This window comes from Meles meles, chromosome 1, assembly GCF_922984935.1.
Source record: "Meles meles chromosome 1, mMelMel3.1 paternal haplotype, whole genome shotgun sequence".
NCBI classification, from domain to species: domain Eukaryota; kingdom Metazoa; phylum Chordata; class Mammalia; order Carnivora; family Mustelidae; genus Meles; species Meles meles.
In genome coordinates this window covers 33,652,281-33,789,326 of record NC_060066.1, presented here as the reverse complement: position 1 = coordinate 33,789,326, position 137,046 = coordinate 33,652,281, and the positions used below count along the sequence as shown (strand labels likewise).

General features: G+C 38.2%; 1 protein-coding gene across 2 annotated transcripts; it reads right to left on the bottom strand.

Annotated features, from left to right (window-relative positions):
* Positions 1 to 15,444: 15,444 nt before the first annotated feature.
* LRP12 (LDL receptor related protein 12) lies at positions 15,445 to 94,961 on the bottom strand. Of its 2 annotated transcripts, XM_046027613.1 has the most exons (7): positions 94,741 to 94,957; positions 55,161 to 55,217; positions 35,404 to 35,539; positions 26,142 to 26,344; positions 23,314 to 24,418; positions 21,420 to 21,552; positions 15,445 to 17,727 (listed from the first exon to the last, which is right to left on the bottom strand). In XM_046027613.1, the coding sequence occupies exons 1-7, from the start codon at positions 94,817 to 94,819 to the stop codon at positions 16,861 to 16,863; spliced, it is 2,580 nt and encodes an 859-aa protein (XP_045883569.1). In that variant the 5' UTR covers positions 94,820 to 94,957; the 3' UTR covers positions 15,445 to 16,860. The 2 variants fall into 2 exon arrangements, with proteins under 2 accessions (XP_045883569.1, XP_045883577.1); XM_046027621.1 differs by lacking the exon at positions 55,161 to 55,217 and having other exon boundaries at positions 94,741 to 94,961.
* Between the last annotated feature and the right edge of the window lie 42,085 nt (positions 94,962 to 137,046).

Below are 137,046 nucleotides of genomic sequence, written 5' to 3'. Positions count from 1 at the left end.
ATGTGAAAGTTGAGAGTGAAAACACTGAATCTATTTGAAACGAAAGCGGTTTGATACCAACTCTTCTCCAGGTTTTAATGATGCAGTGCCAACCAGCAAGGTCTTCATGGAAAACAGCAGGTAATGTAATTCCAAAGATCTGGGGTTTTCCTCAGGTTTTTCTTTTTTCTTTTTTTTTTTGACTGGCTTAGAGATCTTCAGTTAACTCTCTCACCGTCTTGGGTCCTCCGTTTTCTCATACATAAATCTGAGATAATACTTCTCCCCTTCCAGACCCTCTTTGAGGAGCAGATAAGGTGATGGTTGTGAATGTACCTTAATAAAATGGGAAATACCATACAAACTTATTTAACAAATACTGGCTTTGTAAGGACTGACCGTTGGGGTGGATGGGGTCGTGAGATAGAGGGTTAAGTGGTAAAGAAAAATGACATTCTTATCCTCAGGAGCCAAGAGCCGACAGTGACACACATAGACATTTCAGTATATGATGAAATGAAATATATAAAACAGAAAATTCTACCTTTGAGAGAGGATACAGAGTTTAGAGGAAAGGGAAAGTGGACTTTGTCTTGAAGAAAATTAGATATCGAAGATTCACAAAGGGATATTTGAACCAGGGCAGAGAGGACATGGACATAAATAGATGAGGGGTGGGAAGAGGAATGGCATTCTGGGTCGTGGGAACAGAGTACGCAAAGGCTTGGGGAGGTGACGGCAAATGAAGTCTGATAGAACTGGTGATGGGTTCAGGGGTAGGCACGTGTCCCAAGCTGACTGACTGTGCCCAGTGAGAGCAGATCTGTTAGGTAGAACAGATGGGGGAGCTTGTTCCTTCTTGTTGGACTTGAACCTGAAAGACTGTAAACAAGAGGCTTCTGGGAACCATGCAAACCACATGTCTCTTAAGTGAACAGAGCCAACACGGAGGACATGAAGGAGAGACGGAGAGAGGCTGGGTTATCACATTCTTGGAGCTTCTGAAACTACCCATGCTTCAAGTCCTTTCTTCTAGACTTTCCCCTGTTTGTGGCAGCTGGTTTACTTTGGGTCTTCTGTTACTTTTAATAGTTGACAGAGGCTGGGAAGACAGCTTTGAGTTTGGAGACGAGGCGATCCCATGTGAATTCAGGGATGTCATTTTCAATAATGGAATGCAGGGTATCACCAAATTTCCTCAGTTCTCCGATTACATGCACATCAAAATGATTAAAAATTAGAAAGCCTCAGTAATTTCAAATTCCGGATTTGGTCATCAAGCCAGGAACAAGAAATCCAAGAACGTAATATGATTATTATCAAAAAGGTGTTGGGTAAGGGTGGAAGGAATAATTATAAACGTAATGAAACTCCTACAAGCCTTTCAAATAACACACCACCCTCGGAAAATAGGATGCGATGTGAGGGTGGTTACGACGTCCTTTCTGAAATTGTCCGGGTGAATGATTTCAAAAGGTTTCTTTATTTTAGATGCATGAGATCATGAAATGCCCTGCAACACAATCCAAAACAAACTTGCCATGAACTCAAACTTTTGTCAGAAAAGAGGTTTGTAGAATGTCACTGAAGCAGGAGGATATATGGCTCATTGAGATTCACTGAGTGTAACACAAGAGAGAGGAGGGAAGTTTAAGGAGAAGCGTTGTTAGCTTGCAGAAGGAGTTAGCTCCCTTTCTGGTGGGACATCCGTGTCCCACACCAGCTCGCTGGGCAGGAGGAGCCCGGGCAAGCATTCTCCTTGGGGGGAGCGTGTCCTCAGAGTAGCCCTGCCTCTCTTGGCTTTGTCCTGTTCACCTGCCTCCTTCAGATGTCTACAGTGGACAAGGATTTGGGAGACAGACAGGATGTTGGTGGGAAGCAAGACTGCCATTTTGCATTCCTCCTGCTGGGGAAAACTCAGGTTGACTGACTCATAGAACAAAGTGTGTCTGAGAGCAAATTACTCCTCAGAGGATGAACTGACATTCAAAGGATTTCAGAGATTGATGCTTAACCACAGAAACCCTCCCTGACTTATGGTTTAAAGGGGCAGCAAGGTAGAGGAGAAAATTGTGACTTCCTTCACTAAGTCCTTGTGTTTATGGGGAAACAAACCCACTGGGCCCAGTGGCATCTAAGTCCTCAGCTAGCCTGAGGTCCAGGAGTTTGCTTTCCCTATTCTTCTAACCTGTCCTGCTCCTGCTGTAGGCCCCCGTGGCCTTCAGAGAGTTTTAAGCCATTGTCCATGGGCAGAGGGAAGGGATGGTGAGGGTGTGCCGGCAACACCGAGGAAAGGACAGGACAGAACTGGGCATCTCCAGAAAGCGTGCCCCAGCCAGGGTCTGCAGAAATCCCTAATTCCCTGTCCCACCCTGGGATCCAAGTCCCTGGCAGGAGAATGAGGTTATAGCTCAGTGATCGAAGAGGTGAGTAGGCAGCACGGACAGGTCAAAATAGAAGAAAATTAACTGAGGAATTGGAATTAGGAGTCTAATCTTGGCTCTGATGATGATGGTGAATTTGGTCGAGTCACTTACTCTCCAGGCTTCTGTTTCTTCAACTGAAAAACAAGGAGTTAGGTTAAGAGGACCCACCCTCTGTGTTTTATAGTTTTGTGATTCTGTGAACAGGGACAGAAGCTCACCCAGAGAAGGCCCTGCAGAACTCTAGAGTTCAGTCCTTCTCGGGTCAAGGCGTGTGACTTCGAGACCAGATGGGACTTGCCTTTGAGATTCAGGACTATTTTATTTCTGGTCCCTCCACTGAAGCAGAAGGGTTCTGCTTGGAAAGGGTGCATACAGAATGCATAACCTGTAGTCATCTGGGGACGATGCTGGGTGGGGCTGATCTTGGAGTCTGTGCTGATGAGCAGGGATGACATTTTTTCACTGCTCAGCAATGACCTGCATGGTGGGTGGGAATAGCCCACTGATTCTGGAGGGCTAAAGAGAAAGAGAGAGAGAGAGAGAGGGCTAGTCATTTCACAGCTCCAGAGGGCATTCTTCCTTGAAGCACCAGTCCTGGGTAGAAGGAAAAGATAGCTGACCTGAATAACGATACCAGCTTCGGCCGCTAACATTTACCAGGCACTCACGTCAGGTCGAGACTGGGCCAAATACTCCACGTGCCTTATTTCACTTCCCCCCACAACAACTCTTTGACCTGAGTGCTGTTTGTTCCTTTAATAGATGAGCCTTTTGTGGTCATATGGTTTGCTCAAAGTCACATAGCAATAAATACTGGAGGTACGCCATTCTGGAAACTGTAATTGACCCGTTATGTGACTCCAGATTCCAAAGCCACGTTCAGCTTCTGGCTGCACTGGGGCCTCAGGTGACATGAACGGATAAATGAGAATCCAGGAGTGAAATCCCACGTCCCTGACACTGACTTCACACCTCTAGCCCCTGTGATGGGCTGTGTCAGAGCTGCCCGTAGTCCCCTCAACTGTGATGACTCTATAACAGAGCCATTCTGTGTTCTTGCTCATGTAACCAAGGTCATGAGTGGTAAAATAAATACGTAATATTATAAAGTGGACTTTTGGGTAACAAATTAACAAGTCTCATGCATCATATCCAACACACCCACATTGACCTGTCTTGGGGGAAAACTAGCACACATGTTATTGTGTGAGTCCAAGAAACTCAAGGAAAAACCAACTTTTTTGGGGGGGGGCTCGTTTTTTGTTTGTTACAATATTCTGATGCGAAGCTGCCAGTTTTAGGCACGCCCCGGGAAAGCAGACTCTAGCAGCGCGTCTGCGTTTCCTACGGCTGCCGAAACAAAGCATCACAAAGGAGGCAGCTTGAGTGAAGACAGATTTCGTCTTTTTTGGTCATAGAGTCCAGTCAGTTTCCACTGGACCGGAGTCAAACTGTGCAGTGTTGTTCCTTCTGGGGCCTCCAAGGGGAGAATTTGCTTCCTAGCCTCTTCCAGCTTTTTTTGGGGGGGGGGGCAATATTCATTGGCTGTGGCCCCATCACTCCCATCTTTGCCTCCATGATTATAATTGCCTTCTCTTCTGTGTCAGATCTTCCTTGACCTCCCTCTTAAAAAGACACTGATTCTAGTCAGGGCCCACCTAGGTAACCCAGGATAGTCTCCCCTTTTCAAAATCCTCAACTTTACATCTGCAAAGTCCCTTTTTTCCTAGGAGGCAGCATTCACAGTTTCCAGGGTCTAGAAAGATATCTGGGTATCTTTGGGGCCCTTAATTCAGCCTCTGATAGTGCCTGTCATTGTTTCCCTTGAACAAAAAGACACTGCCTTCTCAAGTGGTGACCTAGGAACACTGGGCTCTGCTCGGAGCTTTCCTCTGCCCATCAGCCAAGAGCACTAACCTAAACATCCAGAAATTCTCCTGCTCCTATAACTCACTCAGAATGTGCCACAGTTTCTAAGTTATTTTTGTCTTTTTTAGCCAGACTTATTCCAGCAATATAATAATACTTAAGGAAATAATGAAAGTGCTCCATGGATTACAAAGCGTCTAAGAAAAAAAAAAAAAGAATGAATGAATGAATGAATGAATGAATGAATGACTTGGCTTGCACTTTGGAGCCCAACCGATCTGCCTTTGAGTTCTGACTTATCACCTACCGTCTGTGGATTTTGGTTAAGCTTTTTAACCATTCTGAGCAAGAGAAAAGCACTTAGAAAATACTATTTAGACTTTTTGTTGCATAGACCAAAATAGGGTTTGAATATTATATTTTATATTTAAAAATTTTTTAATAAAAACATTGTAAAATAGAGTAAAATTCATCTTGTTTGGGCATGTAGTACTATGAATTTTGACAAAGACATGCAATCTTTTCTCATGCAGCTACCACCACAATCAAGACAGAGTATTTCCATCATCCGCCAAAGTTTCCTAACGGCCCTTTACAGCCAATCATCTCTGCCCCCAGCCCTGGCTCTGGGCAACCACTATCTCTTTTCTGTCCTTTGCATTTTGTTGACTTTTGACTTGATTACAAAGTGAGCCGCAAAGTATCTGCAGGAGAGTTCACCTACTTTCATTCTAAAAGTCATCTTCACGGGCTGTACACACGATGGAATATTACTCGGCCATCAGAAAATTAAATCTTGCCATTTGCAATGATGTGAATGGAGCTAGAGGGTATTAGGCTAAGTGAAATAAGTCAGTCAGAGAAAGACAAATACCATATGATTTCACTCATAAGTGGAATTTAAGAAAGAAAACAGATGAACATACGGGAAGGGGGAAAAGAAAAAAAGCAGAGAGGGAAAACAAGCCATCAGAGACTCTTGATGAGGGATGCCTGGGCCGCTCAATGGGTTAAGCCTCTGCCTTTGGCTCAGGTCATGATCTCGGGGTCCTGGATTGAGCCCCGCATCCGGCTCTCTGCTCAGCGGGGAGCCTACTTCTCCCTCTCTCTCTGCCTGCCTCTCTGCCTACTTGTGATCTCTCTTTCTCTGTCAAATAACATCTTTAAAAAAAATTTCTTTTAGAATTTTTTGGAACTCCAGACTGAGTGCCAGCCTTATTTCCTTTTCCATTCACACATTTGCCTTCAAAGAAGTTCAAGTGATAAGGAAAACAATCAACAAATCCTACTGCAAAGTAAGTAACTGTAAATGCCAGAATAAAGCACTAGATGGCTTCTTGAAAAGGCCAACTATTCATCTGGTTTGTCAGCAACTTGGGTTAAGTAACAGATAACACCTCTCCTGGTGACCTTGTATCTTGATTTGTATATATAGGTTTTATCTTTCCTTTAAAGTTGGAAAGGAAAATAAAATCTTTGTTCCCTTGAATATGAGTAATGCATCATTTTGTGGGCATGTTAATATTCAAGGGTAATTTCAGGTTATAAAATTATGACTTTCTAGATTTGCAAAACATATTCTTAACCTTTTTTAATTTTTTTAGATTTTTTTTAAACTTATTTGACAGAGATCACAAGTAGGCAGAGAGGCAGGCAGAGAGAGAGGAGGAAGCAAGCTCCTGCCGAGCAGAGAGCCCGATGTGGGGCTGGATCCCAGGACCCTGGGACCATGACCTGAGCCGAAGACAGAGGCTTAACCCACTGAGCCACTCAGGCACCCCTATTCTTCCCATTAAATCAAGTTTTTACATTATGACCTCAAGAGCATATAGATCGAGCAAATATAGTCCTTCCATAAATATTTATGGAATAATTAATTGTTGAATTTGAATCCACTAGGACCTGGGCTCAGGCCCTCATGTATGTTCTCTCATCTCGACAGGAACTCCAGGAAGTAGGAAGACTTACTTCCAATTTACAGATGTAAAAACTATGGTTAAAAGAGCTTAATTGGCAGAGTAACACAGTTAGTTGATGGGATTTCAAAGCCAATGGAACTGACAACTGCTATATTATACTGGTAGATAGATGAAGACAGTATTTTCTTTTTTTTTTTTTTTAAAGATTTTATTTATTTACTTGACACAGAGAGAGGGGGGAGCAGGCTCCCCACTGAGCAGAGAGATGGATGCAGGGCTCGATTCCAGGACCCCAAGATCATGACCTTAGCCGAAGGCAGAGGCTCAACCCACTGAGCCACTCAGGCGGCCCCGAAGACATATTTTCTGTCTTTAATTTGATAAAACACTTACTTTTATCCTGCAGAATAAGCAACGTTATTTATACAGGAAGAGCTTAGACCTGATTCTAAAAGAAAAAGGAGAAAAGGAATATTGTTTGTGTTTTTGTTCTTTAATCATTAACAGTTTTATTAAGATAAATTACATATCACAAAGCTCACCCATCTGAAGTGTTGCAGTCAATGGTTTCTAATATACTTACGATGTTTTGCAACATTCACCTAACGTATCTTCAGAATATTTTTAATCAACCCTGAAAGAAACTTCTACCCATGAGAAGTCACCAACCCTAACTCCTCAAACCCTCCAGTTCCTAGCCCTAGCAACCAATAATTTACTTTTTGTCTCTACAGATTTCAAAACATTTCATATAAATAGGGTTATATAATTTGCAATCTTTTGTGACTGACTTCTTTCATTTAGCATGATGGTTTCAAGTTTGTTCATGCTCTAGAGTGTTTTTCCACTTCATTCCTTTTTATTGCCAAGTGCTATTTCATTTTCTGGATATATCACACTTTTATCCATTTGCCAAATGATGTGCACTTGGGTTATTTCCACTTCTGTTATTATGAGTAATGCTACCATAAACGTCGACAAACAAGTTTTGTACGTGGACATGTGTTTTCATTTCTTTGGGTATGTACCTAGCAGAGGAATTTCAGGGTCGTATGGTAGCTCTATATCTAACTTTTGAACTATTGCTAAACTGCTTTCCAGAGTGGCTGTACCATTGTTACATCCCCACCAATAAGTCATGAGGATCCCGATTTCTCTACATTCTTGCCAACACTTATTATTTCCGGTCTGTGTGATTATAGCCATCCTACATTGTGAAGTGGTTGTTTTTAAACCTTTTTTTATTTTTAATAAAAAAACATGGTGCCAAGTAGGAAATCCTCACTATGTGACTGTAATAAAATCTTAAATATAAAGTAAAATTTCTCTAAAGTTTTAACTCATCAATGCACGATAACTAATAAAAAGTCTGCATTTAAGTCAGACTTTGAAAAACTAAATCTCAAAGCCACACTAGCTAAGAATTTCTGTGTTCTTTGAAATCAGAGCTCGGCCACTAAGAAATAGACACGATCTTACAGTAGTAAGTGCAGTGAAGTGGAAAAAAGTTTTTGAATATTATTTACAAGTTGCTTATTACCATAGTTTCTGGATAGAAATAACTTCCCTGAAAGTCTGGTGTTTATACGAGCTCAACACATGTTCCTAAGTCCGTAGCATGTAGTCACATGTTTCCTGTTTGGAGCTCTGTGGAAATCCTTCATTTTGGCCTTTGTAAAATAAAATAGATGTCTGCACCAAGAGAACCACTTTTTTGAGATACAGACACAAGTTGTCCTGTAATCAAAAAAATGGGAGGGGCGCCTGGGTGGCTCAGTGGGTTAAAGCCTCTGCCTTTGGCTCAGGTCATGATCTCAAGGTTCTGGGATGGAGCCCCGCATCGGGCTCTCTGCTCAGCAGGGAGCCTGCTTCCCCTTCTCTCTCTCTCTGCCTGTCTCTCTGCCTACTTGTGATCTCTGTCTGTCCAATAAATAAATTAAAAAAAAATGGGACAATGGCTGCTGTAGGAAATCTGCGCTTTCAGGAAGCTCTACTAATACACAAAGTGTATAATACGCCTTGAAGGGGAGAACAACGACAAAAAAGTTTGTTTTAATTTGGAAAATGTAATATTGGCAATTAAAATTTATTTTCAACTTCTTATGCTCTGGGAAAGGCTTCTGCATAGTCTCTTTTTTTCCTTTTTCTTTTGTTTAATCCTTATGGTAATAACCCTTACTGGTAGGGATTATCCCATGCTCCAGAGGAGACAGCAAGGCTTGGTGAGATGTAAGTAATTTGTTCAGTTCTAGAACTCTTCAGCAGCAGAGCCGGGATTCCAGCTGTGGTGGGCCTGACTTCGAAGCCCAGGTTTTTGCTGCTCACTGTATTTGCCCTTAGTGAAGAAGCTCCCGTGTGAAAAAATATTTTCACTTTTAGGAAAATATTAAGTTTCTTTGGGCTTGAGCCTCCGTCCCACACATGGGAAGATCCGCCCTAGTTGACATCTCAGTATCTTTTACTTGAAATCACTCTTAGTAAATTCTTTTCAAAATATATTTATTTCCATGTCAGTTCACCATGGGTGTTGTCGGTTAGCACGGGGTGCCTTGGTTCTGCGATGTTCCAGCTGCTGCTGGAGGGCAATTGGTTTCTACAATAATTAATCCTGAAAGCCTTTTGTTCAAATGAGATCTTGGTCATAAATGGTGATTTTGGCAGAGAACGGAGCCAGCGGTTTATTGATAACTCGACCACCAGCCGGAGCAATGAATGCTTCTCGAGCACGACACCGCATTTAACCGTCCCTGTTCTAATTTGTTTGTATTTATTATCTCAGTTAATCTTCCAGCCCACAGCTATTGTTCCCAATTTAAGAACTAGTTGACAGGGGGTGCCTGGGTGGCTCAGTCGGTTGGGCGTCTGCCTTCAGCTCAGGTCATGATCCCAGGGTCCTAGGCTCCCTGCCTGTTGGGGAGCCTGCTTCTCCCTCTCCGTCTCCCTCTGCTTGTGCTCTCTCTTCCTGTCAAAATAAATAAATAAATAAATAAATAAATAAAATCGGAGGGAGGGGGAAGAGCCCATCTCCAAGTTAGGAATGGATTACTCAGTGGGTAACTGAGAAGCTTACTACAGGTGTTTCATGCAACCGGCAGTTGAGGGAGCCAAGCCGAGGCTTGTTCAGTTGCTAAGGGATATGAGGCTGCTTCTTGTCCTCTCCTCACACCCTTAGAATGAGGCTCCTCTGCTGGGGCATGTTGAGTCAGTGTTTGCTACAAGGAGGGAACGAAGTGATCTGAAAATCGCCAGGTTCTAGGTGTCCTGTAACTCCAGATTTAGTCACTAAGGCGGTTGACTCAGCAGGGTCCTTTGCCTCCTGCATCTGGAAATTCCCTTCAACTCATCCCTAGAGAGGAGCCGTAGTTTCTTCTCCCCTTTCTTGCTCTCGTTTTGATTTTTAGTCTGGGTTGCAATTCACTTCCACGATTCCAGGGGAAGTAGCTGTGCTCAGAAGCATTTGGGGTTAGCACACTTTCGTCGTCTTCAGAAACCACGACCCTTTCAGGACGTTCCACACATAATTTCTCATTTAATTGAAGCTTCAGAGATGTTCTCTGTTGAACAGACAAGAATAGCAAATACACAGTGCTTTGCCATGAGCCAGAAACTACTCCAAGAGCTTTATATATATTAATTTATTAAATCCACCAAGAGCCCTGTTACCTCCATTTACAGATGGAGAACTGAGGTGCGGAGTGATTGAGGGTCTTGCTAGAGATCACAGGGCAAGATTAAAATCCAGCCGCTCTGGCTTTTGCCCACTATGTCACCTCTAATAAATTAAAAAATACAGATTTTATAGGTTATGAAAACATATCATGTCGAAATAGAAATTATTTTAGATATAGCTGGAAAACAACTCGTTACCGTTTATCAACTGCCTAAGTACTTATTTAAATTTGCACTGATTGTTTTACCTTTATATTTGTAATCGACATAAGCACCATTGATGTACTTGACATATTGAGCCGAGTTGATCTGATGTTCTTTTGGCAAATGAACTTCTTACTGGGACTGTAACACTGTTTTTCGTAAAATATTCCCTGGCAAGTTAGTGTTTCTTATGTCTCAACTACTGTGCTGTGGTAGATACAGAAAGATTACACAAACTCTTTGCTATGTCCACTATTGAGAGTGGAGTCTATTACTTTCTGTTGGATCTGGGTTGGCCTCAGTGATTTGTTTGACCGACAGGAGGTGACATCCTGGACCTTCTGAGACTAGGTCGTAAGAAGCCTTGGAGTTTCTGCAGGTGCTCGGAACACTCATTCTTGGATCCCAGTTTCCATATTGTACGGAAACACAAGCAGCCCTTGGAGAGGCCACATGGAGAGGATCCAAGCCTCCTGGTTGGTGGCCCTGACTGAACTCCCAGCCCACAGGTAGCACAGACTTGTCAATTATAGGTGAACCCCAGGAGGATGTCCTGGAGCCCTGGTGGATGCCAAGAGCAGGGTGAACAGTTTCTCCTGGGCATTACCTGTTACTGACTTGTGAGCAAACCGAGTAACTTGTGGCTGCTCTAAACATAAAGTTTGTTACACAGCAAAAGATGACCAGAATATGTATGAAAGCTTTTACAAATATTACCTTAATTTATTCCTCCCAATCATCTTATGATTGTCCTTATTTTAAATCAAGGACGCTGAGGGTCAGTGACTTCGTAAGTAATCCAGGTCTGTTGGCTCCACTTGGAAGATGGGTATTTTTCTTTACTGATATTACTTCATTTTATGATTCATCTCATTCTCAAGATGACTGTTGAGTCAGATAAGACTGGGGTGCCTGGGTGGCTCAGTGGATTGAGCCGCTGCCTTCGGCTCGGGTCGTGATCTCGGGGTCCTGGGATCGAGCCCCGCGTCGGGTTCTCTGCTCAGTGGGGAGCCTGTTTCTCCCTCTCTCTCTGCCTGCCTCTCTGCCTACTTGTGACCTCTCTCTCTGTCAAATAAATAAATAAAATATTAAAAAAAAAAAAAAGACTGAGTAAGGTCCATTCTTAGTTTTGTCCTTACTAGTTGTGTCGTCGGGTAGATAGAAGTAATATGTAGTTTATATCACAGAGGATTGTAAAGATCCAAAGATACATATAAAAGACTTGGCAAACAGTAGGCACTCAACAATGGGTAAATATACGCTTTGAGAATTCTTCCCTGTGATGAAAAAGCAGCTGGTGGTAAAGGACTTAGAAATGGTCTTTGCAAACAAAATGTGGGGAAGAGAGGAAAAAATAAAACAAGACTAAATCAGAGAGGGAGACAAACTGTAAGAGACTCAATCATAGGAAACTAACGGGGTTGCTGGAAGAGATGGGGTGGGGGCTGGGGTAACTGGGTGATGGGCATTAAGGAGGGCACACGATGTAATGAGCACTGATATTATGTAAGACTGAACAATCACTGACCTCTACCTCTGAAACCAATAATACATTGTATGTTAATTGAATTTTAATTTAAAAAAATTTTTAAAAATGGTCTTTGATAGTGTGAACATGGGATGTACTCGTTTAGGTCAGGTATGTATCAAAAATTTTTTTTTAATCCATAACATCACATAATGTTTAAACCGTGTATGCATAGATGGTTTATAAGATGTAAATACATATTTCATTGAAGTTGAAAACCTTGATTAGTCAGCTTTGTCTGTTACTTTCTTTTTATTTTTCTTATTTATTTATTTCCTTTTTAAAGATTCCTTCCAGTTCTAAAACTCTGTGAATTTTACTTTGTCTCATTCTACCTTGAATGTTGAGGACCTTAGAAAAAAATGTAATCAGCCAACATCCAACCCATGCCAATATCCACAATTTGTAATTTGTATGCTATTTCTGAGCGAAGGTGTAGTTATTCTGAGGACCAGCCTTTCTCTCTACTGCCTACTTCTATTACTTTTTTGACAGGGTGAGTAAAACAGGTCCTATGAAGTCGCTATCATCGGTTCCCTTGAAGGTCAGGAGCAAGGGTGTGAGGGAACAAGCAAGCAGGTGGAAAGGAGCAGCAGTCAGGTAAACTCTTGTACACATCACTGGGTTTGTGGTAGGTACTCAACGAATACCTAGTATAGTGAATGTACAGTACTCTTTTTAACCTGTCTTGCCCATTTCTTTTCAGCTTAACGGTGGATGATGGTGGTAAACAGCAGTAGAGATTAAAACCTCAAGAGCTTGTAGAAAGATCTCTCTTCATCCTATGCTTATGTTCTCAGTCCTGGCTGATAACATAAGGACTGGTGCCCTAACCCTAACGCAGCCTCTTTGGTTTCTGATCTCATCCAAACTAATCCTGGAACTCTGACAGACTGAGACAAGATGAAGTACTGTGGAGAACATCTAAATAACATGGTAAATCTGAGTGAAATCTACTAAGATCTGTATCCTATAAACAGAGAATGCACTTTTTAAAAGTGTTCCTGGAACATTTAAAAAAGATGAGAAAGGACAATAAACTCCCCATGTATTCCCAAATAATGCACATTACATTTTCTGATCTTGATACCATAAAAATGAAAATTAATGGAAGAATCAGAAAACAAGACTACTACTCACACCAAAAATCCTATTATCTGAGGGAAAAAAAAGAGCAAAGAAAAGAAAAAAGGAAAAAACTTTCCTCTGTAAAACAACTTTTAAAGAGGAAATAAATACTGAAACTTCACAACACCTAGGATATAAACTAACACCAATACATCCAAGTGATTCACCTTAAGCTGTGCCCAGAATTAAGTCTACACCTTAAATCTCATGTTAATAATTAAGAAGAAAGAATGAATGAAGTTCTAACTCAAAGAGTTAGGGGAAAAAATGGCAAATGAACTAAGAAAAGCAAAAAGTAGGAAATTTATTAAAGTGAAAGTCAGTTAATTGAAAACAGAAAAATTATAGAATATAGACATTCAAAACATACCACTCTGGGAGAAACAAAGAGTGTTTTAAAAGGTCAAATGTAAGCTATCTTAATTAAGAAAATAAAGGAGCAAACAATACACAAGGGAGAGCCATATGCACAAAAGAGAGATAACGGCTCAACTCTAGGCAATTAAATTTGAAAACCTGGGTGAAATGGATGACTTATGATCTTGGCTAAGATAGAAGAACTACACAGACCAATTACCAAAGATACCAACAAAGCTGTCAAAGAGCTACTTGCCAAACATCCATCAGACCCAGATAATTCCACTGAAATTTTAAGGAACATTCATTCCAGTGCAATTTAAACTGTTCCAGAGCAAAGGAAAAGAAAGTTTGTAAATTCTCCAGCATAAAATTAATAACCAGACCTCGTAAAGACAGCACACGCACACAAACTATAGACTAATCTCATTGATGAATACAGTTGCAAATATCTGAAATAAAATATAATCTAGCAATATGTTAAAGTAATACACATGGCCAAGTAGTTTATTTCAGGAATGCAAGAATGGTTCAAAATTACAAAATATATTAATAAAATTCATATTAAAGATCAAAGGAGAAAAATCATATGATCATCTCTGTAGTGATAAGGCATGTGATAAAATTCAACATGCATTCGTGGTTTTTTTAAAAACATAGGGATCAATGGATGCTCCTTAACATGGTTAACTCCTTAATATAACATGGTTATATTTAACATGATTCTAGAAGTACTATATTTAACGTGATTCTTGAATTGCATTACAAAGCAATTAAAATGTAAGGAGATATGCAAACTGGGAGATACAATTGTTTAACTGGAAAACACAAAAGAATTAAATAGTATTATTAACTATAAGAAAATGGCAGTGTGGTAACTAGGTAGAAAATTCATAAACAGAAATGACTTCCTTAGTATTGGTATCAAAACCGATGAGATTCCAAAGATTAAACTCTTAAGAATGTCTAAGAGCTCTATAAAGATGTGAAACATGTCTGAAGGAAACAATAAAAAAAGGCTTGAAAGAATGGGCACCATTTTTAGATAAGTACCGTGATTAAGACAGAAGCTTTAACATGATGTTAAAATTTCCTAGGTTGATCTATAAAATTAAAACTGTCCCCCCCAATTATTAATGGATTTGTTTTGTGAAACAGTAGGTCGATTCTAAAGTTGAAATAGAAAAATAAGCAAGAATATTAGAAATATGTAAACATCAATTATTGAAACAGTGTAGGACTAATATATAAAAAAAGAAGGGTAGGGGCACCTGGGTGGCTCAGTGGTTAAGCGTCTGCCTTTGGCTCAGGTCATGATCTCAGGGTCCTGGGATCAAGCCCCGCATCTTCGGGCTCCCTGCTTTACGGGAAGCCTGCTTCTCCCTCTCCCGCTCCCCCTGCCTGTTTTCCCTCTCTCGCTGTCTCTCTATCAAATAAATGAATAAAATCTTAAAAAAAAAAAAAAGGTAGATCAATTGAAGAGGAGTCCAGAAATATATCCAAGCAATATGTAAATTATCATATGCTAAAAGGGTCATTTCAAATAGTAAGGAAAGAATGCACTGTTTAGTAAATAAAGGGCTTCAGGATAAAAGTGGGGAAAAAATGGAGCCTTAAATTCAGGACAGATCATGATTTAAATGGGAAAAATCAAGTAACAGAAATAACCAACTTTAATATTTAAACTCAAGTAGATATATTTTTCCCTTAAAAAAAGGTACAGAAAAACTATGCATAGTATGCTATACTTTGTATTACCATATATGGCATTTATACATACAGATACATTTATGTAGCTACACGGTATCTATCTCTGGTATACAGAATCTGGGATGGTACTGATCTCTTTGGAAAGGAACTAAAGGATGGGTGTCAGGGATAGGGGAGAGACTTACTTTTTATTGGTTGAACCAGGAAGATGTATTAGTTAATTAAAAAAAGAAGTTAAGACACATGCCAGAAATTAAAACCAAGAAACCTATATAATATAGTATATTAAATATAGTAGGACCTAAACAAGATTAATTAGGTCATGTAAATTGGGCCAGGAAAATATTCTGCAGGGTCTGAAATGCATCTGAGAATCATATAAAAAAAGAGACCCGATTGAGTTCTTGTATCTTTTAAGAAATATTAATTAAGAAACAGTGTTCTCAAAGGCAAATTTATTCAGTTCCTTAGGAATTTTGACCCTCGGGTGCTGGTGCAACCTGCTACTTTACTATGAAGTGGTTAAGGAGGACTGTCCACCCTCCGAGTTTCCTTCTAGACACACTGCGCATCTCACAGCCCGCATCTGTGTCTGTACCCAAATACTGCAGCGAAAATAAAGAGCAACTCTGATTTAAAAAGTACCTCAAGGCAATACAAAAAAAAAACGATTTTAATTTCTGATACATATTAAAACATTTCAGTCAGTTCTTCCTGACAGCATAACACGACAGATACACAAGACCTCAAACATGCTTTAAAATGACATTCAGCAAAGTATTGAGAATTTAATAAATAGCAATAATCACACACAAATACATTTTCCATACTCAATCATTAAGCTACTAAAACAGACAGCTAAAGAATAAATAAACAAGAATTGACAATAAAAAAATATGCGGGGTTTGCAATTCATTCTACTTAAAAGAAGGGGGGGTCGATCCGAATGATTTCTTAATTTGCTTTTCGACATGTAGCATGATCCCCCCCATGAATAAAATATATTGAAAATCACTCTTACAATAATGTAGTCTTTAAATACAACAAATAAATATGAAACCAGCAAAGCAATTTCAAGTTGTAATAAAAATGCTCCCCCCCAAAGCTATGGAAATATATAGTCATTGTGATAGCAAACGGCAGTATTTAGAGTGATAGTGCTCGTGCACTAAACTCATCTGTGACCTTGATATGATTTTAGTGCAAATCCTAGGGTCCAATACAAGCATAACCCTGTACCAGGGAAGGACATTACCAGCTGGAACTTCTCTTGTACAATTTTTGTACATATTTTATAAAGTTCAACATTTAATGCATAGTAGAGTATCTTCATCTGTTTAATTCTGTCCCTAAATAGAGATGAAAAAAGAAATGACTTGGGATTTTACCATTTGGCTTGTACCATATTTGAGTATTAAAGTCAATATTAGAAAATCTATAAAAGTTTTGTTTTTGCCATTAATTTGTCTAACTCTATCTAAATTTCACATCACTGAAGGTCAAACGTAAGAGAAAAATTTTTAGATGCGGTTTTTCCCTTTGACAAGCTCATATTATGATGAAATCCAGTAATATTTAGACCAATGTTACACAAATAAAAACATAGGTGAATATAAGGAACTTTTTTTGTACATTAACAACCTTAACATCTGGTATATTAAGTTGCAAGATGTATTGGCAAAAAGCATAAAGAGTTCAATGAAAAGAAGGTATTATTTTGTACAAACAAATGTTTTAACATAGGAGAGAGAAACTGACAGTCGAATGAGTTTCAGCAGCCATACTTCTACTGTGGACTACAGTACCAGGATAAAAACAATTAGGAACAAATGGAAGAACATTACTGAACAATATGAATACATAATGCAATTTTAGCTGCTAAAATAGTAAACTCTAAAGTTCATAGAGTTACAAGTTGTTTAATTTAACCATGCAGGCTAACATATGGTAATAAGAAATCACCCTGCATCTTTTTTGTTTTTAAATTAAAACTAGTTTAATTGTAAAGTTACAAAACAACGAATGGATATTGCTCCCCCTTGTACACAATGCCCCTGGCTGCGATTCGTACCTAACAAAGTAACAAAGCCTCATCATCACTCGTCTCCTGTTTCAGTGTTGCTTCCAAGCAAGTGTCCGGTATCTGGGCAGTGTGGACAATGCCACAGCGCTCACAGGGGCCATCTCGATTACTTGGCCTTCCGCCAGGGTTTGTCGCGCTGTATGGCTGTCTAAACCCTTGTCCTTGATCTGAGGCAAGATCGAGAAGAGGTCTGGAGCAGTCGTTCACATCCAAGTCTGAAGCTCCATCAGAAACGGGAATCAGCATTTCGACATCATCGTCTTCTTCTCTTCCATGTGCCCCATTGTCAAGCTGTCTCAAAGGACTCTGGTTCTGATTTACGGAGCTGGATCGCCCTAACGTAAAACGTACCCAGCGCAGCCCCTGAGTCATACGACTGAGTGCACTTGTGAGCTGGTGACGGGTCGGACTCACACCCGGGGGCTCCACACTTGTCACATCCCTTCCGTTCTCTGTGTGAGCACCTCGGGTACTCTGAGTTGAGGAACTTCCACTTGCTCCCACTGTTGCTTCCACTGCTGTTGTGGGAGGGACTTTTTGGGGCAAAGGAGCTGCAACCCCACCAGATGCTCCTGCCGTATCTCTTCTCTCATTTTCTGTGTCTGTGTCGTCGGACTCCACGGAAAACAGACTTCTGTGAGTATGATTTCTTTCAGGTTCTCTGCTGGTACTCTGACTAGGGACAACCTCATCTCCATCTGCTGAGACCAAAGCCAATGACCCTGAATGACGGGATCTTGCAAAGTTGAAAATACGATTCCAAATGTTGCTGGATCTGCCTGCCATTGGAAGCCTGATTGAAGTAAATCCAAGCTGAGATCGTACCGCTAGCCTCAAGTTTTCCAAAACAGAAGCCTACAAAAAATAAGAAAAGATCTTAAGATAGCTAACAATGAAGTATGAAAATAAAAAACACCCTTTGAGTAAGAATGTGTTATGGTTAAAGATGCTATTATTGATTGCTAGGGTCTTTGAAGGATGAATTAAATTCTCTCATCTATAAAAGTTCACCTTACTACAGAATCTAATCTATACCTTGTACCGCTGTTCAGTTGGCTTAGATTTTCTTGACACTTCACTTTATATATGTGACTTTAAAGTGATGTTTAATATCAATTACAACTATTTTATTTTAAAACTGTACATTGTAATCCAATTCTAAAAGTGTACCAAAGTTGAAAACCAAAATTATTTGGTACTCTAGCTAGGAAGGTAAACTAGGCCCTTTATCTGTTCTATGCCTTTTAAAATTTTTTTTTTTTTAAAGATTTTATTTATTTATTTGACAGAGAGAAAGCAGGAGTGTATGTAAGTAGGGGAGAGGGAGAAGCAGGCTCCTGGCTGAGCAGTGGCCGGATCCTAGGACCCTGCGATCTTGACCTGAGCGGAAGGCAGTTGCTTAACCAACTGAGCCACCCAGGCATCCCCCGACTTTTTTTTTTAAACACAGAACAGGTCAGATTTGATTTACAAGACTGAAACTTTCTAAAATAAGTGACAGTTACATTTCACAGTTGGTTCTCAAGGATCTGTTGAATGAATGGACACTGAAGATTAATTTTTACTGTCATAAATAAGAGAATTAATTTATAATACAGCACAGGAAACAAGCTAAAAAACACAATTTGCTTATAGCACTACACAATGGTATTTGAGACATTTGGACTCTTCAGTCTTTAAAGATTAAGTTTTATTTTCTACAGCTTAGCGTTATGCATAAATTATCATATCTTTATTCTTTGAAAATTTGCTTTTTCCTAGATGAACACATTTATGGATTATTTTTTAAACATGCAACATTTATTTAAAACAGTTTTTAAGCTCCATCTAGTGGTTATAAAAAGGATATTCAAACTTGGAATAGTTTTCATTTGTGGCATTTGGTATTTAACACACAGTATTTCAGGAAAGAATGGTGAGTTGATGTACTCCCATTTCAATGGTGATGTAATTTCCCTCTGCCAAAATGAATAGCTTTTGTCTTTACCTTCACAGAAGAAAAGAGGGAAAGGAAAGATGTGAGAGCGTGTGCTCTTCATCTCTTCAAGATGGTTATTAAATTTACTTGTAAAATATAAACTCAGGAATATAATTCAGAGAAAGCAAAGAAACTACTTTCATAGGAATATTTAATAATCTAGCCTTAGTAAACCACAGATTGTCAGTAAGAAGTTTGAATATCAGCATACATAGATTTGCTATACAAATCGAGATTTTCCACAAATTAAGAAGTACCTAATTATAAATTTAAAAAAAGGGTTCACATCCCTAAGGAACTTCATACATGTGGTCCTCACCATTCAGCATTCGAGTTCTGAGGCTTTTGTGCGAGCACTGTGTTACACCCAGTAATGAACAGAAGGCTCTGCAGACAAGCTTGCCTTTTATGTAACTATCTCCCATCAAGATCAACAATGCTGACTTTCCCATTACAGTCTGTCACAGCGAGGTGAAGTTCTCTACTTAGTTACAAGTCTGCTTAATTAAAATTAATTTAACATTAGATTTTATAAGGGGATATCATGAATGTTTTAAGAATAATTTTATATCCTTCTTCAGTTTATGATGCAGAAGAAAGCATTCTTAAGAAAGCATCTCTAGGGGTGCCTGGGTGGCTCAGTCGTCAATCGTATGACTTCTGCTCAGGTCATGATCCCAGAGTCCTGGGATCCAGCTCCGCATTGGGTTCCCTGCTCACTTCCCCCTCTCTCACTCCCCCTGCTTGTGTTCCCCTCTCCCTGTCTCTCTCTCTGTCAAATAAATGAATAAAATCTTAGAAAAGGAAAAAGCATTTCTATTATTGTATGGGATAGTAATTGAGAATATTTTTCTTTTTAAAAACTTAAGAAAATTTGAGAATTTGTTACCAAAAGTTTTAAACTTGAAAGTTTAATCTCATAAACTGAATAAAATCTAGCTTACTATTCACAAATGTACTTTATTTTAAAACTTTGTTGAAGGAGAATTCCCTCATAAAGGTAAATTATAAACCTAAAGAATGGTGTAGTATGTAGTAAAGAATTAAACCTTACCCCAGATGAGGTCTGACTTTTGCCCTCTACTTCTGGGACAGGATCTCTAAGCCCTTACAGTGTCATCTCTGACGGGGTGTCCTTGCCTAGGCCCTGGACCAGCCAGATACAGAGAACGCTGTGTGAGGGGGAGGCTCAAAGCCACACCAGCAATGTGAGGCAGGGTTGGTATGCTGGGTCAGCAGATCAGCCACCTGCGCAGTTAATCGTACCTATGTAAAGGAGCCCCAGAAAACTCTGGAGGCCCAGTCTTGGGTGAGCTTCGCTATGTGGCAATACTCTGTGCACACAGTTATACCGCTGCGTTGAGAGAGTAACACTGTCTTAACTTTATGGGGAGAGGAGAACTGCAAGATCTGTGTTTGGTACCCTCCTGAACCCTGTTCTATGTGTCTTTTCCTTTGGCTGATTTAATCTAGGTCCTTCCCTGTAATAAACCAAAACCGTGAGTATAACAGCTTTTAGTGTGTTTTAAGTCCATGCAGTGAATTGTCAAAACTAAAAATCATTTTGGGAACCCTTGAACTTGTAACTTCTACAAAGATGAGACCTGCCTTGTGTAGACTGTGCTTCCTCTAACTCCACAACTGGCTACATGCTTGAAGGTGGGGGGCGGGATACAGTGGGAAATGGAGGGAGAGAATCTTCAGCAGACTCCCCACTAAGCAAGGAGCCAGAAGTGGAGATTGATTCCATGACCCTGAGATCATGACCTGAGCTGAAATTAATAATCGGACACTTGACCAACTGAGCTATCCAGGCACCCCATCCTTATGCTTTTATGAGCCGTGGTATAATTAAAGCATTGAAAAAGAAGGGAAAGATAGGAAAGAAAGGAAGAAACAATTTTATTGACTGATTGATTATAGGCTCCAAGCTCTTCATGGAACACATTGTGGGGCTTAAACTCAAGACATTAAGATCAAGACCTGAGCTGAGATCAAGACTCGGGACACTTGACTGGGCCGCCCATCCAGTCACTGCTGAAAAAGAAATTTTTAAAAAGTGCTACTAGAAATTTTAAAAATTTAGAAATATTAATAAAGAATGAGTTACTATTTAAAGAAAAGGAAATGAATTCTTAACCACCATAAAATCTAGCTGTGAAGTTTTACCTTAAGTCAGGTGGAAATGTTACTTAATTGCAATTACTTTTACTTATTAACTGGTTAATCTAGCATGTTACTAATACATTACTAGCATACTAACTTTAACATTCATTCTTAATCTTCTAGATATTTAGTTCAAGTAGAAAACAACTTACCAAACTTTACCTCTGAATTTTAATGCATCAAATCACCCTAAACAGTAAAATGCTTAAGAATCACATAACTAAATCAGAAAAATAAAAAACTGATTTCGTAGTATTTGTTAAATACAATGAAATAAATAAAATTTCAAATTCTCCATATATTTAATCCTTGATTTGACTGCAAAAATTAAGACAAAGGTCCTTTATCATATATACAAATATAGAATTCGTTTTATGAAACAGAAATCCAAATTGCAACATACTTGATTAGGTGAACAAACAGGAAAATCTTCAACTGGTGGAATTAAACCCTGAGCAATCAGTTGTCCATAGGAGGGAGGAGCTTCTCTTCTTAGCAATTCTGCTTCCACTCTTGACAACTGTGTTTCAAATGACCTTTGAGAGAAAATAGGGGGATAAGAAGGGTTAACAAAAAGGCAAATTAAACTAAAAATTTTTTAATCAACGATGAAGACAATCTGAACCTTAGTATTTTGGCCATTTTTAAAGCTTAGTCAACCAACATTTATTGACTATCTATACCTTTCCTACACTGAAAATGCAAAGATAAAGAAGACAGTCTATCTTCATGGGGCTTTATACCAGGAGCCTGGATCACTAAGTTTTTTTTTTGTTTGTTTTTGTTTTTTTTAAGATTTTATTTATTTATTTGACAGAGAGAGATCACAAGTAGACAGAGACGCAGGCAGAGAGAGAGAGAGGGAAGCAGGCTCGCTGCTGAGCAGAGAGCCTGATGCGGGACTCGATCCCAGGACCCTGAGATCATGACCTGAGCCGAAGGCAGCGGCTTAACCCACTGAGCCACCCAGGCGCCCCTGGATCACTAAGTTTTAATGAATTAGAAATCCCCATAAAAGGTAAAGGTGTTTAGATCTTTAAACCCCTAAGAACATAAAGGGGATCTTGGATTTTGGTGAAAGTAATTATCAAGTTCAATACATTTCGTTTACAGACGAGGAAAAGAGTGAAGGGAGTCACTAACACACTTTCCCGCACAGCTTGTTCTTAAACTCAAGACCTCAGACTCTTCACTGAGCTCTTACGCTGCAATGTAGTAAGAAGTCTTCTGGCCATTTATACTTGTCCAAAGAAAAGAGTCAGCATGATTACTTTGATTCTGTGCATCTATTAGCTTAGCTGCCTGGGACGTGAAGTTCTCGTCCCATCTATTATTTGTAACTCTCCTGGAACGTAGGGCACTTTCTCTGTAATAGCCTCTTAAGGGACCACTCTCTCTGCCATCAGCTTCTCCCAGGTCCAGTCTATCCTGCACCACATGGAAGAAAACCTTCCCTGAAGGTCACCCTTTAATACTCGACCATTTCTTACTTAACTGAGAACTCTTGGCACATGGCTCTTATGCTCGCCCGCACCATGACACTGGCCCCGTGTTCCAAGTTTTACCTTTCAGCCCTTCATATGTATCTTCGGCTTCACACACACTGAACTGTGTGCTGCTTTCTCAAGTCATGTTGGGGAGTCCAACTTTTACACATTTTCCCAGGCTAATTTTTTCAACTACAATACCTTCTCCCTATCTACATTCTACTTAACAGATTTCAAATGGCACTTCCTCAATAGAAGCCTTTCCATATCCCCTCATCAAATTGGGTATCTTTTGACTTTTTTACCACTTTGTTTTAAAGCTCTCACAGCATTTATGTTTTTGTCATCTTATTCCACCTGCCAGTGACTTCCTGCTAACTGTAAAGTACCTGTGAGATTATGCCTTATCCATTTTTCTACTCATCTGTATAGTGCTTTGAACATAATAGGTTCTCAAATATTTCCAATTGCTGAATTCATATGTATAAAAACACAGGTTAAAACCTTAAAACTGAGAACTGCAGCTTGCAAAGTTTCTATAAAACAGATTAATCAGAAAATAGAAACTGGTAAATACAGATTGGCTTTTCTCACCTTGTAACTCTAAGCATTTACTAGTTTTTAAAATGTGTTTAGTCTCTTGGGTCTTAATCTTTTCACAGTCATTTCATAAATCATGAAAAGATATTTATTTTCAAAAATAGTATAAAACCAAAGTCTATTGCTGATTATGCTAAAGTTCTGTTGCAAACACTGGGACCATGTTTACTGTAGCAGGCACAACCACTACAGTTTCGTCTTGATACTGACCTTCGTTCAAACATTCTCAGAGAATAGAGCTTACAGGTACAGCCCAATGCAATGACCAGCAACAGGCCACAGATAAGGCTCCCTATGACGGCTGCAGTTATGACTCTGGTAGGCACAATTACCGGGCAATTCTCCTCATCGCTGCCATCACCGCAGTCATCCTGGGAATCACACACCCAACTTTCAAACACACAACGATTGTTTTTACAGTGAAAATTTCCTGGCTGGCAAAAAAAGCAGTTTTTTTCATCTGAGCCATTTGGGCAATGATTCTGATAGTTGCAGCGATCAGAACGAGGATAACAGACACCGTTTCGGGAACATGGGAATTCTTCCTTTTGGCACATGGTGCAATTTATTTCATCCCTTCCGTTTGGGCAATGCCAATACCCATCACAGCGCTGCTGTTCTGTGTAACACCCCCAGTTACCCCCACAGGGTATTTCCCAAGGCAAACAGAAGCCATCTACTTGGTAAGTGGCATTAAATCCCCTTGCGGCATTCACTTTGTCGGCGCAAAAATGGACCCTGATCTGTCCAGAAGAAGAAACAACCGTAAGAGGTGCATGAGAATCAAAAGCCGTTAAGACTCGCAAAAGCTTGTGTGGATTCTCCTCTAATCCATCGTATATTTTGACATAATCGCCATACCCAGTCCCATCGAGTTTAAAGTCGGTGAAGCGTAAAATGACTTTACGATGATCACCGGTGTCTATTAACCAGGTGCAGTTGCTTCCAGGAGGGTAGAAATCTGGATAATTGGGAGAATTGAAAGTACCGTAGAAATATTTTAGCCACTGCCCGCAGGTTGGCATGTCACAGTCGATCTCGTCTCCGAGGTCCAGACAGTCAATGTTGCCGTCGCATTTTAAAGATTCGGGGAGGCAAGTGTAAACCTTGGTGAACCGAGACAGACACTGGAACTGGTTGTAGGCACAGGGCTGAAAGGAAGCGGCTGTCGGGGGGTCAGCCTCCCGCGCGCAGACCTCCTCGTCAGACCTGTCTCCGCACTCGTCCATGCTGTTGCATTTCCAGGCTTCGGGAATACACTTGCCGTTGCCACAGCGGAACTGATCACAAGCACAGCTGGGTTCTTCAGATTTCCCTGGGAGGGCATGGGGAGGACCGAGATAGAGAGGGAAAGGGGGAAAAACCACTCTTTAAAAGATACAGAACAGTAAGTGGTATTTTTATAATAAACGTTAACTAAGTCCTAATGATAGGGGTTTTAAAAAAATCTTGTTTTAAAAAATAGGTACTAATGGCAAATTAATATCGGCTCAACAAATTAATATTGGCTTAACAATTCAATTTATTAAACACCTATTGTTTATTCCATGAAGACCTCTGTATTTTGACCTCAAGTGAAGAGAACACAAACCAGGGGTTGCTGGAGGGGAGGTGGGTGGAGGGATGGCTTAAATGGGTGGTGGGTATTAAGGAGGGTACCTGCTGTGACAAGAGCACCCCGTGTTGTATGTAAGTGATGAATCACTAAGTTCTCCTCCTGAAATCAACTTTATGCTGTGTTAACATGTTAAACTGGAATTGAAATAAAAACTTGGAAAAAAAAAGGGAGGAGAACAATTTTGCTTTTATAGAGAGCTATTTGACTGTAGAACATTTAGAAATCTAAGATACATGAGCCAATAGACTATACTGCCTAAAATTTTTACATAATTTATTGTATAAACATCATTAGAAGGACAGACATATTGAAATAAAGAAAAATTCACCCATAATAATCACCTTTCCAAATCAATTTTTTTCATATTTTTCATATTCTTTTCTAGTTCTTATTTATATGTATACGATATTTTGCTATGTATCACACAGCATACACTATTTCTTAATCCTGTTATTTAGACCCAAATTTCTGCTAAGATTATCCCAAGATTAACTTTATATACAGTTGGTAATGTTTCATGTATTATAAGAAAACACTTCCATTTTATAATTCTCTTGTTTTACATAAATGCAAAATGCTGCATGAATCCCAGCTAAAGGTATAAATTTATCATCAAAATAGTAAGGGGAAAGAGAAAAAAACTTAAAATGCCTATAAAATTCTAATTATTATAGTGTACCATCCTAAACATACACCAATAACGAGGTGGGGGAAGAAAATCAAACATTATGTATTTATGGTCCCCAAAACTAACAATGTTTAAGATAACACTTACTTCTCCATTAACAATTTACTTATTGGTAAAGAGGTGACAGAAAAGGTGCTTCAGAAGCTATGTATTACAAAGAGTGGGTTTTTAAGAAAAAAGAGGAAAAAGCTCCATATTTGCTGAAAGACGATTACAAATTTTAGATGTAAAATGATTTTCAGCAAAAAGTATATATAATTCTAATACTCTGAGTTAAACACATATTTATGATCTGGTCACACTTTTTGAAAGAAAAGATTCAGAGATTCAGAGTAGTATAGGAAGACTTCTGATACTACAAGTCACAGAAGTGAGATGAAATGTCTTTTCTGTGAAGCTGTAAAGACAATGGTCAGACACAAAAATACATTCTGAAATAATTTTCAGAGTATCAGTAAACACTTGAGGGGGAAAAGTTACTTTTAAAATAAGTGCATTTAAATATTTAAAAAGAAAGTTGACCTCAGATTATAAAATTGATTATTTTATTAGAATATACAAAACACCTTTCTGAGACTGTGCTCTAGAGCATCTGAACCTTCTTCAATGTCAATAGCCTTGAGGCTTAGTCACAATTAAATGGATATTGTTTTAGAAGACTCGCCCCAAAGTGACTCGGTACTTATACTACAGAATTCTGTTCATTATCTTTCTCCTTTTTTAAAAACACACCTGAAAAGTATGCCAGTCGGAAACCCTTTCTAGAGATACTGTCGTCGGAATGGAACCTGATCCAGACGTGGTCTTGGGAAGAAATATACGGTGGCGGAACTGTGGAACCACAAGCTCTGTAACTTTCAATATTCTTGTAGGTTTCTATCGTCAACCAGTCCAAACTGCATCTTCTGGACCCCTGAATATCAAAATCCTGAAAACTAGAAATAAAAAGTCAGAAAAGGCTATTAATAAGGGCAATTTTGGAAAAAATTTCATAATAATACAATGTTACTGAGGACTTTAAGCCTCCATGTTCATTGATTCTCCTGGGTTTTGCAGGCATACAACCATATCATCAGCAAACAATAACACTGTTTCTATGTTCCTCATGTTTATATTTCTTTACCAGATTCTCAAATAATACTTCTTCATAAGTAATACCCGATTCCAAAAAAACCCTCAGGTAAAATAGTTGGCACCTTGTTTCTTTTTCTTCTGTTTGTGTTTAGGAAGGATCACTTCTAATTCAGAATATCCTAATTGTCCTGTATTTGAACAAGAAATGTCACTCCATAATCTGATAAACTGAAGTATACACAGGGAAAGTCAGCTTCTTCTTAGATTAGACTGGTTCATTTGCTTGCTTCGTGAAAAGTTTACAGCTTACATTTTCAGGAGAGCAAATAGCACAAATTCGAGGAAAGTAAAAAAAGTAAAAACGAACAAACAATCTTTATCAGAGAAAAAAATCTCCAAGTTTGTGAATATTTCTTTTTTTTTTCAGAAGTTATGTAAAAGTCAAAGATTGACTTGTAGTTCACAAAATATCAGCATGCAAAAGAAGTCAAAAGCACATACAAATTTAGCTACTGCTATGAAAAAAGAGAAACTAAAATACTATTCTCCAATAACATGTCTCCACCAAGAAAAGAATATCTGAATTTATTTCCTTGCCTCTGTCTTGAATTGTGATAATGAAATTAATTTTCCAAGGATTTTTACATCAGGGTATTTCCTCTTTAAATAGTCTGAGTAACTATAACAAAGACTGACAGATAATTTGATTGTATCTAGTTTTTATTATGAACAATGCTTTAAAGAATCCTTATACAGGTATCTCTACATGAGCAAATAATTCTCTCGGACAAATTTCTCTAGAAGTAGAATTGCTAGGTCAAAGACAAAATTCCACTTTAAATCTGACAGACAGCAACAGAAATATTTACACCAATTAATTTCCATTGAGTTTTATGAAAGAACCTTATACTCCATGATTCTGGAAAACTGGGATATTCTTTTTAAAAAACTTTGCCAATTATTTTGCATTTCCTTATTTACTGAGATTGAAACACTTTTTCCTATGTTTACTATTTCTTTTCCTATGAATTGCTTTGTTATATCATCCTTCATCCATCAGAAATTTTTCTTATTTACTTAAAAATTCTCTATGTGGTATAAACATGTACCTATTAGGGGGCATGTCTATAATGCAAGATATATGTACAGATATCTGCCCCACATTCTCTCCAATAGGTGGTGACGTCAGTCCTTTTAACCTCAGCCATTAGTTGGTGTGAACTGACATCTCTCACTGTGGTTTTACGTGCACTTCCCTGAAGACTAATGTTAACATCTTTTCATGTGCTTACTGGCCATTCTTACATCTTCTGTGAAGTGTCTGTTCAAGTCTTTAGCCCATTTAAAAACACTGGTTGTTTTCTCAAGTTATAAAAATGAATTTTATATTCTGGACTCAAGTTTTTTGTGAGATATGTGTATTGCTAATATTTTCTTCTGGTTTCTATGGATGGCCTCTTCATTTTCTTAACGCTATCTTCTAATGAACAGAGGTTTTTAATTTTAGTTTTGATGAAGCCTAATTTATTTTTCCCTTTATGTTTAGTACTTTTAGTGTCCTCTCTAAAATACCTTTGCCTGAGCCAAGATATTCGACAATGTTTTCTTCCAGTATTTTAGAGTTTTAGCTTTTACATTCATATCTAGGATTTATCTTGAATTCATTTTTGTGTGTTCTCAGGGACGGGTCAAGATTTCTACACTTAACTTCGTTTTATCATGCAGGGAACATCCTGGTCTGGTCACCGTGCACTTGTGGAGGTTTGGTTCAGGTTTGCCCTTAAGTCTTAGGTGAATTCTTAATTAATTCTTAATTTTAGGACGTTGTTTTTCCTGATAATGTATGGTATTTCCATGGTTTCAGTAAAATCCCAAGGTATGTACCCAGGTCCTGAAACTCAGCAGGCTGCAGACTCCAAACTCTGCCTCAGCAGCAGAGCACAGCTGCTGAAATCTTGCAGCAGCTTCCTCAGCGTCTCTTAAGCACGCACAGCTCAGAAAAGAGCAAAAAATCTGAGGAGAATTTACATGCAGATATAAGGGCTTCCTACACTGGGGCTCTCTCTTTTTCAGGATTTGCCTTTTTAATTTCCAGCTACTCTGACAGCCTCAACTCCACCCTGTGATACCACCTCAAGCACACAAGACTGAGTTCTAGTTACTCCATTCTGCCTGGGGCGCTAACAGGAAGCAAACATAGCTCACCAGCGTGGATCCCTTCTTTCAAGGGCTTAGTTCCCTCCGGTTTCTGTCAGTTTCTGATTATTTTCCAGGACTTATGAATAGTTTTAAAAAACTTTTATCCAAAGTTGATAATGGTTTATGAGTGGGCTAATCAGTTTTAAGCTAAGGAATCCCTTAATACACTTTATCCACTAAAATGTTTAAGATTGAGGAAAGCAGGATCCTTGCCCAGAACAAAAGAAAGGATCAATGAATACCTATTCACGTATACACTCTTGGATTTGGTTTGCTAATATTTCCTTTAGGATTGTTAAACTACATTTAAAAGTAAAATTAATTTTCAGGTTTTCTTTTTTTTATACTTCATAGTAGTTTGTATAACAATGATCACATACCTGTGCCCTGTGCCTGTTTAAAGTACAGCTCTAAGGTAGAAATTTTCAATTTCTTTGTTTTTTGCCTTAATCAGCTTTCCCTAACCTTTTGAGTCACTTTTGAGAATTTAAATTTTTGTAGAAATCATTTTATCTTGATAGTAAAATTCATTACAAAGCTGCAATAGCATTTTCTTATATTAAAATCTTTTTTTCCCCGTATCTGTGGGTTTTATATTTGCTTGGATTTTCTATGGAGATAAGCACAGTAGTGGCAAACAAGGAGAGTTTCATCTCTTCCTCCCTATTTTTCATATTGTTCCTTTCTATTTATTGTCCTGTTGCATGGAGACTCGGTGTTCTAGTATAAGCAGTGAAAGCAAGCATCCTCATCCTGGCCCTTGGTACTAAAATTAACTTCAATATTAAATTTGATTAAAAATTGTTTTAACAAATGCCTTTTATCAGGTTAAGGAATTCCTTATCTATTCATTTAGTAACAACCACCGGGAAAACTACTTGGGTTTAGCATCTTTTTCTGAATGTTGATTCAATTTCTTTAGTGAAATCAATTCTTAAATCATTTTTGGTAATTTACATTTTCTAGAAAATGGCCCAATTCATCTAATTATATGACAGACTTACCACAGACCATTCATAATACCCTAATATTGCCTTATGACTTCAGAAGTCTCTATTATTATATTTATAATTTATAGGCATTTTTGCTCATTCTTACTAGTACCTTTTCTCTTTAGTTTTGCCTTGAGATTTATTTCCCCAAGGTTTCCAGAAAGCCAGTTTTTTTATTTTATTGAATCATATTGTTTATTCTTTCTTTTTTTTTTTTTTTTTAAAGATTTTATTTATTTATTTGACAGACCGAGATCACAAGTAGGCAGAGAGGCAGGCAGAGAGAGAGGAGGAAGCAGGCTCCCCACTGAGCAGAGAGCCCCATGCGGGGCTCGATCCCAGGACCCTGGGATCATGACCTGAGTGGAAGGCAGAGGCTTTAACCCACTCAGCCACCCAGGCGCCCCTGTTTATTCCTTCTATTTAATTATTTTCTGGTCTTCTCTTACTACTTTTTCTACTTAAGATTTACTCTGTAGTTTTCCTTCTATATGCTTACGTAAATTCTGAGCTCATTTATTTCCCATTCTGCTTATTTTTAAGTCAATGCATTCAAGCTGTAGATTTTTCATTAAGTACTCTATCAATGTGTTCCAACAGTTTTAATATGTAATACTTTCATTATGGTTATTTTCAAAATATTTTATGAGTTCTACTGTGATTTTCAGCATTAGTGCAGGAGTTATTTAGGAATATGCTTTCAAACATATGTGTTTTGTTGTTACTTCCCCCCAGTTTTTTATTGTGGCTTCTTATATAACTGCATTGTGGTCAGAGAACACAATCTGAATGATGCAAAGTCTGGGAAATGGAATTCAGAATTCCTTTGTGGTTTAAAACATAATCAATTTTTAAAATAAATGTTCCCTATGTTTTTGAAAACAATGTGTATTCTCTATTCACGGAAATAAATATAAACATACACATATGTAAAATACATGTTCCTAATCAAGCTTGTTAATTTTTGTTTATCAAATCTTCTGTCTTTACTATTTTTGTTTAATCTATGGAATTCTGATTAAAGATATGTTTATTAACTTCCACTAACAGGATCAAACTTGGTAATTCTCCATATTTTGCTGATTTGCATGTATTTTAGGCTATGTTATGAGGTACACAAAGTTTATCATGATTCCATTCCCTAGTGGGTTATTTGTTACTAGTATTTTGTGTCTTAAGCTCAATTACACCTAATGTTAATCTTCCTACACTAGCTTTCTCTTTATCAGTATATCCAAAGCTTATCTTTTTCTATTATCCCTTTCCAAACTGTGTTTATTTTAGGTATGTTCTTAGAAGCCCTTTATAGAAGGGTCATACCAATCAACGAACCAATAAACCTGATCAGACTGTCTTTTAAAGGTTAAATGAGTTTTTTATTGACCACCCTTCTGTTGGGGGAGATTCTTCATTTTCTTCCTTTCCTGTGTTCTTTTGTATTCACAGGCTTTGTTTTTGTTTTTTTTTTTTTTTTCAAGTTTCTTTTACTTTACCAGATACTCAAGATTGCTATCTATTTTTTCAGTAGTTATCTTTTAGATGTTGTAATTCAAATACTAAAACTTCTGTTCTAACAAAGCCCAAGTGGGAGTATTCTGTGTTTCTATTCGCCTCTCAAATTTGGTGGAAAAATTTACAACCTTACTTTCACTAATCTCTAACTGAAATTTTGCATTCCACTTATGAATATAAACAACAAACCACGATAGTATTTACAGTACCGATCACTAGCGAAGATCACAGATAATTACACATTATATTTCAGCTTTAATAGATATCTAGAATAACTATTTACACTCAAAAATCACCTTGAAACTACAGTAGCTATTAGAACCATCACTTCCTAATATGTTAATAAGCATATATTACTATAATACAAACTTGTAAAAATATCTCATAGCTATACTTCGATATAATTGGTTCCATTTGTGATAATATGTGTTCTGATTTGTGAGTTTAAAAACATTCTAGGAAAGGATCTACTACTAAAGTGTTCACAGCATAAAAAAGGTTAAGGAAGGGGCACCTGGGTGGCTCAATTGGTTAAGTGACTGCCTTCGGCTCAGGTCATGATCCTGGAGTCCCGGGATCGAGCCCCACATCGGCCTCCCTACTCGGTGGGGAGTCTGCTTCTTCCTCTGACCTCTCCTCTCTCATGCTCTCTCTCTCTCTCTCCCTCTCAAATAAATAAATAAAATCTTAAAAAAAAAAAAGATTAAGGAAAAAAAACCTGGTGCACTTGTGATGAGCAGTGGGTGATGTGAAGAATGGCTGAGTCACTATATTACACACCTGAAACTAATATAACACTGTGTGTTAATTGTACTGGAATTACAATAAATAAAAACAAAATAATAAAGTTTATCACGTTTGGAGTAAATTTGTATTTGGGTTTTGTTGGCTGTTTTTGTTAGTATTAATATTTTCCCTACATTCTGGAAATAAGGCTCATTCTGTAGAAGCTCTTCTGGTATTCTCTCTCTCCTTTCCATCACTCTCTTTCTGTACTCCCCCATCTGTGTTGTCCTATGTGCTGTAGCTACATTCACCTGGGTCTCCGTTCCAGAGGTAGTTCAGAGCATTACAGAGCCTGTCGTGGAGTCAGCAGGTACTCTGGTTAAATTCCTATTTGTAAGGGTATGTCCTCCCAGCTCTCTAAGCTTTCAGTCCCATTCAAGTTCAGGCAGTGGATAGTGATTAACGCAAGTTTGTTTCAGCCTTTTAAAAAAAAAAAATTTTTTTTTAAAATTTGATTTTTATTTAAATTTAGCTAACATATAGTTTATTATTAGTTTCAGAGAGAGAATTCAGAGATTCCTCAGTCTTATATAACACCCATTGCTCATTACATCATGTGCCCTCCTTAATGTCCATCACGCAGTTACCCCATCCCTCTACCCCCTTAAGGCTTCTTTCTTGAGCAAAACACCCTGACTCCAGTTCTTGGCTTCAAGCAGGGAATTAAAATCCAATCTTCTATCTCCTCTTGTCTTTTGTTGATTTTGCTAAGTTTCAAAGGCGAGGAATAAGGTAAAAATGTCTTCATGTTACCATTTTTAACCAGTTTTATAAGGAGAGCTCTACGTATTGCTTATACATCATTCATATAATTTTAGTCTCCCTCTTTTATCTAGATTTTAATTTTATCTAAACTCAGGAATGGATGTTTTCTTTTTATCAAAAATGCTTTAAAAAATATTTTTATTTATTTGAAAGAGAGAGTGAGAGAGCACAAATAGGCAGAGTGGCAGGCAGAGCAAGAGGGAAGGAGGAGACAGCATGATGGGGACGCAATCCCAGAACCCTGGGATCATGACCTGAACCAAAGGCAGATGCTTAACTGACTCAACCACCCAGGTGCCCCTATCAAGATGCTTTAAAACATCTGTCTATTCTAGATAATCATACACTTTCTTTGACTTGTCAATATGGTAAATTAATTTAGAATTTTCTAATAGACTCACTTTTCTGTCTAAATGAGCTGCATTTGATCATGTATAAATTTCTTTTGAACAATTTAAGATTACACCAATATTCACAAGTGAAACTTGACTATCCTTGTGTGTGTGTATGTGTGATCTTTTTAAAGTTTGGTATTTTTAATGATAATGATTTCAGTAAGAACTAGGACAATTACTAAAATCACCTTCTAATCTCACTGGGCTGTGTAAATCCAAATTCATTAACTTATTCTGGAATTTAGGAAATTTTCTTTTAGAAGTATGGCCTATATCTAATTTTGTTCTGCATTTTAGTATTGTGCTTGGTTTTAGTGTTTCTTTGTAAAATCTCAAGGGTCCAACACATGCTCAGAACCAAATGGCAGTACTCCAGGTAGCCTCCTCCGTGATGGCAAGAATTTCCAAGTCTTATGGAACTGAGCTGGTAGGCGGCAAATTTAATTTTGGGGTTGGATTTTTAGGTAAAAGATAAAAATCTCTAAAAACTCTAGTTTTATGTTGAAAGAAATCCAATACAAGGAATCCCTATGGTTAAAACGCTATTTTGTAAACATGTTTATACTTAGTCATAAGCAACAGAAAATAGGCATATTGTCCGGGTTCCAACACTGGCACTACTGCACAAGGATCATCTTAGTGGCACATACTAACAATCCATCAGGCAAGAGAATCACACTTCTCAGAGAACAGTTTCTATACAAGCTCAGCTTCAGTGTTCCGGAAGATATGGCTTGGGGCACAAGGGACCAGAGGAAAACAAACCAGATGGCCCCTGTTTTATGGCTTCCACAGAAAAAGGGGGATTGAACACAGTTGTGTTTCTCAAGAGACACTGGTTGTCTCATTAGTTAAGGGATATAAATAAGGAAGATGGATGAAATAGACAAAGGGGATTAAGAGGTACAAACTTCCAGTTGTAAAATAAATAAGTCACAGGATGAAAAGTACAACATAGGGAATGTAGTCAATATATTATAGTAACACTGGTAAGGTGACAGATGGTGACTACCTTACCATGGTTGTGTACTGAATAATGTAGAGAATTGTTGATCACTATGTTGTACACTTGAACTAATATAACATTGTATGTTCATTAATTATATTTCAAAAACCCCTGCAAAAGTAGGCTAAACTTATAATCTTACTTTTTAAAAATATAAGAAGGGATTTAAATCTGTGATCTGCCAGGTCTCTTCTAAATCTAAAATCCCATACCTCCTACCTATAAAAATATTACTAATGAAACGATGTTGAAGATGCCTTTACAGACATTGCCTCTGTGATAGGCGTGACTTTCTGATTTGTGTTTCAGATCTAACCATTTATTTATTAAGGCACAGTAATTTTTTCTTTTTCTCCCCTTGGGCAAATTTTTTTCCTAATAGCCTTGATATAATTTCCTTAAGCGAGCGTTATCTACTTCCACTGAATCTTCTCTCCTTACTATCTTATCCCCATAGTGCTTTTCTGCAATTTTAAATGTTTTTAAAATGAATCTTAATCTTTATTTATATTTATTAGAATCTTAAACTTTTGTTTATTTCTCTTTCAAAAGTTCTTGTGTTTCAAAGTTATAAAAAAGATTTTTCTAGACACATTATCAGCTTGTTTCAAGTCTTTTTTTTTTTTTAAGATTTTATTTTTTATTTGACAGAGATCACAAGTAGGCAAAGAGGCAGGCAGACAGAGAGAGAGGGAAGCAGGCTCCTTGTTGAGCAGAGAGCCCGATGCGGGGCTCGATCCCAGGACCCTGAGATCATGACCTGAGCCGAAGGCAGAGGCTTTAACCCACTGAGCCACCCAGGTGCCCCTTTCAAGTCTTAAATACATTCATATACACAGGTAAACACTACAATCATGTTTTAGCTTGTTAAGACAGAGGACTCTACTAATAAGACTAAGGTTATGGGCTAGGTTTCCAAGTGGATTAGTGAGTTTTGTTTATTTGTCCCACAGCCAAAGATTACACTCTTGATACTAATAAGCTATTTTACAAATGTGCACATTTTGTTAAAAGGTGATCTACAAAAATATGGATGGCTCAGTGGAAATCCATTACAACCATCAGAAAAATATTCAAAACACATACCCTTATAGTAGGGGAAGGATGGACCATTATTCTGACCCTTATATGGAGCTAGTACCTATAGTTTATTACATTTTTAGAAAATTACTTTTATATAACTGCATGCTGAGTGATGGATACTTGGAAACTGAATTTATATTTTGTAATATTATATAGTAATTCAGAAGGGTTATCAGAATTACCTTATGGTAATGATTTCCCCTGGGTTTGCCCGTATGAACCAGCTGCAGTTGATTCTGGCAGGATATTCAGCAGGCCAGCCTGGGCTTGTGATTATACCACTTGGTGCTCGAATTTGTTCTGGAGTCTCTCCACAAGCTGGAAGAAGCCAAAGCAATCTTAGCTAATTATTATACTTTAAAACAAAGCACTAAGTAAATCAGTGTTTATTAAAAAAAAAACCAAAACCCACACATCAGACATCAAATCATACACAATAAAATATGCCATCATCAACCTTACAGATCTTTTATTATTTAGTAAGATATTTTATTTTCTTCCCTTTTAGTCAAAGTATTTCATTCTAATTAAGTACACATTTTGGGGAGGCATAAAAGTTTTCAATTTGGGTCTTTGAATAACAGTTTAAAAGTCAGGATTATTAGCTTTAGCCATGGCTATTGATCAGCTGATTCATCTAATTTTTTCAAAAAACTCACCTTGTAAATTCATTTTCTTTATTACAAACTAACTATAAAGTTCAATGTTTATTGAATTACTGTTGTTTAAGAGTACCATTTTGGTTTTTGGACACTTTAAATTAAAAGACTATTATATAAAGAGTCTTCTGAACAAAATAAAAAATAGAAAGCACATATAAACATAATAGCAAGATGCCGGATTGTGACGAAGATAGTGGGTGACTGGACAAAGACTGCAAAGCACTACACTTCAAAACTACTGCAAAGTAGTTCTTTAATTTATTCTGTTAATATTTCTAAATTTTATTAGAGGGTGATAAATGAATCCTAAATTATTTTAAAAATAAAGGCCTGAAAAGGTGACTAAAATATCATAATGTGATTAGATATCTGAACATCATGAAGAAATACAGTAACAAGCTTAAACTACTACCAGGACTTTCCTGGTTTATTCTCCTTGCACGATCTTGAACTCTCAGAGTGATGTAATTCACATCTTACCTATCCAGAGGTCAGCAGATAATGTGACAATTTATTCTCCTTCAATTTAAAAAACAGTCATTAGAGTCCAAAAAAATACATGATGAGTGTTTTAAGCTTTCAGTAAAATTTAAAGCCTTAGAACCTCTTATTTGATGTAATTTCAACATATCAGATTATTTGATTTTTAAAACAGCAGCAGATGAGAAGCAGCAAATTAGAAGTAAGTTAAACAGCTGCTCGGGGTCCAGAGACAGTTACCAGAAGTAATGGGGGCAATTTTCAGAATAAAAAAAGTATGTGCTGGAGTGGAAAACCATGACGACTCAGAACATGTATAATACTGCCTATCTTCCAAAAGCTGAGAGAAGACTTTCCTTTCGTAATACTCAGTAGTCAAACCTAGCTAAAAGAGTGACTGAGTGAACACAGGAATCCTTGCACGCAAAGTGCCTGGTGTAGTATGTGGCTGGAACTTCCATCTTTTTGGGTTCTGCTGTTAGTTGAAAAATTAGTTCACCCCATTAATAGATAGGCAAGAATAATTATAACTACAATTCTAAAAATTGCATTTTTTTGGGTAACAGAGGTTACAATCCACTCAATTAAGGTTAGAATGCTAAGAAGCACACTATGCAATTTTAAAAAGGTTTATCTATAATGATCAAGATAAAGCAAGCTTTATTGCTGAAGGAGTCAATCCTTATTTCCATAGAATAACCCATTCCCTGAAGAAACAGTGCAATCTAGGTTTTGAAAGTATACTTTACTGAAGAAAAATTGTTCATGCCTAAAATGCATCTACCCTAGAATTAGGGTATATAGCCCCAAAAGGATCTTGTTTTCAATCACTTTTAGAAAACAGACCCATAACATAGAATATTTCAAGGATATAATATATCGAAAGCCTATTACACATCTTCTTGCCCACTCAGAGTTGAAACTTCAAATTATTTTTGGTTAACTTTCATTAAGAGAAAAATTTCCCTTATAATTTTTTTTTATATTTTGATGAATGATACTTTAGAGAAAGACTAAATTTATCTAAATGTGAGCTCATTGACAATGACGTGCCAGAGGTTTGCTTTTAAATTTAATGAATTATCATGATAATAATTAAAGAAAAGATATCCTAACTCATTTATCAGAACTTTTCCTTTCTTCATTATCTCTTGCCAAAGCATTTGGTAGTAGTATACTAAACAAAAAACCAGGAAGGAATAACTTATGGCAAAGCAGACAATTTGTTAGCCTTTAAATAAATGGATAGAGTACTTACAGGGGAAAAGCCAGGAAGAATTTCATTAGGTTTTGTTTTAAATTTCTACCCCCTGAATACTGAGAAACCCATAGGTGGTGCTCTTATACCAAAAACTAAGTATGTTATGTTCCGATATGGATGCTCAAAAATACTATTTGATTATTTTATTTTCATACAACTGCCCAAGAATAAGATACGCCAGCCATAAATAAGAATGGATATTTTAAGATTTAGTATTTCACATTTCTAACTCAATAAGTACTTTAAAAACAAAATGACAGTATCATGTTGCTCCTTTAATTGGTTATGAACACATATTTTGACTTAACTTTGCACATTTGCAACATGTGACATGACTGAGTTTGGCATTTAGTTTCAAATCTAGCCAGTGGCTTTTTATCAACACATTTTTTCCATGTGCTATACATTGGGCATGTAGATAAATATACTCTAGAACAACCATAGCTTCTCCCTTTCTCTATTTAAGAAAGAATAAATTCAAATGCCGAAAGAGTAAGATTAACATTAGAAACCATTAAGAAAGTTTCTGTCCCTTTGGGTTAAAAATTTGAGTGAAGGTCTATCACATATATATATATAGATAGATCCATAGATCGATTGATCTATAGATACCTATAGATACCTATAGATAGGTTTCTATAGATTGGTATCTATAGATCGATCTATCGATCGATCTATCTATATAGGTAGATTTGGAATCATAACATCTAGATGCTACCTGTTCAACCTGTCATTTACTGGCTTTGTCATAATGTAAGCTATGAAACCTCTTTGGGTCTTGGCTTCCTTGTGTGTTAAAATAAGAAGTTGCTACTTTAATACCTCTAAAGTCTATTTTGGCCCTAAATCATGCCCATCCCCATCTCCCATCATCAAGATATATTTCTACTACATTTCTGATGGCTCATCAGGATGTACCCATCAGGATGTACCCATAAATTTTTCCTTGTTTTCTCACTTTTCATTTTCTCTCTGGCCTACTGAAACCAGACTTTCAATTCTCAACTCCATAAAAACCTTGCTAGCAGGCAAAACCATCACTGACCTTACTGCTGAATCAAAGGGATGCTCAATCCCCATCCTATTTGATCCCTCTGCAGTATCTAAGAGGGATTTGTTTTTTCTTGATACTCTAGTACCTTGACTTTGCTGACATCACTTCTTCTGGCTTACCTCCTACCTCTGACTGTTCTGTGTTAGTTCTCTAGCTCTATATCGTCCTCTTTGGCCAGCTTCTGGCAGGCTGGTGTTTGCAGTTCATCCCCAAGCCTTCTGCTCTCCTCACTCTCTACGGAAGGTCTCATTCCCTCTTACAATTTCAACTATGCTCTACAATTCATTTAAGATCTCTAACCCAGAGATTTTACATAATCAAATGCCCACTGGACATTCCAACCTCAAATTCAACATGATCAGAACAGTGTATTTCCCAAATCTTTCTTTTTATTGTATATTCTGAATCCTTATTGTCTTAGGCATCAGTTGGTTAAAGGAATAGTCACTTTACTTAATTCAAGTAAAAGGGAAATTTACTTTAATATTACAGGCAATTTTGGATGCCTGGGTGGCTTGGTGGGTTAAAGCCTCTGCCTTTGGCTTGGGTCATGATCCCGGGGTCCTGGGGTCAAGCCCCGTGTCAGGCTCTCTGCTCGGCGGGGAGCCTGCTTCCCTCCCTCTCTGCCTGCCTCTCTGCCTACTTGTGATCTCTGTCTGTCAAATAAATAAAAAAATATTACAGGCAATTTTAAGGACTTCCAAGCATAGTAAATAACTCAGGCCTTAAGAGCAACTAAAATGAGAAATTTCCAAATTAAACACTGATACTGCCTTCATCACCTCTTAGGCCTGCTTTATCTCCTAACATCTACCCCAATCTCCCAATTAACTTTTTCTGAGTCCTCTATTTTTTCATTATTTCAGTGTCTTCTAATGATTCCCCATTCCTAACTCATCATAACCCTTCAGCTCAAGTACATACTATCAATTGTAATTTCAATTTTTCTTAGTTTGTTATATTTATATTAATGTTACTCATTTTATATTTTATATGAAAGATATGTGGTGAGATACTCACTTTGATAATACTTACGCCTCCATCCCCTCACTTGTAAATAGGGATTAAAACACTATACCTACCACCTAGTTAAATACAACTATTATGGTAAAGGACTTAGCACACTGCTTGGATTACAATAAACTGTCAATAAATAACAGCACATGATCCCAAGTCAGACTGGTTGGTAGTAATGCCTGGAATGCTATAGTGAGATGTGTTCAGACTAAGTGGAAAGCGGCAATGACTATTCATTTAATACATACTGGGCACCATCATGCTCTGGAAAGAATGAGAAATTATGCCACCAATTAACTGGTTATCTGACAACATGGGCAGAAGGTAGGGTAAGGATAAGGTTGGGATATATACTCACAAAACAGTGCTTTAAAAAGTGAATCTTTTTTTGTTTTGCAACAAAACTGTTTCTATAATTCTACTATTCTACCCATTGCTTCTCTAATGTTTATACATAATCATATATATAAATCTCTATATAAATATGTACATATACACACACACTTTATTTATTTATTTATTTGATGGAGAGAGGGAGAGATCACAAGTAGGCAGAGAGGCAGGCAGAGAGAGAGGGGGAAGCAGGCCCTCCACTGAGCAGAGAGCCTGATGCGGGGCTTGATCCCAGGACCCTGAGATCACGACCTGAGCCGAAGGCAGAGGCTTAACCCACTGAGCCACCCAGATGCCCTACATATTTTTTTTTGTTAAAGATTTTCTTTTTAGGGGTGCCTGGGTGGCTCATTTGGCTAAGTGTCTGACTCTTGGTATCAGCTTGGGTCACGATCTCAGGGTTGTGAGCCCACACACTGGGCTCCATGCTCAGCGGGGAGTTCGTTTAAGATTCTCTCCCTTTATCTCCCCACAACCCACCCCAGCTCACCAAAACACAAACTCTCTAAAATACATAAATAAGTCTTAAAAAATAAAATATTAATTTTTTTTCCTTTTTAAGTAATCTCTACACCCAATGTGGGACTTGAATTTACAATCCTGAGATCGAGAGTGGCATGCTCTACCAACTGGGTCAGTCAGGTGTCCTGAATTATATTTTTATTTTTTATTAAATTGTTCCCCATTAGAAGCAAATGTCTTCAAGGAGTAAGTGTGAAGCCCAGAGGATATGGATGCAAAGTCTGGACTGATTCTAGGTATAAGTGTCAGGGATAATTGACTGTTGTTAGCATTTTGATTGCTATTTTGTCAGGGCTATCCTTACAAAGCTACAGAGTTTTAAGTGATGTATACCAACATTACTTTTCTCATAAGCCCTGTTAGTTTAGTGTTTAATTTTGTAGATTGTCAGATTTTCCAGAAATGATTATATTTTAGTCTTTGTTCATTTTGCTTCCTTAATAGACCTCTTAACAACCAGTATCAACTTTTGGTTCCTGGAATAGAAATATCTACAAAAAACATATCTACCTAATTTACTCTTTAGATATAAACAAGCATTCAAGTATTTTGGAGGATGATAATCCATTATATCTACCTTTGATAAATTTCTCATAACTCTAGAAACAGAAACTCCCAAGTTAAGGAGGTTCCAATTTAAAAGACAGCAACTTGCCACTTGGACAGCATCTTCTCCATAAAATTATGTAGTGATTAGGTTATTTGATTAGCTCTAAAAAGCCTATTTAATTCATAGTGGTTCTAAGAGGACAACTGGAATGAAAAATTAAAATTATTATAATGCTAGTGGTTAAGCTATACTCAAAAGCTAAACTAAATATATACAGCTTTTAGCTTAGCCTGTTTGTTATCAATTAAGAAAGGGAGAATTAACTGAGGAATGAATAGGTAGAGATTCTCTGATGGTGTTCTCAGTAAGATTTTGATATTAGTTTTCAGGTTCAGAATACAAAGATCTCACTGCATAGTTCAGAAAATGGCAAAACTGAGAAATACTCAAGACTTCTTCAGGTTTAACCTGATACTATTTCTTAATCTCAAAGAAAAGCAAAGAGCTATGGTTTTAAGCTAGATTAATGACTATAACTATCAAATTTAAAGAAATCATTTAAAAAATAGAAAGTGTTCAAACAACTGCTATTTCACAGGACACACATGGCAGAGGAGAGGAGAGAATGACTTCAAAATAATGTAAAAGAAATTGCCCTTCAATTTGAGATTTCATGGTTTTAAAGCCGGAGGGAAAAAAAGAGTCAGGCAAGGAAATTTACGATTAGAACTGAACTACCTGTAAAAGGAAACAAAATGACAATTTCCTGTTCTACAGATGAAGAACTGGGTTTCTTTTCAAAACTGACAAGAGTTGACACTTTATGACTATGAGTAGTGCAGACTGAAAGTGACATGGAAACTTTTGCCTTTGGTTTTAATAAGCCACAAAACTGAAATGCAAAGAAAAATCAACTATGCTTTACTGATCACTGAAGTACATAAAATACATATGAAAGACACATGAAAAGAGCATGTAGGGAATTCATGCTCTCATGGAAATTGCAGTTTTGGAATGAGATATGCTTATTCATTTAATCCAAGGAACTTATAAATAGTTACGAGAACATACAAAACAATATGGTCCTGAATGATACAGTATACTTTAAAGTCATTATAAACAATGCATCATATGGGCATATGGTATTATTAGACACAAAGAGCCACACATACAAAAAACCTGCATTATGTAAGTATAGAACAGGGAGGGCTTACTTTGACTATTAACACAGCATTTTTTCACAAAACGGAAGTAGGCAGAGCCAGAGTAAAGAAAGAGCACATTCCAAATCAGAAAAATTTAATGACCCAATTCTGTAGACACCAGTCAAGCCAATGTAGGCTATTATGAAAAGAAGTGATGTGATGCAAAGAAAGAAACTGGTGAGGCACAGAGTTCAGCTAAGAAGCTCCTCTAACCTATAAAACTTTTCCTTCACAGGGGCGCCTGGGTGGCTCAGTGGGTTAAGCCTCTGCCTTCGGCTCAGGTCATGATCTCAGGGTCCTGGGATCGAGTCCCGCATCGGGCTCTCTGCTCGGCGGGGAGCCTGCTTCCTCCTCTCTCTCTGCCTGCCTCTCTGCCTACTTGTAATTTCTCTCTGTCAAGTAAATAAATAAAATCCTTAAAAAAAATTAAAAAAAAAAAAAAAAAAAAAAAAAACTTTTCCTTCACAGAAGTTCCACTAACTAACAAGAGCAAGAGCATGCTCCGTCTGTTTACAAGCAAAGGACAGCTTTATAGTCAGTGGTGGTCACCATCATTTGACTGTCTCGTTTTTCAGAGTATGATGTTTTATAAATATTAACTCCATTACAGCTGATAATACAAAAGCAATTCCAAATGTTGAAAACACTAGCAAGAAGAAATTAATTCCAATGGAAATAGAGGTACTTAAAAAAAGTGCCATCTCTTAGATAAAGAAGCAGCAAAGGGTGACTACCGAATGGGACTTAGGATTCGAGAAGGAAGATTCTGAAGGCTGACGAGGAAATCACATGATATATGGAAAAGACTGTGCCTGAACGAGAAATGTCAGGCACCAAGACATGGAAAATTAGGATATGCAGACAGATGATTAGCATGAAAACCAGACACCCACTGGTCCAGTTGGTGTAGAAGGGTAGCACTTTGAAACTTAAAGGTTAAGTATGGTGCACAAGCCTGAAGATGAGATTCTTGATGCAAGTCAGAGGTTTACGGTTCATGAGCTGAAGGGCTATGCACACAATCAAAGGGAGGTGTGTGTGGTCAGGCTTGTGGATCTCATTACTAATGATAATGCTGTTGTGTCCGGGACTTACTTTTTTAATTTTTTTTATTTTTTAAAGGTTTACTTATTTAGAGGGGTAGGGGAGAGGGGCAGAGGGAGAGAGAGAACCTCAAGCATACTCCTTGTTGAGCACAGAGCCCAATGTGGGCTCAACTTCATGACCCTGAGGTCATGATCTCAGCTGAACTCAAGAGTCGGATGCTTACCTGACTGAGCCACCCTGGCACCTCTCAGGTTCTTCCTTTTAATTCTTAGTATTATTTAATTCTTAGTACTATTTAATTCTCTTCTTATTCCTATTTAACAGACAAGAAAAAAAAATGGAGGCATAGACAAATCAATTTTCCTAAGATCACAAAAAAGCTAGTGAAGTATCACAACTGGGATTTGAACCCAGGCAACAGGCTTCAGAGGCTGCAGTCCTAGCCACTAAGACACACTACTGCCATAGCAAATTCCCTACGGCACTTGGAATAATTATTAGGAAGATAGTGGGAGCTGCCTCAACAGAATTTCAGTGACGATAAAAGTAGTTTATTTTGTAAAAATGTTCTCTTGGTCCTGTATTAACACAAAGAGAAAAGATTTTAAAACTTGTCAAGACTGATTCCTATTTACTACAAATCTATGTAGTGACGAAGGCAGGACTAATCTGCTTCTTGGTTTCTTTGGAAGAGTATTTCAGGACCCACCTTTATTAAGAAAATGTACAGACAGGAGTTAATTATAGGCAAGATATCTGGGGCACGGGGTAGAACAGCAGCAATAAGGGGAGGCAGTGAAGGTTGAAGGAGGTATTTCAAAAGAAAGAGGAACAGAGAACGGGAAAAGCAGGGAAGGCTGGAGGACTAACAGAAGATGGTAGTATTTTTTTTTTTTTTTAGATTTTATTTATTTGACAGAGATCACAAGTAGGCAGAGAGGCAGAGAGTGAGGGGGAAGCAAGCTCCCCGTGGAGCAGAGAGCCCCATGTGGGGCTCCATCCCAGGACTCTGGGATCATGACTTGAGCAGAGGGCAGAGGATTTAATCCACTGAGTCACCCAGGTGCCCAGAAGATGGCGGTATTCTTTTTTTTTTTTAAGGTTTTTTTTTTTTAATATTTTATTTATTTGACAGAGAGAAATCACAGCTAGGCAGAGAGGCAGGCAGAGAGAGGAGGAAGCAGGCTCCCCGCGGAGCAGAGAGCCCGATGCGGGACTCGATCCCAGGACCCTGGGATCATGACCTGAGCCGAAGGCAGAGGCTTAACCCACTGAGCCACCCAGGCGCCCCTAGATGGGGGTATTCTTAATGTTAAGACACAGTCTAGAAAGCAAGCGTGTGGAGTATGAATCTATGGGCCACTGAGAACACTGGGCAAGTCTGAACAGAGCATCAGAATCCAAAGGTGAATGAAGAGCAAGACTGGTCCTCTGTCAGGCTGTCCTCTACGGCACAGCCAAGCCCCAGCAACTTCCACAGGAAACAAGAAGTCCACCATTAGGAAGAAACAACTTCAGTTTGAAAGTTCTCTTCTTGCAAATTGACTGGGTTTGTGCCCGTCCCAGTGTCCTGATTTCTTTGACCTTTTGTTGCCCAGACTCCTTAAACACCTGGTATCCGAGCTGAGCTCTCACACAGTGTAAATGCCAGAACCGCCAGCACACTGAGGCTGGACAGCACTGGAAGGAGACGGAGGCTGGACATGGGTGGTGGTCCCCTAGATTTACTCCACATTTCATTCCAAGATTTTCAGAAAGTCTGAAAACTGAACTTCCCCTTTTATGGAAACAATTACTGACACTCTAATAGCAATATTTGCTAGTCTAAGATAGGAAGGTTTTTAATTGTTATTTAAAAGGTAAGATCAGGAACGCCTCGGTGGCTCAGTTGGTTAAGCAACTGCCTTTGGCTGAGGTCATGATCCCAGACTCCCGGGATCGAGTCCCACGTAGGGCACCCTGATCGGCAAGGAGCCTGCTTCTCCCTCTGACTTCTTCCCTCTCATGCTCTCTCTTTCCCATCACTCTCTCTCTCAAATAAACAAATAAATAAAATCTTTTTTTTTTTTTCAAAGGTAAGATCAGTACAAGCAGGAAAATTTATATTAGATCTATCACTCACACTCAGGACTCTCAGTATTTTCAAACCTGTTCCTAGAAGTCACACATTTCTACTTTAAGCAGGAAATCCTACATCTAGCTGCTTACAATTAAATGAGCATTCCTTTGCATTAGCACAGATACTTAAGAATGAATGCAGCAATATATTTATTCCTATTATTTTAAATAATGTTTTTCGAGGACCAAAATATTTCATGTGGTCTTTGACTCTAATCAAGGCAGGTAACCCTTTAATTTCTTGAGGGCCACTAAGGTTCAGACCAAACAGTGATCAAGGGTTACATGGCAGTAAAACAGAATATATTTTTTTTAAAAGTTAAAAGAGGAACAAAATATAGAAAAAGAAGGAAAAACAGAAAAAAAGAAAAACCCACAGTTTTTCCAGTTCCAAAAAGGTCATAGCACAATATGACTAAGATAAGGAGAGTACCCTTAATAGAACTATCCAAACAGCTTTATCCTAAAATTTCTAAGTAGTAAGAGTAATTCTGAATTTTGCCAGCAAAGCATAAGATAAATGGTGGAAGATTCAACCTTTTATACTTTTTCCAAAGGGCCTGAAATGGCAATTATTTTCCTGTAAGGGCATAGAAACTATTGATAATGGTACCTCTATTTCCCAATTTCAAGTACTATAGAAGACTAAAATGCTAAGCAAGCTACTACTTCTATTTCCTGAATGGGAAAAAATGTTAATTTTGAAGTTTACTGTGATTCTTGTGGAAAAATAGAAGAGGCAAAGCAAAAATCAGCACCTGAGCAAACATAAATTCGTCTTGATGCTCATGATTTTCTAAGCCATTTTTATCACCTTTGACATAGTTCTTTTAGTATACGTTGCATCTTTTTCCAGGAGTATTCTAGTCTTAGTGTCTTGTCAAGAGTGATACCCAGAAATAAACATACTGTCCAGAGTGTGTTTAAAAGAGGAGTAAAGAAGAACTCCAAGGGTGCCTGGTGGCTCAGTCAGTTACGCATCTGCTTCCAGCTCAGGTCATGATCCTGGGGTCTGGATCAAGCCCCCTACTAGGTTCCCTGTTTCTCCCTCTCCCTTTGCACCTCCCTCCACTTGTGCTCTTTCTCACATAAGTAAAATCTTAAGAAGAACAACAACAACATCTCCCATCTACTTTGTTCTGGATACTGTATTTCCAGTACTGAAGTTTAAGACAAATCAGCTCTAACTGACACGGAGCTATTAGTCCACTGAAATCCAAAGGCCACTCTGCTCCTCCGCCAAGTGACTGGCTTTTGCACAAAAGCTGCGTAGTACATCCAATCCAAAGTCAGGCCTTAGCAAAATCACAAATAATTAACATGCTACCATACTTGGAAGAATTATTCTCAAAGTAGAAAGAATTATCCTCAGAGTTACAGAGTAGAAAAGAAAATGTCAAATGTTTGAATGCAACGTGTTATACCTTCATTGGATCCGGCCTACGCACTTGAGTGGGTGAGCTTCACCTCCACCATCTACGCCTCACACGCGGGCTGTCACGTTACCACCTGTTCTGCCCATGGTCTGGGTGCTCATACTTACCGTTCTGACACTGAATTCATTTACTGCTTCTTATAATAATATAAAATTATACCATATAATAATCTTGCTATAAATATGCAGTTGTTCAACAGACTTGATAATACATGAAATACTATGATTATATAACATAGAACTATGCTTCATATAAAATATATTATTGTATAATAAAACACTGAAAGTAATACTTAATTATATCCTATGTAATGTTATTTATAAAAGTACAATACATTAAATTATGACGCTAGCATTACTTTCTTTTCTAAAAGTTTCAGGAAGTGCTCTACTCCAGAAGCTTAAACGTCTCATAAATAAACTCTCAATACAGGCAATGCCTTTAAAAATTAATAGTGTCCTAAGCTATGTGTATTTTTTTTTTAAAAATGTACTTCATCTTGTATTCTCTACTCACTTTATTCATTTGAAGGACAGTTTCTTGGCTTCACATTATGTTCTATTTTTTCATATTCTGAAATCCTAAACACCCTAATGGGTTCAGTATCACCTAAAATATAATAAACTTTCTACCCTTTCTTCATTTAAAACACGGGCAAAAGACACACCACATAATACTGGTCAAAAGAACTGGTGAAATTCTTTTTAGTTAGTAGGAGGTCCAGTATTTAACTGAGTAATTGAAAATAATATTAAAATCACATAGGAAAGTTACAAAGGACCACTTATACCTGCTGTTTTATTCATGCAACTTCTCTATATTTAAAAAATAATTGTAAACTGCTATCAAATAATTATAGTTTAGGCTTTATTTCTTTTCAGAAGATCTGAAAACTCTAGGATAATAAAAGTGTTATCAACTGGATGATCTTCCAGGGATACTTCAAAATACCACATTATAGTATTTAAGCCTAAAATAGTGGCTAAAAACAAAAGCCACTTTACTATAGTGCTCCACACTAATGCAAAATATTACTAATTAATTTGTAAGCAAAATAATTGCGATTTAGAAAATAATATATCCTAATTAAAAAGGCCACAACTAATAATTATTTATTTTAAAGGCTTATAGGATCAGCAGTGTGCTAGGTCTCTGAGTACTAAAATACAAACTGTAAAATGCAAACACACAAACACAAAGATGACGACTTTTCAAAAAAGATTTATTTATTTATTTGACAGAGAGAGAGCGAGCACACAACCAGGGGGAGCAGGAGAGGGGGAGGAAAAGCAGGCTCTCCACTGAGCAGGGAGTCTGATGTAGGGCTCGATCCCAAGACCCTGGGATCATGGCCTGAGCTGAAGGTAGATTTTTTTTTTTAATATTTTATTTATTTGACAGAGAGAGACAGAGATCACAAGTAGTCAGAGAGGCAGGCAGAGAGAGAGGAGGAAGCAGACTCCCCACTGAGCAGAGAGCCCGATACGGGGCTCGATCCCAGGACCCTGAGATCGTGACCTGAGTCGAAGGCAGAGGCTTTAACCCACTGAGCCACCCAGGCACCGCCTGAAGGTAGATTCTTAACTAACTGAGCCATCCAGGTGCTCTGATGACTTTCTTTAATTATTTATTTTAGAGAGCGACAGAGTGACTGCATGCGTGAGGGGCATAGGGTGAGCATCTCAAGCAGACTCCCAGCTGAGCAAGGAGTCCCACCTGGGACATAATCCCAGCACCCATGAGATCACCCTGAGATCACAACCTGAGTTGAAACCAAGAGTCAGAATCTTAACTGACTGAGCCACCCAACTGCCCTGATGATGACTTTCATAGAATAAAAATTCTGACAAAACAAAGGGCGAACAATACTTAAAAACTACTTGAAGTCTATTTTATATACTCTGCTAATTCAGTTAATATAAACAAGGATTAAGAAAGAAACTTTCCTAACTTGATATTCTCTTTCTCTGCTCCCAGAAATATGGCTTTGCCTGACAAAGAAGTCCATGTTAAATATAAAGTAGTCTCAAGATAAGCTAACCTCGGTACAGATGTTTTAAGGTAGGAACATTCTGAAGCTGTGTCACGGATGAATTGGGAATAACATGTTAATCCTCATATGTAAAAGCTTTCTATTTGAGAAAGCAGCAAGCTCCAACATCCGTTCCTATTAGCAACAAGAAAAACCTTTAAATTTCAAGGTAGTTTTGCTTAACGTATATGTAAGAAAGCCAATCTCATTCTCGTATTCTTTGCAATGTCACAACTCTAGGCCATGAATCAAAAAGAGAAGTAAACAATTACATTTCTGAACAGTCTGAGGAAAATGAAAGGTTGGCACTTCAATAGAAACATAGTAAAAGAAAAGTTAAATTATAGAAAAACATGATCATACCCAAGGAAGTGTTCTCACTCATTACAGATAGCTATGTAAACTGACACAATCCTTTTTCAAAGCTATCTAGGAAAAGGTTTCTAAATTATTTATGATCTTTGATAGAGTAATTTCCACTTCTAGAAATCTTTGTGAGAAAAGTCTTAGAAATAAAAGACAAGATATAAATTAATATGTCCCTTGTAACATGACTGAGACCTGGGAAAACCCATTGGGAACAATCCATTGATATGTTTAAGAACACTACAACATAGATACTGAATGGAAACTTTATACAGGCATTAAAATAGTGGTTATGAAAAAAAATGTAGTCTATAAAATGTTAAATAGAAAGTGTAGAAGACAAAATTAGTTATAATTTTAATGGATATGCAATTATTTTTAAGGTATACATAGAAAAAGGACAAATTAAAATATTATGAATTATACTAATGCAGGGCTAATGGGTAACTTTCTTAATTTTTTTGCTTTTTTTCCATATTTTCTAAATGTTTAATGAACCTTGTATAATAAATAAATAAAATCTGTGAAATGAATAAAAATCCTGACTTGGAATTAATTAATAGGGAGGGCATAATCAAATTATTTCTAGAATTATTGATTTAAATAAATATCACAGATGATAGAGTAAAATTCAGCTTGAAGTAGATAAATTTAAAAAGTCAAATAGATTTAATTTATGCAAAGGTCTTGTTATAAATCAATCTAACCTAAAAAAAGTCTCATTCTATGCAGCAGATGAGCAGTAACTTAGGTGTTTGAAAAGTTTAGACACTTAAAGAACATGAGACATTTGATCTAGACATTTTCTAAAAAATAATGTTAAAATTGCCTTCCTAGAGGGCGCCTGGGTGGCTCAGTGGGTTAAAGCCTCTGCCTTTCGCTCAAGTCATGATCCCAGGGTCCTGGGATCGAGCCCCGCATTGGGCTCTCTGCTTGGTGGGGAGCCTGCTTCCTCCTCTCTCTTTCTCTCTGCCTGCCTCTCTCCCTACTTGTGATCTCTATCTGTCAAGTAAATAAATAAAATCTTTAAAAAAAAAAAATTGCCCTCCTACTTTTGCAACATATACAATTAAATTACTTGGCAGTTTCTAGGATGTAATTTCACAATTTTCACATACTATTAGATTTACAAAAATACCATTTGTCTTTTCTCCTTTATCATATATCATATATATAAAATTCTGGACAATGGGAAGTTCTAAATAAAAACATATAGGAAATAAAATTGTATCCAATAAATTCCCCCATTTAAAATCATCCCATATATACTCTTGGATACTTTATGTTTTCTTACGCCAAACTCTGTGGTGTAAGAACCAGCAAAAGGATTAACACTTAACTCTCTCGGTAGAGATTTGAGGAGGAGGAAGACAAAAATGAACAGATTAGAAAGAGAAATAAATTATCCCAAGCCTAAGAACCAAAAATATATTATCAATCAGAAATAATTCTCATAGTTCACATGAATTCTCAAAATCCATATGAATAAATAAAACTCAGTACTTGGTGTTATTCATGATAAAATAAGAAAAATGAATACTCTCATTTACTACTTTTTAGATATTGTAAATAGGCCTTTTATAAATTCATCACCTTACTTAATATGCTTATTCATCATAGGATTTACCACTTGAAGACAACATTAAAGTTTGCACATGTCTATTTTCTCCATTAAATAAGTTCCTTGAGACAAGAATATTTTACTCATTGCTCACTCCCATCCTTCTTGGCATAAGGTCCACATCAGGTGCTCAACACATGCTAAGTGAATTTAATTCATTACAGACAGTTTGTCTCTATATCCTGCACTGTCCAGGACAGTCCTGGTTCTGTCTGTAGTGCCAGGATAATTACAAGTTGTGTAGCCTTTCACTTTGAAAGTGGCCTGATCTGGACAATAAACTCCTTGGAAACACTAACTGTAGACAAGTTAGAATTATTTCTAAAATTGTCAGTACAATTTCCAAAATGCACAGAATGACGGGACAAGAGCACTGAGCACCGTCAGAGAGAGTAGCAGAGGTAAAGAGAACAGGTAAGGAGTAGAAGCCACTTCTGCTGCTTGCTGGTCTCAAGAGAAAGCAAGTCCTACATTTAGAGATTCTTCCAAAGGCTAGTTCATTTAGACCAGCCCCCATGGCACTCTCATTTCACGTGGGGATGTACAGAAATCAGACGGCTTAGACCGTGCCAAGCATTACATGTTCTACAGCTGCATACGACAGCAAAACCACTGTATATCTGAAAGCACTGTATATCTGAGTCTGTATATCTGAAAGCACCTTTTGAGACTGTATCAACTTATTTTTTAATGGGTTTCATATTATTCTTCCCCTTCCATATTAACCATAATAATTGGATTTCATATTATTCTCCTCCACAGAAGAAAAATTTTATAAGAATAACTTTCAGGATAAACAATAAGCCGTAATAAGTTTTCACTGACCTCTGAAATTAAGCATTTTATTAATGCATAAACATTTAATTAAAATATACATTTTGTTATGTGCTGAATTGTTCACTCCCAAAACTACTATGTTAAAGTCCTAACCTTTTGTACCTCAGGATGTGACTGGACTTGGGGTCAGAGTCATAAAAGAGGTAATTAAATTAAAATGAGGTCATCCGGGTGGACCATACTGACTGATCCAATAGGACTGGTGTCCTTATAAGAAGAGATTAGCACACAGAGACACATAACAAAGACCTGTGAATATACAGGGAGAAGACTGCCACCTGCAAGCCAAAGACAGATCTCAGATTTTAGCCTCCAGACTTGTGAGAAAACAAACCTTTATTAACAAACCTGGTTTATGGTGCTTTCTTATGGCAACCCTATCAAATGAATGCACACTTCTAAATATATGTCTGAAATGCAGAAGTAGAAAAATCAACATTGAAGAAAATAAGCAGGGAAACCTGGGTGGCTCAGTCAGTTAAGCCGCTGCCCTCAGCTCGGGTCATGATCCAGGATCCTGCTCAGCGGGGAGCCTGCTTCTCTCTCTGCCTCTGCCTGCCACTCTGCCTGCTTGTGTGCACTCTCACTCTCTCCCTCTGATAAATTAATGAATGAATAAATAAATAAAATTTTTTTAAAAAATAAAATAAACATTTTCTATATGAAAAACGCATTCTACATATTCTAAGTGCTAAATTTTTAAACTGAATTTTTTTCAAATAGGAATCTATATAATGGTAATTCTGACATTCAACAAACATCAAAGCTTAGTAGTTTTTAGTCTAATTTCAAGCAAACATAAAAATTAAGAAGTAGAATCTAATCTTGATGAGTTGAAGCAAAATTCCGAATACTGTTATCTGTCCAAATTGCCATAACTCTCGTGCTCCATATAAATCTGCAAACCTCAGAACACCATTATTTTGTGTAAATTATTAAGGCATTAAAAAAAATGATGGATGGTAAGAAAAAAAAACTCATCCCAAGGTCAAGAAAGGCCAACTGGGATTTTATATAACAGAGAACAAGAAGTTCACTAAAATGGTTTCAGATTCTACTCAAAATTAACTCTGAAGTACAAATTATTGAATTTTGGTATGGTAGCAAAGAAGAACACTCACAATTATCTGCAAAGGCTATTAAAATACTCCTCCTTTTTTCAATTACACATCAGTGTGAGACTAAATTGTTTTCATATCTGTCAAACAGAATAACATATTATAAAAGACTGAATGCACAAACAGATCTGAGAATCCAGCTATATTCTTTTAAGCCATTCATTGAGACTGCAAAATTATAAAACAATGCCATTCTTCTTATTGATGTTTTTGTTTTAGAAAATTCATTTTTATAACATTATCTTATTGATGTAAACATGCAATAGATTCATTACCGTTATTTGCAAATAGCGCATTTTAAAACAATTTCTGTTTTAATTTCAAGTACAGTAAATATCAGTAGCTATAACCTACATAAAAAAATTCTTTGAAGGGGCGCCTGAGTGGCTCAGTGAGTTAAAGCCTCTGCCTTCAGCTTGGGTCATGATCCCAGGGTCCTGGGATCGAGCCCCGCACTGGGCTCTCTGCTCTGCAGGGAGCTTGCTTCCTCCTCTCTCTCTGCCTGCCTCTCTGCCTAGTTGTGATTTCTCTCTGTCAAATAAACAAAATATTTAGAAAAAAAAAATTCTTTGAAGTCCTTGTTATGGACTGAATTGGGCCCTCTTTCAAACTCATTTGTTGAAGCCCAATGTAATTGTATTGGGAAATAGAGCCTTTAAGGAGGAAAATGAAGTTCAATGAGGTCCTAAGGGTAAGATCGAATCCTATAGGACTTAGGGTCCTTATAGGAGCAAGAGACACCAGGAATCTCTCTGCACACAGATGGAAGGCCACATAAGGACACAGTAAGACAGTGCCCATTGGCAACATAGGAAGAGAGATCTCACCAGAAACTAGCACTGTTAACACCTTGGTCTTGAACTTCTGGCCTCTTGAATTATGAGAAAATAAATATATCCGTTATGTATGCCACTCAGCTTATGGTATTTTGTTATAGAAACCCAAGTAGATTAACATGGTCCTCAGTATTTTAAAAGCTTAAAAGGGGTCCTTAGACCAACGTTTTTAAAAATCACTGAATTAGACAACATCATTTTATTGTATAAGTTAAAATGTTTGCACACAATCTTCTTATTTCATAGTGACAACTTGGAAAGATAATCCTAATTTTCATTAGCTATTCAAAATAGAAAAGGGAGAAAATTAAGGTTATCTTTCAAATAAGCTTATTTTTGCTTGGCGTGTAAAATCACACAACTAGAAGACAAGAGAACAGAGAGACAAACTGTGAAAGGGTCAAGGTGGGCTACAAAGGCACTTGTTTCCATTTTCAGAAAACCACACTTGTCAATGTGTTTGGCTGTGCAAACTATCTCTTAGAAGTTTTGCTAAGTCTATTAACTTTGTGAATATAAAATCAGGTATAAAACAAAAGAGGAAAGTCTGTTTTTCTTCATGTGAGGAAAAAACAACCAAAGTACAAGATGGCATGAAAAAAATCAATCAGTAGTTTGATAAATACACAAAGTGTAATTTTTTTTACCTACATAAAACTTGTCAAGACTAAAGGGAAATAATAACATAATGGTAAGAAACTCTATTTCAGTATATGCAAAAATAAAAGATTTTGCTCCCTTAAGTAATTAGGGTTGATAGAGCACAAATGGAAACAAAGCTGTGAAAGGCATGTTAAGAAGGAAAATTGTAATAGTTACAGGCTTTTACATAATTACTAAGTTATAAAGGTTTAGATGAGTGGAAAAATGCATTTACCTCAACAAGTTTCTGAATTTCATGGATATGAATATGTTGTTTGGTTGTTTTTTAAAATAACATATAAACTGTACACTCCAGAACAACAATTATATATATAGTAGTACTCAAATATAAAAATCAAGCAAAATGTTTAACTTCTAAGGCTCTAATACTAGAAACAGCATTCAAAATTACATTTTCATAAATTTCATTTCATATAACTTTGTAAGGAAAGAAAATACTAATTCAACTTGAGTTAATTTTTTTTTTTTTGGTTCAACGTTTGTATGAAAAAATAATTATGCCGTCTGTTTGGAAGAGTATAATCAACCCACGGGCATGCAAGTATCAATTTTATCTTATGAGAATTTCTCCATGTTCCAGTTACTTCATTCCTTATTACATGCTGCAAAAAGCAGTAATAATTTTTATAGCCAAATATCACTTTGTAAGATACCAGGTGGCTTTCAATATTTACCATATAAGTCATGCATGAAATTTAAACATTACAAAAAAATGACTTACCAGTTGACACTCCTGAAATATGCACATTTTCAGAATGTTCTGCAAGAGCACCATTTCCTAAAATTAAACATAATAATAAACTAATTTCCAAGATAAAATTTATAAAAGTTTTTCAGATTCTACCTTTAAAAGAAAAACAACTACACAGAACTGCGTTGTAATACTCGAAAACTAAATTCTCTTACAATAACCTTCAAAACAATACAATGAAGCCCCAAATTACAGTAGTTTCAGGGATAACAAAACATTTTGGAAATCACAACCATGCAGTGTAATATATATGAAGATCAAATATACAGATGTAATTACTATCAGAAAAAAAATTGTTTCAGAAGAAAACTCGGAACTACTATTAGAAAAGAGAGAATCTCCTATTTTTTTGTTTTTAGAGGGAGGGAGTGCGTGTGTGAGAAGGGGGTGGGGTGGAGAGAGAGGGAGTGGGAATCTCAAGCAGACTCCTCGCTTAGAATAGGGCCTGAGGTGGGGCTTGATCTCACGACCCTGAAATCATGCCCTGAGCTGAAATCAATAGTCAGATGCTTAACCAACTGAGCTACCCAGGGCCCCAAGAATCCCATACTTCTTAAAAACAGCGTCCTACTAACAGCATGTTCAATCAGTCCCCAATGTGGCTACAGCTTAAGGATTCTACCTGTTGGTACTTAAAACAAATAATAAAGTCTTGCACTGTCTTCTAAATCTTTCAACTTCTTCTCATCAACAACTTGAATAGTCTTAAGAGTGGGGACAGAATTATACTCTATTTTCAAATCTGCCAATTTCCTATATCTCTTCCTACAATGTTGGGCACTTGGAAACATGAAAATAACTGAAATAAGTTACTAAAGGTCACCTCAAACTCCCATTTAACCTGCCGAGGATATTTACTCCAATTAATGTGAATGGTGTCCCTTCATCTTGTAAAGTCTCCCTCCAGTTATTAGGTAGGTTTGGCACTACAACAGCTCAGGAATCCAGCTGGCAGAGAAAGAATTCTTGCAGTGGGGCAGGGGAGGAAGCTGGATGGGAGAAGCTTAGAAAGCTATGGTAGGATTCTCTTTGATGGCTGAAAGAGTAGAGACAATAGCAAGCATAGCAGGTAACAACTTGTCTTTTACAACCATCACACTTCCACGACTGCTTGATTATTGTACAGCACCCCCCCCCCAAATGCACTAAGCCCTAGGAAGGCAGACTGTGTTTATTTGGCTCACCCGTGCACGTCCAGTTCCTAGAACAGAGCAGGTGCTCAAAGCGCTGATGAATGAATAAATGAGGGAGGTCATGATGATGTCAAATCGCGCCAATTGATAGAGTGCGTGACATAGCACCGAAAAGGTATTCACTTTTGTAACTGTGTAAAATATGTTATTACCAAAACAAAAATAGCCATTAAACAGCCTTTTAGTACAACCACAGCAATAGCCTTCAAAATGAAAATGTGTATCCCTCCATCACAAACGATACTGTGGAAATGGTGACATAGGTGTGTAAGCTGTATTTAGTACATAAATGAATCTGATTGTTGTTATTTAAATATTGTGCATTAATACTACAGAAGCCATGATTAATTTTCCCAACAATGTTAAATGCTAAACAGACATAGAACTGAAACTGAAACTCCCACCTATTTCCTCAACACATACAACTTATAAAAATTGGTAGCATAAATAAAATGATATAAAAACTGATTCAATAAAACAACTAACAAGATTTGCCAAAGGGCGGTATAAACTGCCAAAAGTGTTGCTACTCAACAAGCAGATCAGCAGTACTGGCATCATAAGGAACTCATTACAAATGCAGTCTCGGATTACTGAATCAGAATGTACATTTTAAAAAGACGCTTCCCCTACTCCCAGAGATTTGTATGCACAATTAACATTTGAGTAACACTGGCTTAAATCTTCTACTCTAAATTATAACCATAAAATTACAGCTGTGTAGTCTGTGACCCTAAGGTATTTCCCAACATCCTTAAGGTAGCATACTAAATTATCCTCAGGAAAGTTTTAATATTAAATACATTTCATACATTGATTTTCTTTTTAATTCAGCAGATAGACTAAAGATAGGCAGAAGGAAAAGAAAAACATAATACAGTATTTAAGACTGAACCTGGACTGGATTGCCAGGATTCTAATACCAGCTCTACCACTTACTTGCTATGCAAGTTAGGTCAAGTTTCCTAACCTCTCTGTGTCTTAATTTCACCTCTAAAATGGAGACTATCTATTTTGTAGTGCTTCGTAAAATTCTCTAAAATAGAAAAAAATAGAATTTAATCTAAATCTCCATCAGCATGCAAATGAATACGCTAATATAGCCTTACAGTAAAATATTCAATAAATTGAATTAATTCTATATATATTAACTTGGAAAGATTTGCACATTAAGTTATATGTTTCAGAGTAACATTAAAATATGATCTGATTAGAACTAAGATCTAATTTTAACTTTAAAATGATGTATGCATAGTTAAATGCATATGTTTCTATAAGCACATATCTATCTATATATATAGATATATTCTATATATATATATAAAGAGTCTAAGGGTATATACAAATTGTGGAAGAAAACCTCTGGAACGGGAATTAGAGAGGAAGACCTGGTTTCTGCACTTCAGCATTGACTGAGTTTGTTACAATAGGTTGTGGACTGCTTCATAAATTTAATTAATATCACCAAAAAAATAGTTGGAGAGAAGATAGTTCATTTCCCACCATTCTTCCCCCCCCACCATTCTAAATAAACAGAAGTCTGATATAGTGTGAAATAATATCAACTATTACAATTTCATAAATGTATTATTAAGTATTTTAAAAACTGATAAGTACCTAAAAACATAAAACATGATACTGGTAGTTTCCCATACATGTATTCTACCTTAAAAAAAAAAAAAACCCTATTTAGAAGTTAAAAAAATCAATGATGATTTCTGTTAACATCAAACAAATTATCCCATTTCTTATACTAAGTATCATATGAAGTGAGTTACTTTATGTATACTACCACTCTTAAAAGTATTTTTACAAAGATGACAGTTATGTAACACAATTAGTTCGATATTATAAGCAAACTGCTTCCAAATCAAATTACATGCTCCCAAATGCCCTTCCTTTGGCTCCCAACCGAAGAAAACCCCACACATATGAGGATGTAGACATACCACTTCCTTATTAAAACTACAGGGTTCAAATGCAGTCACGCTAGATATTCTCGCAGGAGTCCCCTTTAGAGTAACATGCACTGGAAAAACACACAGTCTGATAAAACATTACTTCTTTATAACATTAGTAGCTCATTAATGGATCAGCAAATTAATTAGAACTCCTAAAGAAACTGATCAAGAAAAAGTTTTATTATCACCTAAATCAGGAAATAATGTATTATGACTTAAATTGTTTTAGTCCCACTAACCAAATTACAAAGATGATCAAGCTCCCCCATTTAATCATTTTTTCCTTCCAAAATGCAAGATGGTTTTCAGTTTTTGGCTGCAATCAAATGAGAGAGAAGAATCTTGCAAAAGAGATACTGTTTTAGAAAAGCAGCTATTTAGCATGAGTGAGTCTGAGCTCTGGGACCAGACTCCCTGGAATCATCCCCAGCTCTACTATTTATTCAGTCACGAACCTTAATTAAACTACTTCTCCTAAGACATGGTTTACTCACCTGAATAATCAGATGTCATCATTAAGAGAATGCCTAAGTTCATGGTCTGCATCCCTATTACTTGGTAACATTCTGTGTGTTTATTCTTTTTGAGAATGGAAGTTCTTAAATAGCTAATAAATACAGCTAAGGTTTGATAAATATGTGTCCCCCAAAGCCTAAATGCTTTACAACCCTTCCCTCAGCTCATCCTTATAACAATAGTTCATTTTAGAGATAAGAAAACAAAAACTTCTGGCAATTTAGTAATTTTTTTCAAAAAGCTAGTAACTGGATGAACTGAAAATTCAAATCCACAGACAATAAGAAGCTTGTGTTCCTTACTTTTTCAAAAGAATTCAGAATGAATATATTTCTTGTTTACAAAAGAAATAGTACTTAGCTCTCAGAATTAAAGCCCACTGCCACAGCGATTACAGTTTATAAGTGGGAAAGTCATTGTTTTAAAAGTTAATGAGCATCATTTACAAGTAACTTATGTACTCAGCATCCTGCAATCTCATTTTCTATGTGTCATGAGAACAGTTATCAAACATAAATACATAGCTACACACAAAAGCAAACACCATTCCTATTTTGCTACTATACTGAAGGGAAAAGTCCCAAACCCTAATAGGGCTTACCAGACTCTCCACACTCTTGGCTCTTCCTAACTACTTCAAAGCCTTCAGCTCTTGTGATCCACTTTTCTACTCTATTTCTTCTTTCCAGAAACACTGGATTTCTCTTCCAAAAGTGTCAGCTGTCTTTCTTGTCTTTAGACTTTGCTTTAATACTATTCATTTAGAGAGGTATCTCCTGATCTCCCTGTACTAGGTTAGATCTTTCTGTTATAGGCTCCTGTAGTATCCAATACTGTACTTTTTGAAAATTTACCACACTTGTGTTATCTGTGTAATGTCTACATTTCCCACCACATCTTAATGCTGGCAGCAGGGTTGGGGGATTGTGTGATGTGATGAAGGGACACAACTTGGGTTTGTTTTGTTTTGCTGATGAGTGACTAGCACAGAACATAACACATATTAGGAGATCCTTAGTCCATATCTGCTCAAATAAACGAATGGTAGGTCAGTATGTAAGTAATAGGCATAGTCCTTGTCCCAAAGAGTTGACAATCTATTGAGAAAATAATGAAAAATATATGAAATAGAAACAAACATACAAAGTAAAATTAGCAAGCTTCTTATTCAGGTGGGAAGCCCTAGAGACTTTTCTACTAAAATAGGAACAGAAAACAGGGGTATCCACTGTAGTTACTACTATTAGCTAATGCAAATAGACCAATTATAAACATAAGAATTGGAAAAAAGGAGGTAAAACCACATCTATCTGTAGATAATATAATTGTATATCTATTTGGAAAACTGAAAACAGTCAACAGAAAAATAATTAAAGCAATATAAAGTTAGTAAAGTAGCAGGATATAAAATACAGCATACAGAAGTCAAAAGCCTTTGTAAATACAAACAAGAGTCAGTCAAAAGATAGAGACCCATTTTAGTAGCAATAAAATACGATATTTAAAAACCCTGACACAGAAATCCTGCAGTTGTTCATGACAGAGTAATTGGTAATGGATCAGTAATTCTGCTATGAACAACTTAAAAAGTTGAAAAAAAATGTGGAAAAAAAATTCAGACACTGGACAATAGGCAGCATAAAACTATGGTTTCTGAGAAAAGGGAAACAAATTAAGATGAGCCCTATTATTGCACTAGCTTTCTCCTGGAGATTTTCTGAACACTGCTACATTCCAGGAGAGCCTAAATTCATTATTCTAGTATTCGTAAAGGATACTAAATTGCGTAAAGGATAGAAGACAACTTGTTGACCCTCGTAGAAGATAACAAGCATTTGTCTCCAACATTTCTACTAGTTTGATTATAAATCAGAAAAGGAAATAGTTTCTCTAACCTTGTTCTTACCAAATCCATATAACTTAAAGATTTATTTCCTCTCCTAAATGTTCTTCTGTGTTCTCCTATATTGTATTCTCTATTTATAATCTTCCCCAGGGCACTATGAGTAGTTGCTGGCTTATGGAATTCTCATTCTTCTCCCACCCTGGTTTGGGAAATCAAAACTGCATTTTCTGTTTCCACTCTTGTGACCTTTCTTTCCTTCTCTCATTCCTTGGGAATATTTTAGTATCCAAATCAGAACTCTTTTTTTTTTAAGATTTTTAAAATTTATTTATTTGACAGAGAGAGACCACAAGTAGACAGAGAGGCAGGCAGAGAGAGAGAGAGGGAAGCAGGCTTGCCACCGAGCAGAGAGCCTGATGCGGGACTCGATCACAGGACCCTGAGATCATGACCCGAGCCGAAGGCAGCGGCTTAACCCACTGAGCCACCCAGGCGCCCCCCAAATCAGAACTCTTAAAGTTGTTTAGAATGCCTGAATGAACTCCTATAATCTTTGCAGCTGTGTCCTTCAAGAAGCTTTTCAAAAATGGCTACTCATCCTTTTGGTCGAAGAGCTTCCTACGTTGATAGCGGAGATGTAAACATTACCAGTATTAGTATCTGCCGGAGCAATATCTCTATATGCCCTTCTGCTATTTCTTTATCCTACAAATATGTGTTTCGAAGACCATTTTATTTTTCTTGGCATTTTTGCTCAATCCTGAGTTTTCTCTACATTAGTAATATTTATAATCTATTGTTGGTTAAATATCCTATCTTAGGAATATGTTCTTCCTTGAGCAACCACTTAATTTCTTCACCATTCATTCCTTTTGGGATTGTTTAGAATTTTAATAACTAGAAATTATTTTTGAGATCTTAATAACCTCCCCGGACTATCTTTCTTTCCAGATTTTCATGTTGTGAAGTCATAGTAATATTTTTCTAAATTGCTTTTAAATCTTTAAGTATTAAGCTCTGATAGTGTCCAATCTCATCTTTTTTTTCCTTTTTTTTTTTTTAAAGTAAACTCTACTGTTAACATGGGGCACAAATTCATGACCCCAAGATCAAGAGTTGCATGTTTTACCAACTGAGCCAGACAGGCACCTTTTGTTTTTCCAGTTAAAAAACTGAACATAGTTACTTCTTTTGGTCTTGTTAAAGTAAGGTAAAGACTCGCACACTGTTTTAAAACTGAATTGTGTCACCCAAAATTCATGTATTAACCCCAACCCCAATGTGGGCTTATAATTATGGTTAAAAGAAGTCATAAAGTAGGGAACTTAATCGAATAAGACTGATTTCCTTAAGAGATACAAAGAATCTCTCTCTCCATCTGTGCAGAAAAGAGGTCATGTGAGGACACAATGAAAAAGACACCAAAACCAGTTAGAGAAACCTCATCAGAAACCAACACTGATGGCACCTTGATCTTAGACTTTAAGTCTCCAGAATTCTCAGAAAATAAATTTGTGTTGCCCCTCCTCCCCTCCCCCAATCTGGGGTGTTTCATTATGGCAGCCCGAGCAGACTAATACACACACTTTCCCCAAATGTTTACTAGACCAAGATACCTTCAAAGTATATGAAAGATTCAGTACATTCTTCTCAAGAGAGGCTCTGTAGTGTCTAATAAATACCTATAATGAGATGTTACACGGAAAAAAAGATCAAGAAACTCCTGGAAGACTGATTTATTTTCCTGCTTTCCTTAATTAATGGTATTTTGAAAGTATTATTTTAATCATTTTAATTGCAGCCATTCTTTATGGATTTAATAGTCTTTTATGAACTGGCCTGAACCTACCTACCCCTTAAAATAAGAGTAATAATCATTTATAGCATTACTTTTTAGAAAAATATACTTTCAAATTTTCAAACCAGTCTTAACAGACATTCGTGAGTTCAGCGTTTCCGTACTGTAGTATTATGTTAATAAGGTTTTATGTTTGAAAGTTCTTCAAATAAGGGTATAATAACAATGAACTAGGGGCGCCTGGGTGGCTCAGTGGTTAAAGCCGCTGCCTTCGGCTCAGGTCATGATCTCAGGGTCTTGGGATCGGGTCCCGCATCGGGCTCTCTGCTCAGCAGCAAGCCTGCTTCCCTCTCTCTCTGCCTGCCTCTCTGCCTACTTGTGATCTCTCTCTGTCAAATAAGTAAATAAAAAATCTTTAAAAAAAAAAAAATAACAATGAACTATTAGTCAAGGTACACGTGCCAAACAAACCCGAGTTCTTAATATTCAGAGACTGAATCAATCCCTTAAAGAACATGCAAGATAGACATGAATCCTACTGTTGAGAACCTCAGTGACACTGTTCATACAAATGGAAAAAATTTTCTTTATTCTAAAATAGCTTAAACCACTGATGTAGGAACTCACAAAATACACTAGAAAGGAACCATAAAGACTATATAAGTTCAAAAAGTTTCCTACCTGTGACTCCTATGGTTCACAAGAGTCAATAAGAAAATTTGGAGGGATTCAGAACTCAGGGGAAAAAGCAGAAGAAATTAGACACATATACTTCTTTTTTTTTTTTTTTCAGCGTAACAGTATTCATTCTTTTTGCACAACACCCAGTGCTCCATGCAAAACGTGCCCTCCCTATTACCCACCACCTGTTCCCCCAACCTCCCACCCTTGACCCTTCAAAACCCTCAGGTTGCCCCAACCTCCCACCCCTGACCCTTCAAAACCCTCAGGTTGTTTTTCAGAGTCCATAGTCTCTTATGGTTCGCCTCCCCTCCCCAATGTCCATAGCCCGCTCCCCCTCTTCTTATAAGAGATTGATATACTTCATACACCACAAAATTCACCTTTTAAAAGTGGATTTTAGTATGTTCAAAAGCTATGCAACCATTACCAATATCACATGACTGACTGTTCTCCTCACCTCCCAAAAGCAGCTTATACCTATTAGCAGTTATGCGTCTTTCTGTCTTCCTCTAGCCCCTAACGGCAACTAGTTTCTGGCTCTATCTCTATGGGTTTGCTTATTCTGGACATTTAATATAAACAGAATAATACAATATGTGATCTTATGAGTCTGGCTTCTTTCACTCAGCTTAATGTTTATATGGTTCATTCATACTGTTCCATTAATCAATACTGCACTCCATTTTATGGTCAAGTAGGGATGACCATTTTATGGTCATTGTAGGGATAAACTACATATTGTTTATCTACTTATCAGCTGACAAACATTTGAGTTGTTTCCACTTTTTGTGAATAATGCAGTTATAAATATCTGTGTACAAGTTTTTGTATGGACATATGTTTTCAGTTCTTGAGTATATACAGAGTGGAACTGCCCGGTCTTTTAGTAACACATTTACCTTTATGAGGAAATGCCAAATTGTTTTCCAAATGGCTCTACACTCCCATCAGCAATGTGTAAGAGTTCCAATATCTTTATAACTTCGCCAACACCTGTTATAGTCCCTTTTTATCTTAGGTATCCTTATGGGTATGACATGGTATCACTGTGGTTTTGATTTGCATTCCCTTAATTTAGAGTAATGATGTTGAAGTTCTTTTCATGTGTTTGCTGGCTTTGTATATTCTTTGGAGAAATGTCTATTTCACAGTTGACTGGATTTGTCTTCTGTTTTTGTTGAGTTGTAATAATTCTTTACATATTGTGGATATTAACTTCTTATCAGATATAAGATTTGCAAATATTTTCTCCCATTCCGTAGTTTGACTTTTCCCTTTTTTGATAGCATCCTTTGAAGCACAGTGTTGTTTTTTTAAATTTGAACCAGTCCAATTCGCCCACTTTTAATTTTATTACTTGTGCTTTGCTGTCATGGCTAAGCATCCATTTCCTAATCCAAGGTCAAAAAGATTTACTCCTATGTTTTCTTTTAGGAATTTTAGAGGTTTAGCACTTATATTTTGCCTATAGTCCATTTGGAGTTAAGTATTGCATGTGGTTGAGGAAGGGGTCAAATTCCACTTTTTTGCATATGGGATAACCAGTTGTCTCATTACAATGTGATGAAAAGATTACTCTTTCCCTACTGAATTATTCTGGCACTCTTGCCAAAAATCAACTTATTACAGATGTAAGCTTTTATATCTGGACTCTCAATTCTATTTCATGGATCTGTCTATTCCTATACCAGTGTCATGCTGTCTTCCTCTTTGCAATACGTTTTGCAATACGTTTTGAAGTCAGGAAACATGATTCCTCCAAATTTGTTCTTCATTAAGATTGTTTTTGTTATTCTGATTCCTTGAATTTCTATATGAATTTAAGGATCAGCTTGTCAATTCCTTCAAAGAGAACTGAGATTTTGATAGGGACTGTGTTAAATCTACAGATCAACTTGGGGAGTATTAATACCAATTCTTAACAAATATTATGTCAAATACATACATATGGGGATATCTTTCCATTTTTAGGATATCTTTAATTTCTAGCCACAATACTTTGCAGTTTCAGAGTTTAAGATTTGCACTGTTAAGTCTATTAAATATTTTATTATTTTTCATGCTACTTTAAAAAGATTTTAAAGTAATCTCTACACCTAATGTGGCGCTCAAACTCAAATCCTGAGATCAAGAGTTGCATGCTCTACCAACTGAGCCAGCCAGGAGCTTCTCATTCTGTTGTTAATGGAACTAATTTCTTAACTAGATTTTTCAACTCTTCATTGTTAGTATATAGTAATACATATTTTTCTTTTTTTTTTTTTAAGATTTTATTTATTTATTTGACAGAGAGAGAGATCACAAATAGGCAGAGAGGCAGGCAGAGAGAGAGGAGGAAGCAGGCTCCCTGCAGAGCAGACAGCTGGATGCGGGGCTCGATCCCAGGACCCTGAGATCATGACCTGAGCCAAAGGCAGCGGCTTAATCCACTGAGCCACCCAGGCGCCCCTACATATTTTTCTTATATCTTGCAACCTTGCTGAACTTGTTTATTAGCTCTGATAAACTTTTTGTGAATTCCCTGGAACTTTTTTTTAATGTACAAGTAGGTCAAATCCATAAACTAAGATAGTTTTAATTCCCCTCTTCCAATTAAGATGCCTTTTTTCCTTGCCTAACTGCCCTGCCTAGAACCTCTAATACGATGCTGATTAAAGAAGTGAGAGTGGACATCCTTGTCTTGCTCCTGATCATAGAGAACTTTCAGTCTTTCACCATTAAGTATGATATTAGCTGTGCATTTTTCATAGATGCCCTTTATTAGGCTGAGGAAGCTTCCTTCTATTCCTAGTTTCTTCAGTGTTTTTATTATGAAATGGTGTTGGCTATTGTCAAATGTCTTCCCTGTGTCTACTGAGATTTCTCTGTGGTTTTGTTACTTATTCTATCAATATGCTTGTATCACACTGACTGATTTTCCTGTGTTGAACCTCACATTCCTGGGAAGGATTCCATCTGGTCATAGTTTATAATACTATTTACATATTGCTGGATTTGGTTTGCTAGTATTGGTAGAGGACTTCTGCATTTATATAATAAGGGAAACTAGTAGTTTTCTTTCTCTCGTATTTGGGTAATACTAGCCTCACAGAATAAGTTGGGATGTGTGTGTATACACACATGCACATACACTGGGTACTACTAGTATTTTATTCTCATTTAAGGAAACACCAGTATATTGCTTTTGCTTCTAATTTTTTTTTGTTTATTAGATATCATAGCTTATTACTCAACAGTAAGTAATTAGCTTGTTGATTACATTATAACATTCCTGAAAAGTGACTAGTGGCCGCTGTACTTAAGGTACCAGGCATAGTACCCAAACAGATAACCCAGTACATGGTAAGCTTAGTACAACAGAAAAGTGAAACTGACAAATAAAGGAAGTTCTTTCTTGTTTCTCAACAGGCAAAATCTTCTGCAATATAGGAGCCTGTGACCAGGGTTGCAAAGGGATAATGGAGATAAACATGCTGGAAAACTCTGATGTCAACTCTGTTTTTAATAGTTGACATAACTGAAGTACAGAGAGAAGGGAAAGGCAGTTATCTTTTTTAAAAAATTGGCTTTGTTGAGGTTTAATTTACATGCAAAATGTTCATCAAATCCTAGTATACGGTTTGATGAGTTCTAACAAATGCACACAGTTCTGCAACCACCACTACAATCAAGACACATATTTCCATCCCCAAATAAGCTCCCTGGGTTCCTGTGTAGTCAATTCCCTTTCCACACTCCTAAAGTCAGAGAACTACTGCTCACAGTCAACATTTATAAGGCATTATCCACTGTACTGAACTCATGAAGTATTATTTTAATCTTCTTCCTAAGAATAGATACTGTTATCCCCCACGTTATGGATGAGGAAACTGACTCAGATTAAGTAAAATCTGCAAGATTCTTCAGCTAGTTAAGTGGGAGGGATATGCTCAAATCAAGATCTTCTTAATTCCAACATTAAAAATTGAGTTTTCACTTAAAAACAATAAATACCTTGGCTTCCCTTGAAAATATTTTAATATCTGTCTAAATGTATTCGTGCATGCAAACCTACTGAGCTGATCTCTTTTAGAATAAGGACATATTTTTTCTTAGGTGACCAAGTGCCCATGACTTTCTATTGTCATTCTGACACTGATACCCCACCCTCTTAATTCATTTGTATTACTTTCTTGGTCTTGGTTAGAATTTGAATTTGTGACCTCCGGTGTATTTTGTGAGTGCAGGTTTCAGTATAGAAAAATGTATGGAAGGATACAAAATAAACTGCTACCACTGTTACCCTACCCACTCACCCCCGTCTCCAAGACAGAAAGGAGGACAGAAATGATAAGCTTTTGTTGCTGATACATTTCTTTGTTTGAGTCATTACAGTATATATTACTTTTGCAAGTTAATTCATGTGGACTGAATATTAAGTACTGGAATACTACTTTCTGACAAAAATTAACACAACATAAAACTACATAGCTACTTAGTTTTAAGTTTTTTTTTATAATGTTACATTAAGAAATTTCCTTTAATATAAATACTAAAGTATACACATTACCCTCTCCTATAGCAATAGGTCACTTTCAAAAACGTTCGTATACATGAGACTCAATAAGAAGAGTAATGTATGGCTGCAGCTTTCCTATTCTTGCTGACTTCATGGATAACACTATGTTATTTACCAAGAGACCAAAGCAAACAAATAGAAACAGTGGTTGCAGATAATAACAATAAAAATAAATGATTTTTAATGTGTCAGACTATAGGTAAATATACCTGTACAGGTAGAAATACAAAGCAAGCAGAATTTAAAAATCAGTAACCATTTACATTTTTAAAGTATACTTTTGACAAAGCTTAAAAGAAATTACTAAATTGTTAAAATCATAGTATCTTTTATAAATTTAAGTTTTTCTTGACATCAACTCCATGTTTTCTTTTTTTTTGTATCAAATATCCATATTTGATATGGATATTTGCTGTCTTTTTCTTACCTTTATTATTTATGCAAGATGAGACCATGAGTACTTTGCTTCTACTTCTGGTAATATCAATGACCAGAGAACATGACATTATGAATAGGTTTTCACTGAGTGGGAAGATAATTCTCAAGTTTATCAGAGGCTCCATAGCAGGAGTTAAGGACACACTGTCTAAAATCACTCTGGATCCTGGAGTCATTTATTAGTCCCCCTCTTTCCCTTCCCTTCAGATCTTTCTCTCTTTTGGTTCCTTTGTCTTCTCTTGATAACATATGTATTCAGATCTTCCTCATTCATAAAAGAAAACCTTTTTCTTGTTATTGCACCTCTCCATTTCTTTTCTTAGTCTTTCCTTTCTCAGCCAAACCTTTTGAAAGAATTTACACTAACGGAGCTTCCCTATTATCTGCTCAAGCCCTTCCTCAATCTAGTTTTTACTCCAGCATAATTCTGAAACTGAAGCAAAGATTACCAATGACCCACCTATCAAACACTTCATTCTCAGGAATATGAACTCTGAATCCAGTTTTCTGATGGCTGGAAAAAAACACATAACTATGAGGAACAACAGTGTCACTAAAAATTCATGGTTTCAACTCATCAAGGAGCAAAAACTTTTAATAAAGCCTTATCCATCTCTGCCTTCAATTCCCTCAAAAACTAAATGAGTCCATCATTATTCTTTATTCTCCAAACAACTTACTCAACCAGTACTCTCAGTAAGTCATCTCCCCTGCCAACCATTGAGAGGTCTTTTTTGGCATATTATCTTCTCTCTCTCTAGAAACTGCTTTTTTTTTTTTTTTTTAAGATTTTATTTATTTGACAGAGATCACAAGTAGGCAGAGAGGCAGGCAGAGAGAGAGAGAGGAAGGGAAGCAGGCTCCCTGCTGAGCAGAAAGCCGGATGCGGGGGAGGGGGGGGGGCCTCGATCCCAGGACCCTGAGATCATGACCTGAGCCTCCCAGGACCCTGAGATCATGACCTGAGCCGGAAGGCAGAGGCTTTAACCCACTGAGCCACCCAGGCGCCTCTAGAAACTGCTTCTTTTCAGCATATATGTTTAAAGGTTTAAATTCTCCATTCTGATAAATCTCAAATTTCTACTCCTAATCAGAATCTTCTCTTGAGCTGCAAATTTTTACCCTGATACTCATCCCCTCCCCAACATTCCACCTTATGCCAGTCACTGTGGTTGGTGTTTTTCATATGCTATTACTAATTCTTGCAGCATCCTTGTGAAATAGATACTATCCCCATTTCACATGCAGAGAAACTGAGAATTAAAGAGGTTAAGAGAATTGCTTGAGGTGGCATTGCCAGGATTTAGGCAGATCTGTCTAGCTCAAAGCCCATACTCCTGAAATAATGACAGCAACAACTAACACGAGTACTATTTGCCAGATGATGGTCTAAGCCATTTCCATGCTTCAGTACATTTAATCCTCAAAATCACCCTATAAAGGAGCTGTTATTATTATTTCCATATTAAAAACTGTCTTTTAACTTCCTATTGAACAGGAATTAAGTATTACCTTAATATTACCTAGGTATTTCAGACTCATGTCTGAAACTGAATTCCTTTTATCAACTCTCAGTCTGCTCCTCTGCCTATACTCTCTACCTTGCTGAATGACGCCAGCCTCTCTCAGTTGTCCACATAAAAACCTGGAAGTCATTTAAGATTTCTTATTCACCATCCCCTTCTTCTGCTCATGCACTATATATTAAGTTTCTGATTCTTCCCTATCTTGCTATATCCTTCCTTCATGTCACTGATATTTCTTTCCTGTTTTAATGCATTAAATAATAAGCTCCACAAGGACAGAAATACAGAGGAGTGACTAGTCCACAGCAGACATTTGATAAGTACAACTGACTCTTGGACGATACTGGTTGCAGTTCAAGAACCTTGAACTGCACAGGTGCATCTACACATGGATTGGTGGGGGGAGGAGGAGGGCAAATACAGTATAGTACTGTACCTGTATTTTCTCTTATGATTTTCTAAGAACATTTTCTTTTCTATAGCTTACTTGATTGTGAGAATACAGTATATGATACATATGATGTACAAAATATGTTAATCAACTATGTTATCAGCAAGGCATCCAGTCAACAATAGACTATTAGTGGTTAATATTTTGGGGGAGTCAAAAGTTATACATGGATTTTTTTTAAGCTTTTTATTTATTTATTTATTTATTGACAGACAGAGATCACAAGTAGGCAGAGATCACAAGCAGGCAGAGAGAGAAAGAGAGAGGCAGACTCCCTGCTGAGCAGAGAGCCCGATACGGGGCTCGATCCCAGGACCCTGGGATCATGACCTGAGCCAAAGGCAGAAGCTTAACCCACTGAGCCACCCAGGAGTCCCTATACATGGATTTTTGGCTATGTGTGTGGGAGGGGTCGGCATCCCTAACCTCTTCATTATTCAAGGGTCAAGTGTATTTGCTGAATGTATGAATAAATGACTTAGCTTACAAGCTTCCTACTTTTGGTCTCGTAGTTCTCTGATCCACTCTGCACAGTGCTACTAGAGACATTTTTTAAAGGAATATCTGATATTAAGCTTCAGCTTATGAAACTGTAACTGGTTCAACTCCTTATATGTAGTAAGAGCCTCCAGGGCCTACTGGAATCTGGCTCTTCTCTATCTCTTGACCCTTAACTTTTACTACTCCTTGCCTACTTTTACCTCATACATACATATTCTGGTTTGACACGCTGCCAAAGTACAGTCTCTGAAACTGTGGTATTTCTAAACATGATGTTCTCTCTCCCTGAAACAGTCCACCACACCATCACCAGTTCCTCGCCTAACTCCTTCAGCTGGGCTTGGGAAACAGATCTCCATCAATTGCGGAGTGAGTTAAGAGTCATTCCTGATGTCCCCACAGTACATCCTGTCAGCACTGAGTTATGAGCATATTCCCACCACGGTCCTTATCATCTTGTTTTGGGTTATTAACTGGGCATCTTCCACATCAAATTCTGAGTGTCTTCATAGCAAAGAAAATCTTCCCCTCTTTCTTCTCTCCTTTTTCTCATTTTCACTCTTTCTCTCTGCCTTCTTATTCCCCAACAACTATCTTCTAGATTCTGATAGAGTTAGATCTCAGTAAATGTTTGTTGGTTTAATGAATCAAAATTGTTAGATTTTGAAATTAAGCATGAAACACCCTTGTATAATTAATAATCTGGTTTCACGTTATAGTTTGCTCTGGTGCTAACAGGAAAGAAGATGGAGGAATATAAATAGGAAAACAGCTATTAAGGGGGAAGCAAGATTTCAGATCTGATTGTTCACTTGGATTATGGGCTTTAGAGAGCTATTCCTTACCACTGTCCTTCAATATGTAAAATATTTGGTAAACGACTGTTCAAAGCTCATGAGCAGCTTCAGACTACAAACTCCAAGGGACTCTACTCTGCATTAGCTTTAGTAACTTGCTGGGGGGAGGGGGGTCTTAGGGGAGACACCAAACCAAAGGCTTAATGCTTTTACACTTCTGATCATCGGTGACTCCTGGGTTCTTAATAGCTTATAGCTCATCTACCTAATGAATATGTTTAAACAATTCTTTTTTCTTTGAGCAAACGGCTGGTTCTTTACTTTACAAAAGCTCATCTCATAACTTATTCTTTCACAGAATCTTAATATAGTGCCTTGCCGTGTATTCTGTCAATGTGACATTTCCCTATAGAAGTATCATACATGAAGTTGAGGATTATCTTTTTCACATAACTATAAAATATTATGCAGCATACACATACCTATCTCTGATACATTGGTATGTTTCTCCAAGTGAACAAAGAGAAAAAATATTTATCTACCTAGTATGTATTAGTGCTATACTATGTACTTTCACAAATTTTAATTTACTTAATCATCAGAACAAATATTTGAGGTATTACCCATAGTTTACAAATTAAGAAACTAAAATTTAGGAAGAATAAATAACTCACTTAAGGTGATATGGTTATGAAATTGTATGCAAACCAAGGTCTGTCCTATTGGAAAGATCATGCATTTAACCTCCCCACTGTATTTTCCAAAATATAAATGGGTCATATTTTGGGTAATAATTTTATCATGTACAAAGCCCTTTCCTAATATACATCCTTTAATTTTAAAACAATCCCAAGAATAATTGATACTCCCATTTTATGGCCCAGGAAGTTGAGACTCAGCATTTAAGTGATAGGACTAAAATCTCATAGCTACTGAGGAGCAGAATGGTGTATGGAATACCAGGCTCTTCTCCCACTAAGGCCAGAAGATGTAGATTCATCCTTGATAGATGCTCCTCTATTAATGATGTTTAAATATAGTGGAACAGGGGAAGGCCAAGAATGTGCATACACTGACATGGATTCCAAGAGATGAGGGAATTCTTAAACGATAGGTCAGTAATGGTTAAAAGCAACAGAGAAGGAAATACTAAATTCTACCAGAGCTAGAATACAATGTCATGATGATACAGTACAAAGTATATGAGCCTTGATATCAGAATCTTGGTTTGACTTTTCTACGCCTGCTACTCATTTCCTTTTGTATGTTTGTGTGGAGTATGTTAAAATACATGGCCACGTATCATTTCACCTCTAATATGCATCTTCAATACACATCTCTAAAGATACAGATACTCTCTCACCCAACTTCAATACTTTCCTTTAACAAAATTAATAACGCTTGTATCATTTAATCTAACTAGGCCATAATCAGATTTTCCTGATTGTCTCACAAATGTCTTTTTACAGTTGAAGCGGGATCCAACCAAAGTCTCAATGTTTCACTGGGTGTGTTTAAGTCTCTCATAATCTAGAGTGATACTCCCTTACTTTCCATAGCGAACTGGTTTCAGAAACTAGATCAGTTTTCCTTTAAGAGGCTGCTATTCTGTGGTGACACTTCCTTTTGGTGTCACTTAACTTTGCTCATCTAGCTCAAGGACTGGCAAACTTTTTCTATAAAAGGGCCAGATAGTAAATATTTTGGGCTTTGTGGGTCACACAGTGTCTGCGGCAACTACTCAACTCTGACACCGTGGCATGAAAGCGGCCACAGACAATACTTAAATGCACCAGACTGGCTGCATTTGAACATTATGAGAAAACAAAACAAGACAAAACAAAAAACAGGCAGCAGGCTGGTTTTAGCTCCAAGGCCACAGTTCCCAATCCCTGCTGTAGACGGCTGATTTGACACAGGTTCAGCATTTTTGGCTGGAGCACTTCAGAGCTTCTGCTGTATGTATCCTTTCTAGGCATCACATTAGGAGGCACACACTACCTGCTTGCCCTACTTCTCACGAGACTGAGATTAATCAATACGTATAGATAGGGCAACCTGATTCCTCCATTGTTGAGTTCGCATTTAACTGCCTGTCTAATAGTTTCATAGTTTTGTCAATAGATACTAATGATTATAGCCTAAATATTCTTTATACATTCATTACCTGAAATTCTGCAAAAATTTTCTCAACAAATGTTATTTGCTCACTTTGAAACATAATTCACACAAAAAAATAAAATACATGTAGTCATTAATATGTATTGCATATAATATATACATACAGCACTTAAAGCCATGACTAGCATATGATAAGCACTCAATTAAATTGGGTATTATTTTTATTTTTGAACAGATTTGAAAATACTCCAACTTTTGACCCAGTAATTCTATTTTTATGACTTAACCACAAGGAAAACAATAAAAAATTAAGATAGATATGATAAAAGCATAACTATTACAGTATAGATAAGTGTGAACAAAACTGCAGACAATCTTGGGTTCAACATTATGGGAACAGCTTATGAGGAAAAGTGATGTGGGAAAATGCCCAAAATCTATGTCAAGTAATACCAATAAAATCATCAGCCAAGGTACCATTTCTACCAGTCAGGTATGAATATCCTTTTCATTGCACCTTAACAACATGCTGATTTTTCTGTCTTTACTGAACATAACAGAAGTTGATTTTCACTTATTTACTAAATTAGTATGTGATATTTATTTGGGATTTCTTTGTAAAATTAAAATTAATTTTTGTTTCTAATTTTATAAGCTATAAGCACTCTATAAGCTCTCTTTTGTCCATCTATTGAGGAAGGAAGAAAATGAACATTTTATGTGGAAAGTATGGGTTTAAGTTATTTAATAGGCTCATAGCAAACTTTGAGGGTAGGTAGCATAAAATCCAATAATAAAGCATCTTGCCATTTAGAAATCTCAATTAATAGCAAACCAAAATTAATTCAGAAAACACTAATGATCTGGTATCTGTGGCTCATCTATCAGCACTGCAAGCAGATGAGTTCCAGTACTGAATTTAAAAGAGCAAATGTATCATAAATTAATCAGTTTGCATATAAGCAACATTGAGTTTAGGGAGGTCTGTTAAGTAAAACTACAAAGAAGCAGTAGAGCATAATGATTAGGAGCACAGATTATAAAGCCAAACTATTTGGGTTCAAATCCCAGCTCTTCCACTTACTGATTATGTAAACTTGGCTAAAATACACTGTCTCTGTATCTCAGGTCCCTTATCTATGAAATGATGGTATAATATTATCCAGGCTGATACCATTGTTATGAGAAAAAAGTGACTGTGTGTGCACATGCAAACATGTATACAAATATATACAGATACACAGTGATTAAGACACTTCCCAGCACATAGTGATTGTTACATGTTTGTTATTGATAGAAAAATGAGTTTATAAATCAGTCTTTCTTTATCTCTTGCCATTTCATATGGCTTAGCTTACTATTAAAATACTATATTGTATGTGCTATGGTGAGTGCTGTAAAATGTGTAAACCTGGTGATTCACAGACCTGTACCCCTGGGGATAAAAATACATTATATGTTTATAAACAAAATTAAAAATTAATAAAAAATACTATGTTGTATTGCAACTATTTAAAAATATTTCTACTTTAATAACCAATGCACAACCCATGCACACATGATCGAGATATGACTTTTTAAAAAGTGATGCTGATGATAGATAAATTTTTTTTTAAAAGGGAAACAATCAATATAGATCACATATACTACAAGTTCACAGAGGTTTCTAATCTTCAGCAGTGCTTCTCAAACTTGAATATGAAAGAAATCACCTGTAAATCTTGTTAAAATGGAATTCTAATTCAGTATCTGGGGCAGGGTCTGAGATTCTGAATTTCTAAGAAGTTCCCAGGTGGTACCAAAGCAGCCAGTTCAAGAGCAAGAATGGCACTATCAGGGTTCATCAATGAGCTTTAAGGAGATCTGGAATCACAGGATATCATATACAAAATTCTCTGTGAATGTGCTTCTGTGGATTATTTTCTGAGAAAAGGACCCACAATTCCTATCATAATCTCAGAGGTGTGGGTATGAGTAGGGGAAAGGGCAGGTAGAGAGTAAGAGAATTCACAGGAGAGACATATGTCAGTTCCAGAGCTAATTGAAAAAAAAAAAACCAGGGCGCCTGGGTGGCTCAGTGGGTTAAGCCACTGCCTTCAGCTCAGGTCATGATCTCAGGGTCCTGGGATCGAGTCCCGCATCGGGCTCTCTGCTTGGCAGGGAGCCTGCTTTCCCCTCTCTCTCTGCCTGCCTCTCTGTCTACTTATGATCTCTCTTTGTCAAATAAATAAATAAAATCTTAAAAAAAAAAAGAAAGAAAAAAAACCCCAAAATTGTGATTACAAAAAAAGGGAAATTGTTTGTAACGACAAATATTTTATATTTTATACAACAATTATCACTTTGAAGACTATATGAAGAATCACAAACCACTCTAAATTATAGACAATTATAACTTAGAAGATTAAACTGAACAGTCTTTAAATTCAAGAATAAAAACACAGGGATATAAAACTCTAAGAAATAAGAAAGATAAGGCCAAGATATGTAATATTCAGTTAAGACGAGTTCTAAAAGAGAACTTATAGGATAATGGAGTTAAAATACACACACGTACATATGCATACATATATATAACATATACAACTTATGCTTAAAAATACCTTTCCAACACACAACTAGATATGTTCAGATAAAATCACTACCAATACCAGTGATAATGACTGAAGATACACACGTAAACACATACTTGTGAAAACTGTAAACTCCAAAAGGAAATTATTACATGCTTCTAAAGGAACAAAGGAATGAGAATCAAAATGGCAACTTAAAGTTAAAAGATGATAAAGTAATTCTAGATGGAGTTCTGAACAGAAAACACTGGAACCTGAATGCCCTCTTCCCCTCCTGTCAAACCATTATTTAAGTATGAAGACAAAAAAAAGAAAATTTCCTGCTGTGTACACCTAAATACACACACACCCACACCCCCAACGCATATTTCTTGGGGAGACAGAGAATACAACTCAAGAAAGTACTTTAGCAAAATTTAAAAAATCAAACTAACTCAAGACTTAAAGAGAAATAATATGGGACAAAGAAAATGGCAAGGGAGAGGGAAAAGAAAACTTAAGAAATCAAAATAATTGTTAAGAATGGTGATGCAAATTTTAATGTAATTAATTTGGCAAAGTATTTTAACACCTCCATTTTTTGCTTTACTCTGTAAAATTTCAAACATGCACAAAACAGAACAGAATAGTACGTTCTCAGGTATTATCCTCCCATATATCTGATAAAGGGTTAATATCCATAATATATAAAGAAGTCTTACAACTCAACAACAGAAAGATAATTCAACCAATTAAGAAATGGCAAAGCGGGGGTGGGAGTCAAGATGGCAGAGAAGTAGCAGCCTGAGACTACATCAGGTAACAGGAGATCAGCTCGATAGCTTATCTAAACATTGCAAACACCTACAAATCCAACGGGAGAGCGAAGAGAAGAAGAACAGCAACTCTAGAAACAGAAAATCAACCACTTTCTGAAAGAACCTGTTTTTTATCCCCTTTCTCCCCCCCACAATTTGGGGTCTCTTCTGATTTGGTTACAGCGCATTTTTCCGGGGTCTTTGCCACCCTATTAGTAGTTAATTTGCTCCTTCATATCCTCTTATCTGGACAAAATGACAAGGTGGAAAAAATCACCACAAACAAAAGAACAAGAGACAGTACCGAAGGCTAGGGACCTAATCAACACAGACATTGGTACTATGTCAGATCAAGAGTTCAGAATGACGATTCTGAACATTCTAGCCGGGCTCGAAAAAGGCATGGAAGATATTAGAGAAACCCTCTCTGGAGATATTAAAGCCCTTTCTGGAGAAATTAAAGAACTAAAATCTAACCAAGTTGAAATCAAAAAAGCTATTAATGAGGTGCAATCAAAAATGGAGGCTCTCACTGCTAGGATAAATGAGGCAGAAGAAAGAATTAGTGATATAGAAGACCAAATGACAGAGAATAAGGAAGCCGAGCAAAAGAGGGACAAACAGCTACTGGACCATGAGGGGAGAATTCGAGAGATAAGTGACACCATAAGACGAAACAACATTAGAATAATTGGGATTCCAGAAGAAGAAGAAACAGAGAGGGGAGCAGAAGGTCTATTGGAGAGAATCATTGGAGAGAATTTCCCTAATATGGCAAAGGGAACAAGCATCAAAATCCAGGAGATGCAGAGAACCCCCCTCAAAGTCAACAAGAATAGGTCCACACCCCGTCACCTAATAGTAAAATTGACAAGTCTTAGTGACAAAGAGAAAATCCTGAAAGCAGCCCGAGAAAAGAAGTCTGTAACATACAATGGTAAAAATATTAGATTGGCAGCAGACTTATCCACAGAGACCTGGCAGGCCAGAAAGAGCTGGCATGATATATTCAGAGCACTCAACGAGAAAAACATGCAGCCAAGAATACTCTATCCAGCTAGGCTATCATTGAAAATAGAAGGAGAGATCAAAAGCTTCCAGGACAAACAAAAACTGAAAGAATTTGCAAACACCAAACCAGGTCTCCAGGAAATATTGAAAGGGGTCCTCTAAGCAAAGAGAGAGCCTAAAAGAAGTAGATCAGAAAGGTACAGAGACAATATACAGTAACAGTCACCTTACAGGCTACTAATGGCACTAAATTCATATCTCTCAATAGTTACCCTGAATGTTAATGGGCTAAATGCCCCAATCAAAAGACACAGGGTATCAGAATGGATAAAAAAACAAAACCCATCAGTATGTTGCCTACAAGAAACTCATTTTAGACGCGAAGACACCTCCAGATTGAAAGTGAGGGGGTGGAAAACAATTTACCATGCTAATGGGCATCAGAAGAAAGCTGGGGTGGCAATCCTTATATCAGATCAATTAGATTTTAAGCCAAAGACTATAATAAGAGATGAGGAAGGACACTATATCCTACTCAAAGGGTCTGTCCAACAAGAAGATCTAACAATTTTAAATATCTATGCCCCTAACGTGGGAGCAGCCAACTATATCAACCAATTAATAACAAAATCAAAGAAACACATCAATAATAATACAATAATAGTAGGGGACTTTAACACTCCCCTCACTGAAATGGACAGATCATCCAAGCAAAAGATCAACAAGGAAATAAAGGCCTTAAATGACACACTGGACCAGATGGACATCACAGATATATTCAGAACATTTCATCCCAAAGCAACAGAATACACATTCTTCTCTAGTGCACATGGAACCTTCTCCAGAATAGATCACATCCTGGGTCACAAATCAGGTCTCAACCGGTATCAAAAGATTAGGATTATTCCCTGCATATTTTCAGACCACAATGCTCTGATGCTAGAACTCAATCACAAGACGAAAGCTGGAAAGAACCCAAATACATGGAGACTAAACAGCATCCTTCTAAAGAATGAATGGGCTAACCAGGAAATTAAAGAAGAATTGAAAAAATTCATGGAAACAAATGATAATGAAAACACAACAGTTCAAAATCTGTGGGACACAGCAAAGGCAGTCCTGAGAGGAAAATATATAGCGGTACAAGCCTTTCTCAAGAAACAAGAAAGGTCTCAAGTACACAACCTAACCCTACGCGTAAAGGAGCTGGAGAAAGAACAAGAAAGAAACCCTAAACCCAGCAGGAGAAGAGAAATCATAAAGATCAGAGCAGAAATCAATGAAATAGAAACCAAAAAAACAATAGAAAAAATCAATGAAACTAGGAGCTGGTTCTTTGAAAGAATCAATAGGATTGATAAACCCCTGGCCAGACTCATCAAAAAGAAAAGAGAAAGGACCCAAATAAATAAAATCATGAATGAAAGAGGAGAGATCACAACTAACACCAAAGAAATACAGACAATTATAAGAACATACTATGAGCAACTCTACGCCAACAAATTGGACAATCTGGAAGAAATGGATGCATTCCTAGAGACATATAAACTACCACAACTGAACCAGGAAGAAATAGAAAACCTGAACAGGCCCATAACCAGTAAGGAGATTGAAACAGTCATCAAAAATCTCCAAACAAACAAAAGCCCAGGGCCAGATGGCTTCCCAGGGGAATTCTACCAAACATTTAAAGAAGAACTAATTCCTATTCTCTTGAAACTGTTCCAAAAAATAGAAATGGAAGGAAAACTTCCAAACTCATTCTATGAGGCCAGCATCACCTTGATCCCAAAACCAGACAAGGATCCCACCAAAAAAGAGAACTACAGACCAATATCCTTGATGAACACAGACGCAAAAATTCTCGCCAAAATACTAGCCAATAGGATTCAACAGTACATTAAAAGGATTATTCACCACGATCAAGTGGGATTTATTCCAGGGCTGCAGGGTTGGTTCAACATCCGCAAATCAATCAATGTGATAGAACACATTAATAAAAGAAAGAACAAGAACCATATGATACTCTCAATAGATGCTGAAAAAGCATTTGACAAAGTACAGCATCCCTTCCTGATCAAAACTCTTCAAAGTGTAGGGATAGAGGGCACATACCTCAATATTATCAAAGCCATCTATGAAAAACCCACCGCAAATATCATTCTCAATGGAGAAAAACTGAAAGCTTTTCCATTAAGGTCAGGAACACGGCAGGGATGTCCATTATCACCACTGCTATTCAACATAGTATTAGAAGTCCTAGCCTCAGCAATCAGACAACAAAAAGAAATTAAAGGCATCCAAATTGGTAAAGAAGAAGTCAAACTATCACTCTTCGCAGATGATATGATACTATATGTGGAAAACCCAAAAGACTCCACTCCAAAACTGCTAGAACTTGTACAGGAATTCAGTAAACTGTCAGGATATAAAATCAATGCACAGAAATCAGTTGCATTTCTGTACACCAACAACAAGACTGAAGAAAGAGAAATTAAGGAGTCAATCCCATTCACAATTGTACCCAAAACTATAAGATACCTAGGAATAAACCTAACCAAAGAGACTAAGAATCTATACACAGAAAATTATAAAGTACTCATGAAAGAAATTGAGGAAGACACAAAAAAATGGAAAAATGTTCCATGCTCCTGGATTGGAAGAATAAATATTGTGAAAATGTCTATGCTACCTAAAGCAATCTACACATTTAATGCAATCCCTATCAAAATACCATCCATTTTTTTCAAAGAAATGGAACAAATAATCCTAAAATTTATATGGAACCAGAAAAGACCTCGAATAGCCAAAGGAATATTGAAGAACAAAGCCAAAGTTGGTGGCATCACAATTCCGGACTTCAAGCTCTATTACAAAGCTGTCATCATCAAGACAGCATGGTACTGGCACAAAAACAGACACATAGATCAGTGGAACAGAATAGAGAGCCCAGAAATCGACCCTCAACTCTATGGCCAACTCATCTTCGACAAAGCAGGAAAGAATGTCCAATGGAAAAAAGACAGCCTCTTCAATAAATGGTGCTGGGAAAATTGGACAGCCACATGCAGAAAAATGAAATTGGACCACTTCCTTACACCACACACGAAAATAGACTCCAAATGGATGAAGGACCTCAATGTGAGAAAGGAATCCATCAAAATCCTTGAGGAGAATGCAGGCAGCAACCTCTTCGACCTCAGCCGCAGCAACATCTTCCTAGGAACAACGGCAAAGGCAAGGGGAGCAAGGGCAAAAATGAACTATTGGGATTTCATCAAGATCAAAAGCTTTTGCACAGCAAAGGAAACAGTTAACAAAACCAAAAGACAGCTGACAGAATGGGAGAAGATATTTGCAAACGACATATCAGATAAAGGGCTAGTATCCAAAATCTATAAGGAACTTAGCAAACTCAACACCCAAAGAACAAACAATCCAATCAAGAAATGGGCAGAGGACATGAACAGACATTTCTGCAAAGAAGACATCCAGATGGCCAACAGACACATGAAAAAGTGCTCCACGTCACTCGGCATCAGGGAAATACAAATCAAAACCACAATGAGATATCACCTCACACCAGTCAGAATGGCTAAAATTAACAAGTCAGGAAATGACAGATGCTGGAGAGGATGTGGAGAAAGGGGCACCCTCCTCCACTGTTGGTGGGAATGCAAGCTGGTCCAACCACTCTGGAAAACAGCATGGAGGTTCCTCAAAATGTTGAAAATAGAACTACCCTATGACCCAGCAATTGCACTACTGGGTATTTACCCTAAAGATACAAACATAGTGATCCGAAGGGGCACGTGTACCCGAATGTTTATAGCAGCAATGTCTACAATAGCCAGACTATGGAAAGAACCTAGATGTCCATCAACAGATGAATGGATAAAGAAGATGTGGTATATATACACAATGGAATACTATGCAGCCATCAAAAGAAATGAAATCTTGTCATTTGCGACGACGTGGATGGAACTAGAGCGTATCATGCTTAGTGAAATAAGTCAATCGGAGAAAGACAACTATCATATGATCTCCCTGATATGAGGACATGGAGAAGCAACATGGGGGGGTAGGGGGATAGGAGAAGAATAAATGAAACAAGATGGGATTGGGAGGGAGACAAACCATAAATGACTCTTAATCTCACAAAACAAACTGGGGGTTGCTGGGGGGAGGTGGGATTGGGAGAGGGGGAGCGGGCTATGGACATTGGGGAGGGGAGGCGAACCATAAGAGACTATGGACTCTGAAAAACAACCTGAGGGTTTTGAAGGGTCGGGGTGGGAGGTTGGGGGAACAGGTGGTGGGTAATGGGGAGGGCACGTTTTGCATGGAGCACTGGGTGTTGTGCAAAAAGAATGAATACTGTTACGCTGAAAAAATAAATAAAATGGAAAAAAAAAAAAAAAGAAATGGCAAAGGGGGACTTTGTGGGTTAAGCCTCTGCCTTTGGCTCAGGTCATGATGCCAGTGTCCTGGGATCGAGCCCTGCAACGCATTGGGGGGTCTCTGCTCAGCAGGGAGCCTGCTTTCCCCTCACTCTCTGCCTGCCTCTCTGCCTACTTGTGATCTCTGTCTGTCAAATAAATAAATAGAATCTTTAAAAAAAAAAAAGAAATGGCAAAGGAATTGAATAAACATTCACAAACGGCTAATAGTGAAAAAAAACAAACAAACCAAAAAACCCTGCAACATTAGAAAAATGCCAAAAAAAAAAAAAAAAGCCACAATAAAATACCACTTCATACCTATAGAGATGCCTGTAAGAAAAAGATGGCCAGAGGCGCCTGCATGGCTCAGTGGGTTAAAGACTGCCTTCAGCTCAGGTCAGGATAGCAGGATCCTGGGATGGAGCCCAGCATTGGGCTCTCTGCTCAGCAGGGAGCCTGCTTTCCCCTCTCTCTCTGCCTGCCTCTCTGCCTACTTGTGATCTCTCTGTCAAATAAATAAATAAAATCCTAAAAAAAAAAAAAAAAAAAGGTGGCCAGTAACAAGCGTTGATGAAGATGTAGAGAAACTGGAACTCTTACACATTGTTGGTAGAATTGCAAAGTTGTACATCCATTTGGAAAACAATATGGCATTTCCTTGGAAAGGTAAATGCAGAATTACCAAAAGACCCAGCAATTCCACTTTATGCATATACACAGGAGAACTGAAAAATGTCCATGCAAAAACACGTACACAAATATTAATAGCTGCATTATTCATAAAAAGTGGAAACAACCTAAATGTTTGTCAACTGATGAGCAGATAAACAAAATGTGATTTGTCCACACAATGAAATACTATTTGACTATAAAAAGGAATGAAGTATTAACTCATGGTAGGACATGGATTGAATCATGAAAACAAACTAGATGAAAGAAGCCAGGTATATAAAATCACATATTGTATGATTCCACTTACAAGAAATGTCCAGAATAGACAAATCGTTAGTGACGTAAAGTTAATCAGTGGTTGCCAAATTGGGGGGGGGGGGGTTAAGGGAAAAGTGGTGGTGATTGTTAATATGTACAGGGTTTTCCTTCTGGTGAAAATATTCTAGAATTAGATAGTGATAATACTTGGGATAACTCTGTGAACATATAAAAAAACTGAATTATACACTTCAAAAGGTTGGACTTCATTATGTAGAACTGTTATTTAATGAAACAAAACAGACCCATGCAAATATGACCACTTAATCTTTGACAAAGGTGTAAAGGTAGTTCAATGGAAAAAGGACAGTCTTTTAAACAAATGCTGTTGGAACTGGTTTTCCTACATAAAAATGGAGCCTCTTCTTAAAATTGATACTTTACAAAAAACAACTCAAAATGGATCTTACATCTAAATGTATAAAATAAAAATAAAACTTCTAGGAAAAAAATAAGAGAAAATCTCCATGACCTGGGGATTAGATGAAGACACCAAAATGACACCAAAAGCATAATTAATAAATAAAACTGAATTTCACCAATTAAAAAACTTTTGCTTTGCCTTCTATCCTTCAGATGTGAATCCGTCTCTACTATGGTATCTAATTGGCTTATTTAAGGTCCTTTCATAAGAAGGGGATCTACTTCTTATAGGCTCATCTCTATTATCTTGCTAAGTGAGATAAAGTTTAACCACACTAGGAATGAAACATTTCTCCCCTCAGCAGGACAAAGCTACTCACTATTGCTTTCCTGTTATACAGTTCATAAACACTCTCCTAATCTTAAAAAGCAAAATAATAATAACTAAAATAATAAAATCTTTTACACTGACCACTGAAATCAACAAAAACAATAAAGTTTACAAGTACATCTTTAAGTACTAACAGATTAGGGATTAGATCTGATAATCAGATAGGAAGAGAGGGGAGGTTAGTTTATAGCAGAGAGAAAGAAAAGAAGCAGAGGGAGGAAAAATTGAGGACAATGTATTGATCTCATAAATATGAACACAAAGTCTAAAAAAATTACTAAATGTAGTCCAGCAGATTAAAAGAAAATACATCATTACCAACTTGCTATGGCTTATTACATAAATGTAAAAATAGTTCAACATTAGGAATCGCATGAAAGTAATTTATTCCATTCCTGGATAAAGGAACTCACATATTCAGGTATTATCTGGCCCTGTGCTAGGTATGTTTCACTTGCATACCTCTTGCTCTCATAAATACCTTATGATCACCCTGGAAATGAAAAAACTTATGTGACAAAATTAAATACTTATTCTCAAAAACTTATTAATATAGGAATTGAAAATCTCTAATTTGATTAAAAATAACAGAAACCTATAGCAAATATCACACTTTAAAAAAAAAGAAAAATAAAAACGGAGTTCAGGAACCATTAAATTAAAGACCTAATAAATATCAACAACTGCAGAGTATAAACCTTATCTGGATCCTGATTCAAATGGTGTCTAAAAATTCATGTTTAGGGGCACCTGGGTGGCTCAGTGGGTTAAAGCCTCTGCCCTCGGCTCAGGTCATGGTCTCAGGGTTCTGGGATCGATTGATCCCCGCATTGGGTTCTCTGCTCGGCGGGGAGCCTGCTTCCTCCTCTCTCTGTGTCTGCCTCTCTGCCTACTTGTGATCTCTGTCTTTCAAATAAATAAATAAAATCTTTAAAAAAAAATTCATGTTTATATGACAACCAGGGCCATGTGTACACAGATAGATATTTGATGGTAATTAGGAATTATTAATGTTCTAAGTACGATAATGGTATTGAGGTTTTTTGTTTTTTTTTTTTAAGTCCTCACATGCTAAAGATACACAGTAAAATATGAATAAATTAGATGTCTGGGATTTGCTTCAAAATCATTCGTGTTTAGGGAGTGTCTAAATAAAACAAGGCTGGCCATTTAATGATAATTTGTTGAATCTGGATATTGGGTATATCAGGTTAATTACATTAGTTTCTCTACTTTTAGATATGTTTGGAATTTTCCAAAGTACAAAGTTTTAAAACAGTTTTTAATTATCAAACCCAAAGGAAAAAAAAATCAAACAAAAGCAAAAAGCCAAACACAAGAGAGAATATAAATGATCAGAAAACCTTCCACAGATATTATTATGGAATACTGTTTTATTTTTCAAAAATTTTATTACTTAACTTTTAATTGAGACATATACATAATTGCACTAATTGAAAATTTATAGTTCAATGAGCCATCACCAGAAAACTCACTTTATCCGTGTAAATTACCACTTAGGTCAATAAATAGCATATGACCAGCAGCCCAGAAGCTACCCTACTAAACAATCCTCTCAACCACAACCTCTCCCACTTCCTGCCAATAGGTAACAACTCAACTTGTATTCTAACTTCTTAGATTATAACCATATAGTACCTTATAATTTCTGTCTGACTTCTTTTGCTCAAAATGTGAAATCCACCCATGCTACCGCGGTACAAGTCATTGGTTCTTTTTCATTACTTTATAAGCAAGTTATTCTCAAAATATTGTCAGTAGATTTCTGGGAATCTCCAAGACCCTTTCAGAGTTTAACAGAATAAAGTTCACTGGGACATATTTCAGATTCCATGTTGCAAGTAACTTAAAAACAACAACAACAACAACTACTTGTCAAGTTCTGGTGTAGAATCAAAGAATATTCACATTTATCTGAAAAGGCTATTAAAATACTTCTCCCTTTACAGTAACACATTTATGTGAGGCAAGATTTCTTCCTATACTTCAAGCAAAACATGTCACAACAGACACTGCAGATACAGACATGAGAAATCAGTTGTCTTTTATGAAACCAGACATTAATTCGCAAAAATGTATAGTAGTGCCACTCTTCTCACTAATTTTTGTCTGGGAAAGTACAGTTATCATTTTACATATTTTTACTTAATGTATGTTATTTATGGTCTCACATAACGGCTTTCCTACTGTCATTTTAAATTTAATTGTGGTGATCTGAGACCTCAAAGTTTGAAGACTACTGCTGTGCAGTGTTCCCTTATGCTAATACGCCATAATCAATTCATCCATTTCTACTGGGGATGGACAGAGGGGCTGTTTTTCATCTCAGACAATAACAAATAAGGATGCTATGAATAATCTTGTACATGTCTTTTGGCACACATTATGTCCCCATTTCTGTTGAGATTATACCTTGGAGTAGAACTGCTAGATCACAGGACATGTTTTCATTCAACTTTTAACAGATACTGTTTTCCAAAGTGGCTATTAAGTATTTGAAATGTGGTTAGTCTAACTAAGATAGGCTATATGTATAAAGTTTATACTGGATTTTGAAGACTTAATATAAAAACACTGCAGAATATCTCAGTAATTATTTTCTATTGATTACATGTCAAAATGACAGTATTTTAGATATACAGTAGTGAGTTAAAAAATTTACATTAATGACACCTGTCTCTTTTTTTAAAATATGGCTACTAGAAAACTTAAAACTATGTACATGACTTCCATTTGAAGCTCACATGATGTATTTTGGACAGTGCTGCTACATGGGGAAATAGAAGTAAAACAGACCAATACCAATACTGGATATAAGAAGTCTGAGATGTGGGTCACCTGGGTGGCTCAGTGGATTAAAGCCTCTGCCTTTGGCTCGGGTCACAATCCCAGAGTCTTGGGATGGAGCCCCCGCATCGGGCTCTCTGCTTCACGGGGAGCCTGCTTCCTCCTCTGTCTCTGCCTGCCTCTCTGCCTCTCTCTCTCTCTCTCTCTGTCAAATAAATAAATAAATGATAAAATCTTAAAAAAAAAAAAAAAGAAGAAGTCTGAGATGCTCCTGAGGGGGCACCTTTTAAGGAAGACTGCCTAAAGGAGGTAACATCTAAAGGAAGGCCAAAGGACAGGCAGGAGTTAGCCTAATAAAGAAAGTGATACAAAAAGGAAGGTAAAGCCAGGCAGAAGGTACAGAGTGTGCAAAGGCCAGCAGATAAGAGAAATATGTTTAGTATAGCAAAGACATAGTAGAGGGTAGGGGAGTGGTGAAGGGAAGTAACAAGAGACAAGAAAGGAAAAACTAGCCAGATCGATCATAAGGGGCCTGGTGAGATATCCCTGTGTTTTAGGAACAGGGCCCTACTGTTGGGTTTTAAGCAAGAAAAGTACATAATTATATCTGTACTTTAGAAAGGCCACTCTGACTGCTGTTATGTATATAACTGAATCTAGACAAGACTAGAGCGAAGGTTAGTTGGGAGCTGTCACAACAATGTAAACAAACAAACAAACAAAATGATGGGTCTCTATACAAAGAGAACAGCAGTAGAGAGATGTGAGCCTTAGGCAAAATCACTTCTCAAATGCAGCTTCCACTATACTTACTTCACAGATATTCTGAGGATTTAAGCAAGGCATTTTTCTGTAAAGGTGTTCTGTATTCTTAGTCTTGGTAAAAGGTTCTAGTGTCACTAGAACAGGTATTAATTCAAGAAATTGAATTCTATTTTAGAATATACTGGATACAAAGATTCATCTTTTCCCCAACTTACTAACCTAAAACCTAAATAATGTTTTAATAATCAATGAAATTAAGTCAGATGAGAAAAGGCTTACTTTCTTACTTATGTTTAAAAGGTAAATCCCAACTGCTAAACATGGTACTGTGCTCCATTTAATCAATTTAATATTAAAAGATTAGCACCATTCCCCATTTCTCTAGAAATGGAAATGTAAGTGAATTAAAGGTAGATATCAAGTTACTCTCATTGAGTGGTATGGATGTGAGTGTAAAACAATTGCGCTTTGTCACTAGAGTCAAGTAGGTAACTCTTCTGTCAGCTTCATTTACTTTGAGGTTTCAGGACCTTCTAAAGTTGTCTCTTCTGTAAATAAACTATGCAATCCAGGGGAATAAAGGTAAAAAGGTCAACTACTTTCTCCAAAATTTTCTGAAACTTTCTAAACTACTAATACACCCTTGTCCCTTCTAAGATAGAAAGCATTTTAATTACCACTTAATATAAAGCATCTAACTTCTACTCTACCAGTTGCTTCTTGCCTGAAATACTCTTACAACACTGTAGCAAGTTACGTTCTCTACTTATTTCACCAACAAAAATGACAGTCCTTAGAACTGAGTCCTCCACAGGACTCTCGTTAAGCCTCTTCCCTTATAACCGAAATCCTCGTTCTTGTCACGTGTTGTACAACTGTTCAACACCATATTCCTTCTTGCATTGAGTGTTCTTGGCCTTCCCTTTTCTAGCTTCAATAACAGAAACTTACATTCTTAAGGGTCTAAAGTCCTCCACTGAATTATAGAAGCAAATCCCCTTCAACCTCTTCTCCCTTCTCATCACTCTCACCTGATGCCATGTCATAGTACTTTAGGAAATCTCCAGCTTCCCACCCTGAAACTTATAGACCTAAGTACACTGGCACCAATATTTTCCCTCTTCCCTGTCGTGACAACAGAGGAAACATCCCTTTCTTTTCTATCAAAAAGGCAATCCATACTCTTCTGTCCACACCATTACTATTACCTTGGTCCAAGGTCCCGTGTCTCTCACCTGGATCACAGTCCAAACCTGATCATCCCATATCTACTCTTGTCTACTTCATAATAATCCTCCACACAGTGGACAAAAGTGACTGTTTTCAAACCATAAATCATATATGTGCACTTACACTCCCTGTATAGTTACACTCAAATAAATCCAACTCTTTACCATGGTTTCCAAAGCCCTGAGCTCCTTCCTGCCTAACATTCCACGTTCATCTTGCCACTCTCCTGTGTGACCCCTGTGCTCCAGCTGCCTTGGCCTATTCATTTACCTGTGACACACCAGCTCTTCCACATCAACACTTTCCTGATTCTGGGTCTTTCACATCTGGTTCCCAAGGGCGAGACTCTCTTTTCCCAATCACAATATGTTGTAAATGTTACAACAATAAATGTTGTAACATTTGTAGGTCTTACAAATGACTCTACAAAGAAGTCTTCCTCTAATCACCCTGTGTCTGTTATTCACTATCAGTGCCCCTTATCGGTTTCTTATTATTATAACTTATTCACTAGACTGTCAACCTTATGAGGGCAGAAACTCTGTTCATCAGGTTATTGTGCCTTACAAAGTGCCAGATAAAATCAAGTGCTCAATGAACATTTGCTAACGGAATGAATGAGTGAAGAGACAGGGATTAGGTTACAATCCTGGCTCTACTATTTCCTAGTGGTTGATCTTAGATAAGTCACAACCTTTCTGAGCTTCAGTTTTTTCTTCTATAGAAAAGGGACAAATACCTTATAGGATTGCCAAATGGGACCTACTAAAGATTAACTGGCAATGAATACAGACCAAGCACAGTATCTGCACTTAATTTAACAGATGTTAGTTTCCTTCCCTTCCTTCTCTAGCCTAGATAGTGAGAATTCCTTAGAGTAATTCAGTATTGAAACTAAAAATACAGAGATAGGTCTATATATACACCTATTGTTACATATAGTTAGAAAAAAAAATGACATGTAACTGAGCAGATAGATTGGTAACAGAATCTAATCCTGTGCTTTAGAAAATGGGAAAAAGTAGTGTATATCTATCACCCACTCCTCCCCAAAAAACGGTGGTGGTAGGGGAGGGTGAGGAGAAAAAGAGAAGAAACTGGAGGGAAAGGTAACCTTAGAAATCATAGGTCATTAACTCAACTTCAACTCCCAAATTTAGAACAATCTTCATTTACCTATAAAGACTAGCAGCAAGAACAAGATTAAAACTCATTCTAAAATAAAAACATTTTTTGTTTGCTTAAATCTATGTAAATCTCCTCTATATTTATTTACCCCCTCTTTCACCTTTCGTTCTTTAAATTGTAACAGCACTGATAAAAGGTAAGGGGAAAAAAAAACAAGAAGAAAAAAATCTCAACTACAAAAACACCTCAGATCAGAAACACAAAAAGGTTTCACTGTTTCCTTAATTTCTTGATAAGCTTTAGATTGTCTAACCACAAAAGTCAGTCCTTTCTTTCCATTCTCTTTAACTGCTGCTCGCTTTTCAGCCTGACATCACTTTTATGTTTTTGTCAGAGATTTTACTTTCTAGGAACCTTCTATCATTTATCAGACATCATTCAAATCTCCTCCATATTCTTCCTGGAACATAGCTAGCCCTGTGAAAGCGGTCATTTAATATTTTCTGCCTGATAACCGCTTAGAATTTTATAGAATGTGCTGTGTACCTTCATAGTGTCATCAGGATATGGATATAATTTAGATTCTAAACCCAAGGAAGGGTTTATGTTAAGCAATTAATTGTTTTATTCAACATATTTTATGTAATCAAGCTTGACTTTTTTAGAAGTAATTGGAATCTGGTTTAGATTTTTTTCTCATGTTCCAGTTATTTCTACAACCTTTCTAAAATTGGAACTTCTAGTCTATCCTTAAACTGGAAATTTATAAAATGCTGCTGAATGTTCCATAAAATTCATGGGAAAAGACTTCACCGTTAGATATAAAATGCAAGAATAAAAAGAATATTTTATGTTATCACAACCTCTAGAACAGTACTGTGTAGAGCAAAGACTTTTGACTATAATTAGCTGAATACCAGTTTAAAGAAGAATTTTATCACAGGCCAGTCAGTGCATGCCAGGAAGAGTTCTTAACTGCTATCAAATGCTCTGGCAGCAAGTGGCCAGAAACAAACCATCTGCAACTCTCCAAGGCTATCGTAAAATGATTATATATATATATATATATATCATCCAACATTTCAATACCACAAACATTTCAAATTACATTTTAAGGTCTCATCTGGGGCAGTGTTTTTCAAACTAAGAACTGCAATCTATTAGTGGGTCCAAAATTAATGAGTTTAACCAGCAAATGAAGAAAGGAAGGGTGAGAAGGAGGGATAAATAGAATATAAAATGTTGGAGTTAATCACAGGTAGTAAGTATTATTTCATAATCTTTGTTTTGTTCTGTATACTGCGAGTAACATAAAATGTATTTTAAGGGTGGGTTTCAGCCAAAAAAAAAAAAAAAAAAAGTCAGACAGACAGCAATGAGCTGGGAGACAAACAGAAGTGGAAAAGGATAAGCAACTGGAACTGTTTCGATCACCAAATTATGGGCTGGGAGATGAGCCAACCAACCAACACCTTCTGTTGACCAGGAGACTGTTTTGGAAATCTCCATGCACTTGCAAAAGCCAGACACCCCTATGTGAGATCTGAAGAAACACCTTCTCTTACAGTAGGCCTACAACAATGCCCAGCAAAGCTCATAGATGCTCCCACTAATGTTTTTATCCCTTCAAACTTTCAAAAGCAGAGGTCAACTTCTACTTTCTACTAACTCTTAGGCACATTCAATAGTTAAGTCACAGGTGCTAAGATACAGCAGCTCTTGAAAGATAATTATTGGTTCTCGAACAACTACTTCTAAAAAATATTAAGTATATTTCATATCACAATTTGATTTCACATAAAGCTTTGACATTAGGCAAAGTAATGTGGAAGTGTGAAAGTCACACTATTTCACTAAAATGATCACATTTAATAGTCACGTACATAGACAACTGAAATGGCCAGGTGAAGAGAATAAACACCAGAATAAACAGAATCTTTTAAAAAGATGTATGAAAGATTCCAAGATTCAAGACACAACTTGGAGCCATTTAATATTGCCATTAATGAATTAAGAGTCATTCTGTGAAGAGTTAGTATTGGAATTGCCTAAATATTGGCCAACCTGCATTTTTTCACTGAGTCTATGTTAAGTGTTACTATGAACACTCAGCTGTTGTTTCTTAGTTTTATTTGAGAGAGAGAGAGTGCATACATGCAAGCCCAAACATGGGGACAGGGAGCAGAGGGAGAGGGACAAGCAGACTCTGTACTAAGCACAGAGCCCAATATGGGGCTTGATTCCCTGATCCTGACATCATAACCTGACCTGAAATCAAGAATCTGAAGCCTAACTGACTGACCCACCCAGGCACCCCTGAATACTAAGTTCTTTTTATGATGATTTCTAATTATTTTTGAGGCCACTTAAAAAAAATAACACTTTTTGGTGCATAAGGGACAGTTTCATAAATTATAGCTGATATCTGTTCTAAAGGTCTAAGGTAATGGATATTTCTCAGGACGTATCCACCAGTCCTCACAACTAGTGCATATTCCAGTTAAACAAACTCCACTACTATTATAGAAGCACATCTCCCACATTATTGTTACAGGGTTTTTTCCCCTCTCTCATATAAACTCACATTTGGCTGAAGAGACAGAAGAGGACAAAAGTGCAGCTATAAAGAGAATTTCTCTGGTTGCAGGGTGAAGGGTACCTTTTATCTCCGCTCACATAGTTTAATGTTCTGCCTGCCTCACTACCTCCTTTTTTCTTATACTTTGAAACTTGCTGTGGCGTCAGACATCAGCCCTAGCACAATTACTTGCTACTTTTATTACAAAGTCCCCCCACGGCTGGAAGAGGAGTTTCATTCTTTGCCTCCTAACAATTCCTCACCGAACACAAATTCCAAAAAGGTAAATCTTTGGTAGGTACCTACCAGAAAGTCATTTTGTGTACAAGTACAAAACAATGTACCAAGACAAATTACTGGGTTCACAGCTTCTTATCCCTGGAGGCAAAAAGACTTCTAGTTCAAACACTAATGACACAGGGTTTAATGAAAGAGCTAAAAAAGCTCATTTATTTATCCGTTCTGATCAGGCATTATAAGATTTAATTTTGACTATAGCAGAGGACAAAGCAGGACACTTCGAATCACCCTAGATTAAAGATGCCTTCTTGCTTTCTTCTCTCTTCTGGGCCATTACACCAAACCTAGAGCAGAATTATACCCACCTTCAGGCTAGACTAAACAACATAATAGCTTATTGATCTCTGGTGTAGACCCAAACCCACAAGTCATCAGGCAAGTAGGGATCACACTTGATGCAACTAACACTCAAAAGTCATGCACAGGGTTTTCTGATCACTCACAAGCCTACCACTGGCAACGATCACACTGAATGTGGACCAAACCTTTCTCTACCCCAAACAAACAAAAATAATAATATGTTAATCAGGTCAGGCAGCAAGCAGTACATTTTGAATCACACTGAAAAACTATTTTTTGGTTGTCAGTGTTAATTTATGTTCACTAAATTCATCGACAGTAATTTCTCAGGTTTTCAAAGTTACCATCATTCAATTCCACAGATTAATTCTTTCAAAAGAGGTAATACTTGCTGGTGAATCACGTGCTGACTTAACTCCATCACCTCACCATGAGTGGATGGAGGGTTTGTGGCAAATGACTTAGACGTTTTCTAAGTGAAATCCCCAGAGAACGGTAACTTCTAATTATTTCCTTCTGAAGATATCAAAACCCCATTCTAAAAAGTAAAGGTTAACTGTGTTCATTGAGACACCTTTTCAACGCGTTTCACTCAAAAACTAAGACCGGTGAAGTCAGAAGAGGAACTCAAGTCTCAAACAATGAATGCTCTTGCTAATTAATTCCATTTAGCGCTAGTTCAGACCCTGTTGTAATGTAAAGCTTAGTCCTCACAGACAGGCTTCAGCCGTCTCTGAACCTCAAAGGAGTACATGCAACGCAATCCACAGACTGGAATGAAGCAACAGTGACAACATTAGCGGCCAATGATGGATGAAATGACAAATGAACTTGGAGTCACGGTCACGGCAGACATCTACGCCCTAAGGGAGAGACTGAGGTGGGGCTGGAAACTATTTTCTGGCCTTCTCCCGCGTGCTGCTTCTGGGGAAGGGACAGGATCCAGCACGCCCGGGATCCACGGAGCCTCGGCCTCCGAGGTGCAGGAGTGGGAAGAGAGCAGCGGGCTGCTTTTGCAGGGAGTGGAGAAGATGGGGGATTCGTACGGTGGGAATTTCTCTAGGGAGAGAACTTCCAGACGCCGGAAGGGTCGGGGGTGGCAGGACCGTCCCGACCATGGCGAGGGCGACCTCCTCTTCCTTCTCACACAGTCATACATCTTTGTGTGTGTGGATTGTGCAAGGGGCCCTCCAGCCCAGGTCGGGAAGTGCGCACGCCACCCCCTCGCTCCACCGGGACTCCCTCCGGCCGGGACGCCCAAACCCCTCTCAGACAACCCCTAGGGTCCGGAGATGGTAAGTGGACGAAAGCATCTTCGCGTGTGGACACCCCTCGGGGCATCCATCCCTCGCCGGGTCTTTGTCCCGCCGGCGGCGGGGGTCTCTCCCCGGTTCTCGCGGGGAACCCCTTGTCCTGGAGGCCTCGGGGCCCAGGGTCGCCCCAGCTTTGTTCGGTCAGCGGGGCGCAGGGACGCGGACACTTACCGTACACTCCGGCGAGGAAAAGCAAGACCAACGCAGACCTCCACCGCGGAGACTCTTTTGTGCTCCAGCGACTGGCCATAACCACGGCAGATGGAGGGAGCGCGGAAGAGATGGAGAAGGAGGAGGAGCTGGGGCCAGACGCCGCCGCCACCGAGCCCCCGGCTGCTCCCTGCGCGCTCCGCGGCGGCGGGAGGGGGAGGGGAGGGGCCGCCGCCGCCGCCGCCGCCGCCCGCCCGCCCGCGCTCCCTCCCTCCGGCCCTCCCTCAGCAGCGCGCCAGCTCCCACCCCGGGCGGCGCGAGAGCCCTACGCCGGGCGGCCTTCCCGGGGGCAGGGGCTAGTTGAGCGCACACAGGCGCGAGGCGAGGGGGCGGCGGAAGCGCGACTCCGGCCTCGCACCGCACAGGCTAGCCGGCGCCGCCACCCGCCAGACGGAGCGCGAGCCGGGACCCGCGCTCATCCATGCGATCGGTAATCACCTGGCCCGCCTGCCTTGGTTCCCGCCCCGCGCTCCTCCGGACTTTCCCAGTGTCGGGCCCATTTCCCCGCGACTGGAGCCGGAGGAGTAAGGCAGTGCCAATCGATGAGTGAGCACGCAAACACCGGCTGCGAGGTTCCTGAGAGCTGGGGGAGCGGGGGCCCGCAGCGGAGCTTCGCTGCAGCCCGAGGCCTCCTTGCTACCCCTGCGGGTGGTGTGAGGACAAGTTGGGAGGCTGAGGCCGGCTGTGCTTGCGGGGAGAGAGAGTGAACGGAGTCCAGGAACTTGGGACATCCTCTCCTTTACCCCTGCGTGCCTCCGCTAAAAATCGGCACGGAACTGGGGTGGGTAGGTGCTAGTTAGTGCTGCCGCCGTCCGCCCGGCCAGTGTGCACGCGTGCCGCCGTTCCGGTGCCGGACACCCACGGTCACGGTGCCTGGCACGAGTCCAGAAGAGCTAGAGTGCGGTGCTCTTCCAGTCTGGCGTGGAAGCCGCGGGAGGCAGGTTGACATCCCGGGGGCGGGCGGGGAGCTGAGGGGCTGTGGGAAATCGGCCTGGGTGCGCGGCTGGAGGAAGGGAGACGTCTTTCTGTACTTCCTAATTTCGCTAAGCACCTTCCCCCATCACCGCAAGTGGAACGCCTCCTTCCTTTAGCACTCCGAAGCACTTTCTAAATACTTTTGTAGTGCTACTGGCATGCCTGACCTTCCGTCGTGTATTTTTTAAAGTGTGTGTCTGCACATCTTTTCTCCCTTACTAGGTTTATCATTGGTCTTTACGTGCACCCTCCTGGCTATTCATTGAAGACCTACAATGCACACTGTGCTGCCCCATAGACAGATTATCTCTTTGTAATCCCTAACAACCTTGTGAGATAAACATTACTATCCACATTTTATAAATAAGAAAATGAGACTCAGGTTAAATTACCCATAACAATATAACAAATAAATGGTTTGAAACCATTTTTCTTATTCCAAATTCAAGACTGTTTCCTCTATATCACAAACTCTGTAGCACAATGCTTAATGCATAATATGGGTAAATGATAAATTTTAAGATATACCTTTTGGGGGGCGCCTGAGTGGCTCAGTGGGTTAAGCCGCTGCCTTCGGCTCAGGTCATGATCTCAGGATCCTGGGATCCAGTCCCGCATAGGGCTCTCTGCTCAGCGGGGAGCCTGCTTCCCTCTCTCTCTCTCTCTGCCTGCCTCTCTGTCTACTTGTGATCTCTCTCTGTCAAATAAATAAATAAAATCTTAAAATATATATATATATACCTTTTGGAAGGTACATTTAGGCTTTTCCTCTATCCCCTACCAACTTGTTCCCTTTAATATTTTTCCCCCCAGGAAATAGTATTTCAAAAGATGGAAAGTTTATTAACAAACAATAGAATATCCAATAATTAATAAGTTTTGTATCAACTGACATCAAGAAAAAACAAAGAATGACCAAACTGCAAAAAATGTTTTCCGTTCTCACTGGAGAAAAAGGAGCAGCTTCACTGTTTCTCATTAAACAACCTGCAGTGTTTTACCTAGTGTTAGGATTCTAGACTCTGTTTTCTTATTTCTTCAGATCTCTTTCTAGAAATTGTGTTGCCATGATCACTGTGCTTAGGATGGGCCACAAACAACATGAAGAGAGACTAGACTGCATCTAGTCTCCACTTTTTAAGTACCATTCAAGGAGCAATATCCCCAAGATATGACATACAGTGTCATCAGTCCCTTCACAGATGCATTCACACCCCTCCTACCCCTACACTTGCTCATCCACCCTGACCTGTCTTCTGGGACTTGCCAAGTTCTCAAACTGGTCTTAGGGTCCATTTGAAAACACTTAGTATTTGGCAAGGAATCCAAAGAGCTTTGGTTTACGTAGATCCTATCTAGGGATATTTACCATTTACAAATGAAAACAAAAGTTTAAAATATTTGTTAATTGATTTAAAATTAAAAAATTCATTATAAGTTAGCTCTGTTTTCCAAAACAAAACAAAAAATTGGTGAAAAGTGTGGCATTGTTTCCATCTTTGTAAATCTTGTTGTCTGGCTTAACAGAGGACAGCTGGATTTTCATATCTGCTTCTGCATCCAATCTGTTACAATATGTTGTTTTGGTTGAAGTATATGAGGAAAATTCAGACTCGCACAGATACATAATTGGCAAAGGGAGGATCTCATGTACCTTCCCAGGGTTCTCAGATAAAGCTTTGAGAATGTTGATCTAGGTGTCTATATTAATAGCTTCAAAACCTAAGTATTTTGTTTCTCATTGCAAAGAATTAATAAATACCCATTCTGAGATATTAGAGGCTGCGCGCTTCAATAATCACCAGCCAAAGATATTTATGTTTCATGAAGGAACATTTTTATTTGTACAGAATCTAATTCTGATAGAATATCAGACATTTGGTAAACAACGCAGGGCAGAAAGTTATTCAAAGTTACCCCTTTTCTTACCTAATCTATCTAACGAGGCATCTAAATGTCTACTGGGCTAATGTGTCAAATAACTCATATACAAAAAAAGCACTTAGAAATCTATAAACAGGGGCACCTGGGTGGCTCAGTGGGTTGATCCTCTGCCTTGGGCTCAAGTCATGATTTCAGGGTCCTGGGATCCAGCCCCATATTAGGCTCTCTGCACAGTGGGGAGTGTGCTTCCCCCTCTTTCTCTGCCTACTTGTGATCTCTCTCTCTCTGTTGAATAAATAAATAAAATCTTAAAAAAAAAAGAAATCTATAAACACTGTATAAAGTGGTAAGTATTGATAACAGTTCTATTGCAGTTGGACTTGGCTTGGCTTGGCCAGGGTTCTGATCTGCATCCCATAGAGCATATAGCGTGCTCCTGAGATATGGTTCTTAACCTGGGTCCCTGCATCCACAGATGGGCTTCAAGGGGTCTCTTAACCCTCCTGAAGTTGTATTAAAATGTTGTGCTCATGTCTTTTCATAGGCAGAAGTTTCCTTATATTTGGGAGATTCTTAAAGGGCTGTGTCAACCATTAAAAAAAAGTTTAAGACAAATTGAATGAAACAGCTATTTGAGTTGCCTTTTAATTGCTTTCCCAATGGTTCTCAAACTCCTCAAGGCTTGCCTTCAGGAGTGGAGAAGTACATGGACCGTTTCTTTTTCCCTTGTCATATTCTGAAAAGGGTCACAATTCTTCATTTTATGGAGACACACCTTTAAATAATCCTGTTGTTTTGATTTTAAACTTCCTTTTCCTCCTCGTTTGGTTAGCACCATATATGATGGTTTAATTTTCACTCTTGTCACCAATAAAAATTCCTTCCTTCCTGGTGTAGACCCTGCTCCATTTAGTAGCATTTGAAAATCTCATCAACACTGTGAGGTTAGACTGGGGATTTAAGTCTACCACTCTGAGCATCATCTTTTATTGGAAAGAAAATTTATTATAGTGGTTTTTCTGCTTGGCATGTCGCCAGCAAAGCTAAATCTTTTAACTCCTCCTCAAAGGAATATTATGTTTAAAAAAGAAAAATAAACTTGATAAACACATGTAACTAAAAGGGAAAGAAAAAATTTTCAACTTGAAGTTAAATAAATGAGATATCTTTACAAGCAAATTGTAATTTCCATTGGAGTTGTGTAATATAGGATAGCAAATGAGATCCATCAATCTAGGCAACTTCTTTACCAGTTCCCAAGCACATTTATTGTGGTTATTATTTATTATGTTCCGTGCTCTGACAGCATACCCAGCATTGTACCAAGTAGTCAAAGACATAATCTTGGCTCTGAATTAAAGAGCCCCATTCCACATAGATTTAGTTTTGCCTTCATAAACCCAACTTCTTAATTGCAAACCCAACTGTAGAGAATGCATGAATTTCTAGTGCTAACAACATCTATCTCTTGTAGGCTATGTAACAGTTGTCCCTACCAAGAATAGAGAGTGAAGGGGGAATTAACTACAGACAATGGTACTTAAAAATGCTCAGCATTTTTGTTGCTGTTTAACTGCTAGGTTTCCAAATGTACTTCCATGTGTTAAGTTCTTCCGATGACTGATTGAGGTTGTGAACTGGAAATGCACATGGGATGGAATCTTACTTAACCTCTAGGTGCCCCAGAAGTGAATTTGGCAATTGTGTTGGCAACCCAATGGCTCTTTATTGCCTAATTTCAGACATATATAACCTATTTGTTTAAATTTTGCCCAAGTCCAAAAAGGATTTTCAATCTCCCAGTGTATTTGTAGTAGACTGTAGTTGCTAAAAGTTTATGTCTTAAGAGTTTAACAGAGCTGACTTAACTTTGGTCGAGTAACCTAGCCTTTTATGTCTCTTATTTCCACCTACAAAATCAGGGGGGAAATGAGGTGTCATTAAATTATGTACATGCCTTAGACGGGGTAATAATAGTTGCTCATATATATTGAGGGCTTACACTCAATGTATGTTTTACGCATTTGGTCCTCACGGAATCCTGTGATGTTGAGACTGTATTATCTTTTTTTTTTCAAATGAGTAAACAGGCACAGAGAAGTTCAGTAGTGTTCTCAAAGATCACGCCGGTAGTAAATGATCAGCATTTAAACTCAGACCATCTAACCCCAGATCACACACTCTTAATCATTCTACCAGATTGAATGTAGGTAAAGCACTTAATACAATGTCAGGCTCTTAGTACTCAGAAATGGCGGCTACTATTATTAAAACTATAACTAACATAACAAAAGAAAATGCTTATTTTCTTATATCATACAATTTAAAATAAAGTCTATAGAGTTAGTCTCTCTCTCTCCCTTTTATTTCTTGAAAGTAGCTGATACTACCTTTAGTTTAAGTTAGACATAAGCCTCTTCATTTCTTTTTAAAAAGAAAAGTCATTTTTTTAAAGTTTTATTTCCTTGAATTTTAGATAACCTCAAGTGAGTATCAGTTAGATGAAGCATAAGCCTGGCTTTCTGATGCTTGTACTAATTTTTTTTTCAGTGACCTTGTAGTCATTATTTATAGTTTCCTTTGAAGATCAGAGAACCTTAGGTTGCTTATTGCCCTAATCTTTAGAAAAGATCTATGACAGATTTTTCTGATCCCAAAGAATACATCAAATCATATGAAACTGCTCAGTTATCAGGCCATGAAAACAGAGGTCATTTCTACTAAAGAATAGATTACTCCAGCTCCATCATGAAAAGAATATTCTCCTTGGAAATACCCAGGTGGGTTTGCATTTTGAATATGTACTAGCTGTGATGGTAAAGAACAGTCTAATCCTTTCGATTCCTGCGGTCCACTGCCTCGCTTGCACAGCAGGGGACGTGAGAGAAATAGTGTCAAAAAGCATTTCAGTATAAAAATTGTATTCCCGTACTCAATGAAATGAATTAAGTAACTGAAGAAGAGCTAAGCACCTCAGAACATTATGTCCGTTGGTTCTGGTCACCAGGTCACTTAACTCCAGTCACCAAAACTTTTTTTCCGGTTTATTATTAGCTCTGCTTAAGTGCAGATGCTCCTGAGTGGGAGACCCCAATTTATACATTCTCATCTGTGCAAAATTTTACAAGATACTTTTAGCTCTTTCAATGTGGGACTTAAGGGTCATTACTGGCGATTAGCAAGTAGCGAACTAGTTCCACGGAAGCTGCTTCTGCATTCTGGTCAATGAGAAAGAGGACACAGTCCCCACAGCAGGCTGTGCTGACGTTGCTGTCTCTGGATGAGATTCCCAGCAGCGCTAACCTGCAGTACTCCTGGGGCTAGGAGGATATGTAGGCGCCAGGCTCCTTAGGACATTTTGCCTTTTTTTGTTGTTGTTGTTGCCTCACACAGGCAGAGCAGAGAAAATCAGTCCACCTGCCTTGCCCATTTATTCTTTCCCGCTCTCTTCCTTTCTCTCTATTCAGTGGATGATGTCTTCCAGAAAGTTGGTTCTCAGTGTTTTTCACCCTCATCAGAGCAGTTAATCTGTTCCCTTTAGTCCAGGCTTTAAACTGGTTTTGGCAAGCCACCTCAGGGGCACTCCTCATTAACTCAAGAAAAGCATGTTAAGAATTGAGACACAGACCCATCTCCGAAGATGGGGGAGTTACTTTGAATTCGCTCATGCCATCTATGGCCCATGGACTGCTGTGCATTTGCTAACCCGAAGAGTCAACTAGCATATTTGGTTGCTCCCTTCTTCCTTGAGGGAGGTGGATAAAGAAAGGAAGAGAAAGGTCCAGCGGGACAGGGACTTTTGTCTGTTTTGTTTACTACTGTATCCCTTAGCCCCTAGAAGAAGTTCCAACTCCTGGTAGATGCTCAGTAAATATGTATTGAGTGAATGAATAAGGGAGTTGAAGAATGAAACAGATTCTTGGGGAAAAGGAGAAGCAAAGCTGTCAGGGCAATACAGAGAACCAGTAATTGCTGTGACGTTAGTGTCCAGGTGGTCTGCAGAAAAGGCTGCTTGTGTCGGAGCCCACACACAAATGGAGTGAACCATTAATTCTTGGTCTTCTAGGAAGAGCCAATAACCCTCACTGCAGGATGAAGATCATATCACCTGGTGTGCCCATGTTCAAGATACTACTAAGTAAGGTTTTGGAAAACTATTCTGGTGTTGAAGCCATAGTTTTGTACAATTTTATTGCTAATGTTTAGTATTTCTGGTATACCACAGGTTAAATGGGTAGTTAATGGCTTTTATTAATTATTAAATGGGACCTTTGTTCTCCATCTCAGCAGAAATCCTCAGAAGAGAAAGCTTTTCAAAACTTTCTTCTTTAGAAAACACACCCGGCTTCAGGGGTGTGGATTCCAATTCTATTATCTATGAAGTTAAGCTGAGTTAGTCTAAGTGATGAAATCAGTGCCCAGTGTGAAGTCAGGATCAGAGGGCAGAAAAGGGAACCCAGATGGTGAGAACTTCGCAATATGAATTCAAGATTTGCTCAAGAGATCATGAATGTCTGGGTCCTCCGTCACTCACATATTAAAATGCAAGTACAGTGGTGCCTGGCTGGCTCAGTGGATAGAGCTTTGACTCTTGATCCCAAGGTTGTGAGCTCAAGCTCCACACTGGGTGTTGAGATTACTTAGAGAAATAAAATAAAATCCTTAAAATGTAAGTACAAAGAGCACTTTGCAACTTCTGGATTCCAAAGTAAGTTATTTTTATTATTTATCATTTGCTATTTTCAATGTTCTCTCCATTAATATGAATTTGCTGAAACTGATTATTCAGCAAATTAAAATCAATTCTTTAAGACTTAACTAGAATATTGTTGGGATTTTCATAATAATTCACTTCATATTTCGGAATACTTGAAACATTCAAAAGATTGTGAAATGTGGAAGTTCACATTACCTAGTGCAATTGTTTAATGGGGGAGCTTCTATTCTGTCAGGCTAGTCATTGTAGATAAAAAGGAGCTTATAATCTAGCGGGAAAACCAATATACCAATAAATATAAGTAACACTTATATCTACCAATATGTATACCACTAAATATAAATAAACACTTATATACAAGTAACAATATTCATTAAGTGAATATTTACTGAGCACCTAATATGTGCCAGTCATTTTTCCAGGTACTGGGACTGGAAACATGGGCACAAACATGGTACCTGCCATGGAGAGGTACACACACAGAAGATATACCACAGGGGAGAGTTGGAGAAGTCCTCACAGAGGAAAAATACTTGATTTGAGAAAGGAAGCATCAGCCGCAGATTGACAATAAAGGAGGTAGGCCAGGGGTGACAGAAAAAGGTTCCAGACAAAAAATATCAAGTAGAAATGGGAGAGGAAAGTAAGGTGTGATATGGGAATGTAAATAGTTTGGTATTGTTCACATAAAACTCTGTCTGTGTGTGTGTGTGTGTGTGTGTGTGTGTGTGTGTGTTGAGGATAGGCAAGAAATAAACATATAATCATAAATTATATCATAGGAGGTCTTAAATGACATGCCTGTATGTGTAGGTTTTATTCGGTAAAATGCAAGAGATGGGGAGTCTTGAAAGAATTGTGAGCAGAGGAGTCACGTTCCCCTTCTGATGGAGCTTGGAATGGGCTGGGGAGGGAATCTGGGGACAAATCAGGAGGATATTAGTGCAGTGAGGAATGAGATGGACTGGTGACTGCTTACTGGCCATAGTAATGGAGAGGAGTTAACATAATCAATAGTTGTTTGGAAGATGAGAATCTATGATTCCCAGATTTGAAGTTTAAGCACCTGGAGGGTAGCATCTTTCCCCACGACAGAAAATATGGGAGAGGGAGTGAGGTGGGGAGAAGAGGACAAAGAATCAGGTGAGTCTAACTTTGGGCCAGCACATTCAGGTAGAGAAGTCTAATGCACAGTTGGATATGCCGTATATCCCAGAGGAGAAAAATGGGCTCAAGATAGAAAACTACCAGCATCGATAGGATTGCTTTTGGAGAGGATGAGTTTAGAATGAAACATGAATATGCATATGGAAAGCATCAGTATTTCAGGGAATAGAAGTAGTAGAGGGAAAACAAATAGCCAGAGGGTAGGAGGAGGTGCAGAAAAGCCTAATGTCACAGAAACCAAGCAAAGACTATGTTAAGGATAAAGGAGGGAGCGCCCAGGTGTCTCAGTGGGTTAAGCATCTGCCTTGGGCTCAGGTCATGATCTCAGGGTCCTGGGATAGAGCCCAGCATCGGGCTCTCTGCTCAGCAGGGAGCCTGCTTCTCCCCCTCTCTCTCTGCCTGCCTCTCTGCCTACTTGTGATCTCTCTCTCTTTCTGTGTCAAATAAATAATTTAAAAAAAAAGGATAAAGGCAAGACAAAGAGTGTCAATGTCAAAGAGAGCAAGTAATAAAAGGTCAAGATGTGAAGAGGAAAGAATAGAATTGGCTGCAAGAAAGTCTAACATACATATCTGAAGGCTTCCACAGGCCTTTAATTTAGATCAAGGATGAATTTTTGGTGACCCATATATTCTTTTCTTACTTCATCAAGTATTTTAGCATTTCCCTGCCTCAGACCATTATGGCACAGTATTATCCATTTTGAATTTAAACTTAATTTCCAAGTTCAGCATGGGCCCCAGTGTTGAAGGGACAGAGTTTGTCTTCCTCACCCAATATTTCCGTATCTCATTATTTCCCCTCTTCCTTTCCAGCCTTACTCACATTCTCTTCCTCTGACCTCAGACTCCTGACCTGTTCATGCTTTCTGACCCTCATCTTTTGCCTCAGAAATGACTCTCAGGAAAGACCTTCATAAGCGAACCCATCTTGAAGCCAAAAATGGTTTCTCTGCCAGGAGTACACGGGAGAAAACGTTAAACATCTGAAGCAGACATTTCAGGGTGGAATGTCAGTGGATGAGGGAGAGATTTGGGGCCAGGGAAGTTTTCCCAATGCCCGTCTCAGGTGACCTCTTACCACAAGGCAAATCCTTGCCTTAGGTAGAAGATATGGCTGTGCCAGAATGCCTGATTTTTCCTCCTGGAACCATACTAAACCTTTAGAAGATGTAAAGGTCACAAACATTCATTATATCAGTAATGTTCTTTTTGGAAATTATATTTTTGGCTGATACTATATCAATGTACTTAGTTGCTAACATAATAGCCAAAGAACACATATCCTTTATCTTGTTTAATGCCAATTACCCTGTCGCTATTTTGCTCAGAGCTATTGGAATAACTTCAAATGTGGTTTGGGACAGACAAGTTCAACTCTACAGAGGCCATGTGTCCATGTCCACTGAATCAGCTGTTTCCTGTTGAATTTTTAAAAGCAATATTAATGACTGACTTTTGTACAGCCAAGTAGCTTGATCATGCTTTTAATTTAATTCAGTTGTTAGGGAAAGGGAAACGATCCCATTAATCATTCTTTGAGGTTCCGTTTACGCATGTGGCACAGATACTGCATTTCTTTTCTTTTTTTTTTTAAATATTTTATTTATTTATTTGACAGAGAGAGAGGTCACAAGTAAGCAGAGAGGCAGGGAGAAACAGGCTCCCCACTGAGCAGAGAGCCTGATGCGGGGCTCGATCCCAGGACCCTGAGATCATGACCTGAGCCGAAGGCAGAGGCTTAAACCACTGAGCCACCCAGGCGCCCCCAGATACTGCATTTCTTACAACAGTCTCTGCTCAAGTTCTTTGCTTGGAAATAAGGAATAGCTCAGTGAGTGAAAAATTTTATTGTTCTGAACTTTGTTTCTAAAAGCGAAGGTAAATGACAAGAGGATTTGCCTATTCTGATATGCAATGGGAAGCCAGATTAACATTTTCTCAGTGTATCATTTAAAATGTGTTATGCTTTCATGGATATGTTTGTATCTCATGTAAATTAGTTATGCTCTTAATCCTCTATTTACACTTAAGCCTCAGGGAACAAGGTTCCTAATAAACACATCGTGTAAAAGTATTCCTTTTGCAAAAGAGAGGAAGAAGTGGACTAGTCCAAACATATTCTCCCCAGCAAAGGCCCAGTATAGAGGCATGTGTGGATCCTGGGCAGGAAGTTCCATGGCAAGGTCCCAGGGACTGGAAGCAGGAGATTAGCAATGTCTTCCATGTAGATTCAATTTGTGTTGTGTAAGAAACACAGAAGGAAAATCTTTATCACATCCCTGAATGATCTGACTAGAATAAATTGGGTGAACAAATAATAACTATAGTATTTAAGGAAAAGTACTCTCTGAGAAATAGAAGCATTACTCAAAGATGAGAAACTTATCACCAGAAAAGAGAGCTAGGCATAGAAATGTCAGAATAAAAATAATCTACTCAGGACCTGGTGTGATTTTATTTTCTCTGAGGTGCTGTCAAGGACCATTAAATAGGAGAGGCATTTATAGAATCATAAGACTGTTGGAGCTGAAAGGGTCGTTTCTAGTCCAATCTCCTAATTTTACAGGTGAGAAAACTCAGGCCCATTTGTACAGGGTACTAATACTCTGTGAATTCTGCTGGAGGACAGGCATTCTGGGAGCAATGGGGACCTAGAATTAGACCTCACACTTGGGTGGAGGTGGGGGACGAAAGAGGGGCTGGTTTCCAAAAAGAAAGCAATCTCATGGGAAAAGCACGGCATGTAAAACATATGGCAGCTGGGAGAAGGTCTTATCCTGGACAAGTAGCCTCAACTGGAAGGGCTGGGCCAAGAGGAATATTCTGGAAGGTGTGTAACACACACCTGGAACCAGGAGGCCAGCAGTTGGGGACTGGAAAATCCAAGCAGGTAGGGGATCCTGAGTGGGCAGCTCCAGTCTTAGTTACCCAGAAACAGGTGTCCCATCTCTGCCCTGGAAAGAAGGGAAGTCCAACAAGAACAAAACAGGGCTCCAATATCACAAAGATACCTAACTAGGGTGCCAGTTAGGCTTAAAATATATAATCAGCTTTGAATTAGACTGGATGTTCAAGAAGGGTATTTTGCAGGTATTCTTAATACCAGGGCACAGGGTGAGAGCTAACAAAAGCAATGTAGGCAAATGGTGTATTCCAAGATGAAATAGTTGTGTTTCCAATGGTGTGTTCCAACCCCCCCTTAAGTTCCTCTTAAGGAAAAGATTTTTCTAAGAAACTCTGGTATGTAGAAATCTATGGTTCCAGCTGTGAGGAGAAGAGGGCTTCAAGTCTCATGAAAATACATTTAATCACTTCTAACATTGCAGATTCAACTTAATTTAGAACACTTTTGGGCATTATCAGGTTATTTTTCCCATTTAATCGATGAACCCAGTCTAGGGCTTTTACCTTAGCAATTCTCAAATATAACTGATATTATTAGCAACATAGGAATGGAGAAATAGAAGAAAATTTGCCCTTTCCTTCCTCAATAATAATACTGATTGCTCTCATGTATAAATTTAATAATAGAATTTTGAATCATGGCTCTTTCTTTTGTTTCCAGCAAAAAGAGAAAAGTGAAGAACTATATAATTGGAATAGCATGCAAAATTTCAAGTGAGTTGGATAATCTGTGTTGGCTAAGAATTATTATTACTTAGTTCAGCATTTACTGAGTTCTTGCTATGTGAAGGAGCCTTGAAGATTAACATGGTGTAATAGTTAATGTTATACGTCAACTTGGCTAGGTTATGGTGCCAAATATTTGGTCAAATACAAGCCTAGATGTTGCCACGAGGGTATTTGTTTTGTATGTAATTAATATATAATCAGTAAACTTGGACTAGAGCAGATTCTCCTCTGTAATGTTGGAGAGCTTTGTCTGATCAGTTGAAGGCTTTAAGAGAAAAGACTGAGATTTCTTGAGAAAGGAATTTTTCTCAAGATTGCACATTGAAAGCCCTGCTGAGTTTCATCCTGCTGCCCTATGGAATTTGGATAACAGTTCTTGCCTGAATTTTTAGCCCATAGGCCTGCTCTACAGATTTTGGATTTGTCAGCCCCCACAATCACGAGACAATTGCTTTAAATAAATATTGGGCTAGCTAGCCAGCTATCCTATTAATTCACTTTCTCTGGAGAACCTTGACTAATATACATGGCCCTTTCTTACACTGAGAGTCAATCAAATGCAGAAAAATCTTGAATATCTCAGGTAGCTTGGCCTGGTTAGGCAAGCAGCATTTGAATTTTTTTTAAAGTACTGTCAGGAAAACAACACATCTTTGTACTTCAGATTCCCATGCCAAGACTTGATTAGTTTTGTCCAAATTTGACTCACCATAAATCTTGCATCTGATGAATCTCTGCCATTTTTCCTTTTAGGCGCTCTCCAAGCCAAGTTTTAGTGGGGATATGTGAAAATATCTGTGAGGTCATGGCAAAGAGGAGAATCTGAGAATTCAAAGGGCACTTTGGTGAGCAGCCTAGTTCACCATGAATTAGCTGTTGCCAAGCACTTACTTTAAAAAATAGCGTCAAGTTAAGCCATTGATTCATTATTTGTCATCAATCACAAAATAACTAAGCTAAGGATTTTAAAAAAATCCTTTTTCACTCATATTTGTATGATTTCTTAAAAGTTGAAGCCACCTAAAAGAATCTCTAATGTAGCTTACTGGTTTTGCAAATGAGGCACAGAAACATTAAATGACCTTTGTTAGTGATTTATTTTCAACCAGCAGCTGGAGTGAATTTTTAAAAACACATCAGATCACATTACACCTACTCAATAATGTCCGAGGACTTCTCAACTCACTCTGAGAAAAAGCTAAAGTCTTTTCAGGTTATCCAAGCCACTACTTGATCTCTATCTTCCCTCTATGCTCCTTAGTTCCCACTTTGACCTCAGCTCCTTCCACTGTCTTCCTGGCTTGGTCTGTTCTAACCAGTTACACCAGCCACGTGGATGTTCCTTGAACAGACCGATGACTCTCCCACCTAAGGACAGAGATGAGCACTGTAAATAAAATGTTCAGAAGACTCTGTTCATGCAGAAAAGGTGTACATTTTTAGTATAATCCAGATGGCAGGCAATTAAGGAGGTGGCAGGAGCTTGTTCAGGATGAGGGAAGTCTAGCAGTAGATTTTGAAGACCTCAGTTTGTAGGAAAACCGAACAAGGAATCTTAGTTTCTCTATCTAACAAAGCTAGACCAGATCATTCATTCAGCAAGCATACTGGGCACCTGTGATATGACAAATGTTTGAGGCTCTGGGCACAAAGCAGTAAACAAAGAGGGCCCCAGTTCCTGTTCTTATGGAATGCAGATTTTAGTGGAAGAGAACACCAAATAAAACAGATGAGCTAATGTGATATTTGACATCGTGATATATGTTATAAAGAATAATAAATAGAAAAAAAGGGTGAGATAAAGACTGTGTTGGAGCAGGTCATCATGAAGACATGATGGTTGACCAGAGAGCTGGATCTGGGCATTCAGAGGCTCCTCACCCCCTCCCCTTCCTCATCCTTGGAAAAATACATTCTGTCTACTATTGCCACACTAGCGGCCCTTACAAGGACACTGCCTTGAGAAAGTAAGGTATATTCAGACCATCTGAACTGAATATATGACTTAACCCAGCTAAGGCCTCTATATAAACTTCTTTGTCTTACTGCTGCCCAAGACAAACCTCATATATAAGTTCCCTTGTCGCCCATTATCAAGAGTGGTCTGTTTCTCACGTTGATCTCTCCTTGGCCTCCATGTACAGGGGCCTCATTCAGATTTCACCCAGGAAGCTCTTGAGGTCTCAGAACAACAGATTATCAGGTTTGGAGTGAGGAAAAGGAAGGTTCCACTTTATACAGTGAAAGTCCTACTGAGAAGGTGACAACATTTCAGTCAAGACTGAGAAATTGGGGAGAGTGAAACACATGGATATCTGAGGGAAGAGTGAAGTGGGCCGGGTCCCAAAGCTCGATGAAATTATAAAGGAAGTACGGAAAAATAAGGAAGAGAGGGCCTTTTGGTCTTGGGGTCCTTCACATTTTGGAAAGGGAGAGGAATCAACAACAGGAAATTGAGAAGGAGCAGCCAATGGAAGAAGACCATGAAGATGTCAGTATCCTGAAAACCAAGAGAAAGAGTTTCAAGTTGAAGAAAACAGTGAACTGACAAAAGCTGCTAGTAAGTCAAGTAAAATGATGACTGAGCTTTGACCATTAGAATTGTAACAGGAAGGGGCGCCTGGGTGGCTCAGTGGGTTAAAGCCTCTGCCTTCAGCTCAGGTCATGATCCCAGGGTTATGGGATCAAGCCCCACATCAGGCTCTCTGCTCAGCAGGGAGCTTGCTTCCTCCTCTCTCCTCTCTCTCTGCCTACTTGTGATCTCTGTCTGTCAAATAAATAAATAAATCTTAAAAAAAAAAAAAAGAATTATAACAGGAAGATCTTTGGTGACCCTGAGAGGATTAGATTCAAAGGAATGGTAGGGATGAAAAGCAGAAGGGAGTGGATCTAAAAAGAATGGAAAGAAAGGAATGGGAGACCATGAGTGCAGAAACTCTTTTGAGGAACATTGTTGTGAAGGGGAACAGAGAATCGAGATGTTCGAGAGATGTGAGGTAAAAGGGGATGTGGAATTAGAGAGGTTTTTAAAACTCATTTTTTAAGATGGGAAAAGTGACAGCATATTTCTATGCTGATGTCACTAAGCCCAAAGGGATGAGGGGAGCTTGATGAGGCAAAAAAGAGGGGGAGAATTTCTGGAGTAGGTGAGAGGGGTTGGGGACAATGGGTAAGTGGTGGGGTTGCTTTCAGACAGGAGTACACTGGAAGGAAGGTGGGGTATATGGGCCCATAGCAGATAGGTGGGTAGGTTGTGGGGGTAGGAGTTTGAGAACTTCTCTTCTTGTTGCTTCTATTTTCTCAGTGAAATAGGAAACAAAGTCCTCAGCTGAGGGAGGACACATTCTCCAGCCTATTGGAGCTCTTGACTTATTTTGTGGCAGGGAGTGAGGAAGAGGACTTCTACTGAAGTAAATGGGTTATTGAGATAAGTGGAGATAAGGATCTGAATTGATTGGTTTTAAACAAAATTACATGTGACCTAGTCATGGGCCCCTGGCAGGGCATATTAGTCATGGTTCTCCAGAGTAACAGAATATATGTATATATACATATATACATTTATCTATATATATAAAATCGTATCACCACTCTCTCTTCTCACACAGAGGGAGAGAAAGAGAGATTTTAAGCAATGGCTCATGTGATTACGGGGACTGGCATGTTTGAAAATCTATCTACAGGGTAGGCTGGCTGGCTAGAGGTCCAAGGAGAGTTGATATTGTAACTTGAGTCCAAAGACAGTCCAGAGGCAGAATTCCCTCATCCTGGAGGAACTTCATCATTGTTCTTAAGGCCTTCAATTGATTGGAATGAGGCCCACTCACATTATGAAGAGTAATCTGCTTTACTCAAAGTCCTGTTTTAAATGTTAATTTTATCTAAAAAATACCTTCACAGCAGTGTCTAGACTGGTGTTACTGGATACCATGCCTAACCAAGTTGACACATCACAGTAGTATAGTCTGAATTAACAAAATTAACCGTCCCTGATAAACCATATTTACCAAATTAGCCATCACAGTGGTATAGTCTGAAGAAATAAGAAGCAGTGTGCCAAGGACAGGGAATAGAGGGGAGAGGACGAATGGAATGGAGGCAGCAATGGGGAGCAAGGAGGACACCCAGGCCACTTTCAGTTTGACTCAGTGCTCGATCAATTAGCTACTTAACTAGAGAGTTTTACTGTCCCCATAAGAATGGGACTGGGGGGCGCCTGGGTGGCTCAGTGTGTTAAGCCGCTGCCTTCGGCTCAGGTCATGATCTCAGGGTCCTGGGATCGAGTCCCGCATCGGGCTCTCTGCTCAGCAGGAAGCCTGCTTCCCTCTCTCTCTCTCTGCCTGCCTCTCTATCTACTTGTGATCTCTCTCTGTCAAATAAATAAATAAAAAAAAAAAAAAAAATATAAAAAAAAAAAAAAAAAAAAAAAAAAAAAAAGAATGGGACTGGTTCTAGAATCAGGAAGCATGGTAACCCGGCAGGTAGGCATCCCATGGTCTTCAATTGTTAGAGCCAGTTAGGGCATGACTGCTGTGGTCATTGACATTCTAGCCAATATGCTAGATATACTTACCTAATAGAGCACTTTATCTCATTTCTTTTCAACTATAAAACATCTGATAAGATACATATCCATGGAATAGAACAAAATAATCCTCTATGCTTATTTTTATTCAATATGTATTTTCATATTTTCCCTACTACCTGTTTTTCAAATATAAAATTTGCCTTAGAAAAGTGTCATGTGATAAGTGTCATGTGAATACTGGGCATTTGATTTTAATAATAGCAACAATGGTAATGATCATGAGCAGTTTTTCTATATCACCATGAATTCTATCATGCACTAATTGATGGGACATTTCTCTTTCTTTCTTTCTTTCATTTTTTAAAGATTTTATTTATTTATTTAAAAGGGACAGAGGGAACACAGGTGGGGGAAAAGGGACAGAAGGGAAAGCAGACTCCCCATTGAATGGGGAGCCTGACATGGGGCTTGATCCCATGACCCTGGGATCATGTCCTGAGTTGAAGGCAGACACTCAACCGAATGAGCCACCCAAGTACTCCTGATGGGCCATTTCTAAAGTGAGGTCTTATTCCACCAACTTTACTATGGCAAAGAGGACTGGGTATCTCACTATATAATCTCTATCCTAGGCTAGCATGTCAGACTAGGCCAACCAGAAGTTAGCATCCTGACTTTTTGGAATTATGTTATGCTACATGCATATTTCTCTTTTTAGTTCTGTGTAATAATAGGTTTGTCATGATTATGATGAAGACCACCCATTGACTAAGTCTGATTTTCTTAGAACAAAATCTATGTATAACTTACCAGTTGCTATTGGCAAACCTACCAAACAGACGACTGTAGCTGTGAGTTCAATGACCTTTCTCTCCATTTTGTGAATTCTGCTGACACATTCCATTATGTTGTATTGTCAGAGATTTGTTACATTTCACTGATGTTATTGTTGTTTGTCTGTTTCTTTATTTTTTAATTAATTAATTTATTTATGGGTGGGAAGAGAGAATCATAAGCAGGCTCCACACCCAATGCAGGGCCTGACCCAAGGCTTGATTTCACAACCCTGAGATCATGACCCGAACCTAAATCAAGAGTCAGACACTTAACCAATTGAGTCACCCAGGCATCTCCCTGTTTCTTTGGAATAAGCGGTCTTCTTACTCTTTCGGGTAAAGACTGAGACACAGATTTCACATGTCTCTGATATTACTAATATCTTACAAATGCTACTTGAGTAATGATATATTTTGCAAATTACTTTCATTTAATCTTATAATAACCACTGCATCTTGAATACTCACTCTACTCTTTATGCATGTTATTGTTAATATTCATAATTTTGGATTTTACAATAGAGGTAACTGATGCTTAGAGAAGTAGAATGCCTTATGTAAGATATCACAGCAAATAAATGAAAGGGCATGATTTGAATTTAAGTTTGTTGAACTATGGAGCCCTTCCTCTTTCTACTCTGTCATATTGCATATACTCATTCATCTTATCTTCTCAGAAATCACAAGAGTTGATTTTTTTTACACAATCACCGTGTACCTATTTTATACATTTGGCATGTATTATCTCATTTAATTTTAAACCCGAGGTGGGTTGTATGACTACCCTTATTTTGTAAAAGAGGAAGTAGAGGTTAAGTAATGTGCCCATTCAGACAACCAGGTATTAGTGGATGTTGGATAAGTAAAGGAGATGTTGATATGATTCCCATTTTACAGAAGAAGAAAGTGAGATTCAGAGATATTGATGATGTCCCTGTTTCCAAAGGTGGCAGATTTCCAAAATTTACCAAATTCTCTCCAAATTTCATGGCTTTAACAGGAGTAATATAAAAATTACTTTTAAAAAAGGAGCGTTCTTGAGGGGTCTTGGAAGATGTGAGAGTTACATAATGAGAACTCTAAGCATTTACCATGGGTAAAACCTCAGCAAAGCAAATGCAAGCGAGGGGTGCAGAGGAAACATTAAGAACACGGAAGACCCGTTTCACACCATGAAGGGTAACTGTGGACCATTGAGAAACAGTAATAAAACAGTCCAACTAAGCATGCACAAATCAGAAAATGGATTGCTCTTTGGAAACAAATACCACTGGCAATTTCAAAGATAATTTTTAATCTGTGAAATAAATATAACCCTTTAAGTCCACATCTTTCTTGTTCTCTTGTTTCCATGTTTAGCAGGCAAATCACTTTGGTCAGTGATTTTCAACATTTGAAATGCAAGCAATAATGAGTTCATCAGTATAATGCTATGAAGTTTGTAACCCCAAATTAAAGAACCTAAGAGAGTCCATTTCTGAACTCCAAATTTTTCTAAGATTTTTTCTTTTTAGAGATAAGTATAACATTTTAGTGTAACTGTTTACTAACAATAATAAGCTTCAGCAATAAAAAAAAAAATTACCATTCAGGCAGGACTTGATCTCAGTTCTCATTACCTGGGTAATGTGCTGCAATTTCCAGCAGCCACGGAAATTTGCATCCATTCATGCGCATGTCATATGGAACAATCACAACAAAGTGAGACAAAGGAAAAATAACAAATGTATACTCTTATGGGAGTTCAGATTTCAATTTTAAAACTCTCCAAATATTATAAGCAAATTTTTTTTGAAAAGGAATTGATCAGTCTGGTAAAATATTAATGCAGTTGAAGGATTCTGTGTTGCTAAATTTATACCGAGTATTATTGATATAGATATAACATGGAATGTATTTTAAAATCTCTGATCCTGCAGTTTCTATGTGGAATCAATTATTTTAAATTCTCAATAAAGAATATGACCAAAGTGAACAAAGTTCTTGTTGATCTCTTCTAAGTTCCTTCAAAGTGCCTGTGTGTGTCTTCTGTGTAAGTATGACAAAATTCTAAATACTGTTTTGTTTCCTTATGTGGTTCTTATGGTAGGATATTCATTTTTTAGTAAGGTCATTCATCCTATAAATGTTTCTCTTTGTTTTATCAAATATGCTAATAAAATGGATTTTATGTGGGATTTATGGTGTATATTTATAGGAAACAAAGCACAGCGACTACTGCATCAGCATGTTAGGAAGAAAGGCGTTGGAATTGATCACTCTGGATATTTAGCAGGTTAAGAAACGGTATTTAAGAACTTCATTAAGCCTCTGATAAAACATCATATCCCAACTCTTCAGAGTGTGAGGAGGATTGGCATTGGAATTCGAAGAGTTCAAGGTCAAGTGAGGAAGAGAGGTCCATTGAGGATGTTGAGAAGGCCTGTCCAGAGAGAGTGCCAGAGCTAATCATCAAAACAAAGCAAAATGGGGTCACCCCAGAATAAGGACATTTTAAAATCATACAGTTATTACTTAAATATACTGGATAAGTGCTGAGTGTACCAGAAAATTCTCTGCACAAAGAAAGATTCGCAGTGGAATTCCTTAGGGAAAATTACAGTAATCCATCAACATCTTTTAAAACTTCCCACGGAAGGTGAACACAATGAAGTTGCAGGGTTTGAAGAGTAGGAAAAACTCCTTCAGAGGGTGAAATTTTGAACCAATTAAGATAAGTATTGGGGGGGGGAATGGCTGATGACTTTCTGGGGTCGACTGTGAGATACTAATAGTAGTGTGAACAGTCACCTCGTCTGACATTCTAGGTAGCGATCTTCACCAATACCGTTGATGGTTCGGGGTAAGTGTCCCCTGAGCACAGGCTTGGAAGTCTGACAGTGGGCTTCCTGCATGACTCCACACCTGCCTGTTCCTGGGAGCTGGGCCATTTCCTGAAATATCCTGCCTCTAATTTTAACATGGCTACTCTCCCTTCTCTACTTCTGAAGCTCTACCCAGTGAATTCGCCCCTTGAGTCTGGTAATGTTTGATTCCCAGGAACCAGATCTGAGACAGAACTGATTAGCTCTTCGTCATCCTCATCTCTGACCTCTGCCATTGGGGACACCATTGCCAGCTCTGTTCTGTTATTCCTGCCAAATTTCAGGGAATTCTCCCTTATCTGGCCTGCTGTCTTCCTTTTCTTGTAGGATGCGGTGTACATACTCCTGGAATTAACTCTGAGAAAGAAGGAAAGGCCAGAGGAAGAGATGTGTGAGATTCAGGTAGTCAGACTAGATTCAGGATGGAAGAGAAAGTTAAAAGAAAGTAAGGCCAGGATGTGAGCACAGGATAACGTCTTCCATAGAATCCCAGTGTGAGTTTGCCTGCAGACCAAGGCTGCCTTCGAAAGCACAGGGCATCGATGGAAACCAGAGCGCTCCTTCTCTTTGCTTTGTGCTCACCAGCAGCATCTGGATGGCTCAGGGCCCACAGGTGTGTAACTGTAGCCTGAGGGAACTCCCACAGGTCAGCAGGGACACATGGTTTCTGCAGAGAGCAGGAGCGAAGGGGTTGCATTTAATGGAAGTGTCGTAGTGGATTGTACAGTGAATCTCCAGGCCACTGTGAAACCCATGCCATCTATCTGCCTTGGAATACATTATTCAGTGGGTATTTAATATTTCATTATTATTATTACAAGTAGGATTGTAGTTTGAAGCAGAATTAAATTTTGAGGTAAGGATGAGTGTTGATGTAGTCAATTTTTAATGTGCTATATTACTACCATTTTTAGACAAGAGGGCCTGACGGTCTTTTGTGATAGTGTTTTTATTCTCCTGACAGTGTAAGGGCTACTCACTCATTCAGCAAGCTTGTTTTCTTGTCAATTATGCTGCACATGGTGACTGTGCTGAGAGCAGAATGGTGAGTAAATTTCAATTCCAACATTAAGGAGCCTAAACAGAGTTAGAGGAACTTAGAGTATAGCAGAGTGAGTTTCAGATACAGTGAAGTATTTGCCGTGGCGTGACATGTATCAGCACAGAATGCAAGGGGAGTAGAAAGGTAAGTCATCAATTTCATGGGGTTGGGAAGGTGAAGAAATCTCCATGGAGAAGGCTATCCTTAAAATGTTCCTGAAAAGTGGGTAAAGGCTATATCAGTAAATAGGGACTATGATGCTCCAGGCCAAATAATTCTTGACAATTATCAACATTAGAGGACTGGGAAGGAAGGAGATCTGGAAAAAAACCACCAAGATGGAGTGAAAAGATTAGAAGCACGGGACTCAAGAGAGCTATTTTCTGTTAATCAAGGAACAATTGTTCCAAGCGGGGTGATGTCAACATGGTCAGGTGATTCAGAGAGTTCAAGATGTTGAACAAAAAGAGAGCAGTGGGTTAGGCTGTCAATGATGACCTTTGCCAGAGGTGTGTCAGGGGAGTAGAAAGCACAGAATCTCGACTTACAATTCACTGAAGACTCAGTAAGGGAAGAAAGACTATTCTTTGGAGTAGCTTACGGAGAGGGAACAGGAGTTGCTAGTGGGGAATTAAAAGCCAAAGGGCGTGTATTTTTAAACAGAGGAACTTGAGCTTGTCTAGGCCTCTTAATGGAACAAGAGAGATGATACTGAAATCCCAGAAGAAGAAGAAATAACTTTTATAGCAAGTTATCAGGGGAGATGGGAAGAAATGGATTGGGGAAACTAGATAGAGAGTTAGTCTAGAACAACATATCTTCTTTAGAACTTTTGGGGAAGGAGTGAGATTTGGCACAAGCCCAATTCTTCCCACGATTCTCCAAAGCATTCGGCAAAGCATTCTGGTCCACATTTTCCTTATTGTTTTATTAGGATATGCTGAATCATTGGAATGTTTTCTTCAGGTTTTTATTCTTCCTCTGATATTTAATCAAACGACAGTGTTTGTTTATTAACTGTGTTTTCATGTTTTTTTTATTTTTTTGAAGAAGCAATCTTTCTGGCACAAGCATTTGCAAGTTAAGGGTTATTAAATCCACAAGAGCTGAAAAACCCTGATTGCCAGCCTTAATTACCAGGTTTAATTCTCTCAGTTGTGTGAGTGTTGGTGTCATAAGTCAATTCCCAAATGTCTGCTTACAGACATTCTTAAGCTATAGTCTTTAAGAACTACAAAAACTGAAGCTACTCTCCTTATATAATTTGCTCTGACGGTTTCCTGAAAGTTAAACCCTTAGTTTCTGGTCACTTACAGTCTTTCTCTTCTTTTTTTCCTTCCTCCCTTTTGTTCTCTCCTCACCTTCCTCCTTCCTTCCTTCTTTCCTTCCTTCATCACAGATTTCTCCCCTTTATATGTTTTAATAATCCTATTATCACTATACCAGTGCTAATTCGTTCCTTCAGACCCTCAGCATTTCTTGCTTTAATGGAGGCAACAATCCCATTGGCACAGCTGCCACAAGTCTTGATCCTCTTTGATCAAACTGCCGTATGTTCCACCAGCATTCTTTCTTTTAACGCTTTACTTATTTATTTTATGATTTCATTTTTAAGTAACCTCTACACCCAAAGTGGGGCTCAAGCTCACAACCCAGAGATCAAGAGTGGCATACTCTTCCAACTGAGCCAGCCAGGTGCCCCATTTCTTTCTTTCTTTTTTTTTTTTTAAAGATTTATTTATTTATTTATTTGACAGAGAGAGAGAGATCACAAGTAGACAGAGAGGCAGGCAGAGAGAGTGAGAGGGAAGCAGGCTCCCTGCCGAGCAGAAAGCCCGATGTGAGACTGGATCCCAGGACCCTGAGATCATGACCTGAGCCGAAGGCAGCGGCTTAAACCACTGAGCCACCCAGGCGCCCCATCTTTTAACACTTTATAATAAATATTGGGGCACCTGGGTGGCTCAGTCAGTTAAGCCTCTGCCTTCGGCTCAGGTCATGATCCCAGGGCCCTGGGATTGAGCCACACGTTGGGCTCCTTGCTCAGCAGAGAGCCTGCTTCTCCCTCTTCATCAGCTGCTCCCCCTGCTTGTGCTCTCTCTGTGTCACATAAATAAATAAAATCTTTAAAAAAATAAAAAAAATACTTGTCTGCAACATGGTAGCTGTGTGGTCTTTTTTTTTTTTTTTTTTTTTTTTTTAAAGATTCTTTTTTTTTTTTTAATTTTATTTATTTGACAGATAGAGATCACAAGTAGGGAGAGAAGCAGGCAGAGAGAGAGAGGAGGAAGCAGGCTCCCCGCCAAGCAGAGAGCCCGACACGGGACTCGATCCCAGGACCCCGAGATCATGACCTGAGCCGAAGGCAGCAGCTTAAACCACTGAGCCACCCAGGCGCCCCTAGCTGTGTGGTCTTGACAATAATAGTTTAAGTGGAGTGGTGGCATTTTTCACTGTTGGAAAAGACTGGGCTAACAAGTCGTCTTTCTCCCTCAATTTATGGAGACCAAATGCATTTGAAGATTTTTTTACAATGTCTCCAACTTATGTTGTAAGACTTGACCCCCTATATTATACCTTATCTTTTTCACATAGGTATATAACTAAAATTCTACACTTGCTAAGGGAAAGCAGTCTCTTTTCCCAGAATATTCCATGTTATCTCATCCTTATGTCCCATTTTCCTGAAATGCCTCCCTTCTTTTTTCCACATTGAAAAAACCTCTAGGGCGCCAGGGTGGCTCAGTAGGTTAAGCCTCTGCCTTTGGCTCAGGTCATGATCTCAGGGTCCTAGGATCGAGCCCCGTGTTGGGCTCTCTGCTCAGCGGAAGCCTACTTCCCTCTCTCTCTCTGCCTGCCTCCCTGCCTACTTGTGATCTGCCTGTCAAATAAACAAATACAATCTTAAAACAAAACAAAACTCCTACTTGCTCTTCTTCAAAAATAATTTTTGTGTTTATTTTTATTTTTTTAAACATTTAAAAATTTTTAAATTAAAAAACCCTCCTATTTATTCTTTAGGGCAGGGTTTAAATATCTTCTCTGTGCTCCCATTGTCTACTGTTTTAATTTTCATCTTATTATGTTGTTATAGGAATTGCCAGCCATCATTTCAGAGAACATGACATAGGGTTAAGAGAAGGGATTCTTATAGTTTCTACCCTGCCTTATGCTCCTGATAAAAACTTTTGCTGACTCCATTTGAAGGAAGAGAGGGGTTGTCTCAGGTTTCCATTGTGGTTGTTTACTTGTTGACTTCCCTTGCTATGTCTAAGCTTCTTCATGGCTGGATCTATGTCTTCCTAATTGTTATATTCCCAGGACTTTGCTCATCGAAGATACAAATGGATGTAGAATTAATAACATTTAACTACATAAATAGGTGATCCCTAAGGGAGATCTTTGTACATGCACAGCAAAGATGAAAAGGAAGAGCCGAGAAGATTAGCTCCCTCTAATAAGCAAGGTTGTATAGTGATATTTTGAAAGTTACAGCGATGTTTGGTAATACGTGGAAGTGAGTGGTTTCTCATACTAGTCAAAGCTCGCTACTGACCTAATTTTTATAACGTTTATGTGGTTTCAGATCTCACAAGTCAAGTACAGCTCAGCAGTTTGGGGAACTTAAAGAGCCCTATAAAAGAATCTAGGTCTGGAGGTGTCTGAGTGGCTCAGTCATGATCTCAGGATCCTGGGATGGAGCCCTGCATCGGGCTCCTTGCTCAGTAGGGAACCTGCTTCCCCCTCTGCCTGCAGCTCCCCCTGCTTGTGCTCTCTCTCTGACAAATAAAATCTTTAAAAAAATCGTCAGAGTTAAAAAAAATAAAAAAGACTTTGGGTCTGTTCGTCTTACTCTGAGAACCACTCTTTGAATCATATATCTTAAAGACTTTTAAAATATACCGCTTAGCAAGTGTGTATGTGTGTGTGTGTGTGTGTGTGTGTGTGTGTGTGTGTGTGTGTATGTGTGTTATGGGGAGGGAGGGAGGGTGTGGAGGATGGAAGCGGGGAAGGATGGGTGTAAGCAATAATTTTGTTCACTAAAAGAAGATTGGCTACAATTCCTGGACAGAGTTGCTTTTTAACTGGCAGAATAAAAAACTACTTTATAATAACACAGACACTAAATAGACAAAAAGTGGCCTTTATTTTTAGTTATTCTTTAGAATTATTAATAATAGTTCTATTTATAAACACTTATGGATCTGTGTCTACGCCTTCTGCTGTGGAGAGAGCTCTGGAGTAAATTCGTGTTAAAAGAATATGATATTATTTAAAAACACTTTTTGAAAGGTTATTGAAAGGTTAAAAAAAGTAAAGGGACACCTCAAAAAAAAGTAATATGGATGGGGATAAGACCTACCATTTTGAGAAATTTCCAAATGCAGAGTTTAAAACTGTATGGTAATGACATTATAATAGATGGTAGGATCAGAGAATCACAATGTAGAGATCCAAAACAGGTACCATTATATACGAGAATGGAATAAGTGACGAAAGAGGCCTTACAAAGTAGTGGGGGGACAAGCGGGTCAACTCAGGAAATGGTGCAACAATTGGCATCGTTGTATTGTGAAGACAATCAATTTAATTATTCACTGCACAGCATACATTCACACACAAAAATGAATTTCACGCAGAGAGAATAGTTAGAGCCAACCCATAGATCATCTAGAAGAAAATAGAATTAGCTTCTTATCTCGGCTGTAGAAAGGCAGAACTTTCTAAGTTTAGAAGCAAAAGAAAGCACCAAGGAAAAAAAAATAAAAAACTTTGTCTTAGTCCTTTAGATAAAAGTTTTACACAGACTTAAAAAAAAAAACAACACATATACACACCTAGGGGCGCCTGGGTGGCTCAGTGGGTTAGCCTCTGCCTTCAGCTCAGGTCATTAACCCGGGGGCCTGGGGTCCTGGGATCTTGCCCCGTGTCGGGCTCTCTGCTCAGCAGGGAACCTGCTTCCTCCTCTCTCTCTGCCTGCCTCTCTGCCTTCTTGTGGTCTCTGTCTGTCAAATAAATAAAATCTTTAAAAAACAGCAACAACAACAAAAACCCACACCTAAATCCAACCTAAATAAACTGGCAAACCATAGAGTAAGAAAAGTATTTTTAGCAAACTTAACAAAATACCTTTACTATGGGAGGAAAATATACAAAAGTCTCTTAAAAAATTAACTTCACACATACCAAAGAAATAAAACCGATGAATATTGCAAAATATTTGTCTTCATGAGCAGCCAAAGGAATGTAAACTAAAACAAGATTGAAATACTATTTTTTGCATATCAAAATAGCCTACATTAGAATTAATGAAAATGCTTAGTGATGAAGAGGGTATGGTGAATAGACATTCCCTTACGTTATTGGTGTTCATGTAAGTGGGTTTTGGAGATCAGTTTAGTAATCTGCATCCAGCTTAAAAAGATGGCCGTATATTTTGACCCATAATTCTGCTTCTAGAAATCTATCCAAAGGAATTAATTGTTGTTATGGAATGCGTAAGTCATGGAATGGAAGGTCCAGCATAGGGAGCATAGTTAGTGATGCTGTAATAGCGTTTGTGTAATGACAGAGGGTAGCTACGCTTGCGGTGGGCACAACATAACAAATACAATTGTTGGATCGCAGTGTTGTACACCTGAAATGAAAATAACATTAGGTCCAACTATGCTTCAATTTAAAAAACGATCTAATTAAAAAGAGCCCAAGGCGCCTGGGTGGCTTAGTCCGCTAAGCATCTGCCTTCAGCTCAGGTTGTGATCCCAGGGTGGTGGGATGTTGATGGATGTTGGGATGTTGATGGTGGGAGGGTGATGGGAGCCTGGTGTTGGGCTCCCTGCTCAGTGGAAAGCTTGCTTCCCCTCTGTCTCTGCTCCCCTCCCCTACTCTTGCTCTCTCTCTCACTCTCGCTCTATCCGAAATAAATAAATAAAATCTTAAAGAAAGAAAGAGTCCAAGTTTTGTGATATAGGAAAAAAAAAAACAAAGGAATTAATTGCTAAAGGACTCAAAATAATCCTTATGGGAAAGCTGCATATTAGTATTTGTATTAATCTATATGGCTGCTATAAGTAATTACACAAACTTGGTGCCTTAAAATGACAGAAATTGTTCTCTCCCAGTTTTGCAGGCTGTAAGTCCAAAGTCATTATTACTGGGCTGAAATCCTGGTGTCAGCAAGGCTGTGCTCCCTCTGAAGTCTCTAGGGGAGGATCTGTTCCTCACGTCTTTAAACTTCTGGTGGCTGCTGGTTTTCCTTGCTTTGTGGCTGCATCGCTCAGTGTTCTACCTCTTGGTCACATGGCCTTTTTCTCTTCTGTCTGTAGTCAAATCTCCCTCTGCACCTCTCTTCTAAGGGCATCTGTGATGGCATTTAGGGCTCACCTGGATCATCCAGGATAATCTCCCCACCTCAAGATTCTCCATTGATTTGCATTTGTGAACACCCCATTCCCCCTAAGGTAACCTTGACAGGTGATTGTACCTGCTCTCTCGGGGAGGGCACAGTTTGGTGGGAAGGCCAGATGGCAGCTCAGCAATTGCAGTCTGCAGTGAGGAGAACTCGATGGCACTAAGGGGAACTGGTTTTGAGGGTGTCAGAGAAGACAGGCCCCATTGGCACCTTGAAAGATGAGTGAGACTTGGCCAAAGGGTGGTGTGGGAGCAAGGAAGTTAACCGTACTTCCATACTTTCTATGTATATGTATGTATATGTATGTGTGTATGTATATATATATGTATGTATGTATATGTGTATACATACACATTATATATGTATATGTGTAAAATATACATATTTTAAAATATGTATACAACATATTTTAATTTTTCTTATGTATGCTGTGCTCTCTTAATTTGAAGCTGCTTGTAAGTCTTTGGGCCTTATATGTGTTATTATCACGTCATGGGACACTTGCTAACTTCTTTCAACTTCTAGGTTTCTCCCAAGTGCTTTGTGTTTCCATAGCACATTCTGTTTCCCCTACCACAACCCTGACACCCCATTCCAACTGTCTCCTGACCTGTGCATTATCCTCCACTCCTTCGTTACTTTGGAGAAATCCTGGTTATGTCCCTCTTGGTCACTGCTGCAGTCCTAGCTTCCTTAGTAGAGTACTTGGTACATAGTTGATGCTGATAAGTATTTGTTGAGTGAGTGAGTGAGTGAGTGAGTGAGCGAGTAAGCAAATAAACACAAGTGGTGGGAACTTCCAGTTGGGACAGGCTTCACTTACCAATCCTCCTTCTTTCACTCGATGTCTACTAAGTATACATTTATCAAGGTTGGCTAAGCGCAATTCTTGACATATGTCAGGTAGATGAAGGTTCAAGATTTGCTTTGATTCTTCATTGTTTGTGACAATGTGTCACCCAACATCCCTTGATATCATTTTCATTTTTGTTTTTTGGTCTATGAAATTCAGAACTTAGCTTAAAGTACATTTAAGAAGGGCAGCTGGGTGGTTCAGTTGGTTGAGTATTGGACTCTTGGTTTCTGCTCAGGTCATGATGTCAGGACGGGACACCCCCCTCAGAACTCCCCTCACCCCACCCCCCGCCCACTCCCCCCATCCCCCACACACCCATCCTGCACAGGCTCCGAGCTCAGCAGAGGCTGTGCTTGGGATTCTTTCCGTCTTTCTCTCCCCTCTCCCTCCCTTTCTGCCTCACCCCACTTGTGCACGGACCCCTGAGCAAGTGCTGTCTCTCAAATAAGTAAATAAACAAAATCTTTTTTAAAAAAGTACATTTAAGATCTCTTCTGCCCTGCATTTCATGCTTCTTGCTATTTCCCAGTCAAGTCATTTCTTTGTTCACCCACCTTTCTTTTTTTGGGATGCCTTTTGTCCTCTTGTCTCCTCTGGAGAGCTCCTGATAACCTCTTAAGGCAAGGCTCAAATATCCGCTGCTCCCCCTGTTCCCCTGAAGCTGGAAGGACTCCTTACTTTTCTTTGCAAGCATCACTGTAATAGGATGTACCACGTTGTATGTAGTTGCTCATGTGTTTTCTAGCTCACTCCCCTCCCGAACCCTACACACTCCACTAGGATGGCAGTTCCATGAAGCAGGTGTTGTTTCCATAGAAATGTTTTAAATCTATCTCCCTATTCCTGAGTGCAGTTCCAGCATCACCTAACAGGGAATGCAATTGAATTAATTCTTTTTTTCTGTACTCCCATGTTACACATGAGCATTTTAGACTATAAGGTAAGAGGGAGGGAAGAATGATGTCAATATCCTAGCAAGTCAGTGGCACCTGGGTACCAGCAAGTTCAGTCCAAACAGTTATTCTGTGTAAGTATAATTTTCAATATCTTATAAACAGTAGGTGAACTTGGCTGAGTTGTTCAGAGCAAGGAAGAGACACAGCTTACCTCCTAAGAGGAAGTGACAGGTATTAACCTTTTTGAGCTACCTGGATCCATTTAGTAATTTACTTACAGTAAATTGCTTAAATAGAACCTTAGTGGCCTTGAAAGTTAGCACATCTGCCTAAAAGTAAGCAATTTACTCTTCTCTCAGTTATAGGATTAGTCCTTAATGGCCTCTTTAAATCTTAATGACTTCCTCAGAGTGTGGAATGGTGTAGTCTTTTATGGTATTCTAACTTAAGCATTTCAAATCAAATCGCATATATTTATCGAGCTCTATGCAAAGCAATGTGCTTAGCTGTGGGGTGTACAAAGATGAATAAGATATAGTTGTTGCCATCAAGGAGAGTACTATCTTATTGCGAACACAAGGCTGATGTGTGATTCATTAAATAACAATACATGACTTAGATACAATTCAAGAAACTCTTCAAAAAGATTTCAGGAGACGTAAGTCGTTAATTGGTAGTAATTATTTAGTCTACACACAGTAGTCATTTCAGAAAGTGGGGAGAACCCTTTGGGTAAATGTAAGGTTTTATGAAAAAGAAAGTATTTTAGTTAAGCCTTCAAAAGCGTCTGGGAAGGGAGAAGGGGACATAAGCATGAATGACCTATTTACCTGGTGGGATAGCAAATGCTATGATGAAGTAGTGGGTAGTAGACTGTATTAGTCCATTTGGGCTGCTATAACAAAATACAGCACACTACGTAGCTTTTACACAACAGAAATTTACTTCTCACATTTCTGGAGACTGGGTACTCTGAGACTGGGATGCCAACAGTAGGATGAGGGTCTTTTTCTGGATTGTGGACTTCTCACACTATTGTGAGATATGGGTTGTACCATCCTCAAATGGTAGATGGGGTGAGGGAGTTCTCTCAGGTATCTCTCTTTTAAGAGGTCATTACTCTCATTCATGAAGGTTCACCTCCCAAAACTGTACCTCCTAATACCATCATGTTGGGCATCGAGATTTCAACATATTAGTTTTGGGGAACACAAGTATTCAGACTGTGGAACGAACACCAAGATCAGACAGGGAAGTTGCTGGTAGGAAGTTCAGTTTGTGATATAGCGTCTAGAGGGAAACAAACACACAACATATGACATGGTCTTGACAAACATTCAGTAGTAAGAGATCCAGCATAAAGGAGAAAGATGCAAAGATCCTTTGTACTTAGATACTAGTTAATTACAGCAACATGATAGACAACAACAACAATGGAGTCAACAAAATTAACAATTTTGGGTGCTTGCTAAGTGCCAGGCACATATCCATTAATTCTTAATTCTTTAATCCTCACTACTTTGTAGATTAGTTACTTTATAATTCCCATTTTACAGAAGACGTTATTGAGACATTGATCCACAAGTAGGTGGTACTTAACAGTCAAATAGCATAAGGAAATTCTGTCCCAAATAGCACTGGTATCTGGCCAAAGCCCATCTTGGCAGACTCCCAGCCCCATGAGGATCTAAGTAGACAGGCTGTTAGGAGATGGGTTAGCACACAAGGACTGTTAATCTGGCTTGAATCATTTATTGTGTACCCATGAGCCCATGGATCAAGTCACAACTACCCAGAGGTGTTTGTGCTGTTTGGCCTGAAATTACCCAGGACTTTTTTTTTACTTGTACTCTGTTTCTGCCTATTCTATCCTTCTATCTCAGACTGTGCCTTGATTGCTGCTACCAGCTTTTGCACTGGTCTTTGGACCTGCTCTCTCTAGTGTTAAAATGTATTTACCAGCAGATTTTGACTTAACTATTGTCCTGAATCTTGGCCTGTTGGACTGTCTCCAGCAGGAAGTTCTAGTTTCCATTCCAACCCCCAAACACAGTCTTATGGTACTCACACTGTCTTCAGTCAATATTCCACATAGACCAAACCTAGAAAGATATATTTATGCTCTAAGTTCTTTTTTTTTTTTAATATTTTATTTATTTGACAGAGAGAAATCACAGCTAGGCAGAGAGGCAGGCAGAGAGAGAGGCGGAAGCAGGCTCCCTGCGGAGCAGAGAGCCCAATGTGGGGCTCGATCCCAGGACCCTGGGATCATGACCTGAGCTGAAGGCAGAGGCTTTAACCCACTGAGCCACCCAGGCGCCCCTATGCTCTAAGTTCTTGAAATGATTTGACTGGGAAATGGCAAAAAGCATGGAAATGCAGGGCATTTCCTCACTATTTCCCAAAGAGTAGGATATGGTGTGTGGGGATATGGGTGGGTTTAGGATGTGAAAAAAAAAATGTGCTCTGTGTTTGGGAATCAGTGAGTTTAGCTGGAGCAAGAGTTCTTTGAGGGAACAGAGGAAGAAAAGCTTGGCATAGTCTGTTGAGATCAAGATGGGAAGGGACTTTTATCTTGAAATGCTTACAATGTAGCATTTCTAGCAGTAAGATTTAATGAGAAGATAATTATAAAACCAATACAGCAATGCATTTTAGATGATCCAACTCTGGGCTATGTTTGCAAAATTGAAGACACACGTGGGACCTATCCTAGGTAGATTTTGAAATTTCCAATTTCAAGGAATGTTTACAATCTTAGTTTATCTTAATTTTTCTTAAGGGGCGATTCATTGGATTATCAGGCTCAGATAGAGAAGATGAAGATTCCAGGGTCATGCCCTTGATCTATTAGATCAGAAACTTCTTGGAGTTGGAGGTAGTAGATTTTTGTTTCACATCTCAAGTGATTGCTGTCCACACTGAATTTGTAATGAAAGGAAGACCAATAAACACCACACCTGCACCATCAGGCATCACAGAAAGGAACTTTTGTGATTCCGTGTGATTCCGATGATAGTTTTTGTCTCTTTAGCAGTATTGTTGCTTATCTTAATAGCTCACCATTACGACTGCTTTTTTATTCTCAGTCACAGTCTCTTCAGCTCTTGCAACTTGTTTTCTCTAATCTCCTACTTGCCACCTCCTCATTTTTGCTGAGTCATGGTTTCTACCACCGTACCCTTTTCTACTGCCTCATGGCTCATGCTCCCAACCTTTTCTCTGGATTTCTGTCTGTTTTACCTATACTCTCAACGGCTAATTGTGTCATTGTCCAGGCAAAAGTCGGTACACAAGGTTATGCACGAATCAGAGGTTGGTAGATCTTGGCACAAGATAATGCTCATAGTTTTCATTTGTTCTTATTGTTGATCTTCATGAGTAATTTGAATATTTGCAGGATTATAGAAGAAATAAAACTGTGATTTATATTTTGCAAGTTATGTAATAAAATCTCACGTTCCAGCATGTTTCCCCCATCTTCCTCTAATGCTGCATATGCCCTACATTTAAAGTCTCCAAGAGAAATAATCTTACTTACTCAGTTAGTCACTTTCCCAAGTAGAGTAGCTGGGCTAGCAGAGGTCTCATGCCATTTTTCATGCTCTGGCTTGCCTTCAGTCTGCCTTCAGTCAGACACCCAGCCTTGTTCCAATTAACTGTGGCCAGAGTAGCAAGGTTTATATGGTCAGCTCTCCTTAAAAAGAAGAAATTATGAACCAGTCAAGAACTTAGAGCATAAATACATTTATTATGCGGCCATGCTAGAATTGGGTGATTTGGGACTTCTGGGATAGCCTGTTGTACTTTTGTTTTTTTTCTTTTGCCTACAAGCTAATATCTCCTTGCCTTTCTCAAGTATTTGGATTTACTTGGTGTTGGGTCTGGATACAGAAGGAACTCATGGTTGGCTACCTCCCTGGGTATTTGTCACGGTGACCTTACAGTAGAAATGCAAAGATAAGGGCTGAGCATATTCCAAGTGCCGCACACTACTACTTCTCTATTCACGAGAGGCCAGATGCACGATAAAGATTCATGAACCTTTGTTCCAAGTGCTAGCTAAAAACAAAACAATAAAGATGGTTGAGGGATTCCATAGATATCAAAACATCACAGACCTATAGCTTCTTCAGATCAGAGAATCAATTACATGCTAGATTCCTCGAGAAACCATGCATTATTATTTATAACAAGCATGTCAATTGATTATTATAGACTGTACTTAAAAAAATAAGAAGCCTTGATTTATAGGCAGCTGCTTTCTCACAGTGGATATGAAATGCTGGTGTCCACTTGTGTTCACGATACCAGAAAATTTATTCAACACTTCACAATGGCCAGATTACAGAAAAATCTAAATGGATCATTATTTTCCCAAACACTGGCTGTTAAATATATTATAAGGAGCATGAAACTCTTATTCAAGAAGCATTGTTTCTTACAAAGAGGAGATTCAAAGTTTATACTCTACAAAGTATTTTCTACTGGCATTATTGTGAATATTTATGATATACAGGAAGTTCCCAACTATTCACTCAACAAATATTTATCAAGAGTCTATTACGTTTCCATTATGTGCCAGTCATGGGCAAGATAAAGTCCTTCACTCATGGAGTTGACTTCCCAGTGGAGGAGAGCAGAAACAAGTAAGGTGACTTCAGATGGTGTGAAGTGGCTTGAAGAAAATAAATTAGATTAATGGTCTAAAGAGTAAGGGGGTTGAGTACTTTAACCAGGACAGCTACTTTAACTACAATGGCTAGGAAAAGATGCACAAAGAGATAAATTGTGAGTTGAGACCTGGAGGAAGAGCAAGAAGAAGAACACTTTTTTTTTTTTTAAGATTTATTTATTTATTTATTTATTTGACAGACAAAGATCACAAGATCACAAGTAGGCAGAGAGGCAGGCAGAGAGAGAGGAGGAAGCAGGCTCCCTGCTGAGCAGAGAGCCTGATGCGGGGCTCCATCCCAGGACCCTGAGATCATGACCTGAGCTGAAGGCAGAGGCTTTAACCCACTGAGCCACGCAGGCGCCCCAGAAGAACACTTTTTGAATGCTGGTGAAAGTGTTTACTAACACAACACTTTGTTATAGTCTAGCAAAGTTGAAGACACATGCTCTGCAACTCAGAAATCCCTTACCCAGGTATATACTCAACAGAAATTCTATCATGTTTGTGCCAAAAATTATGTACAAGGATTATCTGTCTATTTACATCCTTTGTAATGATGCTTCCATTTGTGCTAGCCTCACAGCTCTCAACATTCAAGGCATGGCGCTGGGACGTGTTGTACATTCTGCTGTTGATTTACTGAAAAATATATTGCTCCAAACACGTACAGTGTTTTGCACTTTCACGGCTGCAAACTCTAAACAACCCAAATGTCTACCTGCAATAGAATGCATGAATAAATTGTGTCACCTTATACAAGGGAATACTTTATAGCAATGAAAACCAATGAAAATGAATGACTTACATCTACATACTCATCATGGAGGAATGTTACAAACACAATGTTAAGTGCAAGAAGCCGGACACAAAAGAATATGTGGTGTGTAGTTCCATCTCTGTAAAGATCAAAAAGGAGGCAAAGTTAAACTTCAGGCTTTAGGGAATACAAGCTTAGGTGGCAGGGAGGTGATTACGTTCAAGGTCAGGATAGTAGTTACCTCTGGAGGAGAGGGGGTTAGCACTCAAAAACAGAGAGGTGGGAAGCTCTTGGGGCCTGACATTGTCTGTTGACTTGCAGAGCAATGCCCTATCCTGATAGTCTGCACTGACCTGAATTACAGTTAGATAGGTCTTCCCTCTGCGGTACTTCTTTGAACTCGACATTGTTATTTTGTGCATATAACTATTTGTTATCTTTCACAGAAGAAAAAAATTCATAAAAGGAAAACCCTGCATAAATGAGTACTACTTGTACAAAAGAATGAAAACAAACCAAAGCTTACTCTTCATATATAAAAAAAAAGAAAAGAATTATGAAGGTGCAATTTTAAAAAGTTATTAATGATATTTTATGTTGTATTTATGTGTTTAAATTATTAAATACACATATGATTTTTATCTGTAAAAGAGTAGTCTTATACTTTATTAATTTTTTATTTGCTACTTCATTGCTATTTACCCGTGGAAGATGCTGAAGATTGACTTATTCTTACCTTAAACCATATCAGAAGGTGTTCTGGCTGTTAGATTAACAACAGAAATAGAAACTAATATTTTGTATGATACCCTTTATGCTGAGAATGCCTTAAGGCACGTAATGGAGTAAACACTGGTAGTAAATAACCTTGAGCAAATTTTGCCATTTTATGCATTTAAAACTCTCGATATATCAAATAAGGAAATGTTGGCCGGAATGGAAGGGTTTTGTTATTATTAATATTTTTTTCCAAAGCTACTTGGGGTCTATATATAATAAAATACCATGCTGAAATAATAAAGGTCAACAATTGTAAAAAAAAGATTTACCTGTCTACTTATCTACTTGGTAATGAGGCTCATATTTGTGCTAACATCACAATGCTTACCACTAAGTGTCAGGAGTTGGGATGTATTATACAATGTTACCAACATTGTATTGATTCCTGAATAACTTAATGCTTAATCCACTATTCCGCATTGAATGCTTGCTAGGTGTACAGCAATCTCATTACAAAGGAAAACTGTGCATGTTTTTTCTTTGTTCTACTATAAAATCTGTGATTTCTTTTTTCCTGTGTATGTGCATGTGCACACGGGTCTTCACACACACAAAAATGTGCTGTATTATTAAATAGAATTTATCACCCAAATTGATCAAATCTATTAACAGCCCTTAGTCATATGTCTCTCTTTTTGGCACCTCAAACAGGGATCCTGAAGGTTGTAATGACAAAGATGAGCTAACCTGCAATCCTCTAGGAGGGAAGGGACTGAGATGCCACAAAAGTCAATGTTACAAAAACTTATTGAGGCTCCCAAGTAAGGCCCAGTGGCAGAGTAGGCATAAAAACGTCAATGAGAAAATCACGAGAGAAATTACTATAGAAGGTAGAAAGATTAACACAGAGGGCCGGCTTGGGTGACAAGACAGATGGTGAAAGAACCAAGAGTCTTCTAGGGTCTGCGAGGCAGTATACATCAGAACCTCTCTATACCTACATCCAGGTAGCAGACTTGGGTCTGGGAAGGTGTCTGAGTGGCTGATTTTGAGAACTGCTGTTCAGGGAAGTCAGGCCACAGAAGGGTCTTCCTCCCTTACTCCAAGAAGAAGCGTTTGGCCAGGAGTCCCCACCATGATGGTGGTTCAGTCCAACTCTCTTGCTTTGGGCTGGACCAGCTTGAGTTTATGTCCTTAGAGAAGAAATGACAGAAACAAATAGAAAATTTGGATGCTTCTCCTAGTACAGACTTCCACAAAACAGCAGTGTTAGAATCACCTGGAAACTGCTTAGAAATGCTCGTTGTTGGGTCCCACTCTAGATCTATTGAACCGACATCTTTGAGATAGCATTCTGCATTTCAACAGCTACCCCAAGTCATCCTGGGATCATCCAGCCTCTAGCAACTAGGGGAGAGCCACCAGGAGTGGCCCTTTATGTCTCTGTGGGTGGTGACTATGAATTCTGGTACCAGTTGACAGCATCAGCAATTAGTGAGATTAGGGGCCAGTGTGCTATTTCAATGACGTGGGCAAAGCGGCATTGTGTCAACTTCTGGAGAATCCCAACCTTCGTTACTGTTGGGTTTCTATCAGTCTGAAGGGAGTTCTGGCTTCTGTGTGATTTAAGAGTAGATCAGTTGCAACTTTGGATTCCAGAAAGTAGTCTCCGGGGCTTTTTGAACATTCAGGGAAGGAGGATCCTGGAAGAGGAGAGACTGAACTCTTTCCAATCTCTGATGAGGAGGTTTTGTTGTTGTATGATGCAGTCCTGGAGGCTCTTTTATACCTCTATCTATAAGGGGGGCTATCCTAGTTATGCAAAGAGGTATTTTTATTTATTAATTTACACTTTTAGTCAGTTTTGTTTAAGATGTTAAAACTTGAAATATTTTTATTGATTAACAATAAGCTCCTTGATTAACAAGGATCAGCATCTTGACTTACCGTATTCCTGACTCCATATTAGCATCTCTAAGATGGCCTTCTGTTTAGTAGGTGGTAGCAGGGCAGAAATCAGTGCTTCTTTCTGGAAGCAGCCATTTGGAAGGTTATGACAAAGTACTCAGTGGAGATATGCTGCCTTGATTCTCTCAGGAAAATAGAACTCAAGTGAACATCACCCTCAGGAAGAAAACTTAGTACTCATTACAAGAAGGATGACAGGTCATGCTTATCTATGGCTTATGTTATAAGAGTTAACATTTTAAGAAATGCAAAATAGTGTGAAGACATTATTAAGATTAAGCATAAAACAGTGCAGAGATGAGACTGAAGGAGATTGAGAAAATGAAAGGTATTTATGGAAGGCCTCCTCTGCCTTGGTTTTTTAAATACTTTGCAATTTCTTTACCCTTAAAGATTGAAGAAAAAAATTAATTCTTGTACCTTCATTATAAAGCCACACCTGATGTTAAAGAATGTTGTTATGGCTAAGCCCAGCACAATTATTTTCTATTTTACATTCTTATTAATTTCTCTCATTTCCCCCCAACTGAGGAATACATTACATCACCTCCATATTAAAAGACAGCAGGAAGCTGTAGATTCTCTGCAAAGTTTGGAAACTGTGGAAATAGCCATACTCATAAATCGATGGTGCATAAAATGTTCACGAGCTGTAAAATCGTACTTTAATGGTTCTTAGCATATAAATGAGAGGAGAATTTGTTCTAAGTAAGTTATTGCTACACTGGCACTTCTTCAGTGAGGTTGTTGGATTCTCTATGTGATTGTCTATATGTTATGGTGTGAAAGAAGTTAATAGTATATTTCTTTATCCAGTCAAAGTCTAGATTGTCTTACAAAGAGTAAGCAATATTGACTTTTCAGAATCATAAACACACAGGAGAGCACTATGAATCATTCTGGCCTGAAATGAGGTGGGAACCCAAATCTAGCTAACTTCAGAGTAAATGAAAAGCTTTTCATCTATGCATGGATATGTATCTCCACCTCTGGAGATGTTCACTTTATAGGCGTAGGAAGAAAACTGAGATTTTAATTAAAAAAACATTCCCAGATATTTCTATTATTAATCAGGCTTGACCACCAATGAAATACTCTATCATCTATCATCTCTCTATCTATCTAGCATCTATCTATCATTTATACATATGTATGTATCTAAGTAGATCATACCTAAAATTTGTCCATAACTTTATAGATTACCAATTGTGTTCTATATTTAATGAGCCTCACAAAATCTTTTGAGGCAAGTAGGTAAATTTAAGGACAAAGACCTAAAGCTCAAAGAAGTCCTCAAGTTGAGGTTCTCTTGGTCTGTGATTTGTAGGAACAAGATTCAAACCCAGATCATCTTGTTTGAGAGCTTGAGCTCTTCCTGTATTAATGGGGCTATAATAATGCTTTGCCACTGATTAAACGTGATCTTTCTTTTTCAGGAGGGTAACAATGCAACCTCTTAAAACTGGGACGAGTGAGAGGAGATGGGAAAGGGAAGTCAATACTTTCTTTCCTTCTCCACAATAACCTAAGCATCCAGTGAGGTGATAACCAAAAATTTACATTAGCTGTATTTATACTAAGGGTTCTTTACTTGGTGGATGCAAGAATCCCAGAAGATGCATATATGGGTTTCAGAGGGTCTGTGAACCTTTCAAAACACATAAAATTTTGTATTTATGTGTGGCTGAAACATTCTTTTTTTTTTTTTTTTTTTTGGTACTCTAGTATGCTGCATTCCACATTCTTTTAATAATAGCATCACCCTAATTGGTTTTTGGAATATAAGTTCTTCCTCATTGGATACACTCTGGTAGGCTATTAATAAGGGTGCCCATACATCTCCAGCCCAGGTCTAGGCATATGACCCATGTTAAGTTAATTAAATAGTCACTTTTGGAATTTAAATCATGAACCAGGTAATACAAGACTGAAATCATCTAGAGTTTATCCATTCTGGCAGAGGTGCTCCAAGCAATTCCTATTCCTGGGACCCTTTAGAATTGCCTGATTCTATTTTTAAAGTCATTTTCTCCTTTGTATCTGTAACTCCCTCATACATTTTCATAGATTATTTTTGCTTAAACAAAGTGGTCTGTAGCTTGCAAACAAAAAGTTCTAGTGACTGTGTGACATTTTTCTGGGAAGAAGGTATAAAGCTTTTATTAGATCTTCAGTTCAGTCAGTGACCACAAGAATGTTAAGCATTGCTGGTCTGGAGCAAATGGGAAGGGATTTGGCACTGTTCTAGGAGCAGGTGAAGACGGGCAGAGGGCTGGAATGTGCTGTCTATAGAATTTGAGTGGTGGGAGCAAAAACTCATTGTACCCTTTCCTGCTTTTGAGTTGCATCTCCATTTTAGGGGTGATGACAACAGTCCAGGTTGCCCTAGAGTGGAGAGGTCCTTTGTGGATTCCTTTTGTTCTTTTCATATCTCTTTTGTCTTCCTGTTCTCATGTTGACACGTGCACGAATCTATTTTCTTTCCTTCCTTGTATGAGAAGTGCTTATCTAAATTAGTATTTCTCCAAATGTGTTTGGGGTCCACCCATATCAGAATTACATAGGGTCGTGAAAACTTTATATTCTTGGGCCTTTCCTCCTGCTACCGATGGATGAACTGTCCTTGTTACCATGTAAGGCAATTCTTCCACTTGTGTATTGGGTCTTGTCCCTTCTAACCCACCCAAGGACTGTGCCTCACAATTATTCCTGAAATCTCCTGCATCAACAAACGCTGTCCATTCAGTATACAAACATGTTGTATTAGCTCAAGACTTAAAATAACCTCTAGACTCCTTATTCCCATGTAGCTACTGACCTATGTCTCTGTTCCCCTTTTTAGCAAAACCCCTTCGAAAACTCTGTATGCTTTCTCTTCTCACTCTTTCCCTAGACAGCTTTAATCAGGCTTTTGTTCCCACTACTCCAAGAAACTGATCTTTTTAGGATTCCTAATGTTACTAATAACCTCAGTCTTGTCAAACCCAATGGTCAATTCTTACCTTCTCAGCAGCCTTTCACCCTGATCGATCACTTTCTTAGTCTTGAATATCTTCCTTCACTGTTTTCAGAGACAATGAGATGACTTGGTTTTTCTTCTACTGCACTGGTTTATTTTCCATTGTTTCCCCCTCTTTTCCTTATTTATAAACTGTGGAGAACCAAAGGGCTTTTCCCCCTGCTGTCTCAATCTAGTCTCACTTCTAGGTGAACGTTCTCACTATTGAGCCCCTTTGATCTTTCCCCTGAATGCCAATCTTTAATATTTGATTGCCTCTTCAAAATCTCCAGTTGAATATATAATACACACTTCAACCTTAACTTTTCTGTCTATGTCTTCTCTTAAATATGCTCCTTCCCCAGGGTGCCCCAATTCAAGCCAATGGCACCATGAAGCATAAGGTTCAAATTCTTTTTTTTTTTTTAATATTTTATTTATTTGCGAGAGACAGTGAGAGAGAGCATGAATGACGAGAAGGTCAGAGAGAGAAACAGACTCCCTGCGGAGCTGGGAGCCCGATGCGGGACTCGATCCCGGCACTCCGGGATCATGACCTGAGCCAAAGGCAGTGGTCCAACCACCTGAGCCACCCAGGCGTCCCAAGGTTCAAATTCTTAAAGTCATCTTGACCTTCCTCTTTTTTTTTCATATAACCCATAGCCAATTCATCAGCAAATCCTATCGGTTTATCTTATAAAATATCTAGGATCTAATCACTATTCATCCATAACTCTCACCCTTAGCCATCAACAGTTTAGTTTAGTGAAATAGCTTCCTGACTGGTCTCCTTGCTCCTCCATTGCATTTTCTGTCAATTTCCCACATAATGACTTGAAATGATAATTTTGAAGGGTGTATCAGATCCTAATCCCCTATTCAGAATCTTCTAGTTGTTTCTATTATATTTAAAATAAAATCTAAACTCCCTATCATGGTTTTTGATGCCCCATGATCTGCCTGGACCTATGTCTGAACTTACCTTCTACCACACTTCTCATTCACTCTGCTCTAGTCTTAAGGACTTTCTTGTGGTTCTTGGAACATGCCAAGATTTCTCCTATTTAAGAAAACTTATCATTAACCGCCTGGGTGGCTCAGTGGGTTAAAGCCTCTGCGTTCGGCTCAGGTCATGATCCCAGGGTCCTGGAATTGAGCCCTGCATCGGGCTCTCTGCTCCGCAGGGAGCCTGCTTCCTCCTCTCTCTCTACCTGCCTCTCTGCCTAGTTGTGATTTCTCTCTGTCAAATAAATAAAATATTAAAAAAAGAGAAAACTTACCATTATTATTCTTTTTGTCTGGAATGCCATCCCTCCCAGATCTTCAAGTTTAAA

What these genes read in the sequence shown, in the direction of transcription:
- LRP12 (XM_046027613.1), bottom strand. Translation starts at nt 94,819, where the DNA reads ATGGCCAGTCGCTGGAGCACAAAAGAGTCTCCGCGGTGGAGGTCTGCG. An exon ending in TTTCCTCGCCGGAGTGTACG is followed by an intron (nt 55,218 to 94,740) that starts GTAAGTGTCCGC and finishes GTTTAATTTTAG; the next exon opens with GAAATGGTGCTCTTGCAGAA. An exon ending in GGGGAAATCATTACCATAAG is followed by an intron (nt 26,345 to 35,403) that starts GTAATTCTGATA and finishes TTTTATTTCTAG; the next exon opens with TTTTCAGGATTTTGATATTC.